The following is a 144,179-nucleotide window of genomic DNA, read 5'->3' on the forward strand; positions in this document are numbered from 1 at the left end:
GACATCTGTCACTCAAATAGTCACACTGCTTGAGCTTCCACAGTTCAAAGGAGACTTTCATATATTCCTGTAAAAATATAGGGATATATGAAAATTTATCAGAATTCAGCAGTGAGAGTCAGTTGTTGCATTTACAAAAATACACCTAATGACTTGAACGTACATGTTTGTTGTGTTTGTACATCTACCTGTGTGTACAGCTATATTTATACGGGAATAGTTCAGGTGAAGAACAATGGCTCAAAGGTAACAGGACAAACATCCTCAACTCATGATCAAGACACGAACTCTAATTAACTAATTAACAGCCAATTAACACCTATGTCCTGACATTTATCTCATACCCAACAATTGGCATTAGAAGGACAACACATTAAATATGCATTGTTTGAAGAGTGCTTCAAGTGAGCTGACCTATTATGACTCCTTCTAACTAAGGTAATGATCCCTCAATCTCTTAACTGGTAGCACAGACAATTTACTATAATGAGGCTTTGGGCAAGGAAATTGTCTTAACGGTTGTATCTTTCACCAGAAATGACATTACTAAAGGAAATGGACAACAAACTCAGTATGCATGAAATTAACATTTTTATTGAGAGAAATCTTCAGATAAATTACGAATATCTCACACCCACAGAAATCAAAGTTCTTCACCTCTGGAATATACAACTGTGAAATCACAAAATTTTCAAAACGTACATAATTCCCTCACTTGTACTGACGAGTGATGCAAATCTGTGAACTGAAAACATCAACGACCAGTGATAAGATATAATGAATGCTCCTCAATTAGAATAAAAAACATTTTGACCACCAGATGGCAATCTTCTGCAAAGAAACCTACAGATTGTATTATGAGTAGCAACAATACAATCTCATGATAGTGCCACTGCTTTAATTAGTATCAAATGAAGACAAATTGTGATGAAGTGAGTATCAACCTTCTTATAAAAATTTTATTAACAAATAAAGGCCAAATAGGAATAGGTAATTGGAAATCCCTTTCAGAATTGTAGTACAAGTGCAGACATTTAAAATCGCAGGAAGAACTGAAACTAGACACTCATTATAACTAGACTTGCATAGTCATCACTCCTGAATCCAGACTTTTAAATACACCAAAATGTTGTGATGAAGTTAAATCTAGGTCTAATTACAGAGAAATACTATTAACAACAAGAAGCAACAAAATAGATCTTGAAGAATGAGACAAAAAGGAAACTGAATAAACAAAGCTATATGGATGCTACGTGTGTAAATCAAGCAAGTGCCATGCATTTCATGGTTGTTGTAGGGACTATTACTGGCTCTGGTGTCTGAAAAAAGAGTTCCTCATAGGTCTTAAATCAAGGCCACTAATGTTAAAATCCAGGATGGATGGTGAGAGAGGAATTTATGATGGTGGGTACAGCCACATATTATGGATTAAATCTGTATGACAGCTTAAAGTAGTTACAACGAACACCTTTAGGTAGTGAAGCCATGCCTCTCAGATCAATGATCCTGTAAACTTCAGCTGGGTTGTCTCACGGTGGCGGGTAAGGTTGTTTCCACTTTATTGCGGGTTTGCATTCCTGCCCGACAACATCAGTAATGTTCCACAGAAAAGAAAAAAAAGCCCTTATGAAAATGTTTCAAAGCAAGTTTTTTGTAATGCTATTCTTTCTCTCTGATGATCCTTCTGCAGTTCCATGAGGTCTTGCGTTTTTTTCCCTTGAAATGGCATGTGTTCATTGGGAAGGATGCAGGCCTAAGCCAAACAGAACCCTGACAGGATATCTGTGTTCTCTTCCCTGTGTACGCAAGAGTGCTGCTCGATAAGGGCTGTGGAGCTAAATTAACCCTCTTGTTGCCCTGAGGGTCGAAAATTTAACTGCAGTGAAAACCCCCTAAATTATATTTTTTCTGCATCAAATTTGATTACTTTTACTGGACGTGATCCTACCATTAGAAAAAGTTCAACACTGGCCTCTTTTTTTATTTATAAAAGCAGTACAGCATCAGGGTACAAAGCTTGTCTCATGAGTCTTTTTTAACCTTGCAGTTATGAAATCAGAAATCATTATCAAAGACAAGCTAGCTCCACATGTCTGTTAAAAATCAATTACGACAAGTTCTGTACTTAAAAAACAAGTGGTACAGATGGAAGGAATGCAGCCTTGGGACGGTAGAAAAGACAGTTATTCAGTGATTTATGGATGAGCGACAGGTTATTTCTACATGAAGCATACTGATTTGGGGTTTAAAATTCAATTCAAGAGATTTTATCACAGGGGGTCTGGCAAGGGTGGGTCATTTCTGACCCCGTGGACAAGGGGTGCACAAATAATGAAGACAACATAAGAGCTAAATGCGTAGAAGGGATTTCCAGGGCCTGGCCCACACGGTGCAGGCTTCAAGCAATGTGATCAGTGGGGTTGCCATGCAGAGCCACATTTGCTGAATTCCTTACAGTATCTGCCTTGCTTCTTTAAGGGCTAGTGTAGCGCACAGAGTAGCCTCTCTCTGCTACCTCTGTCCAGGGTCCATGTGTCAGTGAGCTCCAGATGCTTGGGCTGGTCTCGCTGGTTAGTAACCTTTGGGACTGGTATTAGAAATGAAGCAAATGCATGCATAAACAAACACAAAGGGGAGGAGTCCTAATGTTGTGGCAGGATAGGGATGCTGGCTTCTCTAAGCTATCTACAACCTGCTGGATAGCCATCATTAAATAACCTATGTAAATTTTGATTCTAAAGAGTTTGAACAATGCCATGTTAGGGATAAGTTTAATGGCCACAATGACAAAAGCACCCCGAACAATAGTGACAGCACTAGGTTTTATTAATTTCTTCAGAAACAATGCACTGGTAATTATGCTATTAATTCTATTTAAAATTACTGACGGAGAATTTTTAAACAGTTGGTCATTTCATGTGTGTTTTTTGGTTTATTAGGAACATGTCTTTTTAATCATCTTCCTTCTAATTTTGTGAACTGTCTTTTTAACTTTCGTCTTCCTTTAACAGTGAATTGGAACAAAGCACACTTTCTCTGTCTCTTTCTCTCACACGCACGCACGCACACACACACAAACTGTTGGCAAGCAAAACAGTCACTATGATCTCCTTTCACATCACCAAAGCAAAACCAACAAAGATGATGCATTACGAAATGCATACATGCTGTCATTCTAGGACCTAAGGGCGAATAAAAAATAACGAGACATAAGATTCGTACGGATTTACAGATGAAACGTAGCCTAATGCAGCAACGTTGCTGCCATGTCCTTATTTGTAGCAAAACATTCATTGAATACATTTAGCAACCTTAGGCCGCCCATAGGCAACATGTGTGCCACGAATTGCGAAGAGGAATTAGGCAGGCGGATTAAGAAAAGACATACTAAATTTCACTCTCAACACCAGCATCATTTTGCATCACTTGGCACCACAGTTTCTCGAGGCGGTCTTCATGATAAACTCTTGGCATCTCATAGGATAAGCTCGAAAAATAACGGACACGGCTGACGACCAACAGAGAGGCGGATCTGAACCAGAATCATGTTACATTCATCAATCGCAGGCAAGGAAGGGAGGGACTTTCACCTCAGCCCCTGATTGAATCAGTCCTGTTTCAATTGGTTACAACAATATGACACATTAGAACAAGTAATAGCGGATATTTGGTCTAAAACTGTGGGTAACCATACCGAATGTGAGGCTGATCAACCTTCTATGTGAAACATTCAAACTAAATGAACCCGGGTGGAAATCGACGCACGTAATTATTGCCATTTTATTATTTAGTTATGACAGCAATCACCCGGATTGATTGCTCATATGGCTGTAGCTACTATTTGAACTGCTTGGGAATGTTTATCCTGGGTTCTGGTGAGGAAGACGTAGCCTGAAGTGTTCTGGTAAATATGCGTTATCTCTGGAGTAGCCGAAAACAGCTTGCACTGTGATGGGAGTATTTTCGCTGTAGTTCTGTGCTGAAGTATAGCCTAGCCTTGCGCACTGCAGTAAAATAGCCGGTCTGCGTTACCGTGGTTTGCATTGCGAACGCAATATTAAAACAGACTGTAATAGGTATTATTTAGTCGATTGCCATCAGATTTGGTCTCTTGCAAATGCCACTCCTTGAAATACCACAGTTATATGCCTTTTTATTGGCCATTTTGACCTGAAATGTACAAAGATCCGTCGGCGCGCTACGAGCTATAGGCTACTTTCCCTGTGTTATAAATGAGAAGCAAACAATATCAACAACTTAAGTTAATAGCACCCTGGGAAAAGGATGCTGGCTTTGGAAGAAGGCTCAGAACATACAGAAATCACTCTAAAATAATTGCTCAACCAGGTATCGTGATGAAAGTGTTACGCAGAAAGAGGATTGTCTTGTTCATTGCGTATTTTTTACTGCTGGTCTTAACAATGTTGAACCTGGCGAACTACAAATGGACTAAAGAGCCACAACAATGCAACCAGATGAGGAGCACTCCTTATCAAAGCAGATCCGATATCCGCTTTCTATACAGACCCTCGCTGGCTAAAAAAAGACAGCTAATATACGTTTTGACAACTTGGCGATCGGGATCCTCCTTTTTTGGAGAGCTCTTTAACCAAAATCCAGAAGTGTTTTTTTTGTACGAGCCAATGTGGCACATCTGGCAGAAACTGTACCCCGGGGACGCGGTATCTCTGCAAGGGGCTGCTAGAGACATGCTAAGTTCTTTGTATCGCTGTGACCTCTCCGTTTTCCAACTGTATAACAGCCCAGGTGGCAAGAATTTTACCTCCCTCGGGCTCTTTGGGGCTACGCTTAATAAGGTAATTTGCTCGTATCCCCTCTGCTCCGCTTACAGAAAAGACGTTGTGGGGATGGTGGACGACAAAGTGTGCAAAAAGTGCCCGCCTCAGAGTTTAAGGCTCCTGGAAGAGGAGTGTCTCAAGTACAGTACTGTGGTTATAAAAGGGGTACGAATTTTGGACGTTAACGTTTTAGCCCCACTGATGGAGGATCCATCTTTAGACCTGAAAGTGATTCACCTGGTGAGAGACCCCAGGGCCGTAGCTAATTCAAGGATCAAGTCGAGACACGGGTTGATCCGTGAAAACTTACAAGTGGTCAGAAGCAGGGACCCCAAACTTCGCCGGATACCTTTCGTGGACCCCAACCATAAAGCAAACAAAAAAGATGGCTCGGACTATCATTCAATTGGAGCTATGGAAGTAATATGTGATCGGACCTCCAGAACTTTGAGAACTGCCTTAAATCCACCGAGCTGGCTCAAGGGGAAATACATGGCTGTTCGTTACGAAGATCTGGTCGATAATCCAATTAAAACTTTACGGCTCGTTTATCGCTTTGTTAATCTGACCGCCAACCATGACATAGAGTCTTTCGCTATGAACATGACGAGTGGTACAAGCTCATCATCTAAGCCTTTCATTGTGTCAGCCAGGAATGCGACACAAGCCGCCAGTGCGTGGAGAACTCTGCTCAGCATTCAACAAATAAAACAAGTAGAAGACTATTGTCACCACTCAATGGCTTTGCTTGGATACGAGCGCGTAAGAACAGCTGGTGAAGCAAAGGATCTGAGTAAATCCTTACTGACAGTCCCAAAACTGTGACTGTGTTGCAACCAAAGACAATGACTATGACTGAGTACTGCAGGCGAAAGGGCAAGGTCCGGTTGGACTGAATTTCCCGTTCTCGTCATCAATCATTCTTGTGTTCTTAAGTTAATAGTAATATTTGCTGAATGAAAAAGCTTTATTTAAAAGTCAATGTTTTAATGATTTCTTCAATCACATGGGAATGTATATTTGTTTCTTTTTTAACGTAACACTGTGGCATTTTATGGGACCACTGCGTTAACTTGACCACTGGATGTGTTTGACAATGCCACAGCTATTAATTAAAATGTAAACGGTACACTTCAACTAAGGAAACCGCAGTTGTGTAAATGATCTTATTGTGACACTTAAATCTGGATGTTTCTGGGTAAACCTTAACACTTTGAACATTACTCCAGAAGTGGTTAGGATATACAGCGTGCTTTCTGTCTAAATGGAAATTGTGGAAGAAAAACAAACAATAAATTGAGAAAAGGCTCCTTGTTTGAGCCGGCAATGTTGCATTGTTGCATTGTGAGTACTGGGTCATCTCTATCAGAATGTTTCATTCAGCCATTCTGTAATAATTGGTTTGCCATTGGTTTGTGCCTCTTTAATGTGTGGCTTCCCTCACAACATGCAGTAGGCTTTTGGTTTAATGCACCTAAGCTATTGATTTTTCCCAGGCAGACAATTTATTAGCAATGCTCACTATATTTACAGTCACATTAAACGTATTGCAAATACTTCTACTGCATAATATAAGTATCAGATAGAATGTTTTTGGCAAAAAAAAAAAAAGTTTGCAACCCAAAATGCACGAAGAACAAGCCAATTAATTTACCAAGAGTTTTTACCTATGAGACTTCAGTTTATCACCTGGAAATGTACCATAAAGCAGTGCTAATTAAGAAAGATGGTTTCATTAGACTGGAATGTGAATCAGTGCTAACCTAATATCCATACAAGTAAAAAACAGGAATATACATATGCATGACAACTCTCATTTCTTTTTTTAAAACTTGAGGTAAGAAGGCAATAGATCATAGAAGAGCAAAGAAGTAAGGAAGATACAGGACAAGAATACTTGGCGGTTCCAGGGAAGGTACTTTCACCTGGAGTTCTGTACCTAATGTAAATGTCATTTTCTCATGCCTCCTTGAATGATTGGAATCAAAGTATTGAGGGGAAAAAAACTATATCCTGAATTTTAGGACCACTGCCGTGGACTTAATATAACCAGAAACTGATAGGTACATCTTGGAGTGCACATTTCAACATTTAGAAAGCCACAAGCTCTGAAAAAAACTCTGGCTTGGAAATGACATGGGACATGAACGTTCTGAAAATCTTCCGCACTGTAGGGAATTTAGAAGATTTGTGAAAAAAAGGAAGTATATTTGAAAATGAATATAAGAATACTTCTGGAATGCACCAAGAATCATATTGCTTGTATCATAGGATTAGCAGATTTTAATTTATTTTAGACTGGTGAATGCTACAATTGTTGATTACACATTCGGTTTTTACAGGGACTGATATGTAAAATATTAAAGTGTGACTCCTTGCTTGTGCCAGCAGTGGAAGAAGTGTGAAATAAATGATTTGGCTTGTGTACTTTGTGTACTCTCTGCACACTAAGTACCAGCTACAATAATCAATCTGAGCCAATTTGCCGAGGGAGTTTGGCCAGTTTACAGGCATAGAGATGCCTATCATCAGTGAGAACTATTTGCCACTGTGACGTTATTCAAAAAAAGCACAGTCACATGAAACTAATTGATAAATTGAACTTAGAGTTGATTTTATCCTTTCCTTTACTTAGAAAACATGTATACAGAGTGAAAATGCTGTAGAAATTCAGCTCTGTACACATACCTGTGTAATAAAAGTAAATCATTTTCATTTTATCTGCATTTTAACAAAAAAAAACAAAAAAAAACCCATAACATACTGAACTTATTTAAAATAAAAATACAGAATAAGTGACTTGATGGCAACCACTTTTATTAAGAAGGTGAACAAAACAAATTTGTTGTGAAATTTGATGTGATAAACATAAACCCCACAGATACTGCTAATATTTTGCACAATTTCTAAGTAAAATAAGGACTAAACTAACAATAGCTGCTAAATTCAATGGAATAAATTTAAATTATTTATGAAAGCAGGAGAAATGTTCAATAAATATTTTACAAGAACTATAAGAACATGGCAATTTCTGATGAATCCTATAGGAATATACCATTTGTTTGGCTTAGAGTAGGGAAAGAAATCTATAACAACCACGGAACCGTCCAGACCCACGGCGCGACTCACTTCCGCAGACACATTTTAGCTGGCACCACCTGCGCATGCGTCCCACAAAACGTCCCTCAAAGGTTGTCCGTGAGTGAGTGACCACAATTTGCCATGCATAGCCCACGGCGCCAGTTCCTGCACGCCGTGGGAAAAAATATATAAAAATATTACTCACTCACACACATGCACACACACATGCATACAGTCCCATAAATATACAAGGCACAAATCAGAAAATCCCTGCTAATATTATTAACTTTAAAATAGCATTGAGAGGCTGCTGCCCACAAGCCCACATCCGGTCCCTGGAATGCTGGATTTTGGTTCTCTCTGCTACCTCTTCAGGGAGGAGCGCTGTTCCTGATTGCTCTCGTTAATGGACGTGGCTGTCACTCTTTCCAAACGGGGTCAGCACTGTGTCCCAGCCCGAGGTCCCCCTCTAGTAGGTCATCTTGGTGTGCAGGCTCAGTGACCATCTCTGCATCGCCCTCTGTTGCCCTTCCATCTTCCCCTGCATTGTCCAGCTTCACCGAGCTGCAGCCGGCCCCCACGTCATTTAGCCGCTCCATGTTCTGAAGTCCAATCAGAATTGGGTTCACGTCACTATGGCAGCGGCGCTATCAGTATTAAATGTGGCTGCACATGTGCGCAGCCCACAACACATTTTTGGAAAGCAACTTTCAGAGGTTGCCATGAAAACAAACAAGCGCAATACATAAGACGTGAGGTTGAAAATCTAACCTCGTATGCTTGTGGACTGGTCAGTAGTTTTCCCAGAGGTGCACACCACGATGGCAGCGTAGAGGTCAGGGGAGGGCCAGAGTGGGTCAGTGCAGGCCTAACGTAACTGTGCTCATGTTAAGGAGAGAGGAAGGGAAGGAGAGAAACAGAGGAGCCTTGCACATTTCTGGCCTCTCGTTATCCAAAACTTACTGATTATTCTGTGCACGCCTGCAGGGGCAAACACGCATGACATTGACACAAGAACATGTGTTCTTATTTCATTCTTGCAATAAATGCTGTACACATTCAGTGTTCATAGTTTGAGGCACAATAATGTAATGAATTGCCACCCTAAGGGGAAAATTGCATAAGGAGGTAACTATGATGGAACCTTGACCGAAACAGGTGCCATTTGTTAAAAATATTGCAGTGCGCATTTAAATCAGTACACACCATTATGATATACTGTACAGATGGGTGACAAATTAAAGGAAAAAACCTGAGTGGAGAAACATAATAAATGCAGATGCTTCCATAAAGGTGTACTGCATGATACAATTAAGCAAGTAACATCCTATCATGCTCTGTGGCATGTATAAAAATGCTGAGCAGGCCCAGTTAACCTCGATTTTGGATCAAGGTGGCAAGAGGAAAGGATCAAAGTGACTCTGATAGAGGTTTCAGTTTTGGGGCACTGATGGCAGGGGGTTCAGTCACTAAGACTGTTCATCTGGCTAGTGTTTCAATAGGAACAGTGACTAAAGTGACATTTTCATTTAGAACGATCAGTACATAGGGTCAGAAATTGTGGTCGAAAGCGCACAACATGATGTTTGTGCAATTGTGCGATATATAAGGAAGAGAAAGTCTTCCTTAGGTGAGAATGACAATACAGGACATGATCAGACTGTGTCAGCAAAAACAGTCCATCAACAATTACATTGGGAGGGATATTATAGTAGGGTTTCAGTGCATAAAACCCTAATTACAAAGACGGACACATTTGAAAATTCAGTGGTGCAAAAGCCAAAGGCACTGGTCTACAGAAATGTAGAAAAAAGTGATATGGTCAGATGAGTCATCTTTCACCACATTCGTCAGCTGTAATTTATCATCTGTCTGTATGTGTATGTGTATTACGTATAATATATATATATTACATGGACAAATGTATGTGGACACCTTTTCTAATTAGTGGGTTTGGTTACATCAGGCACACCCATTGATAACAGGAGCATGAAAGCAAGCATACAGCCATGCAGTCTCCGTAGACAAACATTAACATTAGAATGGGTCATACTCAAGAGCTCAGTGACTTTCAACGTGGCACTGTCACAGGATGCCACCTTTCCAACAAGTCAGTGCATCATCATATGTCTGCCCTGCTTGATCCATCCCAGGCAAAAGTGCTGTTATTGTGAAGTGGGTATAGGCAGAACAACATCTCAGCCACAGCTCAGCCACAAAGTGGTAGCCCACACCAGCTCACAGAAGGTGGCCGGTGAGTGCTGAAGCACGTACTGCGTACAAATCGTCTGTCTTTGATTGCAACACTCACTGCTTAGTTCCAGACTACCTCTGAAAACAACGTTAGCACAAGAACTGTTTGTCGGGAGCTTCATGAAATGGTTTCCATGGCCGACCAGCCACATACAAGCCTAAGTATACACACACACACACACACACAAACACACAGTCCGTAAGTATTTGGTATTTTGACAGTGGCACATTTATTTTGTTTTGTTTCTGTACTCCAGCATATTGGGTTTGAAATGAAACAATGAATAATTGTCACTGTCATTGCCTATGTCATTGATTGTTTTTTCTTATTGTTATCATGACTTTCATTGACACAATTCTGGTCTTCATGTGGCAGACACCAATAACCGACTCTAAAGCCAATCAAAAGCATAGAATCAAGACTGCAAGACTCTGCTATACCTACACTAAACAAGCAATTGAACACACCTGACTAATCAGAAACATCTGTGTAGACATTTGTCCCAAACATTACGGTGCCCTTAAATGTATAAATAGTGCTGTAATTTATACATGGGGAAACCAAAATGTATAAAAAGACCCTTTAATAAAAACAGAATGTGCACTTTAACCACAATTGTTTGATTATTATCTAAAATTGTGGACTACAGTGGCAAATCAAGAAAAAAAAGCATTTATTCCAAACATTACGGAGCTCTGTTTATATGTAGTACATACAGTAAAATAAACCTTTCTGCTTCTCTGAATGTGAAAACTGAAAACAGAAAGCAGCAGTCAAGACTTCAAGCTATAAAACTGTAGTCAGCGTTTCTTCACTGTATGTGGGAAGCCATGCTGGGGAATGGTAGGGGGAGGGAACTGGGGGCTGCTGCTTAGTTTCTCTGCTGCTGTGAATTTTATTTACAATGGTCAGCAGTTCTCACTTGACTGAATGTGGTTTGCTTTACATAATGAAATAACCAACCCATATACACGTCCTACATTTTACAGTGCATATGTTGTGTTATGACTCTTATGCATAATGTACTGCAAGAATTAAAAATGGATTATTCACTGTAAGTAAAGTTTTGAGACATCAAGCTTTCACATTTTGACATCCAAATTAATAGTATTGCTTTTAACAATTTTGAGCTTAGAGAATCTAAAAAGAATTTAAAGTGTTTACGCTGCTGTGTGAAAAAGGCAAGAAAGTGTTTTTGCTGAACATTATTTGTTTTACAGAAATGTCAACTCTCTTCATCTGGAACATGAAATATAGGAGAGAAATGGTGAGTATCCACACACAGTTTGAGGCTGCCCAAAAGTGTTTAATGAACAAATTGGGGACTTTTAAAATATATTTCCCCCTTCTGCAATCAAAATATTTTTGTTCTTATAGTGTATTTCATACAGTGTGATGATACTCATCTTTCTAGACAAAGTGAAGTAATTTGGCTCAAAGGGAAAATGTAACACTAAAGATCTGGTTTCAGATGTTTTATTTAGCACCATTAATAATTACCAGCTCATCTGCTATAAGCCAATGGGAGTTCTTTATTTTATGAAGTTCCATCACTAGCCCAGCTTCTGTAGGAGCTTGAAATTCTGTAGACTGTGGTTCAGCTGAAGTGGATACACACACGCACACACACTCAAATAATGAAATAATACCTTTTGAAAAAAAGTACAATCTTTTCCTTTGACATTGTAAACAAACATTGTTTAGCTGACTGATAGCTTCGATCAGCCTAATTACGTACAGTTATTTTTTCTACAAGAGAATGTTTTCCCGAAAGTCCTGTCTACCAAGGCTGAGTGACTCACACACAGTGGTATGAGATGGCTGAAGCGTGGAGTGCATCAGCTGAAAGTGTGGGTACAGTACCGTTTACAGCATGTGCCGAAACACTAGCACCTCCACTCTGATTGGATACAGTGGGAACCCAGTGAATATAGATTCCCCTCAGCCTCAGCCGTGAACTAGTTGCAGAAAAGATGGGGACATTATGCTTTTTCCTGAAACTCGTGGGCCCTATCAATGCTGAACATGCTTTTGTTCTGTGAAATATCCTCTGAAAGTTTAACTTATGAGTCAGCACAGTGGAATGCTGGTGACTGCATGGCTTCCAAATCATTTAAAAAAACTGATCCATGCTTTAGCCACATGCATCACTGTCTGCAAGTTTCCACACGGTACATACCCATTAGTATTCCTATTCCCATGGGATGGCACAACTGCTTATACAAGTGGATGTGTGTACACTATATGCGCACTGGGGAAATAAAGCTAGGCTGTAGTGAATATGGAGGACAGGGTATGATGTCAGATAGTGGAAAGTACTCTTATTAGAACAAGATGTCGACACCTGACATTTGATCCTGAGGAATCATATGAGATGAGCAGTTGTGTCACCCTCCATTTCTCTCAGGGGAAGAGGGATATTCTGAATGGATTCCACTAGACTTAACCTATCATCATCTCTTTCCCATTTTCTCCTCAGAGATGGCCATTTCCACCCAGTAATTAGAATAAATATGATGTAAGACACAACCTTTCCTCTATGAAGGTGAAGGATAAAAAAGACAGAGATGAGCTTGTCATTACCCCTCTCCCCCAAACTCCTGAGAAGGTTTTTTTGTGTGTGTGTGTGCATCTGAGTGGCATAATCAATCCGTGGAACTATCTGGGAACACACCTGCTCTCTCTCCCCTCTAGTGCAGGCTGCCCTTTTGACAGTTCCATTTATAAGCTGAGATAGGTCTCCGGATGACCAGGTGCTATTTTGTACAGCAGGTAAACATCCTGTCCCTCTTATCGCCATCAAGCAACAAGGAACCGCTGGAACCCAGCCTCACGCTAACAGGATTTACTTGAAAGGACCGGTGAGCGGCTGAGAGGGAAGGGGCCACCGGAACACCTTTTGATTTTTTGATTAAGGTTGGAAATTGGCCGGTCTCCACAATGGCTCCACTGCTGCCGTGACAACCGGAAAGACCGGAGAGGGCTAACACTGTCCAGCCTCCTCCAAGCTCCCCGGCACCAGAAATAACCATGGCAGCAGGACACGGTGATTATAAATCCCAACTCTCTCGGCACAGCGCTTGCGGCAGGTTGGCAGTGGGGGCGCGGGCAGGAAAAGGTGCTGAGCAGGTGCCTCGAGTGCCAGCTATGCTGCTTCAGCCACTTTGTGCCCAGTCCTAAACCTCCCTGCTCATAAGACATTTCACACATCCTGAGTCAGAAATCCAACAGCCCACGGTGATTAAAAGCAACCAGCAGCTACACAGAGCAATTCACACACCTGACAATAAACATCTTGTTTTTCAAATACTGTTAGAGCCCAGGTTGAATTTAGCAGTAAGAAATTCAGAACAGCATTCATGATAGTGTTCATGTTAAAAAGAAACATTGGCCTGGATTGACTCAACATTCATCCTTAACTTGGATTTACTGATAAATCCAAGTGATAAGGCAGACAGTAATCGCTAATGGCTATTGGTAGATGAAATATGTAAACCACCAAATTTGACTTGCCTCAAAATGACAAAAAGCTAGCATGTTAGCAAGAAAAAGCGGTGTATTTCATACACTAAAGGAAAAAAAATGCTTACTTGCCTTGGGAATGTATTCATTACTTTTCAAGGGCAGTGGAATATTTAAATACTGTCCATGACAGACCTGTGACTTTCTATGATGTGACAACTTTAAAATGTCAAGGACCACAGAACCGCTGCCTTTCACTGTAATGCACATGGGGGATGATAATGGAAGACAGCGTGTCCCGTGAACCCAGGTCTGACCATTTGTGGGCAGGACGTTCCTCAGACTGCTTGTTTGCCTACCTGATACAAAAGATTAAAAGGGTAGTTTCTACAAAAGAAGAGAATGTTCACAAACAGCCAGTGAGGAGTGAGAGGAGGTTACCAGCTTATTAGTTAGTGCGGGCTTTAGCTAAGAGCAGGTGTGGGGGGAGAGTGGGAGAGGGTACAGCAGGAAATATCCAAAACAGGAAATACTAGCAACAGTTACTGTAGATCAAAATGGCAAGAGGTCGCAAATAACGTAAAATAAAGTTCAACGCCACAAATATACCAAATCACACCGTACTAAGTGGAAATCACTGTTGCTGACCAAAAATTTTCCTTACTTATGGCCTTGATTTAAATTCAGTGTATTGGTGCCTGCTGCTGTTACTATGGTTACCTCAAAATGCCCTGCTGCATGAATGGGGCCAAATAAAAGGGAACAGATGGTGGAAACACAAACCTTCTGGGAGTGTAAGGAGGAGGCAGAAGCACAAGCATGTTTCAGTAATGGAAAAGCCACAGCCAACACTGGTCTGCCCATGCCTACACCTACACAGACTGAGGGGGTTGTTAGCTGACTGCCAATCACCACCTTAGAGGCGGTAGCCCTCTCCCACTCATTGGCTCTCAGCTGCTGTCCTCTTTCTCTCACTGGTTCTTGATATAAATCTGATTGCACTCATTGGTTCTTTGCTTGTGCCTTTTCCCACACACTGGCTCTTAGCTAAAGCCCTCGCTCACTCATCAGCACTCTGCTGGTAACCTCTCACTCCTCACTGACTGTTGGTGGACATTCTGTCACTCACTGGCTATTGGCTTGTACAATTTCCCACTCATCACAATATCTTACTGTCTCTGTGTACCATATATATATATATATATATATATATATATAGCACTGCTGTGTTTGCTGTTTGCGTTGACAACCAAATTTCCCCCAGGGTATAAATAAAGTATTTATCTATCTATCCATCTATCATTGGCTCTCAAGTGAGTCTAATCCACAGGCTCTCCCTGCAACAGGGAGCTAATGCTCTTTCAGTGGCCAAGAGCATCTCATATTTCAACCAAGCTTTATAGTCTAGTGAGGACAGAAAAATAAGCCACGGATACCATCTTTAAGTCTTAAAACAAAACCAAAAGCAGAAGCAATAAGAATGTGGAAATGTCACTCAATATCAGTGGACCTGGGACATGGTAGCGATGGATTTGCATTATCAACAAAGGCAAAAATGCTAACAAAAACAAACATCACCATTATCACTACATCCTTGAGACCCAAAACCTAGCGAGCAGGATGGTCACTCCACTGTTTATGTAGTGAGTGCCAGGCCTGGGTGCCTCCTGAACCAAATGGAAAATCACTGCTTTCTCTCAGACACAGTGGGCCGTGGGGTTCTGGCTACCGCAGGTCGGTCAGTAACAGGAGACACTTCGATGATGCTGAATTATGTTGTACTGAACATCCCGGCCTGTCGTGTTCTCTAAGAGGAATGGCCAGCTGCTGTTTCTTACCTCTGCCAGGTGTCTATTTGTGTCACTGCATGTAGAAATAGCAGCACGCCTCTATTAAGGTCAAAGGTGAGGGCAGATGACATACTGTACAGTCTGTCCACCAGCAAATAAAACATTTGAATGCAGAGATGAGTTTAATGTTACATTGGTTACCCAGAGGTGGATAACTGCATGTACACGTTCAGAAAGTAAAGTCATCCCCAGTATTTTGTTCCAATCACCTGGATTTGCTAATTATCACAATTCTTCTGACAGGAGGTAAAACTAATTAGTGAAATCAGCTGGCTGGTGGGCAGATGGAAGACCCACATAGCAGGACTTTTACTTTCTACCTCTGCAGTTACCCAGTACATTCTTTGTCTTGGCTCATTGAAGGTAAAACCGAGAGTTAAAAATGGTACTGTGAAGGTTTTTTCTCCCATTCTCAGAAGAAAATTGCTGTCCTTTCCACTACTTGACCCCAATTACAGCGCATATTAGCAGACTTTCTGTTCTGAGAAATGTCTGTGAAGCTGCTGCACTTCAAACTGAATACATGTGTAGGCACAGTCAACGAAATTCACCACACTCCCACATAGGACCTAATAGTCTAATTCCTGGGTACAAACTGTTTGCTCTGTGACTGACCGGTGTCTGAGCCGCTCGATGTTCAGTGGGGAAGTGCACCTGCGAGTAGAAGCGTCTCCGCCCGACCTGATGGCAGCACTTAACACCTCTTCCCTTAACGCTTTCTACATTGGCAAACGGCCTCCGCCATCTGGCGCGCTAGTCCCAACTGTGCGTTTGTCATCACTGCTGTTAAGAGACTATTTTCCTTCTCAGACACCGGTAAGATGGGTTTAGCGTTTGTGATTTATTAATTTGCCGAGTGTTCTTCTTATTGAATTTCTCGAGTGACCACATCGGCCGCTCCCCCTCTCGATCGGACGGAAGGAGCGCTGTCGAGGAGAGCAGACGCGCCCCTGGGGACCGGCGAACCCCGCCGTTCCGCCTCCGCTCACTCAATCGGCTGTGCGATCACCTCTGCTGTCTGTCTGCCCAGCAGACGGCACGCATCTATGAATAGAGTTCCTTCTGGAGATTACAAAAAAAACGTACTTGCAGATCAGCGACAATTTAAAGATTCACGTATTCTTAATTTATTGAACGTAATTTGACGCGTTCGTGAGTATATTAATCTCTCTGTCCCACCAGATGGCCCGGGATAATTCAGTAACGTGTTCGGGCGACCTCCGCTTTAAAAGCTGGCGGCCTTCCTGCTCCAGCCATTATACGAGCCACAATCGAGTTTGCCTCAATCCATTGTGCATCAAACTCGGCCTCGGAGGACGATGCCTTTGTTTTCTCAGCTCCCTGATCGAGTTACAATCTCTGTACACAATCACACGCCCCCTGCCCTGTTAAAGAAAAGAAAAAAAAAAGAAGGAAAAAAGAAAAAAAAAACAACAACTAAAGAAGCCTTTACATAGAAAGGCCATGTGAGTGACATCATGCCTGACTCACGCTGTTCTAAGACACCACAGGGACTTCCGCCACGGTCTTTGCAGAGCAAGTACTTTGAGTGTCATAACAACTGAGAATGAAGAGACTCCACCACTGATTCATGCTTTTCACCACCCCTTGTCTAAATGACAATGATACTTCTTTTTAAAATACAGGGTGGATGTGCTGGTTTTATCTGGCCCACTGTAGATTTCTGTTCTTAATGAAGCTTTGCTACTTCACTGGGTGGTATAGCTGAAGGATACATTTTGTCCAGGTTGTACCAGACTCCAGGTGTGTGGGAGGCTGGGGTCTGGGTGTCAGCTGTGTTGGCCGCATACGCTGGCGTCCCCTCCCCGGCAGTCTGGGAAGCACATAAGGAAGGCTGTAAGGGACAATCTCACACACGCACACGCACGCACGCACACACGCACCCACGCACTCATGCACGCACACACTCGCGCAAACACGCACAGGCCGGCTGAAGTGCCCAGATAATGGCAATGAGAAGAAAGCCGACCCCCTCGAGGGTCGCTAAGTGAAATCTAACGACCTCGGCTAAAAGATACGCGGGTCGCTCGACGGGGTGAGAACGGCTGGGTTCTCAGGCTAGACTGCAGCTGAGCGGGAAAAGGCCTCTGTGGGGTCGGGGACTCCTCCAAACCCCAGCGGACGCTCTTAGGGGGCATGGTTACGGCGTCCATTTCCATGAGAAAAGGCTTCCCTCTCCCTTGACGAAGCTATCAAACTTTCCGACTCTGTTCATAAAGCCACAGTGGAGACCGGGGAAGTTAATCTTATTGCAAACGTACAGATAGCATCAATGTCAGACTGGATGGTCAAAGAAATAAGAGTTTAGAATAAAGAAAGCACTTCAAGTATTGTCACTGAGACTCTTACTGCAGTTCAAAACAACAAAAGTCTCATGTTTGCTGTACAAGGTAATTAACCTCTACATAACACAACAGACAGTTTAAACATGGTGAAGATGAAAGCAGTGTTACACTAAATTATGGTGCACATTACACTCAACAGTGTGTTTCCGTGTATTTATCACACGGTGACTTACAAAGTAGTAGACGCAAAAACAATTTGCAAAATACAATGCAATGTAAGTATATGTGGTAAATATATCAGTACAGCACAGCACTCTGCTCACAACATGTCATTACAGCAAAGCGTTGCCAATAGCCACACCACTATGTCCGCATTACATTGGTCATTGCTAACTTTACCTGGTGTGAGGCCTGTCCCACTTTGTCTTCATCAGGATCTACTCCCACTCTAGAGAAACAGAAATATAAAAAATCAATGTATTACACAAAGAGAGAGGAAGAGAGAGAGGGGTTTGTACATTAGACACAGTCTTGCAGTGAATCTGAAAGGAGCTTCCCAGGTGGCACAAAGCTAAAGCTCAAGTCCTTGCTGCAACTGAACCCTTCCGCAGGGATTCATGTAATTTCAGGAAGGGTTATTGTAAGCAGGGTTTACTCATTCTTATTGTGCTAAGAGTTCCTACAATCTGCCTGCAACAACTGTACATGAAATGTGAAACTCTAACACAACGAAGCAGCAGCAGCACTGGCAGGGCAGGTAGTGTACCTTCCCACGCTGATGAAGGATGTGGCAGCAATGGGTGCGGCCAACAAACATTTTGGGGAAATTCCTAGTCTGGATTAACAGACAAATAAGGCATACATATAGTTTTAATAACAATGTCAGGAAATGGTCTTTCAGCATTAGTAGACTGAGAGTTACGCCAGAATCATAGCCCAGTCAATGCGAAATAAGTACGGACATGTTGTACTGAATCTTCTGCGGCTCACAGTAATTATTCAGAATGAAAGTTCTCATGCATCCTGTTGGTTGAAAGTGGCATGAACAAAACCTATGCAAATGAAAAAAAAAAAAAAACCACAAAGCCAATTACTCTTGAGATTTCAATGAATGTGATTATTCTCCTGTACCGAGCCAAGCGGTTGGTTTGCCCTGAATGCATGAGCGGGGGGGATGCGGCGCCTTGTGTCTTGCCCCCTGAAAATTGAAACAAATGGACTTGCAACCTGCCTGAGACAGCCCATCTCATTTGTAAATTAGAAAATTATCACTGCCTTCCAGTCTATCCCTTTATTATTTCTATCCAGCTTCAGAGCTAAGTCCACACTTCAATTCTGTATTGCCCTCACTCATCGAAACCTGACCTTCACCTTATGCTCCCAGACTTCCACAGGACAGCATCCAAAACCTACCTTTTCCCCACTGCGAGGGGAATATACACTCTACTGGTTTTCTTTTTTTTGTTTTTCTATCCACTGAATTGAAACCATTTTGGACTTGGGCTATAAGATAAATGTAATTAGTGTAATTTTAATGTTATTAAATGTCATCTCTAAAATGGCAGGCCTGCTGTCTGTCTGTCCCACATCACTGTGACCACTGGCAGCCAGGAGGGCCAGAGGGACAGTTGCCTCAGAGAGGCCTAGTCATTAAGTTTCTATTAAAAAAGACAGTGAGTTTGCCATCTTGAAATATGTGTTTCTGGTAGATAAAGAGCATGCATATGTGTGTTTGTGTGTGTTTGTGTGTGTGTGTGTGTGTGTAACAGAGATCAAATTACATTTGTTCAAATATACTATCATTCTACTACTCTTACTGCTCTTGAATCATGCTTAATTTGTCATTTCTCAAGTAATTCTTCAAATAATAAACATCAAAGGCTTAAAAGGTGGGGGTGGGGGGGGGGGCTCCCAACTGGTTTTGCTAATGAGGTAGGGGCGAGATATGCAGGGGGGTTGTGTGTTAAAGTACAAAACTGTACTTTGATTAAGGTGATACAGGCTGAGACAGAAAAGCTAAATGGAGTTAGCATGAATGCACCCACCTAATTTCTGCAGTGCACTCGTGTATGTACAAGCATGACCTGTATGTACAGCATGAACACTGCAGCCAGAGTGTATGTTTTCAAAAGTTTGGGCATGTTTTGTTGATTTTTTTAAAGGTCCAGGAAACTGTGAATTCTTTGCTAATGTGTAGTTGTAATACTTCTTTTCATTCACAAATGGCCAAGAAATATTTAAAAATGATTCTTGCAAAATAAAAATAAAAAACGTATAAAAGCCTGTGCCGAAATTCGCTTGCTTTTCCCTTGCCAGGTTTTCAGTGGGCAGGGTTACCTGGGTGTTAGTTACAAAACGAAAACTTTAAGTCCAGTGAAATCCTTTGTGCATGTAATATGTAAATGTTGTGCTACAGTTTTTTCAAGTTGAAAATATGTCATTTTTGACACTTGCCGAAAAGGTCATGTGACAGTATAAATCAGGCTTAAAGCTTTGAACCCACCAGGACTGCAGTTTTTTCAGAAAGATCTAAGGGCGCCCAGCTTTTGCTTTGTTTTTACAATAACAAAGAAGGTTGACATTTCACAAGAATAATTGGCAAGTGCACTGTAATCCCACTTCAGTTTATCAGAGTTTTCTCAGAAAGGGGCCCATTTACTGTTTTGTTTTCTTTTATCAATCTCATAAATACAGCAAAACAAATATCATTGTGTATTAAAATTTACAGAAGTATGTCATGTTTAATTACAGTTAAATGATGAACACTACTGTCATCTTTCAAAAAACCTTTGAATATTATAGGTCAACTTTGGGAACAATGCATATCTGTACACAGCGCATTACCCGTCCATTTCCAAATAGAGTATGCTGGTCTGGACACACCCCTAGTATTTTCTATACAAACAAGTGACTGAATACAAAACAGGAACATTTCTTAAAAAATACAATCTATTCTGTCCTTATACAAAGGGTACTCCAGAGCATGATTTGCTTTATTTAAAGGGTACAGCAAACCAGTCATAACCTCTGGAAATAACTGCTTATGAATGCTGAATTTTGTTGTGAAAATAATGTGAATCTCCTGCCCCTTAAATAGCAGCTATGGTATTCTTTTAATTGTAATTGCCCTGTCTAGTTCTGGCTGACCTTGCATCTCAGGGCCAATATAATATCTTTAAAGGTCCAGGAAACTGGATTCAGATTGTGGTTATATTCCCCAGAAGTGACAATAATTGTCTTCTTAATATTTCTAACCCAGGTTTTTAACCCAGTTATAACCATTACATTGTAATAAACCCTATTATATTATTGTGACCTTTTCAGCAGATAAGGATAGGGTGTATGTATGTAGGGCATGTATCCTGTACTCATTAATATTTGAATCCATAAGACACCTCATATGTAAACCATTCCTCGTCGCTAGGTTAGAGAAGGCTGTCCCGTGCAGTAACATTAGACTACCAGACAGCACAAAAGAAAGCAACATAAGCTTGGCTACACCATCGCATAGTTAAACCTGCAGATTATTCATTGTATAATACTAATGTAACACTGAGACACTGTACACTAACATTAGACTCGAAAGCTTTCTTTAACTCCAGCCAGTCAAGTTCTTCTACACCAATCTCGATCAAACCATTTCTATATGGACCTTGCTGTATGCCTGGAGGTAGTGTCATGCTGAAACAGAAAATGGCCTTCCACAAACTGTTGCGACAAAGTTAGAAGCACAGACTTGCCTAGAATGTCATGGCATTAAGATTTGCCTTTACTGGAACTAAGGGGCCTAACCCAAACCATGAAAAACAGCGCCTGACGAAGGGGTGTCCAGATACTTTTGGTCATGTAGTATATCACAAGCTAAAGATAGGCCTACTTAGGGAATGTTACTATCAGCAACAGCTGGGACAAAGGTGAAAAGCGGGAAGGTGCTACACCATGTACAAGTGATAACCTTTTAGCAAAAAAAACGTATTGTTTTTGCAGATAGTTGGTGAAGTCCTCCTTGCAAAAATGGGCACTACAAATATTGACTGTTGAGGTTATTGCAATATTGCAGTGCCCATGTGCCTCCAGAATCACATTTCTCATGGGCCTCTTCCTTTTTTTAGAAAATAAAAAAATATTGGTTTTTCTACTTTCAGAGAAGGCCCACTTCTTTGGCATTTCCAACTTAGCGTGACTGCAGAAAAGTGGCAAGAGCACTATTTACATATTAAAAGTAGAAAGGATTTCACTGGCCATAGCATTTTATTTACTTACATTGTACCCAACACGTCAGCAACTAATTAAATAATTCACAGATTTCAGTTTCCTGGATACTTTAAACAGTATATTTCAATGTAAAGAAAATGTACAGATTTAAAAAAAACTTTAGTAGTGGAGCACTGCCACATAAAACTCCACTTCTCATATTTTCCAATTGTCCATATTTTTGGCAAAACTCTGGCTCTTTGATCTTTAATGTGAGTAAACATGAGCTGTCAGGTAGAGGGGAGAGTGAAGGCAGAGAGCAGAGGACTAATGAGCTCAGTCTGACAAATCAACCACAGGGGATAAAACAACAAGGTTTGGATTTAACACAGGGGTTTAAGTTCTAGATGTGGACAATGGGTGTTCAGGTAAACTTTTGTATCTACACGGTGTGACCAAAAGTATAAGGACACCCCTTGGTTTGGGGCTGTTTTTCATAGATTGGGCTAGGCCCCTTAGTTCCAGAGAAGGAAAAACATAATGCTACAGCATGCAATCACATTCCACACAATTCTGTGCTTCCCCAACAGTTTGGGAAAGGCCCTTTCCTGTTTCAGCATGACAATGCCCCTGGGCACACAGAGAGGTCCATATAGAAATAGTTTTGTCGAGAACGATGTGGAAGTACTTGACTGGCCTGCACAGAGCCCTGACCTCAACCCCATCCCACACCTTTGGGATCAACTGGAAAGCCAACTGTGAGCCAGGCCTAATTGCCCAGTCAGTGCCCGACCTCACTAATGCTCTATGGCGGAATGGAAGCAAATCCCAGCAGTGATGCTCCATCTAGTATAAAGCCTTCTCAGAATAGTGGAGGTTGTTATAGCAGCAAATCGTGAACCAACTTCATTATAATACACATAATTTTGGATGAGATGTTTGATGTCAGGTGTCCACATACTTTTGGCCAAGAAGTGCATGCACTTCATTAATGTTTAAATTACAAAATTTTACTGTCAAAGCGTCTAAACCATATCAGTTACAGTAAGTATGTGTACGGAGGTAAAGCACCAGGCTATATCCAGCAAATGAGTAAATATGTGCAGATAGAAAGTAAAACATAAAAAAGTCAAACAGAAGAAAAAGGAAAGCAAACCATAAAGAAAGCTCTAACCTTAATGGTACTCATCAGCTCAATCTGACAAAGACCAATGTGGGTCGAGGCTCAGGATTTTAAACAGCGCATGAGACCTTTGTCTTCCAAAAATACAACCAAATACTGTATATATTTTTCTTCTTCCAAAGAATGGCCTTCTTTTGGCAGTCTCTCAGTTACATCAGTATTATTTTATCATTTGATATCAGTACAATTACAGGGCAATGGTATATAATTAGCCTTTGCTGGCCTGAGTGGGGAAAACTACGCTGTTAATACATGTTGAGATTATCTGCAGTTATCCTATCATGTGGGTGAGAATACTGTATGGTCTCATTTAACAGACCAAACTTTGACCCCTGCCATTTCCGCTGCCTGATACTTCTAATAGTGTCTCCTCTCATAAGCCTCTGTATGTGGGGGTGGGGGTATAATATTACTGCATAGACATGCATATTCAACTAGACAGGCAAGTACGCCTTCAGCTAACCTAAGCTTGTGAAGCTCTGGGCGCAAGCCTGTACTGCGCATATAGTAGAGTACAAAACAGAGTCTCCATTAAAGTGAATGGGGGATATCAGACTTTTGAAGGCAAAATAAAACATCCTCGTTGCCCTTTCAATGAAAAGCAGACTGAAAATATGTAATATGTAACAAAATATGTTCATTTTAATAAATATTTTCCCAGAATGTCTGGGCCAAAACAAAAATTGTTTCACAAACCGCTACACATAATGAAATTTATGATCACAAAAAATTGGCTAATGAGTTTTTCTTTGGTTGATCACCTTGGTATTCTACACTGATATCAATGGGCAGCAAGGTCTTTTGCACGCAACATGCGCAGTAGAGGCTGTTTCCCATAACTTCCTAGGCTTCACTGCCTGGCCCTTCCTACCATCTCCCTTTCCACTGTACGTGTTATGCATTTCTGTGCCTGTCCTGTACTACTGTGCAGAAATTAATTTCTTGCAAACCAGTTCCTGTCAGTGGGGATCATTAATGTTAACATCAGATGGTGGATATCTAGTAATAAATCACTCTACTCCATTTTAAAGCGGTATGCACTGGAAAATCTTTTTTTAAATCACTAGTGTTGTTATCACTACTATTGTGTTGTGTCTTTGTATTGTGGGAAAGATAAGACAAACCTTATGAAATGGTTCTCTGTTTCCTAAGAAATAAAACTTCAGACAAAGAGCACTAAGCAAATTGTATAGAGTATTACAGTCCTTTAAATTGATCTAACAGTAGCAGTTCACTGTGCAGTGGATAATATGACTACACTACCGGACAATGACATCTGATGACTTTCATTAAAGCAGACACAAACCCAACAATGCACCACAACATTATAGCAAATTCCCACTCTATATTCTATAATGAATGAATGCACTACAATGCTGCAGTGCATACATTTATTTTTCCACATCAATGCATTGCAGGACTAGGGACTGTAGATACATGTGATGATAATGTTCCATCATGCTGCTTTAAAGGTAACTTTAAACATGATAAAATGGTTAAAAAAAATACACAACCAAGCAGAATTTGAAATAAAAACGATGAAGATAAATGTAAAAACTGTCTTCAGCAAATAAAATGTCCTTATGGAATTTCCTCCAGCAAGACTGGATTTGAATTCAGACATTCCCACTACACAGCAGGCTTAAGGTAATGCCTTATTGTGTTATGCAATAAATAAAGTAGGCATTTCCATAAATGTAAGAATGAGCACATGCATATAATATTGCACTTTTTCATCACATGGCAAGTTACTGTAGTACTTTGTAGTGAAGCCAAAAGCAAAACATGTAAAACGTCATCCCTACAACCACACATGGAGATGTCTGGAGCTGGCCGATGTCCATAGAGAACACAGGTGTTCACAAAGAATCTATTATCACTCTCCCATCCCCCTGCTGAGAGCCATTAATTTTAGTGGAAACTGACTGTAGGCACCATCAACACCGCCTTAAACCACTTCATCACCTCCTGTGGACTACCCACCCGGGACACTTAGCTTGAGTCATATGAAGGAGACAGGGACGAGGCCACCTGATCTCCTAGGGAAGCCAAGCTGAGGCGCACACACTACAGTTTCAGGCAAATTCAAATTCGAGCTTTGTCCATTCTCAGTACCCGATGAGACCCAAATGTGATTCGGCCCAGGCCAAAGATGAGATGGCTGCAGTCAAACTGGATGAATCTCCTGATCATACAGTTCTCATAATCACCACTTGCAAATAGGATATTAACTTGAGACAGGCTGCGCATCCACAGCCGTAAACACTAGACTATCAGACAGTGAGGTCAGCTGAAAAAGAACACACTGGAAAATTAAACCAGAGAGTGGTAAGTGTGTGAGGAGCCAGTCGCTGTGAGTAGCATGATGACCGGCGGTATGCTGGTGCCGTGCTCCAGGAACCCCTGTCCTTCCCGAGGGCTGCTGGGGCTCTAATTAAGCTCATTGGCTGGATGATTGTGGGTAATTAAGGCAGCAGGAGGAAGAGGCTCTCTGCTGTAGTCCCGTCAGGTCAGTCTCTGTGGCAGGGAATCACAGAGTCCACACTCTGTGATTCAGCCACCCAGGGAGTCGCAGAGCACCACATAAATCCAACCTCTCTGTCAAACGACAATTTACCACGTCCATAATAAGTTCAGTTATGACACCGTGTCACAGCTTGGTGATGGCACATACAAAAACACTGTGTCATGAGTGTGATTTCACTGAAAATGACAGTGTCTTGGTGTCTATTCATCTATTCCTTACAGGTGTAGCGTTCAACGGTGTAATAATAAGTGTCTCTTTTCAGAACATGGTACCTGTCATATTTTTTTTCTACTGCATTAGACTTGGAGGAAGAAAAAAAAATCAATCAACAAAGAAAAATAATTAGATGCTGAAGCAGCCGCTGTGCACTACGCACATAGCATGGACATGAACCAAACCTTGCTGTCAGTACAGATGAATCCAATTAGCTATTCAAGCTCTCAGGGGCAGCCAGCTGGGGCATTGCTTGAATCCAAAAGCGCTACGCTATCAAATACTGCGAGCAAAGGGACTCAGCCAGGCACAAACAGCTTGCGTCTGACCTTTATGACAGAGCGCGGACATGACAACATAACGCTGACCTCAAGCGGTATCAAATACACTAATGCCTGGCAGCTCCTCGCAGTTCAAGGTATAAATAGTACAATACAACACCGCGCCTGGTAACAGACTATGGTCTTAAGTTTCATCCCCGGCACAAGAAAAAAACAAAACGAAAAAAAAACAGAAAAGTTATTGGTCTGAAAAGGTTCTAAATTAAGGCGAGCTATTCGTTCGGCTCAGCAGGAACCTTACAGAGCGCAGCGACAGGGCCCTCAACGCCGATGCTGCGCTAAGAAGCATTAGCGATGATAACCAGCGTGCAGGCGTAATATTCCGCCTCTGCCGAGATGGCCAGTTGATTAAAAAACAGGGCTAGCGCAGCGTGACAATGCCACTGTCTGGGTCGTTTCCACAGGTGATGCCGAGAATACGTCCTCTTTTATATAATTTCAGAAGCCATTCCGCCGCCAATTCTGCTCGGGCAATTTGTCTTTCATACCTGTCATTATTCGTAATTCGTATCCTGTTTTCTTCTTCTGATTCATAGCAACGGGTGTAACAGCAACAAAGGGTCTGAACAATGCAGGGCAGTGAAACAGAGGCGATATCCATGGTAGCTTCTAAACTCCATGAAAAGATGTCCATGATAAGCCATGTTTATCCTGCAGAAGAGTGGATTTTGTAAAATTGTGTGGGTTGGAAAATGAGAAGGACGGGCGGTGAAGCTACAAGGGTCTGAGACAGAGGGAGTGAGTGTTAGAATCTCACAAAGGGAGTCATGTCAGATGAACCTGCAAATGTAACTCTTTTTGTAATCGGTGACATATATAACAGCTATTTATTTCCCACGGCACACGACTCACTCTGAGGGCAAAGACACTGGAACTCTCGCAAAAGGCGAAACACCTCAGCCTTTTCACTCTTATCACTTTCTCCCCGGTTCACAGCAGAAGGGACTGAACCGAAAATACAGTCAGTGGTAATGAATCTTTCATGAACACCATCAATTACTGGATTGTACAGTCATGAGTGTGAACAATTTCCCTCCTATAGCATATTATGACACAGTGTGTTGCTACGAACACACACATGAGTTATTCTATTTTACCTCTATGTACAAATCAGAAGCGAAAAACCCTGTCCATAAACTGAACCTGTGCACTTCTTAGCACATAGCGCTTCCTCCATAATTAACTCTGAATAACTACATCACTCAAGCATTCATGGTCCTTTTTTTTCCTTCCCAAGTGCAGGCCCATTGAAATCAAGTCCATCTGCCCAGCTTTCTTTTAACCTCAAACACATTAGGATGTGTGCTGAGACACATGGCAGCGCTGTGCGCCAGACTGGTCGAGGAGACAAGGCAGAGACTGTGTGAGGGCAAACCCCGCCTGACTGTACACACAGGAACAGATGTCCAAGTCGAGGCTTGCCAAGTCTTCTTAATGCCTCTCTTTGGAGGATCTCGTAATCCAAGTTTATAGTGCACACGCACACACACACACACACACACACACACACACAACTGTGCAAAGAGCTATTAGAGTGATTAGTATTATACAGTTCTCTATTGTTCCTTTTTCAACAATACACATATATTAGCAAAGTGCTTTAACAGAAGGTAGGTGCACAAAGTACTGGTTCACAAGCAGGAAAAAACACTTTAATTATATAATACCTAGAAAACTGAAAATTGCTGGTCTGAGCATTCTACAGAACATGCAGTCCTGCTTGTTCATTCAGTTCTTAAAAAGGAATATTTTTAATAAATGGCAAAAGCCTCTAGGTTCATCCAGATATACAACTGCAGATTTTATGCAGTGAATGAGATGGTTAACGGTTAACACCCAACTTAAAATGCGCATCCATGACAAACAGTAAAATATGAAAATGCCATACCAGTGATGCAAGGAAAATTAACAGTGGACAGAGGACAAAATGTGACAGCTGGGAGGAGGGGGGGGCAGACAGGAAGTTTGCATTCCCAGAGTGCGAGACTAAAACTGATGAGTGATAGAGGAGTGGGGGGAAAAGAATGCAGCAACAATGTGCACGTATCTGATGCCAGGTTGTGCAGCTGAAGGATCACCACATACACCCTCTCCCATCAGAATTAACTTAACACTGCCCACACAAATTACCTAGTCAGTTCCAGTTTTCACAAAAGTAACATGCTAAACAGGCATGCGCATACCCAATGATTGCGTGCTGTGCCAACCAACCTGACAGTGGCTGGAGACTCTCTAGTGCATACAGGTTGGGCCTGCCTGTTCGGACAGAATTCACACCCCACTCAAATGCCGAGGTGTATAGGGTTTGGTTTATCAGTTCAAGAGCTTTCAATCACATCTTAAATAGCGATTACGCAGACAACATGAATAAGCAGTTATTCATTAGACTTACGTTAATTACTGGCTGGTTATGCAGATCCCTGGAGAGGACTTTAAGAATAACACTGAATTGATCATCAATTTTAGGCATGAAAAGTGCAAGAAATGTTAAAATGCAACCTAATTTCGTGGAAAATGGCAGTTATTGGGCACATTCACAGCCGAGGTCATTGTAAAACACGGTTAAGTTTGAAATAAGTTCAAATTAAAGCAAGCAACTTTTTTCAGTTTCAGTTATTTTTACAAATCAAGCATGGTAAATGATCTTAAGGTGACATTCAAGTTTAAATACAAGACCATTTTTATAAATTAGGTCCTAGGTGTTCAGACGGTGTTTGGGTTGGAGAACATGATGTCAGGTGACCAGCCGCAGGGAAGCTTCTCGCTGCGTATTCTTACTACACACTGAATGTCTGCATGTCAGAGGGTGCATTCTCTGGTCTCCTCAGGCCAGTCTACCCCCTACCTGACTTTTCACTGCTTCTCACACACACAAGCATGGTTCTCACTGACTAGCACACCCTTGGGACACTGCAGGGAACGAATGAGAAAAACCTGGGGAGATTTAAATGTCCGAGCGCAGTGTTGGGAGGGCACACAGGGCTTTTGGGAAATCAGACGTGACTGAGACACTTGGGACCGCTGTAGTAAATCACAGACTCAACAAATCAAATGCACTTCAGCTAGTTCAAAAAACGTGCAGGTGAAAGGACAGTAATAAAAAAAAAAATGTGCCGTTTTGATAAAAATGGTGTTCTAGAAGACACTCCCTGAATGCAAATTTCCTTTAAGGGGTATAGCAGGAATGCTAAGGGAACATGAACCCAGTGGTACGGAAAAAAGAAAATCATGGTTTGGTAAACAGTACTCGAATGGTTTGTTCCTTCAGAGTGTCAAAATAGAGAAAACTGATTAAATCTAGTGAGGTGAAAAATATCTATGAACACTTTGTGCATTGTACCGTCAAATCCACTACATAAAACAAGAGGTGGGTGTGCCGTCGGTAGCTCAAAGCCAGTGTAGCACGACCGCTTCCACATGCAAATGAAAAAGCACAGAAACCAACCTCAGCACGGCTGCATGAATCTGATGCATTTGTTTCCTTCAGCTGGACAGCTGGGTTTGATGACCTGGGTGACACTAAAAGCAGGAAGGTGTCCCTCCTCTCTCAGCTCCTCATTCCTCCTCCTCACCCGCGCCATTGCCTCCCACAGACCAGGCTCCTCAGTGCTGTTCTCCTACTCCCACTCCTTACCAACACCAGCTCCTCACACACCCCCTACCTCCCCTTCCTCCTCAGAGCCTTAGGCTGTGTTTGAATGCTTTAAAATGCATCCTTCCTTCCTTCCATTTCCCCCCGTGACCCAGAAGTCGGTAACTGGTTGCCATGACAGGTAAAGTTCAAATGGTTCAGTAAACCATGGAAGGCAATGTGATCTGACCTGGTTTGCCTCCTGTGGTGAAAATGCAGGGATAGATCCTTTGCACAAGTGATTTGGGATAAAAATGACTACAAGCCCCAAAAGACTCTGCGGAAAACAAGTATAATAACAGAAAAGTTAGTGTGGAACTTTGAGTGTGGAGGGAATAAATTAAGAAAGGAAATATATTTTGTAAATCAAAAGCACAAAGGATCCAGAATCACATCTCGATCACAGACTTGCACATTTATTACAACGTGGACAAAAACTGCACCTTGTAGTGAGAGAAAGATAATCTTTCAAATAGACAAATAAAAGAATCCTAATGGCATTCAATCCTTAAATAAAATGTGATTTGTTGTAGTGCCATTTATATCATTGCATAATGGAATTGTTACAAAGGGCTATTTGTGAGTAGTCAGGTCAAAAGGTAAGAGCGTTGGAGGTTCCAACAACACTCAGTAATGACACTGAATGAAGGAGGATGTCCGAAATCTTATGAAAACGTCTCTCTGCTCTCATTTCCTCCTCGCCTCCCCCACTTCCGTTTCTTTTTTCTGTGTGAGTGCTCAGAAGGAATCAAGGACAGGAAGTAAACAAATGTCTTAAAGAATTTAAATACAGCCCAGCCACTCCCTCGTCCTCCTCTCACTCCTCCTCAAAGAGGCTAGTACTCCTCAGGGCCCTACCTCTCCTCCGCTCTTTACCCCCTCCCCCTTCTACTATGAGCTCACCCTTTAGTGCTCCCCTGAGTATTCCTACCCGCCCCCCCCCCTTCCCACTGTGCCATTCAGTGTACCTCTCCTCTCCCCTGCTCTAAAAACACAGAGTACTGAAATTATCACAAGCTAAAAATAAAGAAGTTATAAATAACTGTGCCAATCAAGTCTGATTGTGGAAATAGCAGTGTGGCATTGGGACTGAGAAACCCTAGTAATGCTGAACAGAGAACACAGCACAGCATGTCTCTATCACACACACACACACACACACACACACAGGCACACATACACACACACAGGCACACACACAAGCAGACACACACACACACGCATGCACACACACACGCACACACACACACAGCACACACACACACACACACACACACACACAGGCACACATACACACACACAGGCACACACACAAACGCATGCACACACACACACACACGCACACACACATGCACGTACACACACACACACGCACATACACACACATACCATGATATAATTTACAGACATGCATGTACAAACAAATTCTTGTGAGCACAAACACACAAATGCACAGAAACACACAAATAAAAAACTGATGGACTACCACAGTACATGCATGCAAGCACACACAACAAACACTGACTTACATGAGCATGCATGCACACACATGCAAAAACATACATGTGCATATTCACAAACCCCCATGACACAGCGACACAAGTCTATGTATGCATGCACACACATTCACAGATGTACAGAATTACACAAATTAACAGATATGAGATGCATTAGCATACACAAACATGCACACAAACACAAGCACACACAGAATGTCAAGAATGCATTAAGTATATCTATATGCAACACATTAATATATTAAATTGCATTTGCCTAGTCCCTTTCATCTCTTTTGAGAATTCAAACATTCCTTCAGTGAGTAGTACAACCACAATAAGTCCAATACCACAGAGCTATTCAGCTATTTGTTATGCCACACACATTTGATTAAAAAACCATGAATTGTATCCCTCAGCAGGTGACATTCTGAGATTATACTGAAGAGATACTGCACTGTCTCTTTGCTGTTGTTAAGGGTTTCATCTGTGCAATGCAGAAGCTGTGCACGTAATCTTTGAAGAGTTATAAACTTAAGCCTAGCTGTTTGCAGCCTTTTCATAATGGGACATTTGTTTTTTTGGCCTTAGCATGCCTGAGCATAACAGCAGCGCTAGCGCTATCTGTTCTATTATTCATACTAATATAGAGTCTTTTAAGTTCAAATATACCTGCCAGCCACTGAGGAACGTAGCGCATGCTGATGTTATAATTACACAGGCGTGCTCGCGCATACACACACACACACACAAACATTCACACAAAAAAGGAGTCCTCTCTTTCGCACGCACACACACACACACACATACACGTGCGCGCGAGCGTGCACAAACATGCACAAAATATTTGTCACACCTACAAATGTACACAGACAAACACACACGCACAAAAACATGAGCACACACACATACACGTGTTCACCCACAAGTGCACACAAACATGGACAAGGTTACAGCATATTAGGACAAAACGGTATCAGGCATAGTATAATTAGCACAGGCACTGCACATTGCATGCAGAAGATCCATAGGGCAGGCATGGAAGGATATGTCAGCATATTCATAAAAAAAAACCCTGAGAAGAATACCCCGAACTGGAGTAAAGATACACAGTGCAAATAAGGGTTTGACTGATGGAGACTGTTTTGGGAATGGACAACGTAATAGGGCCCACATCTATAGGGTAATACAGCAATGGCTTCCCAACATTATGTCACCTTTTAGGGGAAGCATATAGTCAATACTTTAATACAGTAGGTGCTGAAAAGAAGGGGTTTCTTTCAAATCAGAAAGACAAAAGCAAGGCAGAGTGAATCTGTCTCTGCTAATGTGATACTTATTCTTTTTCATGTGGGAGGAAGTGTGTGGGGGGGGGGTGTCATGGTATGAGTGTTGAGTACAGTTTGCTGTTAAGCACCCTTTTACTTTGAGAAGGGCCCACCTCTCCAACGACACTAATGTATTGCGCTGTGGCACTCCCCTTAAACATATCGAGGGGACGGTTAATAACAGGAAGCCATGTTTTCATTTTTCAAACGAATGAACAGTACCAGCTGAGATAAATAGCCCTGACAGCAATGCATTAGACCAACCCAAGGCAAAAAAAAAAGCTAAAATGTTCCATCACTTAGAGCATAATCAATAAAGACTTGCCGTGGACTGATATTAACCTCATCTGTGACTTACTACGGCAGCTCCACCCTTCAGGCCTCCGAGAGTCACAGTTTACTCAAATTGATCTGAAGATAAATGGGAATTAACTGTTCTCAGGCCCACAGAAAGCACTAGAAGTTCAGAAAAAACAGACAGATTGTTTGGATGAAATGGAGAAAGCCAGGCCTCAAAACAATCTCAGGCCTGCGAGCACCTCATCGGAGCGTAAGATTACAGCTGTAATAAACAACCTCGAACCTCACCTCACAGTTTCTCCGCCAAATTTACCTTCAAAATATGTTTTGTCTGACACATTGCTGGAGCAAAATCTGCCAGCAGAAACAACATTTCACGTGACATAACGCTCCTCATAAATATAAATACAAAGCTGATTAATTTCCGAGCTTCGTGATGGGTCCCTCAAAAGATATTACAGAAGCAAATAGCTTTGGAAATCTCATTAACTTACGTGGTACATCCCTCTAGCAGGAGCACATTTCAACGTTTCAAAGCCAACAGCGCTGCAAATTGGTTTTCTAATGCACATTTTTCAAAGTTTTCTGGGAAGAAATGATTCCGAACCGACAGAATAAAATATCTGTGCGAGCGCTTCCATAATTTAACCTCTTCAGGGTAAATCACTCTGCCCTTCTCTCTGCATTAAAACTAGCGGGGGAGAGGAAAAGAGGAGAGGGCAGCAATTTTTCCCTCCGGTCCTCAGACGGGATCATTCCTCCCATTACGGGCAGCGCTAGCGCTTTTATCTTTTTTTTGCCTGCACCTTCCTCCTAATGCAAGACTGCAATCCTGTGTCCTTCTGACAGCGTGGAAATACATGTTCCAGATACTGTGTTATGAGTTTATGATTGGCAGCTCTGCATTATCATTCATACACAGGACCTTTAGCCTGTGCTGTTTTCACAGCCTAGCTCACTAAAAGCTACTAAGCTATGCTGAGCTGGGCTCTCAGTGTGGAAGCGAAGGCCTGCAGGGATTGTCTGCAGAGGGGACGGCAACCCCCCCCCCCCCCCCCAAACACTAACAGCTCTGACACTGAGACCAAGCTCAGCCAGCTGAAAAATTCAACACACGCAAACAGACAGACAGACACACACACACGCAGACACACACACACACACATGCACAAATGCATGCACACACATACACATGCACAAATGCACGCAAACACACACACATACACACGCACAAATGCATGCACATACATACACACATGCACGCACACACGTCCACACACACGCATATGCACACTGAGACACATACACACACATCACATGCACGCACACACGCACGCGCGCGCACACACACACACACACACACACGCACGCGCACACACACACATACACACAGCCCAATGCACTCCCGTTCTTGCGCGAGGCTGTGGCGATGGGAAAGGGGCCACTGCTGTGGACAGAGCCCGCAGCAGAGGGGACGGCGAGGTCGTCGGGGGCTCTCAGAGGAGCACAGGAAGTGGCGGAGGGGGAGAGGAAGTGATGGCGGCAGTGAGGCATGAAGGAATGACATGACTGGGAGCCGGCCCATCTGTCCGCTCAAAATGTGCAAACAAACAGAGCTCGTCAGCCACAATGCAGCTGGTCGAGGACGGACGGTGCCTTGATTGGCAAACTCATTATTATAGTCATTATTTTTAAAAATTCCCAACGGTAGTGCAGTCTGTAAGTATTTGCACAGTGACACAACTTCTGATGTAATTCTACCGCCAGCAGGAGAATTTGGTATTGGTCATTTGCAAACTATATTTATCGTGCAATTAACAAAGCATTTACATTTTAACTAGCCAGCGGCACAGGCATTTAGTGAGCTGCCAATCAAAATAAACTTCAAGTGAGTATCTGCAGAGAACAGACATGCCATGTCAGACCTCTAGAACTTGGATTTAGAGAAGACATACTTTGCATCCAAATTACATTTTTATTTATTTGATAATTTTTTTTGTGAGAGAACAAGGTGTAAGGTATTGGCCTGCTTTTTAAAAAATTGCAGAGCATTTTTTTCCTTTTTTTGTTTCCTCTAATATACGGCATCGCCGTTTGTGCCACTGGCTACCGTTATGCCACCCACAACCGCAGCACAGCAGCAATGCGATGGAAGTGTGTGAACTCATCTGACATGCCTGTCTGTGAGCCAGAGACAGTAGAGCGGGTAACAGCCAGTACCCCTCCCTCACTGGTGACAACTGGCACTGTATGTGTCTGAGCGTCATTGGGAGGAGCGAATGCAATTTTAGCCTGCAGAACCCCAGCTGAATCAACCCTCTCTCTACCCCAGGTGAGACGAGGCTAATGAGGGTCTAGTCTGCCAACAGAGGGTTATCTGCTTTCAGCGGTGAGCGCCTTAACTGACTGAGCCACTTGGGAGTCCGCTTTGAGATTTTCTGTCCACTGCAATGCCAGTTACCTCACACCACCGGGCCATCGGTGTCAAGACTGAGGTGGAAATGCAGCAAGACTGGTACTATAAACAACATGGAGCTCTGAACCTCAAAATGTCCTCAGGGAAATGTGCCTTAGATTCAGTGAAAACCTCTAACTAGAACCCAATCACAGAACCAGTGCGCATAATGGGCAATCATGAGTATACATTTAGACATGGAGAGAGGCCATGAGAGAAAGGGGGAGATGAAAAGTGATGGGGGAAAGAAATGAAACATATAAAACATAATATTTTTCTATGAAACAGAAAAATATTACTTAGGGTGCTATTTAACAAACATTAATGAAAATGACGATAATGGCAGTAACACTTGGGCAAAGTAGACTAAGACTAAGGAAAGCCACCTCTGTTTATAAAATTATTTTGTTTTAATTAATCACTGTTTCAGTGGCTGTATTTCATCACTGTCAGATATTCCTTGTGTCATCAAATAATTTACTGACTATGATTAACAACCTTTACAATGTTTTCACATCTTCCAAAAATAAAAGCATACTGACAGTGAAATGATGATGAGAGGGAGGCAACAGCAAGAAGGTCAGGGGTCACCATGGTTTCCAAGAAAAATAATATTACTCATCTGGCCTGAACTCTCCCTGTAAATACTCAGCATATTGTTGAGTCATCCATCACATAAGCTCCTCTCCTCTAAGAACCATAAAATGCTACAAGGTGAGAAAAATGAAAACCTCCACCCTAGAGGGATGCATCCATGGTATGGCCTGTGCCAGTGTGGTTTTGCAACTTCCTAATTCCTCCTCTTTTAGCTCTCGGTGTAGCCTGTCAGACACTACATGAAGCCACTGCCTCATGTTCTCTCTGTTATAAAATCTCATTTTAGAGTTACTGTCAGCCGACCGTAACTCTGTGTCGGTTCTTGTACTCCTCGACCTGAGTGCAGCTTTTGACACAATTGATCATGGAATTCTACTGGACAGACTCCAGGCCTGTGTTGGACTTCATGGACAGGCACTCGCATGGTTTGGATCATACCTATGTGACAGGAAACAGTTTGTCAAATTAAAAGAAGAAGAGTCCAGCTCCTCAATAATGAAATACGGTATTCCACAAGGATCAGTACTAGGACCAGTACTCTTCTCGCTATATATGCTACCACTTGGCAATATTATCCGGGCACATGGCGTAGAGTTCCACTGTTATGCGGACGATACTCAGATTTATATTTCAATGAAACCTGGCGAAGCACTGCCGCTTTCACGGTTAGAGGCCTGTATTGTAGATATCAAGGTTTGGATGCTTTCAAATTTTCTGCTCCCAAAATATTAAGGGAGAAATTGTCTACTCTCACCTTAAACTGTGACGGTTGTTTGGCTGAACCTAATATGGTCGTTAAAGACCTTGGTGTCACCATTGATCCTGATCTATCTTTTGACACCCATATAAAAAACATATGCAGAATTGCCTTCTTTCAGCTACGCAACATAGCTAAAATTAGACATTTCCTGTCAGTTGGGGATGCTGAAAAATTGATCCATGCCTTTGTTACGTCTAGGTTAGATTACTGTAATGCTCTGCTTTCTGGCTGCCCTAATAACTCGTTAAAGAGTCTCCAGCTTGTGCAGAATGCAGCTGCTCTTATCTTGACCAGAACTAAGTATGAGCACATTACACCAGTACTAGCATCACATCACTGGCTACCCATTAAGCATAGGATAGATTTCAAGGTTTTGCTCCTGATTTTTAAAGCTCTGCATGGACATGCACCTGTGTACATATCTAACCTGCTCCTACCTTATAAGCCCACAAGGTCACTCCTATCCCAAGATGCAGGCTACTTGGTAGTCCCAAGAATTTCCAAAAACCTAAAAGGTGGTAGGGCTTTCTCCTACAGGGCCCCACTACTGTGGAACCAGCTTCCAAAATTTATAAAGGAGTCAGACTCAGTCTCAATATTTAAATCTAGATTAAAAACGCACCTCTATGCTCAGGCTTATAATCAGTTATAGTCTGGAGACAGAGTGCGAGAAGCCTGTAGTCATAGAGCTTTGTAGGTGGCAATCGTTTCCTTACTGTCACTTGTCAATCAGCTGTGATCCGACTTTACATGGGCTGGCTCTTGATAGGTGGGTATGGTTGTCCACCCCTCATGACTGCATGGGCTCTCCATCCCTGTCCTAGTAGCTATGCAGCCATATATTACTCCTGGCGGGCTCCCCCCAATACATACTACTGCCACTTTACCCACTGTCTGCTATATTGCAAATTCCCTAATTGCCGTTTCTACCCTCTTCCCCAGGCTGCCGGTGGGGCTCTTGCCCCAGCCCTCGAGAGTGCTTTGAGAGTCGTCTGGTCTCCCCCACCTCTGCGGTCCAGCCCCTCTTTCGTAATTGCCTCCACCCTGCGCCACCTGTTGTTCTCCATCACCGCCACCCGGCCCCACCCATCATCAGAGCCACATCATAAACCTTACAAAACTGACTGACATGTTGGTCACCGGTCGGCACCCTGAGCCGACCAGAGGAGAATGGGTTTCCCCCTTGAGTCTGGTTCATTCCAAGGTTTATTCCCATCTGCCACAGGGAGTTTTTCCTTGCCACTGTTGCCTTAGGCTTGCTCCTGTGGGGGTTTAGGCCAGGGTTGTCTGTAAAGCGTATTGTTGACAACTGCTGTAAAATACGCTATACAAATAAAATTTGATTAATTTGATTGATCATTGGGGTCCTTGAGGGCGGCTAACTTTCAAAACAACAAGAATCTATTGATGTGAAATAAAACACACAGTTATAGTACATGCAGTCATGTTTTACATTTAAAATGAAATTCCATTGTCATGTGTCTGTTTCCCCTAAAACAAAAAGAGGTTAATTTGTGTCGTTCCTGAATCCTACTGACAAACCCCTCATAAGTTGCTGTGTGGTGAGTAGCTTAAAGGGTTAACTGCATTTGAGCAGAAATATTTCCCCATGCCTGCCGGCCTGCTGCTAGCTGCCATGGGACCAGCCGGCAGTAGCTTGGGGAGTGCAGGTTCACTGAGCAGACAAGCACTGCCACACGTGTGAGTGTGTGTGGCCACATGACTGCCAGACTGCGAGGGAGTTAAATCTATAGCCTCCAAAACGGCTGATGAGTGAATTGCACAAGAGTACTGCATGCCGAAGACTTTCTGTCCCCTTTCTGTCAGCCAACCCCTCTCCCCACAGTCTCTCTCTCTCTCTCTCTCTTACACACTCTCTCTCTCAAAACACAGAAGTATGCACAAGTGTATGCACATGCATGCATACATTTGAATATGTGCACACAAGTGCAAGTAATGAGTCCACTCAGATGCCTGCTTTCTCTTGCTATGGTCATCTTTTAAAGCTTATTTTCAGTTTCTCAAGCCTGATGCAGATAATACACAATGTCTTGTGAACTGCATGATTGCCCTTTCCAGCTGTCTCTTATGTTTCCAAAAAATGAAGTGACATCTGAATGTTAAGCAAAGACAAACTTTAAAAAACATGACAGTTCAACTTGGTGGTCTATAGAGAGAAGTGATACAGGATTTAACTGTCATCAGCTCAAAATGAACATCTTTTGGTACATTGTTTCTTGTCACAATCCAAAGTAAGACAATTTTTCCAATTTGTTTTTGGCAGGAGAGGAAATAACTAAGAGATCCCGCTGCCATGTGTATGAGAATAAAAAAACCTGTTACTCAAATGAAGACTAGCTGTAAATTAATGAGAAACACATACATGTATATGCATACACACAGACCAGAAGCGTTGTATCGAATGGCTGCTTGGCTATATAGAGACAGCGATGTGTAAGTAGTCACGACAATACAGACTGCATTTATGATTCATAAATATAATAAATAGGTATCCAATTACTGTCTTGGATCTTCACAGTCCCGACTGCACACCCCAATCATAATTATCTAACCACGCTGAAATTATGCATTACACATTCCAAATGTGCTTTTAATGTAATGACTCAACTCTGCCCTGTGATCTAATCATAAAAATGCAGCTTTTAATTTTTTTGCTCAAATGTAATCTTTAACAACTACTTCAAACCTGGCAAAACCTTGCACTCTGTCCCTGCTGAACGCATAATTAGCGATCCAATTCGACAGCAGAAAAAACATGCTTCCAAACAGAAAATGTAACAGGAAGAACTGAGCTGTGAAAATTCTTCTAACACAAACGTGCAGTCCTTAGAATGTACTAACACACAAACATGTGTATTAGTACATTCTAAGTGTATTACAACATATCATCAAAAAAATTCATGAATATTTTTAAATGTATGTCAAATTATATTGCGTACCATGACTGTTTGACAATCTATCTGCTCCAGGTCAACCTAATTGAATACACGGGGAAATCGGACTGGCTGTCTGTTGACTTTTAATCCATCCACCGAAAAAGCAAAGCCCTGCTTTTGTCTTGTGACCCAAGGATGGCGACGTTAGTTGGAATGACCCTCTTTGCGGTTAATGAGCACCTCCACCCACAACCACTCTCTAGATTAAGTGAAGGCATTATTCATAGCTGGTGCTTGTGCTCTTAAATGCTGACTAATCATATTATTTAAAATGCACCATCTCTCTAGGGAAAACCTTATCATACATCACCTATCAGCCATATCAATCACTAGTGGCAATTCTCCAATAGACCTTTTTTCTGACAAACAACTTCAGTGAACTTCACTCAGCTCCAACGAGTACCTTCAAGCAGTAGTACATTTTTGATTAGACACATCAGCGACCCCTTATTTATGAGTAGTCAGAGATGTAACCACTTTGTTGAATTAACCAAATTAATTTCTGAACCAATGATTCTTAACAGTAATAAGATATCTACTGAAAAATAAAAAATATGGAAAATGTTTCCTGCCTCCACAAAGCCTTCTATGTCAGAAATCCTTAACCCGTCAGACATGTACATAGGACTCCACCCTGACATGAGAGCTTTTTATGAATTCTCAGCTGCACGGGACTCCAGCGCATAAGACCTGGGCTTGTTTGCATGCCTGATTTTATAAAAGAATGAAGTGATGGAATGGGAACTCTGGGCTTATTATAATTTTCCATCTGTGAGGGTATGTCTGGACTGGTTTTATTTGATTGTATTGGTTGCGACTCAGCATGGTCCAAGCACTTCAGAGTAAGGCGGGTCCGTATCTCGAGAGAGAGAGGGAGCGCGCATATTTCTGATGCTCTTACGGTAAAAGCCGTGCAGCTGAGAGTGCGTGAAAAGCACTTAAGGCCCTGGACTGAGGAGATCAGGCCCTGGGAGATCACTGACCTGATGTCCAGCCAGGCCAGCATTGGGCAGGTGCCACCGCCCAGCACCCAGACGGTGAAGAGGACCAGCAGGAGGGTGGTGCTCAGAATGGTCCGGCGGGCGATGGTGCAGGTGTCCCTCACCGCCAGGGCAAAGGCCACCGCGCCACGCAAACCTGGGGAAGGTCATTATTCACCCGTGAAGAGCACTCCATGCACAGTCTCATTACTCTCAACAAGCAGCATGTGGCCTTTGTGGCTTCTTCGTTGGCTTGTTTTCTTTTCCATTTATCAGGTCTACTTTTTGTTGTTGGTGCATGTTCCATGATATAATTACCTTCGTGTACCATAAATAATATTGACTGTATATTGGGATTGTAGAATATCAATTTTTGGTTTTAAAACAAAAACAAATATATGAGGCAGATATATTAATTTGGGATTTCAAATTAGCGTTAACATATGTCATCTGTTAGCTTTGGTTAACTTCTCACTTTTTGCTATCCAATCAGTCTGAACAATTGCAATGGTTTATAGTGTATTAAACATCAATGCTATAAGATTATTTGACAAGCACAATTCATAGCAGTGTGCTGTGTCCATAGAAATATTTTATGGTGCTTTTTTCAACTACAGACTAAGTTGATCAGAAAAGTGTAACTGTAACTGCAAGCTTTTATACATATATTTACTGTGCCGAATGTTAGTTTAATCTAGTATTTTATTCAATAACACATCTGACCTTCTGTAAGATGGCGACCGACAAGCAACATTCGGCTTGAAATGGGAGTTAAATGGTATAACAGATATTTCTGAACAGGTGCAATGATACACAACCATGATCTGCCCATACTGGCACTGAACCAAAGCAAGTGAGCTGAGATGAGCTGCACTAATATGTGCAGTACAGGGAGCCCAAATGTCAGCCAGATGTGGCTATTGCAAGACATAAGCTGCTTTTCCCTCTTTCCACTGGGAAAAATTCCTTCCATGGCTTTGCAAATTACCAACAGCTAGCAAGAACCTGGAATAATAGTGCAATTGAAGAATTTTTAAACGATAAGACAATGGAATGGTTCAGCTAAAGGGAATGACAACCATAGTCAGATTGATCATTGATCGTTCCCTTCTTCACCCTTACGGACATCGTAACAAATCTTTTAAATTTTATTTTATTGCCTTGTGGGTGACAGGATTCAGGGTGACAGTTACTGCAGTGCAGGTAGAGACCACACCATACCTGAAAACATCATCATGTGCTGAATGTTGAGAGGGATCTTCTCCCTGCGGCCGAGGTTGAGCAGGAAAGACAGCGGGTAGATGTTGCACGCCCTTGCCAGGAAGATGGAGAGCTATGGGGATTTGGCACTTAAGGAGAAAGGCATTGTTCTTCAAAGCACCCCCGCTCTACACCACTTACTGCACAACATTATTGAGGCCGTATCTCTTCTATTCCAGCCACCCACACACTCATGTTTCACACAAGAAGAAGAAGCAGAATGATAAGTGTCTATGTCATTTACATACTTGGTGTGTGTGCCAGTGTACATGTAATAAAACGAGATGCAAGGCAGGTTTTGTGCAATGCCAGTGCAAAGCTAAACCAGCTGCAGACTTTCCCTCCTTCTGACTAATTACTGCCGAATAGCTCTCCCCAGATCTGTAGAGGAGAATGCACGACATGAACTTCCTCAGACTGTCAATTGCACACACTGAATGGGTGTGCACTGTTTTGGCAAAGTGCTCGGTTGGCTGCTACACCATTTCCAGAGACTAAGACTGTCCAAAACAGCTTACTGGCCTAGTATTGAGACTGCAACTTGTATACTGAATAGTAGGCAAGTATGCTGTTTTGGACATGGCCTAAGGAAATCACAAAGAGGGTGTTTCAGAGCCCTTGGCAGGCGTTGTGGATTTTGAGAGTTTTTGGGTGTGTCAATGAGTGTATGTTTAAATACAGACGCAGAAGACGGCTTCCACTGTGAAACACACCCTGCAGATTTAATGAGCGAAACGTTTCTCCATAAAGCCCAACAGTCATTTTTCATTTACGACACTGAAGTATTGACTTGGGCATAACTAATGAAAAATTTCAAGAAAATAAATTGCTTACTTGTTTTTAATATAATCCGAAGAGTGATTCAACTTACAGTAACAGAATCAGTTACAACATCCGGAATGCTTCTGCGCAAATATACAAGTAGACACAAAATGAAAAATAAGCTAAATCAAATCCAGGTACTTTTCTTGTCAGGAGTACTTTATCTACAATGGCCACTAAATGGCCAATACATAAGTTCAAACATCTATCACACATAATTTCCCCCCTCTGACATCAGAAGAGAAATAATTGACCAAGATCATAATTGCTGACTGTGTGGGAATTGTACTTGAAAAAGCCTTTTTGGAGGATGGCCACATTAGACCAACAGTAGACCAAGTAATGCCATGCACAGTATAAAGCAGGAACAAAGGCCAAGGCATATATCTTGCTGCTAAAGTGGATTTCACATTCCAGTACAGCCTCAGTCAGCTGTCAAGTGAAATGTCATGGGGGAACCTTTAAATTCTGGAGAGTATAATGGTGTCATAGCAGTGGAGCTACACTCTAAAAGTTAAATAGGATTTAAAAAACTGTAATATTATTCAGACAGTTCAGTCAACTGAGCTACACACAAAACGGTACAGACTAAATCACTAATCGTAATGCATTCTATACCTCTCAGCTGTCCTCAGCTTTTGACCTGTGCTAAAATGATGATGGATAACCACCTCACTGTGGATCAGCACAACCAAATCACAACAGCAACAATGTTGTGAAAATACTGTTTGCTAGTTCAGTGAATGGTCATTCATAGAGAGGCCAAAATATGAGAAAGGTGTACTGTAAGGTGATTTATAGAAGTGTGCCCAAAGGAAAACAGACTCTGATTACTGTGCTCACAGGGAGTCAGCAGAGTCGCATAACGAGACAGTACGCAGTTGCAAAACATCCTACTGGATCAGCGTTATGTAAAACTTAGGTTCTCCATAGTAGTGTCACCATGTTTTGTATTGTTGGAAAGCCGATGTCATGGGGAACAAGTTGATGTCTTTGGTGGTGTGGTGCTCGCTAAAGATCTTAATACCCAAGGGTCAGCGCCCAGCCAGATACAAAGGTTACCCTGGTGTGATATACTTACAGTGATATCAAAAATCAGAATCATTAATGTAGTTTTGCTAACATTGCGTCTTCATTTGATGACTTGGTGTTTTGCTTTGATCTTTGAATATATAAGGGTAAAGGTGCAATGGTTCAGGGGGACTCGTCAATATGACCTCCTACACGCCATTCGCGTTTAGCCACCCCACTACACACACTCTTTTGCATCTGTATATTACCATCATTGCACATACTGTAAAATAAACTGCGTTCACTTCACTAACCTGGCATTCGTTTTTTACCACTGTTACCACTGCACACCTAGCAGTTTCAGGGTGATAACATAACTCCTAAGCATAGAACTAAGGATGTGTGCACCCTCTAGTCACTTGCCTATACACTAGTGCCATAGCAAGATACAAAATTGTATCTATGCAGGTTACACACGCCAGAGGCACGTCCACATCTACTAGCTACAATAGATAGTGATAAGTATAGAGACACACTACAGGCGGATCACTTGCAGCCTCCTTCTATGCACAACTGTTAGCACAGATGAAAGGTTAAAACACTATTTTGGAGTCAGATAACCGAGACAGCATTAAATTAATCCTGTTCCAGTAGCACTGGGTAAGACTACACATGTTCCTTCACCACTCAGATACTTCCCCTGTTTGGTCTATCTGAGGGGTTTCTTACAGTGCCGAGAAACAAAGCTTTGCTTTAGGGAAATTCCCATCACAATTCTAATTCTCAGCACACAAAAAAAAGATAGAAATGATTTACAGTATCTTGAGAAGTTTGGAAACCGAATGCTAAACAGCTGCGCAGCTAGTAAGAATCGAGTTTCACAGAGCTGGTAACAAAAGACCACGGGGGTATCGGTAGGATTCAGGCAAATGGTGAGAAGAAAGCAAACAGAAATCACACAGGAATCAAAAATCAAATAAACACCACTTAAAACGTACTGAATTACTTCAGTTGCACAGTTTTATATACTATGGATCCCAGGCAAATCAGAAACCGGAAGACTAGTGTGTCTAGATCCGTTGAGTCAGTTCACAGAAGGCTATCAAAAGGGAAATAAAAAGGATACAAAAGCCCCCAATATGAAGATGCCTTTGAAGTCATTAATCTGGAATGTGAACAGCGCCAGGCCCATGTAGCAGAAAATGAAATTTTCTCCAAGGAAGTTCAAGAATTCAAAGAGCTGCGGAGAAAAAAAAAAAAAAAAAAATGAAACGTACAGATTTGCATCATGAAAAGGTTATTATAAATATTAATATGTTACTTCTTCATAGCTGTTCTTCACAGAACAAGGGATGCATTACTGATGGGCCAGCTTTCACGCCATTGAACAGAGGCCCCCTGATGTGTGTGCACGTGCGTACACGTGCAGCGGAGAGGACACGTGAGAGTAGTCCTTTAATTTTAGAGATGTATATGTCGAGTGGATCATAAATTTGTGTTTAAAAGTTGCTGACAGTTTTACAGTGCTAATTACAAAAAACTTCAGTGCATGACAAGGAACATTCTCTCAGCAATAAAACCCTGATGCAATGTCTCACTCCTCCTCCATCAGTAAGAGCCCCCCTCTTTCTCTTCATCTGTCCTGCTTGTTCTCATCTCCAACCTACTCCTCATAAGCTCAAAAAACCCGTATATTTTTCCAGAGGAGCGGTGAGCCACTAGACAATCAGATATTGCTCAGTTTCCTTAATCAACTGTTGTGATACTGAAACCTGGAATACTCCAGTTTCAAAACTTAGTACACTTGAATATTTCAACTGTACTTCTTCCTGTTTTTGAATAAGGAAAGTGTGACATTTCGCTCATTTCCATCTGTGAATCATTTCTTGCCAGATATCTGGGGACAGCTTGAGCCAACACCAGCCCAGCACAACAGCAAACTGGCATTCTGGCAGTAATTACGCCCACCTCCACCCAGAAGCAAAGTAATTAAATTCATTTTGAACCACTGGAAAAAAAAAAAAAAAAACATTATTAGAAGAAAGTTAAAAAGCCCAGTCAACATTCATCTATTTCATATTCATAAGCTGCTGGTAAAACACATAAGTGCAGGCCGATGAGAGAGGGATGCAGAGCACTTACCTTCATTTCATAATCATCATGACCTGTTCTAGAATACTATGCACAGTTACAAGCATGGCAATTAAGGCTGTATTATGCATTAGCAGCCCATTGTTTCCTATTGTAGAAGCAAAAATGAATTCATATATCAGTTATATCAAATATATTACATAATAGAGCACAACTTCGTTTCTTGCAACATTCATATTTTCACATCTGGCTAATGGCAGTGACATTAACAAAACTGCAAACTAAACAGTGGTGGATAATTGAGAGAGGCCCACGTGTGCGTTACCGAGAGAAATGACTATAATTAAAACAACTTTGTGAGTTTAAAATAGGCACACGAAGTTTGCAAAGTACACAAAGCCATGGCACCCACCTTAGACAGAATTACAAAGAGGAAAGTTTGTTAATAAAGCTTGTCAATCGGCTGCCACTGAGATGAGTCTGTATTGTGTGTCAGTACTAGCGGATAATCAAAATGGAATGTGTTTTGCAATAGATTAATGCAAAAGCCCCACTGCACAGGAAAAATGGATGCAACTCACTGCTCACTGGATGTTTGATAGGGGAAAACTGACAATAAAACCTTTGTGTAAAATTGCTCGTCCCCATTTTGGGAGACGGCAGCACTGTAATTGACATTTCTGGCTAACATACCACTCTCTTGGGTAAAAAAGAGTCTCAGTAATTTCAGACCTTCATTGTCAAATTCCCTTTCACATTTTATCCATCATGAAGTGAACCATTTATCTCTGAAGCAAGTAGTCTCAAGGCAGAACCTCCATTTTGGCTTGAAAGATGTTCCTTTCAAATTCAATCATTGATGATTCATTCCTTCTCAAAACATAAAAGACATGAGGAATAAAATTTGCTTTTCTAAGTTATCTTTTCACAAACTACTTTCCAGAGATGACAAGTACCGCATCACCAGTGCCTAAAGTCAGAATAATCTGAAACACAGTTCCACTGAGGGTTCCATGAAAGAGAACTTTGAGGACACAAATGACAAAGAAAGAAGAAAAGGAAAACCATTCCCAACAAATGAGTTGCTATGTCTTGCAAGGCCTGCAAACAGAAGGCTACAGGTTTTAATCTCAGGGCAAGTGGTGCCATCATTTTTGATGGTCTGTTACCTAAACAGCTCATTCCTAGCTATTTATATGGATAAAATGACTACAGAAGCTACATGTTCCAGTCACTCTGGATTAGGCTAATCAATGTAAGTCAAATACAATATGGTGATGTAACGAGCCTGTAGTAGGAATCCTCACCTGTTTGGTCCTGGTTCTGGCCTCAGCGCTCAGGTTGTGGAAGGTGTAGCGAGCCTGCGTGATCCCACAGAACAGCACGGCCACAATGCCTGTGGAAACAAGCCCACGCCAGCAAGCATTTCAACTGGAGATCAGTGTTCTCTCATGGCAGCATGATGGATTCTGGGAAGTATGGCATGATTAAAAATTGGTGGCTGACATCACTTGCTTCAGAGGAGCACGTGCTCTGTGCTCTCCCAAATCCATAATGGAAGCTGTGACAATGAGCTCTGATAAATTTGACCAGGCATTCGAAAATCAGGGAGAAAAACGGAAAGAAAACATTTAAAATATTTAAAAAACAACATGCACAAAAAAACATCATGGGTCAGGTTTAAGGAGTTTCAGCTGGAGGTCAGTGCAGTGAAAATTAACCATAGTTGGCTGCCCATGCTTTGAAGGGTATGTGGGCTAGTCTGTGTGCTTCCAAACAAACGTGAATGGGTTTTCACTCAACACAGAAAATGCAGGTAAAATGTTATTCAAAAAGGCAAGTGATCTTATGAGAGATGCTGTCACAAGAGAATCTGTCACATTAGGAAAACACTGAAGGAACAAAACAGTTGACGTTATAACTCAAATGAGCTGGGAATTGTCCCCACACTAGATTCTGATTATTGCTTCTAGTAAGATAACGATCTGCTCTTTCTAATGCAAAGGCATTAGAAAAAAGTGGCACCACTTAAAAAAAGTGTGAAATTTGTCACAAAGGGTGAAATTTGTGAGAATGAAATCATTGCCACTTCAAGGCATAAACTCGATCTACCCTCCATTGCAAATAAAAAAGATCTAGAGCTCAAATTTGACAACCTGGGTGATGTTTCAAGCCACCTTATAGAGGGACAACAGAGGGAAAAGAAGGCTGAGTCATCACAGGAACATCCAATAAGGCAGAAAGAAACACTAATTAATATAAAGGGCTAATAAGGCAAGCACGACTGTCAACTAAAATGTCACCGATATTCTTGGCAAAGCGAGGCTCATTAGAGGCTGAGGCTGCTTTCATATCACTGTCTCTCAGCCAGTTTTAGTGCAATTTATTGACCAAGAAGTGCTAGACAAAGGTCAGCCCACTCGTTTTACTGAGTTCTGAAACCTTTTAAAGTGGAATAGAAAGAAGGTGAAGGTAAAGTTGCAAACTTTCACATTTCAGCAATAGTGAGGTGGAATTTTTCTTCTGTGATTCTATATATTGAAATTATTTTTTCACATTTTACAGAAAGTAAATCCTAAAGTGGTTATATGGCATTCTGGCAAGAGCCACTTAGGCACGTCAAAATTAACATTCTTGAGTTTACATATTTCACTTTTCCCAAAAAACCTAATTTCCGAAAATTCATTTACAGCTCCATTTAGTTACTAATAGTAGTAGAAATTGCAAGTTGCTAATATTTCCCTCAAATAACAGTCCTTGGTGCCAGGCCAGTGAAACTACATCATGTAATTTTGCACATTTTAAAAGATTTTTAAAGTGTGTGTTTTTTTTTAAGCATTTCTGTAAGTAAAAACATCAACATGTGACCTTATTTACCACAAATTAACCACAGATCACTGGAAATAAAGTAAAAAAAAAGAGGAATGTGCTGCCTGCACGTAGAGTACTCATTCTTTACAAATAGTAATTAATATACGCTTTCATAAGCCCCTCAGGCCTGTCAAGGGAAATTAAGCAGATTAAAGCGTACCTTGGATATAAATGGATTTTTAAGCATCAGACTGGAAATACTGATGAAAAGAGCAGAAAAACAGCTCAAAATGCCTGAATGTCACATGAGACTGGATGTCTCTGTGGTGCCATAGTTTCCTGGAGACTAGAAGAAGCTGCAGCGAAAGTTCTATGGGATAACACAACTGAACACACAAACAACATGTGGGTGTGAATGTTAGTGACAATGGAACATGTACCCTCATCTGATGGAATCCACCAACTTAACTTGCGTGCTCACACACACACAGATGCACGTACACACACACATGCGCAGGCACACACTCACACACACACACACACACACACACACTCAGTAGAATTTGGAGGAATCTCAAGGTTCTTGTCTTTCCAGAGTGATAGATTTTTATCAATTTTCAGTGCTCGCAATTCTGCAAGTTGGCACAGGCCACTCTATAACAGGCAATGGTTTCCTCAGGCAGGGTTTTTTGGGGAAAAGGGAGTGGATAGGAGGTCAGCACTCACCCGTCATCCCACAGGCCTCTGCTGACAGGAAGGCACTCCAGGAGAGGAGGAAGAATAGGCCTGTCTCCAATAGTGGGAAGTCAGACAGCCTTGTGAACTTGGTCAAGTGGGCCCACTGGGTGTGTTAAAGAAAACCAGACAACGAACACATGCACAAGACATATCGCTGCTTCCTGACTGCACCTACACCTGCTGTGGAACTGGCATGCTTTTAATATGAGACACAGACAGACAGTAAAACAGACATAGGGCCAGAATTTCAAACAGTAGGTATAACTGACAAAAAATTTTGAGGAGAAACATAAAAACATGCATGTGCGTACACACACACACACCCTCCTGCCTTCACACAAAATCCTGGGTCAAGCAGAAAGACTGTATATCATTATTATTATTGTCAAATTAGAAATATGGTACCCTTCAGTTTCAAGAATGATGAAGCATATAATTGCAGTATATAGAGTATAGCTGCTTTACTATATATAAGGTGTATACACACACAAAGTGCAGTTCATAAGTATTTTGGAAGTGACATAATTTTTGTGGTTTGGCACTGTACTCCAGCACATTGGATTTAAAATGAATATGACGTTAAAATTCAGACTGTCAGATTTAATATAAAGCTATTTCCCAGTGAGCACAGACCCGAATATAAATGGAATCTAGATTTTTAGAGCAGTGAAAATCTGGGTTGAGAGATGTTTTGACATAAACGGACTAGGTTAAAGTAATTTAGCCCTAATTTAGCTCAGGTTTTACCTGGATATAGCCTGGACCTAACTTTCACATTTCAACCAAATCTAGGTGGGTTTTTAACCAAATATCTAGATGGCTATATCCAGGTAAAATGAGGCCTAGAAAAGCCATGACTAGATACTGATCTTAGACCTGCACTAAGGAAACAATTGAACACCCCTGATTAATCAGTATCACTGGAGAACCCATTTGTCCCAAGCATTATGGCACCCTGAAATGGGGGGTATTTCTATATGGTGAAAACAAAATGTATAAAAATACCCTTAAATAAAAACTGACAATGTACACTTTGACCACATGCAAATTGTTTGATTACAAATTTAAAGATTGTGGAGAAGAGAGCCAAATCAATAAAACATACGTCTTTGTCCCAAACGTTACGGAACTCACTGTATATAAACCCAAAAAACACAAAGAGAATACATAGGGCTGACATAGGTGCTCTGTCGCTTTCCATCTGCATCTGCTAAATACATGTAATGTAATTTGTGGGAGGTGGTTGCTACGTAGCATGGAGGTAGTTTGCCTATTGGGAAGATATCACGGCTACGTTGCTTACCGCTGCTCTGCTATGGAATCAGATTTGTGTCAAAAGTATCAAACAAGGGGTGTCTCGTGGCGCAGCCTGTAGAGCACAGTCCACCTGCTCATTACGAGCCGTGACGTCGACGGTTTGAGTCCGACTGCACAACCTTTGTCGCACGTCACTCCCTCACTCTTTCCCCATTCTTCCTGTCTCTCTACACTGTCCTGTCCAATAAAGCTGAAAAAGCCCATAACAATAAAAAAGTATCAAACAGAAAAACTTTACTTGCAATATTTTTTACTCTTGAAATCAATATTGTTTTTAGCTATTTTTATTTCTTTGCTCAATCAGAAATGCTTTGCTTGATAATACTGACTCAAATCTGAGGTACTGATGCTTTATTTGATAATTTTGACAGAAATGTGATTCTGTGTCACATCTTCCTAATGGACAGACAGCCTCCATGCTACGTCCCTGCTACCTCCTACCGCCTATGTTGTCCTTGAATCGCTGTGCTGTCAGGGCATATATATATATATATATATATATATATATACCCTGACAGCACATTTCTGATATATATATATATATATATATATATATATATATATATTATATATATATATATATGTCATTTTATTATATTTTGTTCATACATGCATGGCTTTGCTTTTCCATCACTGTCACCCCCTGTGACCAGGGGTGCTCACACTAACAGCTTACTTTATCATTCCTCATTCTGAATGAATTCCAGATTTTATAGTACAGTCCTACCCCAGGGGTAGAGAGCATTGTTATAATCAAATGGACCAAAATGAAAAATGTATGGATATATGTATGTGTGGGCCTGTGTGTATGTGTGTGTGTGTGTGCATATGTCTGTGCCTTTCTTACTGGATGGTAAAAGAGAGAAGTCCATTGTGACTATACTAAAAGTAAAGAGGACTTCCCAAATATTTTTGACCATTCCAGTCACTGAACCGAACAGTTTCAGCATCACTTTTTCCGAACATAATGCTATTTTCATCGTGTGACACAATCTCTCTTCAAATTACCCAGCAACCCAGTCTGGCACCAGGGCCTGGATATAAACAGGCCCTGGGATCATATTTGGCAGAGAGACCATGTGTGAACATTTGTGTAGTCTAAGGTAACAGACAGTTCAGTAACATACTATTTAAGAAACCATGACCAAATGATTTACTCAATGAACTGTTTGAAACAGTTGTGGCACATATGGCACTTAAAAACTCTACAAACCTGTAAGCACTCTGTCAGGTGTCTAACAGTAGAATACAACTTAAATTGCCAGGACATTAAGAATTCATATTATAAAAAAATATTTAATAATGATTATACAGCTGGCTGAAATCACAGTGAATGCATGCTTTTGACTGATGACTTTTTGGAAAACACACACCATTAGCAATAAGGGAATTGTTTTTTTGACAAATAAACTAATTAGATGGTGATTGTTGTGCACTCTGAATAGAGAAGATACTAAAGTTGCTAAGATCACAAATAAATATGGTACAGGAAGGATATCAGGGCAGTGATGATGGTAAAAGAGAAGCCGATGAAGACGGAGCCAATGAACACTGCGATGAAATGACCGATGGAGAGAAAGAAAGCAGATGCACTGAAGGAGTGATGCCCCCCCGACTGACTGTAGGTCGATATGGCACTGAAAAGAATGTCAAAATAAACAAAAAAAATGTTATATTTTTATGAAAATGTACCCTGGAAGATTCACACAAAGTTCTGAAACAGATTAAAGCAAGCCTTGTCATCCCCTTGACATACAAGCGTCAGCCTATTGCAAAAAGACAAGATATTATCCTGTGTAAAGCTGTTTTAATATAACTGATTGATCACATTTTTTCAGAATAATAACATGTTAGGATTTCAGGAGAAGCAAAACATTTCCACAGTTGTTTATTAAGAGCACACATTGCTTTTTTAAAAAGCATTTGTCTTCTTTTTTCCGTGAGGAGAAACTGGGGGACGCTGTCTTAAGTAGGCCTAGACACAAGAATAATGTGACGCGTATTTGTGAACTCATAAATATTTACTGTTTTCCATACAGAAGTGTAGATTCCATGTAGAGATGCAGGAGAACAAAAGACAGATTGATGTAGAATATATTTTAACTTCATAGTTTGTCAGAGCCAGGCGGTGGCATTACCTACTTTGTAAAAATGACAGTTATTTCGAGATAACTTTTTCCATTTACCAGCTTTGGTTTAAGACTCTCGGTCTGATGTTAAACACCACCTGAGTCTGTATCCACCCTTTAAGGTGTCATCTCTTCCGACAGGGTGACTGGTATAGAGAAATCAGACAGAAGCTCCAGCAGCTAACTTATATAATGATAAAGGCAGCGAGATGATTCTTTCGCTTGAAACATATCGCATTTGACACAATTTTTGCACCATTGCTGTCACTTCCCATGAAATGTTATTTTTACATCTTTGATACAATAGATAAAATATTGCATCCAACCTGCAGTGCGCTTAAAAAATATATCAAATTTGGCGCACAGCTACTCTAGTATTTTGATGTGATTTGAGCGCCGGTTTCAATGTGCTTATGTGGACGGACTGGACAAACGAGGACAAATCGAATTGCCACGGGAATGCGCACAAATCGAGAGCCTTCCTTGGCTTTCACGCGTAACTACTAGGGGGAGCGAGCGGCTATAAGAAAGCGAGAGTAAGGCCTGTGCAATGAGCCGTGCATGTTCCTTCCGGCGAATGACATTTCTCCAAAGGTAACAGCGGCGGCCCTCCGCGGACCCCAGCCTGTGAAACGACCGCTTTTCCCCCCGCCCCCCGCGCGTCTCAGCGGCGGTCTAAATGACACGGCGACCGGCTGAATACCGCGCGGTCGCGGCCGACGTCGGGGGAGCTGTCCTGCCGGCGCGGGCCGCAGATAAAACAGAGCGGGGTTCTAATGAGCCGCGCTCCCCGCCTCTCTGTCAGAGCGGTCCGAGGGGAGGCCCTCTGCGTGGGCGCCCTTTGAAAGGGGTCACTGCTCGCTTTTATTACAGCAAACGGGACGGCGCTCGGGGAGCCCGCAGAGTCAGGACATGCCACCGCGAGAGACGGCGCCGACCTGGAGCTCATTAACACCGACTAAAGGTCTTTTTTTCCATCGGGCCTTTTCATGCCTGTTAGTAAGCCACTGCAATGACGTTTGGCCATAGTTAGGCGACAGATTACAGTGGGTCTGTTTCCTATGATATCAGCCTCCGCTTCTCTCTTCCATTGTATCTTTTTCAGTCTGCCGGTCGATATGCATTGCCTGTTGTGTCTGTCTGTTGTTGTGTTTCCTGGTTTTTTGTCTGCCCCGGTGTAAAAAGAGACAGAATGCAGGTGAATGTGTGTATGTGTGTGTGTGTGTGTGTGTGTGTGTCTGTGTGTGTGGGAGACTGTATGTACGTGTAAGAGAGTGAATATATATATGTGTGTGTGTGAGAGAGACAGTGTGAGAAAGAGAGAGAGAGAGAGGTCTTTTTAAAGCAGAGGAATGTTATTTGTTCAAACAGCCAAAGGTCGCTGAGAGACATTCAACAGAGGATAGAGTTTTGTTTGAGTCATGGGAGCTGCTTGGCTTGGCTTGGGCTGCATGGCAGATCATGTTTTTCAGCCACAGATGTAGGTTGTGTGTGTGCGTACGTCTGCGTGCCTTTCTTGCTACATGCCGCTTCATTAGCAGCGTCCACAAGCCCTGTACTCTTGTACTTAGCCCGAGCCTGCGCAGTCTTTGGAGCCCACTTACAGACTGTCACTGACAGCCTGACCCTCTATGGCCTCTCAATGACCCATTCAGGTTACCGTGGTCACAGCACATCCGTGGCACCACCTTTAATAAGCTATGACAAGCCTTTTGACTCACTAGGTCAGGACGATGGCCACGGCATCATTCAGCACGCTCTCCCCAAACAGCAGGATGTAGAGGTCGGAGTCCACGCGCAGCTCAGTGAAGATGGCCAGCACGGTCACTACGGGAAAAAAAACGTGGAAGCTTCACTGTCACAGTATTTATTTGATCGACACCAGAGAATCCAGAGACATCCGCTGCTTCCCCAGAGACAGCGATAAACGGCTGTGACTGCATATCGGAGATGAGCACATTCGGGAAGTCTATGCTCAATAGCATGCCATGCATCTTGGTATGTTGGAGAGGAAACTGGCCTGAAACTTCTGATAACTATGTGCACGCATTTTGTTCTTGACAGAAACCCATCAATCTGCGTTCTATGACTATGACTTTGTATCTAGCTTTGAAGGCATGGGATTTGTCCGCACATTCACACCTTAAATAACCGAAAGCACATAACTTTAACACATTGTCCATTGTATCTAATTAAAACACAAAAGAATTTAAGCCTCAACTGAGAGCCAATAACCATAACATAAAATGCGTTACAAAAGACCCAATTTAATTACAGTGGTGTGAATAAAACATTACATGGCTTGCTCATGCATTTTCTTTCTTACACAAATCCTCTTTGTATAGTACAGCACAGTACTCTGCCTCTGGCTTTGTCTAATGCACAACCATGTACAGTACCAAAGCTTCAAAACAACATGAAAGCCCAGTCTGGTAGTAGGGCTGGTAAGGTCAGGGTAGTTCATAAATGTAGTCTGTATATATAATCAAAAGATAACACACATAGTACACAGAGGTGACAGATGCTCCTTGTTCTAAAGGTTGGTATTACCAATCAATCAATCAATCAATCAATCAATCAATCAATCAATAATTCAATCAATCCTGTAACAGAGCATTGTATCGTTATAGAAAGGATTATTAATGCGTATTCCTTCTCTTGCACTGACCTCACACTGACTTTTTATTTGTGCCTTAGTGACACCCGTCAATATTCAATAAACATGTGTCCTTAATGGTGACTTATGTGTACATTAAAATTACAAATGACACTTGTCAGTTTCAGTGATTGTTCTGAACTCACCAAACTGAGTTTGTGAAGAAAAGCCAGAAATAATTGTTGCTTTGAACTGTTAGGTCAAGTTAAGGACAAATGTTGGCTGGATACAAGTCTGGGTGTTTCTCAACACAACAGACTGGTAAGGTGGAGAAGGAGGCTATACATGGATAAGGTAAGATGACACTGGGTGTCAGAATGGCTCGAGGCACTGAGAGTAAATTCACATAGGTAGAGGCAAAAAAAGTTTCACAGTTGTTTAAGGGCATGCAATTATAAGAAGTTTTAATAGTTTTGTTATTAAAAATGAAAATAATCCCATCATAGATGAGGGCTGGGGGAACATGAAAGGAATGATTCATATCTATATCCCAATGCTCTCTTTTTGGTGTTGTTTGGTCGTGCTTTTGGTCGTGCTTCTCAGCCTTTAACTATATAAAAATACTGTGAACAGTAAAACTGAAAATGTCTACTGGCTAGTGCCTATCTTGGGAGCAGCAGATTTTGGTTTCTGTCCTCAGGTGATTTGCCTTCAAAATGAAAAAAAAAAAAACTGAATTTTTTTTTTTGCATTGCTTGTCTGCTTGACATTTAGCCACAAGGATGGCAAAGGCAGTAATAGCTCTCTCAGAAACCAGTGTCCTTCCTGTCTTAGGTACACTCCGCAATGGTGCTTCACATGTCAGGATAGCCTTCGATTTCCTTAGTCACCCAATGTTTCTATTCAGCTACGCCATGAGAGAACAGTGTGCACTGTGCCTCAGCAGGCTAGTTGATCTCAGACTCTCCGTTTCCTCCTATGCACCGGCACTACCCCAAGTGTTCTCACAATGATCTGATCACCTGTCAGGAGCCGGTCTAAACTTGCAGAGATCAGACATGCTGTGAGCATTTCCAGCTGTAGCGTTTGAAAAAGAGCAGGCGGCTGCATGCTGTTCTCCTCTTGCAGTGCAAATCCCCCTTACTCTGACAGCGGGGCTTGATGATTCAGTTCCCATGGCAACATTGGCCAATGGCTGTCATAAATTCATCAGTTTCTACAGTACACGCTATAAGGATGAGAGAGTGAATCTTCTATCCTGCAACACTGCATCTTAGGGGGTTTTAATTAAACACAATGATAGTGGTTTGCAGGCTGCTTGCAAATAAATACAGTACACACACCAAGTTAGTGCTAAAACCACTAAATTGCAATCTCTTAATCACTAGTTGATAAAAATATAAAACCTCAATAATTATTGAAGAAAAAAACAGGGGTCTAGACCAGGGGTGAGCAAGGAGATTTATATCAACTGCTATTCTTATGTCCCTTTAGCAGACATCTTGCGGTGGTCTAACATACAAGGGAACCAGTTAGTTAGTAGAGTTAATTAGTTAATTGAGCCAGGATAATTGGTGTAAGAAAATTCTGTACACACACTGCCTCCTCAGGAATGGAATTCCCTCAATTTTTTATCTCCAGAAGTGCTTTTCTTGTCCTCCCCAAATTCCAGCATAGCACATGAATCCTCACAGCAGCCGGCCACCACTTCTTTTCACTCTGCAGTTCTCCTGCTGATCTGCGCAGTCACTATGCCAGGACCAGAGCAGCTCACGCAGCCCATGCAGGCAGACTGCAGGCACCGGATCACCCACAGCAGTTGCTTGTGCAATACAAGATAGGGAAAACCCTGCCAACTGAAACTCCCATTCCCTGGGAAGTGCTATTGCCGATTATACACCACTGCGCAGTGCTGCCTGCCTCAGCATTAAATTTTGCTCTGTGGGGTACCACTGCGCCAATGACTGCAATCCGCTGGATTCACCACCCCAATGTTTTTAAAGCTCGCTTTCATCGGTGTTTGCATTAGGCCACCTCCTGGCGATGTCCATACGGGAAGGGAAGTCTAATTAATTCGATTTTTAGTACAGGGGGTAAAAGCTTCCAATCCTGCAAAATGAGAGTTGTAAAAACAGAGAAAATGTTTCTGTAGAAAAGGTTTTTGAAGGAGGAAGAGAGAAAGGAGGACAGATGACAATGGTCAATGATAAAGTAAAATAAATTGCAATTGTAAGTTGAAACTGGTAAAGGTGAATCTTGGTGAAGGCTGCCTTTCAAAGAGGGGACTAAGGAGCAAAGAGAGATCTTCTACTGAACAACAACAGGAAGTGGAGCTGAGGACACAAGGGGTCACATGACCTTCTCCTCCCAGCTCCTTTCAGACTATTCTAGGCTAAAGCACTGAGAATACATTTACAACAGGCAGACAGGCAGCACATCTCCATGCATGGCACAACTGCGTCTCTTTTAAGAGACTCTTGAAAGAGCATGTAATATGGCTCACCTGTACTAATGTGTGTGTGTGTGTGTGTACGTGAGTGTGTGGAGGATGTATGGAGGAATAATTACACCCTGATTATGATGCATACTTATTAAATGCATTTTCTGTCTTACATTGTTGGAATCATTAAACTGAGGTGTGAAGGATATGGAAGTACAGAATTCGGCTCTATGTACTGTAGGAAGTAGAAAGAACTGTGTGTGTGTGTGTGCAGTCCAACTGCACAGTATAGGAGGGAAATTGTCCTTTTATGCCTTATTTGGCACTGTAAATAAAACACCCTTAAAGTACAACCTTGGTTCTTGTTCACTCATCTAGATTAAATTCAGCAGGACCCAAGAACTATAGCCAGTGAGGATTTCATAATGTGGAATGCATTATTATCAGCAAAAGGCACTGTTCCCATCTTTGTACAGCTTTCTGACTTAATATGTCTACTATTATCAAACCCATTATAAAACAATAAAAACAAACCTCTAAATCCCTCTAAATTAAGCAAAAAGATGAAAATCTGCTGTTGCTCAGTGCTCTTGTGTGGCCTTAAAAGGAACTTCTAATAATCGCTCAAATGAAACATCTGTTCCATTTGTGGTGATTACTATGAGGACTCAAATCAGTGTAATCAAAAGCTGGGTTCAGAACAGACTGCATCACACCAAGCCTGTCATAATTGGGGAAGGCATTTTTGCAAAGGTCACAGATGTCCTAGGTAAGGTACTGCTACTGCAGTCTTTAGCAAGGTAACCTTGAATGCTCTATATGGTTTAAAGGATTGTTAGTCATTTCCACAGTGCCAGTGAGGCATATATGTTAGGGAAATACACTTGTAAAGCCTTCTTTACACAGAGCACTAACCCCAGGGAATAGGTGGAGCAGAGCCAGGTCTGATTTCTGTGTAAATATGTCAAGCCGGAGAAAAGGTGGATTAACTAAGCCAGGTCTGACCCACCTTACCACCTAGGAGTAAAGCCAGAGCTGACCCAGTGTTTGTTCTGTTTAAAGTAGAGCCGGAGAATAGCCGGAGCAAGTGCCATGGTAACCATCTCACGCGCCACTACAAGCTTTCCATAACAACGCGTGGAAGTTGGGCTGGCAAAACAAAAAAACTGGCAAAACAGTCACTTGCCATTAATTCAGGTGATGGAGAACTGTAATAAATTAGAAAACGAAATAAAAAAACAAATTGACGGGACAGTGAGAGATTCAAACGTCTACCAAGCTATTGCTGATCGTCTCCACGCCAATGGCTTTCAAAGGAATAAAAACCAGGTAATGACGAAACTGAAAGGTTTAAAGAAAACCTATTTAAAAGTCCAGGACCACAACAATACCAACGGAATGGATAGAAAAACATTCCCACTATACGACCTGTGCTACGCCATCTGGGGGCACAGAGCTTGTTCAAGTCCTGTAAATGTCATTGGAGGTCTATCAGGATTTGGGAGCCTGATGCGTGCCATTACTGACAATTCATCTCTCTATGACCCGAGAGATGTGGTCACAGCAGCAAGAAACAGTTAACCAGATCGGGAACATTTTGCTCGGTTTTTCCACCCCCCCCCCGGTTCACAGGCTCCTCAGCACCAAGCTAACTGGCACCCTCTGGTCAGGCAGGAAAGAGACATGCCCAGCATATCCTACAACCACTTTCATATGCCACCTTCAGACAATGAGGAAAGACTGTATACCCCTCTTTAAAATATAGGGCTCAAAGTTAAATGTTTTACTGGAATGGCAGCCATAAATGTTCCTTTTTATTAATTATTTATTGCTGTTGACATTTTGATGTAACAGAACACACTTAAAATGCTTAAAAAATATACATTTTTCTGATTGTTTTGGTGCTTTAACGTTAAACGTGTTTGTTTGTTAATGTCAGCATGCAGTTTTAAAATAAATTCACAGACCATGGGGAAGCAATTTGAATCTCTATTCAGGATGAATAATACATGAATAATACATGCACTCAAGCCTCTGCAAGGGCCGAACAACAATATATAATTTCGGGACATTCTAAAAGGCTTAATGTGAAAATGGCTTAATGAGGCTAAAAAATATTTAACTTTGATGAAAAAAATTTGATTTTTTTCCAGATGTATGGGACCATAAGAACTAGCAATGGTGAAAAGAAGAAAAAAATTGACCGCTGTTTGATTTTTTTAATGAATTATTAAAGTGAAAAACAACCCAAAACTGGGGGCTCAAATACAGCAGTATGGATTTGCGTTGTTATTATTTTATTACACTTCCTCATATGCTCCTTCAGCCTTGATGGCCTTTTTTGATGGAATTTTATTCTTCTTTTTCTGATTGCTAATTTAACACCCAGCTCAGCTTTATTCTCGAACAGTTTAGCTAGCAAAACCAGAAACACCAGGGGTAACATTTTGCAAGGCAGTCGTTTCAATAATATCACTCAACAATCATTCACGAGAAAGACTGTTTATTGTGCATGAGATACATAATTGCGCCGCAGCGAATCCCGCAAATTCTTCTCTGCACTGTAAAGATATTAATACCGGGCAAAAGGTGGATAAAGAACATCTGTGGAAATTGATCATCACTAATTCTACCCCGGTTCTGCTACAGCATTTTAACCTGGCTCAGCAGTGTACAGACAGCTTAAGAAGTGCTTTGCCGGCTTGAGTCCTAGTTTTATGGACTGCATACCCTAGAGCAAGATACTTAACCATGAATTGATACTGCTGCTATCCAGCTGTATAACTGGGTAAATTGTCTTTAAAAAGAAACGTGCCATTTGGCTCAGAGGAAAGCATGTGTTGGGCACACTATGTTTCAAAGGGATTAGCAGGCCAGGAGGTAATCTATGATCTGGCCTGCTCATCCCCTTAAAACATAGTGGTTTCAATCAATGACTCCGGCCCGTTGAATGTAACTGGGCAGCGCAGGTGTGAATTTTGAGCTTTCCAGGGTGATGGCGTGCATGGCGTATGCACACGCGTGCGAGCTGTGCTCTGCCTTCACGACCGCGAGTTGGCGTACCTGGATCAGTGGCCGATATCAGCGCCCCGAAGAAGAGGCAGTCTGTCAGGAGGAAATCGCCGGCTCCCGCCTGACCCAGGAGCACCATCAGCTTCACGAAGCCGTACATGCTGGCCCTGCGAGGGAGAGCACGGTTAGTTCGGCCGGATCCTGCCAGCTCTTTTCGCGGTGCTGAAGGGAAGGCGGGTACGGGGCAAGCCTCAGGGAAGTAGGCCCACCGGGAACGCGACCTTTAAATGCATCCGTCACCCCAACCACGGCTGCCAAGCAGTCATGGTGGGGATGGATCTCACTGCGTGAGGAATCTTTACCCACAATCATCCTGGCCCAAGCAATATCAGTTTATGAAGTAAATAGCAGGCTGGCTAATGTTACTTCCACGCAATAATATTTAACTGTGCTACGTTATGGCTGCGTGCACCTGCTGCAAATATTCTCTCTTGAGTATAACCATCATTTTAAGTAAATTAATTTTCGAGTAATATGCAAAGTAATCAAATAAAAACGTGTCCTGATTAAATTCAGCATTTCATTGCTTTCATTGCTGCTGTGATCCTATCCTTTAGTTCCTTTGTAAATATTTATAAACCATATAACTCAGGGCTTTTAATTTGATCGCAGGTATTGTAATGGTACGATGTTAACTTTCAATATGCTCATCACCACATTAAAAAAATCCTGTAAATATTGGATATTTAATAATCAAAATATTTGAAAATGTTATTATGTTACTAATCAGCTTCACTCAACTCAACTAGCTTCTTGTTTCAGGTCCATGCTAATTTGAATAGCTGTCATAACAAACTATATCTCTTTGGATATCTGCTATACATGCAATATTTAATGTGCTGGAAAGACATCCCAATATCATATTAAATGCATGTGCACATGTTTTGAAAAGGCATGTCTGACTATTTTTGTATAATCGCTCCTCATTCATTCCTTTCTACTTGTCTCAAAGGAGGAAAAGTGTTTTACCCTACCTTGATAGTAACGGTAAGTACAATCATATAATCCCATTTTAAAATATTTCCTTCCATTTCAGTTTTCCTTGGTGGTATCCTTAAGTCTCAAACATCATAAAAAAGCAATTAAAATATTCTTCTGCAGGAAGAGCCTGATATGTTTGGCCTCCAGAGACATTGTGAAGGGCACCCTGACTATAAATTAGCATCTTTCGTAATAACCTAAAGTCATTAACACACCCTACATTTAATCAGAACGAAGCTTATAAAGATCTCAGATTCACTGGAGGCAACCTCTTGAGTGTGGCTTTCCATAGACTAACATGGATTTACTATAGTGGGTATTGTTCCATCAGTATGGAAGCTGTTTGCTCTCATTTCCCTGAGACAGAAAAAGTTTAAAATGGCAGCCAGTCTACCAGTCAGGCAATAATCTATGGGGTGTTTGTTCCAACCCTGGGGAGGCCCTCACACTCCCCTGACCTCATTGACATGGCAATGCTGTCCCACCCATGCCTCTGGGCTGAAAAGGCGATACAACCTCCAATCTGGAAAGAATTAGAAAACCTGGGCTATGACTGCATAACAAAAATATAAAATCATTTCTCAACAGCGCAAAGGAATTTCAGATCTGCAGATGCGCTGTGAATGTGCGGGTGGGTGTGTGCGTGAGTGTACATGTGTGGAGAAGGTTCTGCTTTGTTGGGTCACAGATAAAATTTTAACAGCTGGAACAGGCTAACTGTTTAGCATTACCTGCGTACAAAAATAATGAAGGTGACCACAGTATTCCTGGCTGCGGCTGAATAAAGTGTGCAGCTAAAGGGGATAAAGAGCAAGGCGACAGAGAGGTGACAAGAAGGAAATACAAAGCTTAGCTCACCATATTTACCTGGTACCCCTAGACTAGGCAGGACAGGTGACTCTCAGGGAATGATTATGAAGTAAGGTGTGGACAGATGAGACCAAGATTCACTCGACCTGAATCCAATTGAACATGCGTTTCACTTGCTGAATACAAGACTGAAGGCAAAAATCTGCTGAAACAAACAGGAATTGACAATGGCTGCAGTACAGGCCTGGCAGAGCATCACCAGGAATGATACCTAGTGTCTGGTGATGTGTGTAGGTCATCCTACAGCAAAACAGTGATCCCAAGCATACAGCTAAAGCAATAATGGGGTTTTTCAAAGTCAAAAACAAGAGAATTCATGACTGGCCAAGTCATTGACCTGAACTGAACATCTGATTCAACTGAACATGCATTTAATATGCTGAAAAGCGAGCTCAAGGCAACTAGCCCCCGAAATAAGCAGGAAACATCACCAGAGGGTATACTCCAGACTTCAAGCAGTCATTGCATGCAAAGGATATGTGACAAAAGTACTAAACATGACTACTTTTATTTACACAACATTAATGTGTCCCAAACATTACAGTGCCCTGACATGGGGGCCCCTAAGTATAAAGTGCTGTAATTTCTAAACGGTGAATCTAAAGTGTATAAAAATACCCTTTAAGAAAAGCTGGGAAAAGCTTCATGAAAAGCTTCACATTAACCTAAAATCTAAAATTGTGGAGTGCAGAGCCAAAAAATGTCTTTGTCCCAAATTTTTGTCCCAAACTTACTGTATCTTTCATGTATTGTTCACATAAGCACAAATGGGAATAGTTATACACAATCTGTTACTGAATAACATTGTGCTGCTAACAAATAATTTAAATAAGTGATAGTTTTGGAGAATAACATGATGATACTTTAAAAAATCACGAAGTAAACCTTCTGCTCATTGAGAGAGCAACTCTCCCTCAATATTTTAGCAGTTCTTTCCAGCCCAGTGTACTGTACATGTGCACACCATGTGAGAAGAGTCCCATTTCCCCAAGGCTTTCTACTAGTCATGCTTACAACGTGAGTCTATTTATTTTCCATGCTAGGTGATGGATGAAATAAACCATTTTGCAAACATAGAGCTCCCATCCATGCGGAGATGAGAACCCGGGCACACATCTTAGAAAGATTATGAGCACCACCTAGTGTTCGCAGCGGAGGAAGCAAGAAACCAAATTCAGAGCCTTTTCTTAAGCCCTATCAGAAAACATCCTGTTGCAAGGCTGAAGCAACCCTGCATATGTCAATGAGACTGTGAAACACTGATATATTTCATAAATAGAAAAGATAGATTTCACTGTAAAGTAATAAGCATGGATGCAGAAAAACAAGCCTTGTCAAAACAATGGCCCTTTCTGCCAGAAACTAACCTTTTAGCAAACACTGAACTGCAATGCTGTAACAAAGAGAACATCTGTTCCTCAAAAAAAAGAACATTTCTGTATTACGGTCTGCAATAGGTAATAACAGTGTTATTTTCAAAGGTGAATACATGTTAATACATACCAGAAAATATGGCTAGTCTTACTTCAAGGTCTGGGATTGGCTACACCATCACAGACAGCCTTGATTAGTCTCAGACCATATTGCATTTAGCAGTTTCATTGCTGTTGCTAACAAAAATGAGATCTCTCCTACCATTTTATCTTCTCCAGCAGGCATTTTCCCAGCAAGTAATTATTCTAAGCTCATGCTGTTTCAAAGCCACCTGTCAGCATTTATACACAGGGAAGCAGCAAATTCAAGCAGCAGGAAATTTATTTAAACTATGCCAATGCACTCAATACCTCTGATGGAATTAGTTATTTTTTTCTGCTGTGACATAGTTATTGCATGGGGGGGATCTGGCGTGGAAGTGTTTTGGATCCTTTGCATTCTTAATGTCATTTCGCATGATTTTCGTGTTTACACTGGACGTACTATATGTATTGTCTGGCAGCAGCAAACCAGGTGAGCTTCTATCACTAAGCAATTACGTTCACGAGTTTGAAACTAGCGTTGTTCCAATACCAAAATTTAGAATTCGGTACCAATACCAGCTTTGGTACCTCAGCATGGATACCATGGTAAATCACTGATAACAAAGAATTTCACATAAATTGAATTGTAAACTTAACATATATTTTCAAAAAATATCTGACATACAAAATCAGAATTAAAGTTGAAGTGCAGGCACTGTGAAAGGCACTACACTTGGTAAACCATCTATGCACTTGTTAAACCATCCAAATACCTTAATCTACACTTTTCATGTATACATCTTATTATAAGACCAATTGGGATTTAGTACCTGAAGAGATTTGGGTGGTTGTCCAACAGATGCTTTTCAAGGTTGGACAGGTTGCCTCCCTTGGCAAAAAAACCTTTTAAGGTTTTTTTTTTGGTGATTTGTTTTGCTCTGTTTGGGACCACTGTCTTGTAGTAGGATAAAGCACTGCACAATGAGTTAGCAGGCATTCGGTCGAGCTGGAGCAAATAAGGTGCTTCTAGGCACTTCAGAATTAATTCTACTACTGCTAGCAGCAGTTACATCATCAATAAAGACAAGTGAGCCAGTACCTGTGTCAGCCATACATGCCCAAAGCATAACACCTCCACCACCATGTTTCACTGATAAGGGAGGGGGGGGGGGGTGCTTTGCATCTTGGGTAGTTCCTTTTGGCCTCCACACTTGGCTCTTACTATCACTCTACTATCAATAGTGACTGACACATCCACATCTGCTTCCCGAAGAGTGTTTCTGATCTACCAGACAGGTGTTTGGCTTTTTCCCTCTTCATTAAGGTGACAATAATTCACCTGTAGAGGTCTTGCTTGGCCTACCAAGCCCTTTACAATTATTCACCAGTGCTCTCTTCTTAATGATGTTAAACAGTTAATTTTAGTAAGGCTAAGTTTTGACCTATGTCTGTTTTTTTTCTCAGCCTCATAATGGCTTCCTTCTCCTTAATTGGCACAACTCTGGTCCTCATGTTGACAAACAGCAATAACAGACAGACAATCAAAAGGCTAGAATCAAAACTAGACACTGAAAGCTTTCTTATACCTGCACTAAGGAAGAAAGTGAACACACCTGACTAATCAGAATTACCAGTGATGCTATTTGTCCCCAAAATTATGATGTCCTGAAATGGGGGAACTATTTATAAACAGTTCTGTAATTTCTACATAGTGAAATCAAAATTAAAAGAAATACATTCACCTTAACCATGTGAATTGTTTGACTACAAATCTGCACGAGCATCACAATCATAAAATGTGTGCTTTCAACCACAATTTCTGTGATTTTTGCTGGTAGTAATGTTATATATTTGTCATATAACATTTCAACATTTTAATACAATGAAATATAAACTTATTAATGAAAACTAATATATATATAAATATATATAGGGGTTGGACAAAATAACAGAAACACTGTATTAAAAAAGCACATTAAAGTAACTAAATTACAATTATATACACAGCTACACTGAGCAGTCATATTAAGCTGTATGCCAGTGAGCAGTATATGTATATGTATATGTGTGTGTGTGTGTGTGTGTGTGTGTATGTGTGTGTGGACAATGATGCATGGGGTATAACCTTTTATCCACTCAGCAGAGTACTTTTTTTATGAAAAAAAGGAAAGCATTCACACAAAAATTGATTTTCCAAGCTTTGCAGATCTTAAATTGGAAACCATTGTGTGTTTTCCCAGACCCTCACATCACTTTTTTTGTCCGCATTGTTGAAAGGGTGAAATTTTATATGACAAATATAAAACATTACCACCAGCACAGCAGATATGAAGCATATGTCATCTACAACTCATACTCATCACATCACAGGACCAGAAACTACCATACAGTACATTCATGTATTGTACAGTTCCATACGTTAAGGCTTAGATTACAGTGAGGCCTTAAGTTCTCTCTGTCACAGGCCACACCAGCAGTTTAAGACATCTGTTTTAAAACCTGTTCCAGCAGTTCAGACATAAGAATTCAATTCTGAAGAATGACTGATGCTGACAGTCAGTCATTGTGCAACTAAGGTCACTGCACTGCTGCTCAGTAATGAAATAGTTTGGAAATATCAGAGAAGCCGGGCCAATGGGCTGGAACTGCAGACTGCGGACCCTCGCCTTGTATCTCACAGTGTGCGGAATTGGACAATCTGTCAGACCTCAGCAGAGGCCTAATTCCACAGGTGTTAGACATACAGTGCTCTCCAATGCAAGACTGGGCATGTAAGAGTAGGTTTCCAGGTTTTTTGAGGGATGCACAGCACCAGAACATTCTTTAATTGAAGCTGACTGGATCAGGGGATAATTCATCACATGGAATTTGGCCGTGACGCCCGCATAACACCGCATGCCCAATAGCGTGAGGGCCGTCATCAATTAGTCCTGGCATTTCAGGATTTCAAATTAAATCCAACCCTAGGAAAGAGTACAATTTTCCCATCACCACGTTGGATTCTGTGAAGCAGAATGAAGACTGGACCCTTCTGGTCCTCTAACACAACTTCAAAAGCAACCTGGTTTCCCAGCAGCAGCACTTCAGCATGTTGCTTATGTCCACAATGAACATGTCAAAAATATAAAAAAGAAAAAAAGAAATATATGCTTCTCCCCTGCCTACCCTCCCTAACAAACTCCTTTTCCCAAACCTGGCACTGTTGTGTTACTAAAGTAACCACACAGATAGAGAGCCTTGAATACAAGTCAATGTATTACTTTCACCAGCAAGGGTATTTTCAGCTAAATTGATAGCATTTTGAAGCTGAACACTCAAGCTCAAGCTTCCTGTGAAGAACGCTTCAAGCGGCTGTTTTGTGGTCTGTCAGTTTAAATCCTTATGTAAATGTCCAGTTATATGGCTGTTAGCATATGCACACAATATAAACCCCCTAGGACAAATCAGCACCACTGTGTAAACTCAACAAAAACACAGCTAAAACACATTTTCCTTTAAAAATAATTAAACCCAAGGAAGTGCATTGGAAAACACGAAGTGTGTATTTATATTATTGCCTTAGCCTGGCAGCATATTTGATGTAGCATTCTTTAATGCTTTGACAATGCCATAGTTATTGCGATGTAGGGCTGGAGAGGTGCCCTACATCTCTTTACATAATGAAAATAAAACAGGGCTATGCATCTGGATAGTGCTCTTAATGGATCTCATTTTGGACACTAAAAAATGGCATTTGCCATCGCTGTCTTTCCAAGTTATATAATAAATATTGAGGTTGTATCTATATTAGCAGATAATACTTTAAATGAATGTATTCTGTCTTGGGTTGATTTTTAAGATTATGGCTGATATGCTGGGGCAATATGATGACACAGCACACATGCACCAGAGAGCTGATGCGCCACTGATTCTGTAAATGAAATGAAAATGGTGTGCTCAAAAATAGCCTGATCATAGTCATCTGGACCTCATCTGGACCCGAATGCATTATTTATTTTAAATTTCTCATTTATACTAGCCTAACTCACAAGCGAACCCATACAGAGACTCATTAGCTCTCTAGACTCCTGCGCCCTGCTTAATAATGGAGTACTGCAAAGCTTTCATTAATAGCCTGGGTCATATATGTTTAACTGATTACCCACAATAAGGTCCTACCGTTTGTTGGAGAGCTATCTATTGAAGTTTCTCATGCTGACTACACCTCATTATAAAACTTGGTATTGAAGCTGCCAGTATAATCTGCCGGTATACAAGTTTTTGCAGTCTCACACTTGATTGGGGTCTATTCCACTCTAATTTTACACTAACAAACAAAAAACTCTCTATCATTGATTTCTGTACACTAAAAGTTGCCTGTTAAAACATTGAATTTATCCAATACCGCAAACTTGCTGGATCATATAGCGCAATTTAGTAAGCCTGCTCATTTATTGGTTTTTGATTGAGTAGCGCAAATAACTTGAAATAACTGGGTAGTCTTCAGGGGATAGTCAACCTTAATGAATTCATGACAAAATAATGTGTTCTGTTTACTTTTAGATCCAGGCCTACCCCGTCAAAATTTGTTTAAGTGGAAAGGTTGGTGGCATTGGAGCGATGTGTGACTGTACGGCATGTGTATAGCTCATACTCACCCTACAACTGCAGAGGAGATGACAGTTCCCAAAAAAGCAAAGGTCAACACAGAGCCAGAATTCTGGAAGAAATGCCTCTAGAGAAGAAGACATCATTCACAGTGAGACAGGGCAAAAGGGCAAGAATTCACTCTGAGCAAAATGAACCAAAAAATCCAGAAATGAATCACAACGGCACAATGAATTCTTTGAAAATGGACAACTGGCCACTGCTTTGAGGATTCCAAGTAGAAAGATATGTCAAAACATGAAATGGCTGTTCTATTGTGCCTCTAAGAAAATCCATTACACAGTCTCACCTGGTTTAAACTGTAGGCTCCTTGAAATATGATGGGCGGCAGAAACAAATTGAAGAAGACTTCTGGGGCAAAGGCCATCTGCCGTGAGAAAGACAGTTCTGTGGTTCACAATGAGTGACAAAGCTTCAAAGGCTCTCAGTGCGAAACAAATATGTGCTCTCAAAAAATGTGAAAGGCGGCAAAGTAGGGCAATCATTGTCAACAGCTCCGTTTTAAGCAGGCACCTAGTCTTTATTTCACACAGCACACAATGAATTGTGAATCCATCCATTTTGCTGAAACCAGAGATTGGAGACCCAACGTGATCTTCACCCTCTGATATCAAGGCCTCCTTTGTGTACTGGAAAAACTTATCACAAGGCTATAAATTAGAAATATCTCTTAAATCCTTGTATATTTATAGCTTTAACTTGGACCAAGGGTCTACAACACTGGTCCTGGAAAGCACCAGGGTCTGATGGTTTTTATTTAGCCAGCACTTAAATCAATTCAAACAGTTGATTAAATGGTTAACTCAGCTCATTTTGTGGGCCTGAAATTTAAGGTAAAAATAAAAACCAGTAGTCCCTGTGAGTCCAGGTCCAGGGTTGAGAACGCCTTATTTATCCCTTCATCATTGTAAGTGCCTGCATGTCTGACCACAGGCTATGGTTCAATGATTACCCTCAAGGCTTCACTGTAAGTTTTCTGATCTTTCGAATGGTTAGATGAACAGCACAGCTGTGTGACCAATTACACCATCAACACCAAAAGGAAGTGCAGCAATGCCCACCTGGTTCATAGTTAGACCACATGTAAAAGACAACAGAAAGCCATTTCAGATTACTGAAGCTATCTGTTCCTACTATTGAGTAGGTAGTTAAATGGTAAATGGTAAATGGACTGCATTTATATAGCGCTTTTATCCAAAGCGCTTTACAATTGATGCCTCTCATTCGCCAGAGCAGTTGGGGTAGGTTAGGTTCTTGCTCAGGACACTTGACATGCCAGGCGGGTTTGAACCGGCAACCCTCCGACTGCCAGACAATCGGTCTTACCTCCTGAGCTATGTCGCCCCTTTATAAACAGTAAGCACATATTTACTTTAACAATTCACATGCTCAAAAACTTAATTTGTGGTAATTAGATGATTACTTGAGATACTTAATGTACTATGATCGGATCAATCTTCTACCAGAGACTTGAGAAGAGATGACTGTGACCGCACCATGTTGGGAAGACAGAACTCCTGGAAATACAAGTATGGAATTTCTACAGCACTCATCCATTGTCATTGTAATTAATTTTACTACACATCTTGAGTCTCCTAACCTTCAACATTTATATTTTAAGCTGTTCGCAGTAACCATGAAATATACAGAAGTCAACAGCATAAAATAAACTTTAAATAAAGCAAAAGAGTAACAGTGGATACACATAATGCAAAAATATCATTGCCATTCTAGTACTACAGGAAATTAACACTTTAGAGTGTTCAGAGAAAACATGGGCCAATGATACAGCAACAACAGACTTCAGTATGCCGCAACAATATCCAACTACTGAAGATGTCTGCTATCACCGGGGGAGGTACAGTTCTCATTAAAATTAGGACAGGTGAGTACTGTAGATTCATCTATGAAATGAAGAGATGCATTTCCATAAGGCACACAAGCTTTCACTCTGTGAGTCATATTTCTTGACATAAAAGGATTATGATAGTTATAGTTTTATCTCAGTAAAACAGAGCACAACCTGAAATATTTGTTTGCATTTTATTATGCAAATTACAGAAAACACATTCAATGTGGTCACAATATTAGGATACTCAACAGATGTCCATGTTCCATTATCTTATTTGATTATATAACGGTAACTTTGTATGGAAACATTTCTTTGGTAAGCTATTAGCATTTCTTCTTTACACACATTATTATAGTAGCATATTCTACACAAACCTAAAAAAATTGACTCTGGTGCCACATAAAATTTCATATGCTTCATAAAATATTTACAAAATGACAATTATGTTGCATTTTCATGCAACAATTGCAAATAAACACGGTGCATTCAAATTATTTAGTGCTTATTTAGGACTCATAAATATTCATGCCATAACTTCAACAACTTTTTGGCACATTTTCTATTTCTTGGATTTGTTTCCATGGAAACTACTCAAAAACAGTTGGCTTGCTTCTGTTTTATGTGAACACCTCAAATAGAGGATTCAGAACTAAAACAAACAAAATTCTCCAGTCTCACATAACATTCACAAACAATTAATGATCCAGAAAGTGAAATTAATTACATTTCTAACCCTCTATGACAATTATCCACATAGCAAATGACATTCTATACTATGCTCATCACAAATATACGTACATATGACCCCTCGTAACTCTTCATGAAAAAGGGCAATAGCTCAGAAAATTAGCAAACAATGTTTATTTAGTAACCACATAACAGTGTATAAGGTTGGGGTGCACCATACAGTCTAATTGGCTCTTCAATGGAGCAGCACTAAATTTAATCAGGCTACAAATTTTAGAGCCATGCTCCCAATGGCTAGTGTCTAATGGACTCAGTAATGCAAAGAAATCCTCATCTTTCCCTGCTTGGACCCATCTGTAACAGGACTTAATGATTTGAAGGCCATCTCCAACACACCAGCTCTCCTAATGGCTTTTGTGGAGGTCTCCATTGGATTGTTAATAAGACCTCTCTGTTGTGTAAGATTTGGGTGAGCAGGCTATTAAGGGAAAGCTATGTTTTCCCAGAGGACCTGTAGGGTTCATTGTCTTCACAGAAATGTAGAAAAAAAAATGAAGAATGTTTACTGGTACAACGTAATAGTTTGAAGAAATATGAACTTTCTGGGATGTTATGCAAAACTGACAGACAGAATATTTTCCCACTGATAAGGAGACAGTGAAGGTAATGCAGAGATAAATCAACTGAGGAATGGCAGGCAATGATTCTGGAATAGGACACAATGCTGTTTAGCACATCACCACCGTATCTACAGAAAAATGCAGAAGAAGAATTTTCTAAAAAAAAAATCAGGGCAGATACATAAGAAAGGAGTACTATAGGAAAGCTAGCACCCTGACTCTACAACATAAAACATGTGTGGTACTGGTCAGGTGGTATTCAAGGTTTTTTGTAAGAAAGAATTTTAGGACAATATTCAATATAGCAGAACAAATCCTATACAATTCACAACACTACTTAAATCACCAATACTCAACACAATGGAAACGCCATCTATTTACAACTTAAATTACCATTAATCATAATGAAGCAGAATCGATACACAATGGCTGTTGTCTATAGATTGCTAAAACTATCTTGGAATTGGCTAAAAGAATAGCTATCTGTCAGTCACATAGCAAACAAGAACCTAACATAAATCAGATAGCTAACTTGCAACCAACTTTCAGATTATCTTCAGAAATCCACAGAATAATGTTAGTTTGTAAAATAATGAACATTCTAAGAGCATTGGAAAATGCTATGTTGAAAATGGGCTTGCCATTTTTGGTAGTTTTAACTAAAGTGGTAGAAGGAGGTTTCAGTGATTAATTGTGGAAGTTTACTTGTATTTAAACAAGGACCAAGGCCAATTTTATGAATTTTACAATCATATAATATAAAGGTTAAGAGGATTATGTTTATTCAGGATTGATATGCACAAGTGAAAAACTGACATCAAAAAAATGCACAAACACTAAATTTAAGGCGGAGGCATACTTTCACTTACGGGTAGTTCCATGTTACAATACTTACTTTGAAATGATTGGCTTCATTTAATGTAGTCGGGGTACACTGACAGTCCATATCTACAGTACAGCCACAGTCCAGGGAGCAGCACAGTCACAGTCACAGTTCTGAGTTGCAGCATAGCCACATACTGGTCAGCAGTACAGTTACAGACCAGAGCTTAAGTACAGTCACAGTCCACAGGGACAGCAATCACAACCCAGAATTGCTGCACAGTCCAGAGCTACAGTACATATACAGTCCAGAGTTACACCAGTCACAGCCCAAAGCTACAGGCTACAGCACAGTCACAGTACAGAACTATCGCACATCCTTGCAAATAAATACTTTAATTTATGTGCTCACACCATTTCACTGCCTTCCTATTACATATTTGGTGTGAGGTGGATGTTGTCTCTATTGAGTTTTGTTCCTTTGGCATTTGGTCATCAGCATAAATGCCTGAGTGTGTTTTCTTTTGTCAAGCATTTAATTAAGTACAATGAAATTCTAGTCAAATTGAGTTTTTCCAAATAAGCTATTTGTTATTTGTTTCTATGTTTCCTTACTTAATGAATAATAATTCCACACAAGTTTTTCATTCTCAAATCATAAAAGGCCAATAATGTAGAATAACATAGTCAACCATAATCTTAGAGAAGAAAATTTCATTACAGAATTAGTACCTGTCTTCAACTTCACAAACTTGCTCCGCTTTTTAATTTTCTAAACATTGATTAAAATTGTTACTCATAGAGTGTTGTTTAGTTAGATAAACTGTCTTGCAGGCTATCTGCCTGGATTGGCTGGCAAGCTAATTCTGAATTTGTAACTATCCAATCAAAGTGAACATAGCCTGCTGGTTAAAAAATGACTGCATAAGCCATACACATCTAATCTTGTTTGATAAGCTTGCATTTATCAAGATATTCCAAAACACTTTTAAAAGTGAAAATTTTAAAAACACATAAACTGGTTTCTTTTATTTTCATATTTATGTTCATAATGTCCACCATTGTGTAGGCTATCGTAGATAAGGGAGAGATGGCTATACTACGGCTCACTGACAGATGGAGTACTTGAGCAGGTACTGTGAAGAAGGGCACTGCACAAATTCAAGCTCAATGCTCACCTCTCACCTCAAAATACTGTAAGGAACTACACTACCATCTTACATGAAACTTAAGGCAGAATCAGTTTAGAAAACTCCCCAAACAGAAATACAAAAACTGAAACTAAAGCCAAACGGTTATACATATACTGGACTGCTAGATGCTTTGGTATATCCAGGAAAAAATAAAGATAGCCCTGGGCTAATATATAATCAATTTATCCACCCCGTGCATAACTGTGAACAGTGCAAACTGCTTCAGCGGCATGAACAGTTGAAGCAGAAAACCACACTGTTTGCTAAATAAATGCATATGTGCCAGAGTGAAAGCTTTATTTTCAGCAAGAAACATTTCCGAGAGCCAACCCTATACGCTAGGAAAGTGATATCTGCAAGCCATTTCGAACGTTTTCACTGTAGAAGATTAATTGTATAACTTGATCAGCTGCAAAGACCTAGCACATGGCTACACACACATTAGACTGCAAATTGATAATATATTCTTAACATGGTTCAGGCACTCTTTATACATAATCTCTATTCATAGGTCTCAATGCTCAGCCATACACATCAAGTAGTTTCATTCTTCCACCAGCTGTTACAAAAAAGTGTAATGGCTTTTTAAGGGGTTAAAGCTCATGGACTGGGATTCTTGCTGCACAAATGACTATATTATCCTCCCCAGAAAAAGAACAGCAGCCAGTTCAGACTGCAAGTGGGAAGCAGAGAATGGCTTGTAACAATGCCAAAGTCACCCGACTGTTAGGATGGTCTCTATACAAATAGGGAAAAATGCCTCTTTTTTTAGGTAAGAGGCAGATTTAGCATACATTACATCTGGCTCCTAAAATATGTTAAACAAAAACATATATATACATAAGACCTACATATACATTTTAGCAGCCCTGGATTGCTTGCCCCTGCATCTAAATAAGAACAAGTTCCCTACTGACATACATCCTGTAAGTTGTGATGTAGAGGTGCTGTGTGCTCAATAAGAAGCCAATATGTGCTGTCCTCATATATGGAACCATATATGCTTTACAGTTCTGATATGGCTGAGCCTTCATTAAAAGGTATATGTTTGTCTTTATTTTGGATTTGTTTCACACCGAGCAGTGAAAACTGTTAAAACTTGGCACCAATGTTGTAGAATGCATAACAGGCCAATGTTTTTAAAAGCTGACTCACATTATTGGTTGTGGTTCACTTCTTGGTAAAGTACACATATAATGAGGCAGTGCAATTTCCTGTTCTGAAACCTTGTCAGACAAACAGGATGTGCTAGGCTCTTTAAAAAACATTCCCTGTTACATGTCCTGCTCTGCTGTCTCTTCAGACTTCCATTATTTTCACCAGTGTGAGAATCCAGCAGAATGGAATCCCGCCAGCACAATGAAAATGTTCAGACTTAATCAGATCTCATTCACAGCCAAATAATAACACTGCAAAGGACTGAAGGACTGGGTTCTTATTCCAGCCTCAGTGAAGATGAAGAATTAACTGTTTAAGATTCAATAACCAAATTCAAACAAACTATGTTTGAGACACATTCTGTAAAACAGATGCTGTTGTATGTTGTCATTTAAATGAGCTAATTGTGTGTACGTTGTACTCCTTGACCCACAAACAGTGTAGCACAACACGGGCAAACTTTGGCCTACAAAACATGGGAAATTCTGCCAAAGACGCAACTGTAAGTTCACATAAGTAATTCAAGCAGCAATGGAAAGAGACCAACATTATATTGTCTTATAAGAGGCCATAGAATTATGTCTGAAACCTTCAGGCGGACATCAGTGTGTGTACCTTTCACAGCAATGTACACTTACAGCCAGTGACAGTGGGTATACACTTACCATGCCAACATGCTTGTGCCTGTCATGGTCCACTGTAGTGTTGGCAGCCAGGTGAGGTGAGGTGTGGTTTAGACTTTCACAGCCATGAACATCCCCAGCCTCATGGTTCCACTGACTGCCAGTATATTTCAGAGTTAAACCCAGAATCAAACCTACGGATTATATACAGAATTCAGTGGGCTTTACAAATTCAGGGACAACATAGTGTTTTTACACTTTGAGGGCAACACAAATACCGGCGTGTTTTGGAAACTGGTGATGGTTTTTATGCCACTGACTGGATCCCATAAGAATATTCTATTCTCCTTCATACTGTGGTTATACAACACAGTCATACTCATTCTGATTTCCTGCATGTTCACTTCCTAGAGGTTGTTTTTAAACAATATTTCAGTTTTTTTTTTTATGATTAACAGTTTTTGTGTTCAATCAAGGATATTTTAAATACTTATATACATTTCCAATGACCAGAAATCAAGTAGCCATTACATCTCAGAAGTAGTTCCATCAAAACAATTTATTTACAAAATAATTTATCTGAGTTGGCATATCAGGATATGTAAAGAATGCATTATAACAGACGCATTCCAAACCACACTGATCCAGCCCCAGTGATGCTACTACTGTAGTCTGGAGTATTTGCTGCACCCAGCTCTTCTTTTGCAAAACGAAACCCCTGCGCAGGTTGCACATTTTGGGGAGTGTCATTTGGGGTAAGACTGCTTGATAAAAAGGAAGTACCACGCCAGAGAGCGGATGTTCTACAAAAAGAACATACGACACAATAAATGCCACCTAAGTGTTGTGAAAACTTTTGTTATACGAGGCTATATTAAAAACAAAGTTCAGCATGAGAGTCGTCATTATGCTCACTCAGATTTTCCATTTTAATAAACTGTATACAGATTCATATGAAGTGTTCAATAACCAAAGATTGTAGAATATGACTTAAAAGAGAAGAGTACTAAAACACAATTTTAGCCTAGACCAAAACAAATCAATTAAACTGGTCACAGCAATAAAAACGGGGTCTGGTTTAGAGCATCGGGTGACATATTGTACATGCCATATCCGTTAATTCAAAATGCGCCTGCACTTGACGCCTTCTTCCTTTTCAAGACACGGAATAAATTCGTTCTTGTTAGTACTGTGCAACCATCACCCATAAAATAAATAAATGAACTCCAGGTACGGGGAAAAAATGTTCAGGTAAAAAAAGTATTTAATTACATTAAAAAAACACACAGGCCTTAATGATGACCATATGGTGGACACCACTCCAATAATCTTTACTACAATTGTAGTGTGTTTAGTTGCTTCATGTATGGACATGATTATCCCGATATTAAGCAACAGCATACATTATTAAAGTGCAATAATATAAACCGTCTGAAGCCAACATTTTACTTCTCGATTTTGTCCATTAAACATTGTGTTAGGCTACTTACCATAAAGCATAGCTCCGCCAGTTTCGTGCATACACCTAATCTGCCGTGTTCTGAACAACCATATTGTTAAAATAGTCAGTATCAATAATACATCGAACACGAGCAATTCTGTGCTAAATCGCATGTGCTGGTCTAGGGAAGTAAACATTTTAATGGTGAAAATAACTACCCTATTAAAATACAGACTTAGTGTGGTACATGTAAAACCCTTCGACCAAACCACTTTGTAATGCTCCCGGCTGTGTAATACAGAAGCCTACATCCGCATCTATAGTAGGTTACAGTAGTATACATAAATTCACTTTCAAATTTCAACCTTACAACCACATGATTGCGAGAGGATATCCTAGACTTTTGGGAGTTGTAGTCAATTTGAAATATCATTTTCTTTACAAAGCAATGTATAAACCTTAACTGGAATGTTATCACGGCTGTATCCGCGGTGGGGGGCATGATGACAACACTGGGGCCGTTGTTTCCAAATGTATATTAACGCAGTAAAACTTACGCAAAAACTAAAACTGGTCACGTAGCCCTCTTGAACATGTTCAAAATTCCGGCAGTAGGCCTAGTGATTGGCTGAATTAGACAGGCCTTAATAAAAATAGAATTCCCATAGAGTCCATTCCAATATTAGAATATAAATGACTCGTTGATATTTTATCTCTTTGTCTAATTTCACACCAAGTGAAAAATGGCAAGACCTTTTAATACAACCCTATAGGGCTGCACAATGGTATTTAGTAATAATAATGAAAATACATTTCTACTGGTTAAAAGCGCTTTTTCCCATACATTTTATTAATGTTTAAATGTAGCCTACTAATTTATTCAGGTTCGTATTGTACGTAGACCGGTTTATACGATTTTCTTTCTCTAGAAACATTTCCAAAATTTGCCATTAGAGGTCACTAAATACATGTATTATAAAAGCGGATTTTTGCAATTTGTTTTTCTGGCATGTAAAAATACAGCAGTACATTGAAAATACCAATAAACCTTTATTTCGACTGATGAAACATGACCATCCTAAATCACTGAAACTGCCCAAAAAAATTAACCAAACCAGAAAGCATTGCAAATTTATTCAAAAGTGAAGATGTATCTTTAGTCTGATGAGAAAACCCAGTGTAGCCCTGCAAGGACAATGTAAGCGTAAGGTCCAATTTTTCGAAAGTCTTCAGATTTCCCAGCTTTGAAAACAGCCAAGTTGATCTCCTTGTGGATATAATTGATCAATTAAGCTATAGCGTTAATACCCATTTGTGTGTGAATTTATGAATTGTCCTGACAATGTCAACATTGGCAACATCAAAAATATGTTTAACTAAAAAGCACAAATCTGAGCAAGAGGAGTTACTGGAGGGCAAAAGGGCTTTACAAAATGCCTTGGCGGGAATATTTCTAGGTAGGCAAGTAATGCAGCCCATAATGTACAAAGACATGTAATGCGTGACACCCAGGTGGTGGTATAGGTAATTCCATCTTTCAAAGCTCAGGAATCTTACTGGTCTGGGCCTGACAACCTTATTAAATATTCATAGGTGATTCTCTCTGCATTCTCCTCCACCCACAGATGTTACTATTTTTGCAGGACAGGCTCCCTTTCTTTGGGTTTGCCAGTTTTGTTCTGGCCACTCCTTGATCTGCTAAGGCTTCATTAATCTGGGAAGGGACCATGTTGCTTTCACAGCCAGAAGACTGAATAGGAATGCTGTTGGGGGAAACACATAATAATAAACAAAACCCCCCATTCCTTCTTTCCCAGGCCACCATCACCATGTCAGACAGACCTTTATGTTTTCCCCCATGTACTGTGTAGTATCAGTACCAACTGGTACCTTCTCCAGATACAGTTTCATACTGCCCTACTGCTGCACTATTCACAAAAGCGTGACCAGGCTACACCATAAATAATTACTGGTCAGCATCTGGGATCAGTAAACGGATGGGAGGAGTGCTTGCTTATCTAATGTACTTGGTTACTGGAGCTGGGCTAACTACCATTAATCCTTTTTTTAATCATGAAAGAGGCAAAAACAGTCTCAGAACTCACAGCTGAATGTTCTCGGGGGTGTATTTAAAATCAGGTAAGAATGAACAATTTATATAATTACATTTAAATAAACAATGTATATTTTATGCCATTTTTGATGTCCACCAAAAACAAACATCCTTATCTGAGGTAGTGTACATAGGCTATTGTGTCAAATTTGATACTGCTTGTAGCAGAAAATATAATGTACCAGAGAGACGCAAGATAATTATGACAGTTAGGCTACTGCTAAATTCACTGTAGAGGTGTGGTAACCACGACGTCTCCAATTGCACCGATGTCAGACTAGAATTTGGTTGCAAGCATATTCTTCGTCTGCTGATGCTGAGGCAGCCAAACAGTTGATGGGCCTTCTGGTATAGCTGGCAATATCAAATCACAGAATGCACACTTTCGACTCACATGCCGTACCGAGTTTCAAAGTTTGACGGAGAAAGCTTTATCATTCGCTGCAGCACCACAGAAAAGATAATATTTTAAAATCGCTTGTCTGGAACTGGCCAGTGATCTGACTATTTGGAATAGGGGGCGGGGTTGAAACCTTAACAACGGGAAACGATCGCCTAGAAACTACTAACGTAAAGCGAGAGAAAGGGTCGTAAAAATAATTCCCGCGGTGTTGGAAAAGTCGGAGTAGGATCCATTGTGGCGCTTCGTCGGAGAGAGATTGAGAGACTGGAAGAAAAGGGATTCTCACCGTTGAATCAGTTCGAAAAGAAAACAAGAAAAAACGACGTTAATGTGCAGAACAAGATATAGCACAATCGTACCAATCGACAAGAACTGAGTGGATGAAGAGTTAAGAGACAACGTCGCTAATGTTGATTTCGGTAGCTACAAACGGGATCATAACACGAACCTTTTTAGTTGAGTTTTTAACGATTTGCTCTGTGGACTGTCATCGGACCTAACACTGTAAGCTGTGGCGACGTTATTTTTCCTCTTAACCTTTCCTACTACAATGTAGCCTAACCAGCTGGCATGTCAACTGTATTTTGAAGAACAGTCGCAACATTTAAAAGCGCTGTATGGTTGAAACTAAAGGCGTTGCGTTAGGCTACTCTTTGAAACGGCGAGAGAAGAAAGTCGAACAGGTTTGTTACCTAGCTATGATAACTATTTTGTTTCTAATGATAACGCCTATGTGCATCAGCGACTCGGTTATGCATTTGAAAAAGTAGGGTATGATTTGTTTTTGTGTAACTAAATATGGTGCTTAATTATATTGAGGAGGTATTACAACATAGCCTACTAATTTCGCATGACATCCATACAGAGCTGTAATTGGGTGCTTGAGGAAGTATAGTGAAATCAAGATGAATTGTGTCCTTGTAAGGAAAGGTTATTACTATAGACTAATGTTACCTTAAGAGTGTTCTTACGGTTGCCTATTCGAGCAAGTCATTCAAAAAAAACTCCACTCTAATGTCCGTGTTTGCGAAAAGTTACAGCTGTAGCTACATGCACATAGCCTATCTAGTTCATTTTAATTGTCTATATCAAAGTCACTTGTGTCTCATATTGTGTTTTTCCTAAATATTTTTTTTTTTTTTTTTTTTTTACTGCTGCCCTACTTATACCACCAGCAAATATAGTATGGAAGCTAATATAACTGCCAGTTTAGCCGATGTTGCACACATTGAAAGGGCAACGATCAAGACAAACATTTTAACTGATTTTTAGCGATTGATATATATCAGATGTTTCGGTCATATATAACGTAGGCTATTTATAATCAATTTTACGAACTTGTATTATTTGTAAGCAGGAGTTTAACGACCACAGTATTCGTCCTGATGGCTCCAGAGAATAGTAGCCTATTATGGCAACGGAGCCGACAAGTTATCAATTTGCCGGGGTCGTCACCTAGTAATATTCCAGTTGACAATTTGTTGGCAATCTGTAGCCTATTATAAAATGGGGAAAAGCTAAACTGCATCCTTATCATTACATATTTTTAGTTGATACTGGGTTAAAATCTAGATTACGCAGAATCAGAATACATCTATCACCATTAACACGACTTTGATAGTTTGACTATCGTTCCTGGTTTAAGAAGAGACCATACTCTTATGCATTGTTGTAGTGGAAACGGTGTCCTGTTTCGTGGCACAGTATTCATATATTGAAAACGCAAGGTAAGCTTATCCTTGTCTGCCAATAATTTGATCTAGAATTGTGTGTGCGTGTAGCCTATGTGCGGCCATTAGGCTATATCATTGATATTGCCTTTGCTTGTTTATGTAAAGGCTCCAGACTAGAGGAAGTTCTGCCATGGAAACTTGTTTTTTATCTTTTTGATAAATGAAACATTGTCTATCAGTTGCCTCTATGATTGTCCCACATGTCAGATCAAGTGTTATTGTCATTTTTGGCTTTAACTTGTGTGTGCATGGAAGTTTTTGTGGTTGTATGTGACAGTCCAAGTATGAGGGAGATTAAAGCACACAGATACTTATACTTATGTACGTTTTCATTGTCTGTATGTGTCCCGGTGACAATTATTTTTCAGTAAGCAATGCTGCTGTCTTTCCACTTGATTTATAAGGACATTTTGCTATGTTCTGAGTCTGGCATTGCCTCAGATCCTTCTGTAGATGCATGTTAGTAATAATTCTAGAATGTCTGCTTTATCCTTGAACTTGTATGTAAATAATGTATAGGTTCCTTCGGAAAATATATGCACTTGATTTTGTTCTCCAGTGCATCATTTGCGCCTCCTGATTGCATAGATACACTATTATTACTGCGCTGAGACAGTATTGGTCAGCATGTGCCTCGTAATCCATAGTTTGTTTCTAGTCATTATTCACCTCACTGTACATGAGAAATTCTGGGACTGGCAGAGGAACAACATGAATCACAATGCCTGAGAACAAGTAATTGGACTGTTGATAATTAGATTTTTCAGGGTTGGGGAAGCGGGGATATATATTGAATTTGGATTTTGTTTAATTTGTAGCAGCAACAACCTACAAGAACTTGATCATTGATATTTCAATAAAAAATTCTGGGCTTTTGTTTGCAGTTTGTGATGATGCAAAACCTGATATTCACAGGGATGCCTGCAATTTAGGTTTGTAATCTGATAACTTTTTTATGAACGTTTTATGTTCGATCCTGCTCATTTCAGTTTGATTTTGTTCTGCTTTATTTCAGAATTTTGCTGGATGCAGCCTTCCAGCAATGGTTGAATGGTTTTGTGATCAAACATTATTGACTTCCTCAGTCGATAACCTTGAAGATTGCACTTCTTCATTTTTGCACTTGCAGCACAATGCTAGAGAAGGAAGTGTGGAAATGCTGTGGATCTGTTTGCCTTGAGTCCATGCTTTTCCTGGTTTAAGTATTGGTTCCTAAAGGGAAAATGTAGCCTAGCTGCTCTGACACATATATGCCCGTGCTTTATTGGGACAAATGTAGCATTTTTAATTTGCCTTTGTTTCTTATGCTTGATTGTTCTGTCCCTGCGTATTGAATTTAACTTATGTAGAGATTTGTAGGCATTTGTGTGTGATTCAGACTAAACTGGGGTGCTGCTGTGGCTTAATATTGTCTGACAGTAGCCCGCAGTGAAAGGGAAAACACAAACGCGGAGTGAAAATGTTTTGCTTGAATCCCCTGTACAGATTAGGCTTTTGGAAGGGTTGAGGACAAAACACTTTAAACTTGGATGGAAACCAGTAAATCTGCAACTTCTGTTTGTCGGGCCAAAGTGTGTCTGAGCTATAAATGCAGCGTGTGGATTTTCAGCTCAGGAAGCCTGCCTTTCACATCAGTTGTGTTCTGATGAAGACAGAGTCTAATGCACTACGCTTAGACGCGGAGTGAAACGGAGTATGTTGCAAAACCTTTTATTTTATATAAATTGAAAATGTTCAGCTGCTGGTCTTTTGCGATGCGGCCAAAATGTATAAACTTTAACTGAGGCAAAGATATCCATGCCCTAGACCTGGGCAGTTGACTCGCAGCCAGTAGGGAGGCAAATCGCCAGGGAACATGGATATATCGCACAAAGATATGACTGCCGAGATGACATTATTGGAAATGAAAAATCTTCAGCTCGGTTATTAGCTTATACAGCAGTCGCCTCTATATTTGAAGTTTGGCCTAGCCTGCTGCAGGCCTGCATCTTTAATGCACGGGTAAAGGGGGAGAGGTTATGTGAGTAGTGTACCGTTTTCACGGTGATGTTCAGCCTCGCAGCCTGGCTTTGAGCGATCCGCGCGACAGAGGAGCGGAAGATCACCGCTCCTCGGTCTTTGCCTGCTGCAAGCGTCCGCTGACGAGAGGGGAGCGCTTGTACTACGGAGCGGGACGCCCTCTCATCCGTGCCGAGAGCGTAGCCCAGGGCTAGCGTCCCGCCGTTTCGTTCCGCGTCGTTCGGCCTGCCCCCCTCGGCTCGCACGCGCTCACCTGAGCGGAGGTGAACCCGCGGCCGTCCGGGCCAGATGGCCGCGCTCCGCCGCTCGTTTCTCCAGAAGGTGAGTCTGTTGTCATCCTGTCATCCGGAGGGGGTCCGTGTAGCGGGCGCCCGCGCGGGATGCTAAATGACACGCGTGCGCGCATCGCGCCACGCTCGGGCTGCTCCGTCGTGTAGCGAGCGGTGAGTCAGCCCTCAGTCTTTGTTGAACCCGTTGACCTTTCTGCAGGTGAGGATCCTCGCATTTTAATGAATTGGCCAAAGCTAGTTACGTTTTCGTGGATGTAAAATGTAATTATTCATGTGGTAAACTACACTGTTTTTGCCAGCTTCGTTTGCTTGGAGGAATCACTATCTCAGCCTGAGGTATTTGTGAAAGGGTTAACTGTTTCCCACCTTTAAAAAAAAACAAAAAAACGGTAACTTAAGTAGAATTGATTTTCTAGGATTTTGTGAATTTTATTATTTGTTAATCTGTTGGCTGCATTCATTTAAATTGCAAAAAAAAGAATCAAAGAGGAAAGATATGCATAATTTCTCAAAGTAGTTATTCATTTTATGGCAAGAGGTGAGCTCTTCCTTTTGAAAAAGTGAAGATAAAAAGACCCAAGGGTCAAATTCTCAAATCTGTCAAAGTACATTCGGCTCATCTTCTGTAATCTGCCATGCATATTCAGCGGACGGATGTGCTCCAGACCAGAAACCCTCGTCTGAAAGTTAAGGCACTTTGCGTCCGGGCGCCGCTTTCCTTTTAGGACCAGACGTTGTCATCGTCACGTCTGGCGAAGCCGTAATTACATGCAAATCTGAAGCGCTTGCGCACGTCCCGGCCGCACAGGCGTTTGAGAGCGGGGCCTTTTTAGCTTGTTGTTTTTAATTTGCATGACCAAATGATTGCTTGTTGAGAACGGTGATTTGCATGGTCCGTGGCGTTGGGTTTTTTCCGAAGGAGGATTTTTTGAAGGTGGGGAGAGCAGGTGTTTGTTTTCCGGACGCCGCTTTTGGCTTTCGGAGGTGTCTCGGATACCTTCCTGGCAGTTTAATGCCGGCGTTGCGATGCTAAGCTGTATCCGCTCGCGGCGGGCCTCTCGAGCGCATGTCGTTCCCCTGTACCCGTTTCCAAGATTCTCTGCGAGGCGAAACCGCTGTGTGCACCAAACCTCACAAAGAGCGTGCGGTTTCCTCTTAATTCCTTCTGTGACACAAGCCACTGTTGTGAGGTGGCTGCATTGTCAGATTATTTATAAATGAAACTCAAAACATTCTTTTGTGGAAGGAGAGCAGGATTAAATTTTACAATAATCCATTGTCAGATTAAGATTAACTGGAGCACCTGATAAAAGGTTAAATGTCCCTTTTGAATTCCCACACCTCCCTCCCCCAAAAGGTGATCACGACCATAAGTTTAAAGGGTGAATCGGTGACTGGACGTCTTGTTGTGATATGCAGTGCGGTCCGTTTCATTTACTTCTGTATAGCAGCCAGTGCTGGTGTACAGTTGCTGTGACGTAAAATACGGTTTACAAGGGTTTATGACTTATTGCCAGCTACGTTTGTTCATTTTTAGTGCAGTGAAAAAGCATGCCTGCTTGTTGGGGTCTGGTACACCCTTTGTAAGTGTAGAGGTTGATTTTGCACAGAAAGCAAGCAAGCAAATGGGCTCTGGAGCATGGCTTTTTTTTTGGACAAGATCCATATTGTTCCAGCTCAGAAAGAATTGAATCCTCTCAAATGACCCAAGAAATTCCAATTTGTAAAAGGATTTGGAAGGCTGTAAATGTGTCTGTTTTTTTCTTTTCTTAAGAAGGTGCATTGGCCCGTGTCTTTTAAAGGACGAGTCAGGTGGTGGAAAGGGCTGGTGTGCAGTGCTCAGTTATCCATTAAAGGAAAAGAGCCAGCTCTGCAACATTGTGAGGGATATTGTGCTGATCTTCACATTCTGACTACGTTTCTCCATCCTTTTGTTCACTGCAGGTTTGATTGCAGGCGTGTCACATGGTCGGGGTGCTGACGGGTCGTGAACATGGGTCGGGACGCTCTTGGGAAAACTTGAAATCGGGACCGCCTTGACACGCTCCCGTGACGAGACGGTGATGGGGCTCACGACGATGGCGAAGCAGTGAGGCCCGGCCCGGTGGACCTTTACCCACAATCCCCTCCTCCCGCGTGTTATGTGACCATGCTGCGCTTCATCCCCATCAAATTGGGCCGCCTCTACCGGTGCCTGAAGCTGCTGCTGGTGGTGGGCCTGTTCGTCATCCTCCTGATGAACACGCACAACCTGTTCGCCTCCTTTCAGAAGAACGAGCTCACCGACCGCCGCTTCATCAACCTCAACAAGTGCCCCGCCTGCTTCGGCACCAGCTGGTGCCGCAAGTTCATGAACGGGCAGGTCTCCTTCGAGACCTGGGGGCGGCTGAGGTTCCTGGATGTCTTCAACGTGAAGAACGTCTACTTCGCGCAGTACGGGGAGCCCAGGGAGGGCACCAGGAGGGTGGTGCTCAAGCGCCTGGGCTCCAACCAGGAGCTGGCCGACATCGACCAGAAGATCTGCAAGCGGGCCACGGGCAGGCCTCGCTGCGACCTCATCCAGGCCATGTACAAGACCGAGTTTGCCCGCCTCAACGGGGACGTGAGGCTGCTCACGCCGGACGTGGTGGAGGGCTGGTCCGACCTGGTGCACTGCCCGTCCCAGAGGCTGCTGGACCGCGTGGTGAGGAGGTACGCCGAGACTAAAGACTCAGGGAGCTTCCTTCTCAAGAACTTGAAGGACACCGAACGCATGCAGCTGCTGATGACCCTGGCTTTTAACCCCGAACCCCTGGTGCTTCAGGTACGCTCCGCGTCTTTTCATACAGCGCCTCTCGCCCCCTCTTGTCTTACAGAAGACTAGCGCGTGATCTATTGCCTCAGGTTTTTAAACCTGACCGAAACGTTTGCGCTTGAAACGCCCTTGGCGCTATTGCAGTTAGAAAGGAACCTGCTAGGTTGATGTGCTGTAAATAGAATAGCACAACCTCTGTGAAATATGACGTGTGACTGCCTCCGCACCCCCCCCCCCCCTTCATTTACCATGACTTTCCTTTGGATTCAGAGGCGCCATTTCCCAGGCAAGCTGTTCTGAAACCAACTTCCTTCCCTAAAACGTTTTTCTTTTAAATTTTTCTGCCTTTACAGAAATCACTTTTATCTGGTGGTTCCGCTTATAAACCTTGTATATATTTCTCTCTAGATTCTTTATGTCCTGTATCTGTTAATGGGTGCAGATAATTCCCTCCTGCCAGATTTGTCTCCATGAAATTGGAAAGATGGTGTGGAAATTAGACAGCTAAGATGTGCTAGAGGAAAAAGCTGGGTCGGTCCTCTTTAATGAATTCCACATCGCCACAGTGCCATTTGCTGACATACCCATTCATGCTCTCTTTCAAATTCATTAAATGCAAATTGATCTTAAATACTGTACTCAATATGTTAACAGATATTATCCTCCGCGACGTTGTGTAGAAATGATCATTTCCATTAAGCGCTATTTTCCATGTGCATTTTCCTGCATTGATTTAGAAGCTGACCAATCAATTCCAATTTCATTTGGAATTGACCTCCACTCTTCAAGAGTCAGACAAACAAAAGGACAATTGTGTACGGGCACACAATATGTGTACCGGCCTCCAATTTTTCAATTGAGGCACTGACGCTTTAAGCATTTTTGGAGACAAAGGCAAGATCAGCCCTTTAGAAGTGCAATCTATAAAATTTGATTAGCCTTGTGCTCCCCCCCCACCCCAAAAGCCCGTCAAGTTAATTCCATCAACGTCGAAATGCCATTACGCCTCAGTCTAGAGCAGTGATAAATTACCTTGTCCGCACCGCACCCCCCCGCTCACCCATTATGACTTTTTGACTGGAAGTGTGCGGTTACGCGGGCTCATGAATTGTTTATTTGGTACTGAACTTGTGAACCGCGGGCGCTGGGAGGTCCTACGTCTGCAGCGTGCGGGTGACGGAAGGGGGGTGCGGGGTTGGAGCGTGTGGAAGGGGGGGGGTGTGGGTTGGGATAATGGTGCAGGGGCAGAGAAGCTGGGGATAGCACCAGTGGAGTGTCTGAGTGCCTTTAGCTGTTCCGTCTGCTTGGGGGGAAAATTAAATTTTTGACAGGAAACAAGTGGGATTTGCACAAGGCCATTAAGAATTAATCTGGTCCATTGAGAGGTGGCGCAGAGAGAGAAACGGAGAGGGAGAGAAACGGCAATGTTTTTTCAGTTCTTTGTCCTATTGTTTTTGCTGGGAAATGATCTATCTTTATAACTAAAATTGAAATGCATCTCTTTCAGAACAGGAGAGCGTAAGAGTGTGGCAGCATGCCGCATTGTCTGTCGTACGTCTTGTTTTGACTCCCGGAGCTTCGGAACAATTTCCTCACTTTTCACATCGGGAGCGATTCAACTTTACTGAACAAAAGCGCTCTGTGCACCGCCTCTGTCTCCAGCCTCTGCACTGAAGCCGGTCATTGTACTTAAAGTATACAAAAAAGGCTGGGCTCTTTGTTTGTGTTTTGGCAGTAGTGTTTGTGTCTTCTCTGTTCAGTCGGTGCACATATTCCCTGCTTCTGAAGTTGCACATTGACATCCATTTATCTTACAGAAATAAATGTTTTCTGACAAAATGAACTGAAGAACAAGGAAGACCTTGTAGACAGTTAAGCCCAAGATGTCTGTTTTTTTCCTGGCTGGTTCTAGATCCTTACAGATATGGATCATAATATAAACTGGGCGAATGTGGAAAAGTAACTTTTCTCTTGTCCCTTCCCTTAGGCTATATAGTTTAGCTTAAATAGTCTGTCCATGTATTTTGTAGATGTACATATGAACATAAAAGAATAGATGGCAAAGTGAGCACATAATTCAAATTGTATCCTTGTCCTTATCTGAAAGGCCTTACCATCATCTACCCTACATCTTTCCCAACACATTGGATGACTTGCCCCACTGCTAATTCAGTTGATATTAAATTGAGAGTAGTCTATTTTAAATAGTTTGTTTATGTAAAATTTCTATGTAAAAGTTCTATACAAAGTATAACATTCAGTAAGACCTTGCCTATTAATGTCTTATGCTTACATACATTGTCTAAACCTTAGATGAAGCTTGTCACATTCAGTCGTTCCTAGCCTGTTTCTTTTATGAACAACCAGATGTTCCGTTAACTTAGAGACTTCTCCCTCCAGAGTTAAATTTGTGTTCGTACTTCCTGTTCTGCCACCTCATTCTTGACTGTGGTCCCATCTGTTCGGTCGGGCTGAGAGCTCTGCATCGCGGGTCTTCAGGGGCCACGCCAGCGAAGAGAAGTGCTTCTCCTCCAGACGAAATCTGCATTTCGCCCCAGTGCCCATTGTGATTTTTGCCACTCGATAATAGAAAGCTCTGCCCACACAGGATCAAACGCTCGCGCGTTTTTTTCTTCCGCGGACATGGGCGCGCATGGATATCGCCGAATTGTTTATGTAAATAGCCTAAACGTTTCGGGGTTTAGTAGATTTTGTTCAATTTTTTTTTTAAACGAGCAAATGAAGCTTTAAACCACAGAAGCGCACACGCCCTGCGTTGAATTCATGAATCTTGATTAAGTCATAAATATTCTTTGGCCTGCGTGAGACATTCAGACCGATGCGCGGGAGCGTTATTAGTGGATCGTGAAAACGGGGGCTTACGGGGACGTGCGTTTTACGCAGCGGGGCCAGTGCGTGTCGGGCGGCTCTCTCGCGTTCTCCGAGACGCACCTTTTTTCTTTTTTTACGATTTTTCTTTTGGGCGCGAGGATAAAGGCGCATTGTGCGTGTGAAATTGCTCGCGCGGAGCGCTCCGGCACTTCAAACCCTTTCATTATCCTGGAGAGGCCTTTGTTTACAGACCGAATCCTGTTAGCACGAGATGGGGGTGTGGGGGATGGGGGGGGGGGGGGTTGGGGGGTGTCTGCGGCTGCTCCCCTCTGCCGGTCGCGGGGCTGTTCGCTCCCCTCCGCCGGTCGCGGGGCTGCTGGCAGCGGCCGCCGGAGAAGCCCTAATCCGCTCCTCGCGCGCGCACCAACTGTGTTTGGTTAGAGGAGCGGCGGCGCACCGCCTGCACTCCCCCCCCCACGCCTCCCGAGACGGTCGATAGCCGCCGCCGCCGCCAGCGGAAACGGCGACGGCCTCCGGAACACTCTCACCGCCTCGGAAGGCGTGGGATTCGCGACGTCCCGTCGCGTCAGTGAGTCCACTGCTTCTCTGAGAGAATAATCATCTCCAGCGGCTCTGTAACGACAGGGTGTGTGGACCCAAGTTTATCATGATGGAGGACTTAAGGCACATTACCAGAGAAAGACGGTGGAAATGAAAGAATATGATAAATGTACTCGTGCTCTCATCTTGTCAGAATTCACCGTGCACTGAGGACTGATTGGCTCATTAGTTTTATTTTTTTTCCCAGTAGAATGATAATTTATTAGCAGATTTATGTAATTTCATTTATACTGTGAAATGTTACGAGGTTTAGCGTGTTATCTGCCTCGGTGTGGCTGGGAACTGAATCCGTAGTTCAGTGCCGTTGTATGGACTCTCCTTCACTGGTTTTCTGAATCAAATACACTGAGACGCAACATGTAATCTCGCCACTGCGTTTGAGGCCGAGAGCACGGAACTTCCGGGGACGGGCTTTATGGGGGACGTCAGGTTCATCGTTCATCACGGCAGCTGGAGCCAGGCCTCGCTTTTCTAAGGCCCAGCCAGGGCCGGTTTCTCAAGCCGACGCGTTCAACCGCGTCCCGTCCTCCCGCGGCTCCCGCTCTCGCGCGGACGCGGCCTTCCTCCCCCGCCCACGCGCGACCTTCGCCCGGCGGACGCGTTAACGCGGGTCTTCGTCATCCTCCCACTCCTCCGCGCGCGGAGCGCCGCGGCCTGAGTCACACGCTTCCATTCATGGGGCCTGTTAGGGGCCATCTGCCAGGAAGGGGAGGAAGAGAGGGGTCCCCCGTGGGGCCCCGAGCGTTCATTCCTGGGCTGACCGAGGTCAAACTTTAATGGGGGCGGGAAAAGCGTCGGACCCCGGCCGCGATCCGGACGGATGTGGGAGGGCGGCGGAGGGGTCTGAAATAAAAACGAAAACCTCGCTAATGCGGCGCGGGGGACGGGCGCGTTCCCAGGTGAGCCGTGCTGGACCAAATCCAGAATTCACCAGATTAAAATCGTGTGTAAAAAATAAATAAATAACTGCGATTAAAAATGGCTCATTTGATTAGCTCATTGGGCCGGGTGATGCGTGTTTCACAGGAACTGCTTCATTACTGTGCAGTTCCGCTCGGGTGAAATCAGCTGCTAGCTCGGCGTCTCGCTGTCTTTACACACATCAGCGCTGGATTTAATATGTCTGATGCGCTGGCTCCCAGCTCGTGTACGGACCTGTTTGTTCTCAGGGAAAAGGACTTAAGGCTGAGAGCGTTTAGATTTTCGCTACTCCCCCGGTTAGCGCGGGGAAACGCTAGCCTGCTCAGCTAGCGTACCTAACGACCGATTGTCAAGCCTGGTTCACTTTGACGTCTTCAGTGGAACGATATTACGGTCAAAGAGCGTCCTTTTCCTCCGCCCCTGTCAAGCGGTGCGTTCCGTCTTCAGCCCACATGCCGCCTCCGTCGCCATAGCTCCCAAAGGAGTTTGCGGTGCAAACGCATTGTGCTTCCTGGCTCCCGTTTGGCTCCCATCAGCGCAGTCCTGTTGCGGTCAAGTGGAGTAAACGCTGGGGGCACTGCTGGTCAGCTGACACAGGGGCCACAGCTGCAAATTCTTTCTGCATTTTGCTTTTCGCTTGTTCTGACCTCTCTGGGGGCCCTCAGTCCAGTTCTGTGGTTTGTTTGGCAGCCCTCTGACAAGGTATTTGTGCGATATTATGTTTTACTGCATGTGCCCCATAGAAAACAACTGTTCCTCGGCACAGTCGCAATCTGTTTTTACCAAAATAGAATACACGTATTGCCTACAGATGCTATGGTATGTCCTCTAACTTTTTAGGGGAAAAATAAATGGCAGGTAGAAGAGATAGGAAATGGCAGACCAGCTCAAAATGGTTAAAGAACAGCGTGCTGTTGGCCTTTAAAACGGGATTTGAATGCAGCTCCTTTGTCTTTGCGTTGCGCTTGAACATTTCAGTGTGCGGTGGTGCTGTATCTGAGGACATTGTGAAATGGAAAAGTTCTGTTAGTTGCGGAGGGATTTCCAGATATTGGACCTCAGGTTTTGTTTTGGAAATGTGTTCAGTGTTTCTGAACGCCATGAGGAGTTGTTAAGCAGAGGTCAGATTGCACTCTGACACGGTTCCCTCTGTGCACATTTCTTTAAAGACCGGGGGGAACTGCCAGACGGGGGAGGAAAAAAATCCCAGAAAAGGGAAAACTGAAAAGAGTTCTCTGTACAGATGGTAGCAGTCTGCGTTTCTCTGGTTCTGTACTCTTAAGCATGTCGAATGTGAATGTTTTCGAATATTTGGATGAGCATGACCTTGATGAATGAATTCCCCGTCCCGGTTTGAATCTGAGGGAAATTCACGAGGTAAATCGGCTTCAGAAAGTGTTTTTCCGTTCAGAGTCTGGGCTCTGCACAATGGAGAGGAAGTCCCCCCCCGTGTTTGCATATGAAAACCAATCTGATCTAACTTTCCAGGTTGTGTGGTTGTTCCACACAAACCTATTTTGCTGACCTTTTTATTTTCAATACCATTGCTTGAGATGTGGGCTAAAGGTAACTTTTTTCGTGTGCATTTTATATCGATTGCAGTTGTATTTGAACAAATAAACTACAGGCTATTATAACATGCAAGTTGCTTGAAGATATCTTTCTTTGGCTGTTAAACTGATCAGCGGAAGGAAGTGCATGCTGCAGTAGAAACTCCCTGTATCTGCTGTAGCATTCGGAAACTGCACTGGATTCAGGATAGGGTTGTTCGATGCTTCTAGCGTCTGTCCTGACATTTTTCAGCAGTTTCTCCGGTGTAGCGGCTTTGTCTCTTGGGTCCCGCTCGCATTCATGGCACTGGAGCAGTAATGCGCACCGATTGGTCAGTCAGTTGGAAGTAGTATAATGGTTCCAATTTCATTCCAGCGTGGCTGCGGTCAAGGAAACAACTGACACACCATGCAGAAATGTTCTGTGTTTTATTGCTTGTTAAGCTCAATCTGTCAGCTGTGAATAGATTTGTGAGAACTTTGCGCGAGTGCAGTTAATTGAAACAGTACTGGTTTAAAATGTCCATGGATAAGATTGGTCGTCTATGGTATAAGGCCGCAATACTTTCAAGAGTATTTTCCTCTGTGCACTCTTAGGACTTCTTTGTGTACTTTGTGAATGTGTTCAACAGGGTTCAGAGTGCTTTTAGTCCCAAGTTTCCACAGCTATCCTTTGATCACTGCACAGGCTCCTCTTGAGCCTTGTCCAGGAGGTGCGCACGGAAAGAACCGGAATCTGCCAAGAGCTAACCCAAGCCTTCGACTTCAGAGCGCGGTTATGACTAACCCCTTTCACACGTGCAGTGTTCCGGAACGTTACTATTTAGGGATCGTGTGTGAATGAGAATTTCCCTGAGACATGTTCTCGTTCTGCAAAAAAAGGAGAAAGTAAGCTGAGCATGTGCAACAAATAATGCTGTTCCCCATCTGCACAGCACGCCTTCGCCATCGAAGATCCATGTCATACACTTGTACGAAAGTTTCTGAGGTTACAGCAGGTGTACGTGCCCATTCAAATGTGGCAGAACTAGCTGTTATTACACTGTTTTTCTGCTTAGCAAATGTTTAGCCCTGTTGTACAAGTCCTGTTCTTTCTCGGTCATTTCATTTTTTATCAGCAGAATTGTCCAATTTTGCGGAAACTTTGCACTAATTGCTCTTGTAGTGTGTGTAAGGCGTTTCTCAAGGTCCAAAGCCACATCCATTACGACTGTCAAACACATTCGTCACACATCAGTGAACATTCATTGCGGTAACAGTGCATTTATTAAGCGCTAGACTTGGACTGTGTATAATGACAAAATTATCGTTAGGTCTTTTGTTCCCTGACTGCTCTCCACCATACCAAAGCATTTTTTATTTTTTTTTACTTATTATGCTTCACAGCACAGTTCGATAAGCCTCATGTTTGGTACATTCATTTTTCGTAGAAGTGTCTCGGAGTAAGTGGAATCCAGAGTATTAATTCAAACTGGTTATAGGCTTTCAAATGTTTCAAAGGTTCACTTACTCACCTCAACATTTGACATGTGACAGACATCTGGTCTAAAGCGGCAGATTCTCGTCACGGTCCTCGGCCATCCCCTCCCTTTGGCTGAACACCTTGTTGCATTGGTTTAACAAGCCCCCCGGTCAGTGTCTCACATTTAGCTCATGCTGGTTGCCCATAGATGTGGTTTGGGTTGTAGATTAGCTATATGGTAACGGCTTGTAACAGACGTGCCCGTTTGACTGTGCCCAGTCATGTACAGTACTGTTGTAAAACATGTCTTTCACTTCTGACAGAACTCATGAATTTAAATTGTAACATTTCTCAGGATTCATTTCAAATGTGGAAGTTAGTTTAACTCGTATAAAATATGAGCGCTTTTATATAATAATTTGTGGATTAAAATATTCAATTACTATTTGCAACATTTCTCAACCTTCTTATTCTAACGGTGGACTCAGCATGAAAGTCTCGTTGTCGGCTCCACCTCTTGATATCAATAAATGTGTAACTAAAAATGAGATCCAATAAAAAATAGCTTTGTTTGGGACAAAGCTGTTTATCTCTTGATTTGGATTACAGATTTAGTGATTCCCATACAAGGAATTTATTTGGGCAGCCCGCACAAATAGATTTCCCCGCCCGCCCAAAAAGTTTTTTTCACTGTGTGAGCCAGCCCTCCCACCGTCCCACTCGTAGCCAGAATATGTGGAACCGTTTTTCAAAATTGGTCAAATTTAGCTGTTGTTATGAATCGTTTCTTCAAAAGAATGTCCTCTGTCTTAACCAAGACTGCAAAGTTATCAACATTATTTGGATTAATGTTTGCTAGCTAGCATTTTTCAGACATCAGCGTACACCCAGCTAATGTTAGGTTAGATAGCTAGAATTAGGCCTATCTAATGAAAACATTAACTTTTCACTCCTGACAGAGTTGAGTAGCCTATAGAAAAAATAAGACTAGAGGAGGAGGGAGAAACTGCACCACAAATACCATAACATTACTGTTATAGTAGCATTTATGGTTAACAGTTAGGCCAACTTACTTTAATTGAAATTGATGAAAATCATTGTGTTTGAAATGAGGGCATTTTGGATATTAGGCACCAATGATAAAGCCCTCAACTTATGTTTAGAATCTGCATGTGATTATATTATCCTCCAAATCATTCTGATAACATAGACATGTGTGTAACTGAGACCATTACTGCAAAAATTGTTTTCTTTTGGGTTTCTTTTGCATTCTGTTCATTTTCTGTGTCGCCGGTACAACTTGACATGAAAAGTGCGGTACCAATTTCATTTTCATATGGAGACATGGCCACAGTAAAAAAAAGTAATAAAGTGCCTGAACACGAAATGTGAACTCTGTCTGCGCAGCAAAATTGAATAACATCTTAATAGTTACAATACAATATAATTTAATAAACAGTACAAACAACACATACATGGAGTAGACAGCCACAAATAAATTTTGTAGGAAACGCTGCAGATTTGTAATCAGACCATTCATATGTGGTTAAAGTGCAGATTCTCAGCTTTTAATAAAGGGTATTTTAATACATTTTGGTTTCACAATGTAGAAAAAACAGCATATTTTATACATAACAGCATTTATACATTATTTCAGGGCGCAATAATGTTTGGGACAAGTGGCTTCACAGGTGTTTCTATTTAGTCAGGTGTGTTCAGTTTCTTCTTTAGTGCAAGTATAAGAGAGCTTTCAGTATCTAATCTTGATTCTTGGCTTTTTGATTGCCTTTTGATTGAGTCTATTATTGCCGTTTGTCAGCGTAAGGACCAGAGTTGTGCCAATGAAAGTCAATGAAGCCATTTTACGGCAGAGAAATAAAAATAATTAAAAAAACAGTCAGAGAGATAGGCCAAACCTTAGACCAATCAACTGTTTGGAACATCATTAAGAAGAAAGCGAGCTTTGGTGAGCTCAGTAATCACTAAGGGCCTGGTAGGCCAAGGAACAACTGAGAATTCTAACCCCCAAACAACTGTCCTTGTCATTCTGCTGCTATGAGCAGTTGCATCATTAATGAGGACAAGTGAGCCAGTACCTGCAGCAGCCATACATGCCCAAAAGGTACCACCCCAGCCACCATGATTCACACAGCTGGGGGGGGGGGGGGTGCTTTAGATCTTAGGCAGTTCCTTTTGGCCTCTACACGTTGCTCTTGCCATCACTGTGATACAAGTGAATCTTGGTCTCATCTGTCCACAAAACCTTTTTTCCAGAACCCTGCAGGCTCTTTTAAGTACTTGTCAGCAAACTGTGTTCTGTTTTTGAAACTAACTAGCGGTTTGCATCTTGCAGTGTAGACTCTGAAGTCTTCTGCCGGCAGTGGTTATTGACACATCCTGTCTCCAGAACAACGTTTCTGGTCTGTCAGGCGGGTGTTTTTTTTATGGTGGACAGTTTTTTTTGATTTTGCAACAGTTTTTTTATGTCGATTTACATTATTTTACATGCACTAATTCATTCATTCAGGTAATTCAGCATTTCATGCACTTATTCTGAATGGTAAGACTGGTATAACCTGTTCTTCTTCACCTTATTCATACTTGTTAAGGATTGCAGATCGGCACCATGGAGTGGTAACAAAAGCAGTTTCATAGTACTGTAAAGATATTTTTGTAGTATTTATTAACTATTAAATAAAACATTGGTTCTTGCGTAATAAACCAGATTTATTAAATTTGTAAATGATGTATAAGTTTATTTTTATTTTTTATTATGTATGATGTAGCCTAGTTAATAGCCTACACGAGGCTGAAATATTTGGGCTCATTCCAAAGTGCTACCAATCTTGCCCGTCAAAGTAATATAAAAAAAAAAAATGTATCGGTATCGATACAGTCTTTTTGCATGTAATGGTTTAATAGTCGTATTTTAATTGGGGCTTAAGGGGTGAGGTGCTAATGGGAATTCCGAGCGTCTGCAGTTTAAGGCAGTCAAATCTTGGCCGTCGCTGCAGGCTTCATGCTCCCGACCTTTATGGCCGGCCCCCGACGAACAACGGCGGCCATCTTGAACATTGCACTCGGGGTCCGTTTCGCGTTTCAGCTTCTCCAGACAGCATGGAGAATGACTCTTAATATCCGGCACTGAAGGAAGGCCCTGTCGACAGGAGAGCCGGCTGTGTAATCACTCTGGCGCGCGCTCCGTCGAGCCCACAGGACGTGCGTGTGGCCGGGCACCAGCTGGTACAGTTGATTGAGGAGGGAAGATTGCGCCGTACCATTTTTTTTTTTTTTCCAGGATCTATGTTTTTTATTTTTTATTATTTTTTTAATATAATTTGAGGCACATTAAAATTTTAATACCAATGTCCAATGAATATTTAATATTTAATTCCCCCCTCTCTGCAATTGAAATGGGTATTGGATTTCCACGGCTGTGAAGTGGAACTGAATTAAGATTTGTTGACATCTTTCACATGTAATGCAAGGTTTTTGTGCTTGCTGAAGTGCTGGGGTCACTGCTGAGCTCAGGCGAGCAAAACTGAAGAAAGTTTTCTTGATAACCCTCAACTTTATCTCCGGGCCAAAATGAAATTAAGGATTTATCATTCCATGATTATCAACAAGGGAAACCGTGACCTGCAAATGAAATAATTGGAGGCAGTTTGATATTCTCAGCCAGGTAGCTGTATATGCTTTTGATTGCGCTTGTTTTTTTGTTGTGTTATGGTTTATCTATACAGTAAGTGCCTTGGCTTTACAGAGCCCGTTACTAAAGCAAGGAGTCGCATTAATGAAGGGTGTGTTCAGGGTATTTCCTGGCTCATAAACAGGCTAACTTGGTAACTTGGCGTGGGTCATGCTCATCTGGTCCATTGTTCAGCCTTTGCTCCCTTCTGGCCTTCCTACATTGACACATAATATAGTTAATATCAGAATACTTGATATCAAGAATGGTAGTCTAACTAGTTTTTTAAAGTAGTATCTTGAAATTTTCTGTACAGGAAAAATCATAGGACATTCAGAGTTCTTTGAATTGCAGTAGTGCGTGTAGTCGACAGGTAGCTGTATTTTTGTGGAGAGTGGAATAGAAATGAACTGGAGCCACAGTGGGAAGTGTTTCGATGTGGTCTATAAAGGCGGTCCCCCCATCTCTTCGCAGAGCTTTCCGTCAGACGAGGGCTGGCCCTTTGCCAAGTACCTGGGAGCGTGCGGGCGGATGGTGGCGGTGAACTACGTGGGCGAGGAGCTCTGGAGCTTCTACAACGCCCCCTGGGGGAAGCGCGTGGACCTGGCCAAGCAGCTGATGGACATCGCCGAGCAGCTCACCAACAACGACTTCGACTTCGCCCTTTACCTCCTGGACGTCAGCTTCGACAACTTCGCTGTCGGGCCTAGGGACGGGAAGGTCATCGTTGTGGACGCAGAGAACATTGTTGTGGCTGATAAAAGATTAATAAAACAAAGTAAGTGTTTTTTTTTTCTTCCTCTTTCCACAACCTTGCGCCCGTAACTTTTACATTATTTTTTATGCCCACCATAGTTTGGAGGATGAGCAATTAAAATAAATTACCATTATCATTTTGCCATATTCTTGGCACATTAAGATTTTGTTGCTCCAGGATGAAGCTTTTATTGCCACTTGTGCTTTTCAGATTTGACTTTGATGCAGAAGCAGTCATTCGAGCAGATTTATTAATAATAAAAATTGATTTTTTCTAAAGTATATCACTAACTAATGTGCTGTCAGACTGAATCACCGGTTAATGAGTGACAGATAACTACGGTCACAAAAGTGAACATTTTGGCTTGGCGTGCTAACTCAAGTCCCTTTTTGCAGTTGGTCATCGGATATAACTGTTACATAAATATGTAGTTCATCATTAGTATTTTTAGGAGCAGCCCCAAATATGGAAACGCACAGAACCTCACCTGACAAGTAACGGGGGAGGGGAGTTAGCATTTCTAAAATGTGACTGAAATGGCAGCCAGAAGTAGTGTTGCCAGTGATGCCTGTCACAGTGTTGCAGAGCTGTGCAAGAGATAAAAGGACAGGCCTTCCGTCAGAATTGGACAAAGTACAAGGTCTGTTTCTGCAGACTGCTGATGTGAGTCTGTCTTTGTTGTCTGTGTATGCGTTTATGTGTGTGCTCGCGTGCGTGTGTGCGCCCGTGTGTGAGTGTGCGTGCGTACGTGCGTGTGTGTGTGTGTCTGTCTGTGTGTGTGGTTGCATACTGTATGCAGAAGTCACTTGAGCGAGTGACTCGTAGGTCACTTCCTGTCCCCTGGGATGCCTGTTCCTGTACCAGAAGGGAGCTGCATTGAGCAGTGTTGTTATTTGAGCTGGCTCACTACAGAAAGAAAAGTCTAAACCGAGTTAACTTTGAAGGGGAATGCATAACATCTGCATTACGCCTACATAAGCACTGCTTGACACCTGACACGGACCTTCACAAACATGCATTTGCAATTCTTCCATTCTTCATGGGGCATCATATGGGTTTCTGTAGTGCGGTGTCGCTTTCCATGTCAAAGTGACATTGTCATCTGTCACAAGTGACAGGACAGTGACATTCCCCATGTCGATCTTGTTTCTCAGTGTTTTGCATATCTTTTCAGTGTGTTCCCAGTAGATGATAACATTTGGAACTGTGATATTTTATGCTTGCTGTGAACAGTGTCTCCAGACCAGTAATATCTCTCTCTCTCTCTCTCTCTCTCTCTCTCACACACACACACACACACACACACACAGGCACTGATATGCATAAGCCAGATCACGCTTTATGCGATTCCCATAAGGGGAGCACTGTCACAAAGTGCCACCGGGCCCACCCTGGCTTTTCAGTCAAACACGAGGCTATTTGCACTTTTTCATGGGCATTGCACAAATTTATTAAGACCATTTGCAGCCATGTCTGACGGATTTTATTACTTCGGACGCAAAAGGAGGCGGTTTGTAAATGGAAAACGTGCTGTGCGTGTGATGTGGAAATGAGCCGGGCTGATAAACGAATGAGGAACGGAATGTGGAATGTAATGGATACGGATGGAGGAGGCCGAGCAGACCCTGTGTTTTTAAAGCATCCGGGCCGTTATGCCAGCGAAGTGTTCTTCTGATCCAGATATTTTATCAGTGTGACCCAAGTGCAGTTTGACACCGAAATCAGCGCGCGATGAGAAATGTGATCCCGATCGCTCATTTTTCACCTAAAGACCAGTTATGGATAAGCAGCTCAACGAAGGCGTGGGAAAAGGGGAAAATCAATCATCCCCTGTAACGGCCCAGATTACTGGTTAGTCTGATTTTCATGCAGCAGTAAGGTTGTAGCATGAGGTTTCATATTTTATGTGTCTTAATTAGATAACCTGCACCACAGAATGGAGATTCTCAGCCAGTCTGGAACAAAGGTAAAGTGAATTGAACGTATTTTTGACACAGTATCCGGCATTGCGCTGGAGAAGGTTCCGTTAATATTTTTTCTGAATTCTGTGTTGGATACCTCGTTTATAGAATGCAGTATATGGAAGTGAGGAACATTGTTTTGATACAGGTTATTTGTTTGTTGTGTATGCTAGGGCTGTCCAACCCTGTTCCTGCAGATCTACCAGCCTGTAGGTTTTCATCTCATCCCTGGTTTGGCACACCTGATTCTATTAATTAGCAGGTCAGTGAGGTCTGTAGCTGCTGCATGAGCTGTGCTTCGTTAGGGTTTGAGTGGAAACCTACAGGACAGATGTCTGGGATCAAGGTTGGGCAGCCCTGGCGTACACAACGTCCCATTGTTAAAAAATGGCCTGTACTGTTTGATCTGATTATCAGGCCATTGCCTGTTTCTCTCTTTCCTCCGTGAACATCCAGCAGAATTCTTTGGGCAAATAGAAGATACACCTTACAGGCCCTTTTTCGTTTACACAGATTTGGGTCATTGTGGTGTCTCCGCTCTGAATGTTGCATTACCTCTCTAAAGGAACACCAGAACACAAAGCTATTCGGCAGGTCATGGCCCATCAATGACGACACCATACCACAGAGCCATTATTGGCTCTTTTTTATTTAAAGATTAACGCAATGCCCAATCTGTAAAGTCCTGATTTCCATGTAGGTGATGGTTGTTGAGATTTTATTTTTTTCCGGAAGCCAGAGAGCGTAGATCCAGGTGGTATTATTATTTTCCTTTTTGGATAGTAGCGCTATTCCTTGGCTGAGAACGGGGATTTAAGTATTTGGTGGACTTAACTATCATTTCAAACATAAGTCTTTATTGAAAGCAAGAGTAAATGTGCCATTTTTCTGTGGAGAATTCAATAAATGATTTGTGTGTTCTTTATGTGAGGCTAAAGCAACAAATCTTTCCATAATACTTGGGTTATTTGATGTGCTGTTGAAAACTTAGGGTTGCCAAGGTTACTAATATTTAGTCAGTTCTTGGATGCACCCATTCCTTACCACAAATGAACCTGTCCCCACCTTTCAGTGATTCAGCTCAGCATCACCCAGTCGGCCTCCTCATCTTCCGTCCCTACTGGGTGAAGTAATTATGATTGCTGAGAGGACTTATAGTTTTAGAGTTGAAGTTTGAGTTTTGAATAGGGGCTTACTTTTCCTGTGGTGGTTCCATGATTATATGTTTGTTCCATAGCATTCATCCTCATTTTCTTTTGTTTTTTTCACGCTGTTGGAAGTTGGAAGCAGAATTCTGTAGAAGTCTGGCTTACTGGTCTCTCTATTTCTGATCATTTCCACTGGATGTTTTAAAAAAATATATACATATGTTTTAAGTTAAGTTGCATAGATTTAATTTGTAAATAGTGAGCCTGCATTTGCTTGGGAGTGTATGTTTTCTATTTTCTTTTTGTTTCAAATTGTCATCTTTCATGTGTCTTCAAGTTTGGTTTGACTTATTGGCTAATTCCTCCACTTTACGGTTCAGCTAACCTGTTAACAAATTTGTAGATGTAAATTCTAAAGGATAATTTTTTTAGGGTAATTCATTTTGTCTTGTATTTGAATAGCGTACATGTATGGCATTTTGGTCTTCTGTTGCTTGTTCCTGTGGTCTTTTCAGAGGGGCTGCCTGCTAAAAGAGGGATAATTGGTGGTAGACTGCACTGGGTTCAGAGCTCCCACAACCAAAATTTGTGACTAGGTATTACCTATGAAGCACCTGCAGTTTCAACCGTTAAAATTAGTTTTAATGATGATTTCATTATTTTAGTTGTTTGCCTGTTTCTATCAAGAAACTGATGCTTTTTAGGGAGAAACCAGAACATCCATGTTTTCCAGTCTTTGCATGGATACATGGTACAGTATTTCCTGTTATCACAAAATAAGAGTAAGCTGCGTTGTAAATATCGTAACGGCCATAGCATTATCAGTGGGGTCCTGCTCACCCTGGTATTACAAACAGTTTTGGTTTTATTGGTTCGCCATTTCTTTTACATGGAACATGCTGTGCTAGGTATTCAGATTACCACTCACATGTAGTCTAATTTTTTACATTTCTTCGTGTTGTAATTAGCTACTGCTTTTGGAGCCAGCTCACTTTGGCTCTGTGTCAGTACTGCGTACTTGAATAAAATGCTGGGTAATGGGTTACAGGGAAATGTGGGTTTTTCTGTAGCGTCTCTTAAACCGAGGCTGTTTGGTGACTGAATTACTCCGTGTTTTAACCACAGCATGTCTTTTTAGTGTGTCCCGCAGGTGTTTCCTGCAACATTTAGTCATGACTCACTACATGCCTGTGTTGTTAAAACAACACATTTCTTAAATGCTTAGCATTTTCAAGTAAAAAAAAAAATGAATACAAGTTTTTGCAATACTGCAGAACCCCAGAATAATTTATACACAAAACTATGATTTTATAAAATGGTCTCTGTTGACTTTATTGTCTCCATTGGTGGAACTCTCGGCGTACACGAGAATTACAAACTGGCATTTAAACGAGCGAGCGATTTACCGTGGTAGCTAACGCTTGCTTCTCATTCTCTGTAGCGTTAGTCGCATGCTGTTTTCTTACCCGGGAGAAGTTGCCCTTGAATTTTCTTTTGATGACTAAATCAGATTTGAGCATTTGTTATTATCAGATATGTTTTTCCTGACCTCTAGCCTCCGTGGCATGAGAATTCAGTCCTGATGCGCCACCAAGACTAAATAGATCAGCGGGGAACCCTGCATCTATGGCCCGGCTCTGAGGGAATTGCCACTTCTGACAGCTCTCTCACTATTTGCATGTTTCAGACTACCAAATGCAACGGAGATTTTCATTTAGGGGTGTTGCCTATTTCACTGATGCTGAAAAGGCATCACTCTTAGGAATTTGGCAACTCATGGAGAAGTTTCCTCTGACAGCATCAGAGCCATTGAAGCTTCTTATACTGCTGGGACTGCTCGAGCTTGTCGTCTTTTGCACACACACACCAGTTAAAGTGAAGGAACAAAGTGGTGTGGAGACATTTACCCCTTAGTGCTAGTAGTTAGCTCGTGAGTGTTAAGGTACCTTCATACTTAGCGCTATAAACAATATTGACGACTGTAACGATACAAAGTTTCAGAAGCATACACGCTGTAATAATGTCGTTCCACAATGTTGCACTGTCATTCTGTGAAGCATCATTTTTGAAAGATGGTCGATGACTATTCACTAATCTTGTATTGGGGGGTTGGGTTAGCTAGCTAGGGTTGAAGGGAAGGGTAGCTGGTATGATGGATGTACTTAGGCTACTACTTATACCCAGGTGTCTCCCAATGCCTGCCCAGATGACGGCCTTTTTTGTGGCAATTTGATAATGAGGATCACCGTTGTCAAACAAGGCCAAATTCTTGTGAACTTCCTCAGTAGGTCTCACATTCAAACTAGATGTCATGTTGAGTAATGTATGTGGGACAGGATGTTTGTCATGGAATAAAACTGTCACTGAAAGATGCGGCACAAGTATTTTTTTCTCTTTAGAACTCACTTTTCATTGGCTGAAGGTGCTTTATAGCCTAGTTATTGTTTTGACTGTGTTTATAGTTAGTGTAGTGTGAATGTTTGTATTCTGTTTGCTTGAGGTGAATGTATTGCTTATATCTTTATAGTTATCATTCTAGATGTTAAGGTACCGCTTGAGAAAAGTATGGGAGGGGGGAGGGGTATACCAGCAGGTTGACCTTGCCGATTTTGCAGTGCAAGTCACGTTTTTTAATCCAGTAGTCAAAATATCTTTAGATTTATCCTCATATTTAGAAATCTAAGCCTTATAGAAGCCTTATATAAATTGAAACAATTGTCCTTGAAAATGACTGGTAGGCTTGTGCTAGCCTCCTGCGGTTTCCTTGCCATTTTCTCTCTTTATAAATGGTAAAGGAAGGTGACTCACTGAATGTGCAGCTGGTGTTGCGAAATGTCATTCTCTTTGACGTATGTAGTTCGCTGCCGTTGAACATTAATTGCATGCATTTGCGCCACCCGGTTTTTTTCCCTCCCGCCCAAACGCATGGAGATCCGTCTTCATCAGAGGTATTGATTGAGTTAGAAGTGGCTGTTGAGGTGCACTGCCAGGAGAGGACTGGTAAAATTTTGATTGAACTGTTTGGATGCAGGGGGATGAGTGTGTTAAATTGCCAAAGCAGTGATTGTATTTTCTGCGTATTTTTTTAGTCTATTGATCCCCCTGTACAGGCTTTTCCAAAGGGTGGCTCGTAATTGAAAATATTTCCTCTTCCCTACGTGCGAGTCCCTAAAAGCCATATCACACACTCGTGCCTGGCGGGCGTCTGAGAAATCGATAAGCATGTGGGTGGAAAAATGGACAGACCGTCCATTTCATTTAACAGCGCATATAAAGAGCAGTTCCGGACATCACAGTTATGCTCACTGCCATTTAATTCCATACATTAATTAGATTAAATATTCACTTTTGTACTGCCACTTTTGACTTGATGTGTCATTTCACTATATTTAGTTGCATTTAGAATGTAAAGGTCATCAAGAGACCACCACAATGCATTTAGATGTAGGCTATAAAAAACGTGACAGAAAAGAAGCACTGGAACAATTGAAGTTATTAATTGAAAGGTTACATATATTGCAAGTGCCAGAATTGGGGGGGGCGGGGGGGATAGCCTATGCTGAAGGATTTACGCATTGTAAGAGAGTCATTCTACAGGAATAGTGGAATTGTAATATGTCTTGAAATTTGTTTCATTTTTGTCACTCAAATCTTAGGGCACAGTATTAACATTTTGTGGTTATGTCCAATCACATCGCATAGTGGTCTATAAATATATGTGAAGATTTGGCAGGTATGGCATGAACAAACGGACAGTTGTCCTATAAACAGTCAAAGACACAAAACCGTGATTTCTGTGGAAAGTCACAATGATAGTGAGCACCTGAATGGTACACTTTCCCTTTCATTCTTTTATGCCATTAAGTGGGTTCTGCTGTAAAGAATTTAACATGTCTGAGGTTGCACGTGAACTTTAAAGCAGTCAGAACCTTAAAAACCTGAAATGCAGTATCATTCACAACAAAATTGTACCTATAAATGCACGGTCCATTTCTAATCCTCTCATCTTATCTCCTTTTGCATGATTTCTCCAATAGGTGGCTTGAAGAAATAAAAACATTTAAGCGGCCTGTACATTTCAATGCAGAAAAAAACCCTGCCCTTATGTGTTTGTGCTAAGTAAAGTTTTACTGTTCTCTTATTCGTGATGTTCAGTCTGTCTCTGAGGGACAATACCTTTTATGTCTGCTTAGTCGAATGCAACAGGCCAGCCATGTCCTATGACCTTTAAAGAGGAAGATAAAAAATGTCATTGATTTGTCTCATAAATTAAGGCTCAAGTAAGATTGGTTGAAGTGTTACATTTTTTAAAGGATCAATAATTTAGATAACAGACATTTTAACTGTAGGACACAGGTGGAAATAAATGTATAGCTAAAATTGTGCACAGTCAGTTATTTCTGGACACACAGAAAACAAACATGAATAACAAGACATGATTTAGATTGTTACCTTCACTTTACTGTGTTTATGTTGTATTTGTATTGTTAATGGCTTCTGTTAAAAACACATTTTTTAAATCCAGATCTCAAAATGGCTTAGTCCATAAAGGCATTTGCCCTGAGTGTAGGCTGGACCCTATAACTTCGACGTCACTGTTCCAAGCCTGGGCTCTGTTTTTTTTCTCACCATGACCAGCAGTCTGGAGGGGGGACACAGCTGGCTTATTAATACCTGAGGTATTGTGGGTTTAAGTTGGCCACTGTGAATGGGGTTACTTCCAAAATGGCAGGTTACAAGTTGTCTTCCTTATCTGGGTGGGACTAGCTCTCTTGTAGTAATGTGTGGCCCGCGTGTGGAAAATGATCCCTGGTGGCCAGTGTCTGATCAGTATTGGAATGGAGACTGGCGAGTATCTGAGGGTAATGGCTACAGTGCGGATGTGACGCTGCTCCAAATTTGACAGAGAAAAAAGGGGAAATAAAAAAAATAAAACAGCCTGAAGGAAATGCCTCCCTCTCCCTCTCTCCGCAGACAAGCCGGAGAACTACGACGTTTGGTACGAGAGCAAGTTCGAGGAGTGCGACAAGGAGGCGTGCCTCTCCTTCTCCAAGGACGTCCTCTGCTCGCGCGTCACGGTCGACCACAACTACTACGCCGTCTGCCAGAACCTGCTGTCCAGGTACGCCTCGTGGCGCGGCTCCACGGGCGGGCTCCTGCACGACCCCCCCGCCGACGTAGCCAAAGACGGCCGCCTGGAGGCCCTGCTGGACGAGTGCGCCAACCCCAAGAAGCGCTACGGCCGGTTCCAGGCGGCCAAGGAACTGCGCGACTACCTTACGCAGCTGGGGAGCGGCGCCAGGTAGTGAACGGGGGGGCCGGCGCGTCTCAACCCCCCCCCCCCCAACGTCTCAGCGCGGTAGCAGACTTTATTTTTTTCACGTCGGAAATCGAACTCTGGAATCCTGGGAAAACGAGTCCCCGCCTCTTTCGTTTACATCACGTTTCTGTGTTTCTGACAGATCTTTTTATTTTTTTTATTTTTTTTGACTGTTGTATTTGTTTTAATTATTTATTTCTTTTGCAATGTGGTTGTCTTATTTTGTTGTGCAATGGGAGCAGGGCGGTGATGGACTGGTTGTGTTTGCACTCACCCCGGTGCTCCCCCCGTCCCCCCCGTCCCCACCCCTGTGTACCGGAGAGGGGAGGGCGGATTTCAGGTCAAGGCACGCGTGCGTGCGCCCGGAACTTGGGGCCGTGCTAATGATGACGAGCCAGTGAGCTGGAGGGCAAGCGAGCGCCATTAATACAGAGGACTGATTGTTAATAACATCCCTCTTACAGGAGCTCACTCGCCGGAGGTCCCCTCCGTCTGCTGGGGAATTTATTAGGAGTCTATTATGTTTGCCCTAATTAATTTTTAATGGTCTCTCACAAAATTGTATTGAGCATTTCTTTTTTTTGAGTCTTGGATTGGAGCTTATTGTAACGATAAGCTCACATGGCGGACTCTTGGTGCCTGCTGGGGCTTTGCTGGTTAGTCCTGTTTCAGTTTCCGCCGGGTGCCGGAGAGACTGGCCCCTCCCCCAGCGAGAAGGGATTACGAAATTGCCCCTGCCGTGGGCAAAAACGGGCCGGGACGGTCCCCCCCATCCCCATAATCAATATCCCCCCTCATCCACTGTCCCAAGCAGGACTGAGCAGACGTGGAGCCACATGACAGGAAGCCCACAGGGACCCTGTTAGCCTCGCTGTAAAGTTTCCCCCAATCCTTGCGCACGCCTCTCCAAAAGGGCTAGTGATGAGATTTCACTTTCATAGCACACTGCTTAAGGAATAACATTCACACCCTTCCCTTCTCTGGCCCTCATTTCCTCTTGTAGGTTTCCACAATGGCCGTGTGTTATTCTGAGTCAGGTTTGATGGCACAGCTTTGCGTGGGCGGAGAAGTCTTGCTGAACTTCAGATGGCGACAGGTGATTTTAAAGGAATGCGTCGCTCGTGGTTTTCCACTATCAAACACAGGTTTCCAAACTGTGCAGCTATGCTGAGTAGTAATAGAGCCAAGCAACATTAGGCTTATTTTGACATGTGCAGAAGAGTATGTGCAGAACAGATACCCTGCTTAATTCCCATAACTGCTTCCACATGTAGGTGTTACAGTCACATGCTGATTGGCTATCGTTAATGTGTCCGCAGGGCATCATGTTTTTGATTCCAGATGGTGGCACAAGGAACTGAAAGGTGATTATCTGCTTTTATCGTTGCTAAAAAAATAACTCATCTTTTATCAGTCATTTTCTGCTAAATTGTTCTCTGGCCATTCTATGCAGTAGATGTCCATGAAGACCACCCTTTATCTAGATGGCAGCACGAGAATTTCAAACCGTTTTTTTTTTTTTAAGCCTTTTTTAGGCACTGAGGTTTTCTGCTTTTTGTTGTCCTGGCTAAACTTAATGCCAGCCGTGAGTCATTTTTTTCTTTTAAGAAAAAACGAAAGTAGCGAGGTTGTTCTGTAGTGACACCGTTGGCCCACGCTCCACTTAGCGAGCACCTGCTCATATGCCTGAAGGACTGCAGTTCCACATCGGCCGCCTCCCATTCAGCCTGACACGAGCGGTGGAAAAACACCCGCCAGCACAACGCCGCGACCATCCCAAATCCTGGAAAATGGCCGCCGGCCCTTCCGCCGCCCTGCTTTTTTTTTTTTGCGTTCGGCAAATTTCGAGGAGGTAGGAGGTCAGGAGATTTACGAGGTTACGTAAATTGGAGAAAGTTACGGGAGTGCGCCCGTCCTTTTTTAGAAAACGGGCACGCGCCGAAGAATCTGGTTTGCGAAAGAGAGTCTTTTTTTAATTTTTTTTTTTTGTTCCTTGCTCCTCGTTCCCCGCTGAAACCTCCTGTGTCTGACCAGCGAGCCTCTGCTTAGCCCTGATAAATGCGACCCCGCAGTCGCTGGGTGTATCAGGTGAGCCCTGGGGGGATGCCGATATGTGGAATTGAAAGGGGGGGAGATTCTGTCGCTGCAGTCTTGGCAGACTCTTTAATTGGATTTGATAAATGACTCCCGTTGTGCCCGTCTCTCATTCAATCCTGCGGTTACAGAGAATGACCATTTGAAAAGGGAATGCAACCCACACCCTACAAAAAAAAATAATAACATCTCCACCGTTTGATTTACCCGATTTCTCCACTTAAAATAAGGAAGTATAAATGACTTGAAGGCACCTGCGGTGAAAGCTGTAATGGTGTGTTTTCTTTGACAATTTAGTGCATTGTGTTTGACACGTTTTACATGGTGGACCAACGCATTGACGAAGATCATAGTACGCATATGGAAATGAAGTGCGAAAGCAATCCCGTGTCTCTCTTTTTACACTACGACCAGTGCGCTAGGATATACTTGATGAAGTGCACTACGTGGTCTGCAATCATTCCGAAGGCCATTGGAAGTCAGTAGGAACCCCCCTCAATCACCCCCTCAATACACACGTGAATGGGATGACAAGTACAGGTTGCCTTCTATTTTTTTAACCCATTGCAGATCCAGCGAAATCAACCCAGCTGAATAGGAGGGAAAGCAATAAATCAGTTTGACTATTTAATTCTAAAACATCGTGCTTGTTTTACAATTTCAGATTAATGCATTCCTTTGCTCGTTAATCCTGTTTGCCAACCTCTACGGTCCTGTAATCTGAGTTTGGGGGGTTCGTATGTGCATACATAACTGTCTGCTTTTGTACTGTAATATTTAAGTTGAGTTATCATATCAGCAATGTCTGATTTTACTGTGCCTTTCATTCAAAAGTTGTATTTACAACTTTTAGTGGGTTTAAATATTAAAATATGAATATATATACTAAGACGTTGTGTGTGGCAGTTTATTGGTGCTTAGTGTCTCTGGTGCTTTGCCCTTCTCAGACACCACAGTGGCTTTTCTACCATCATATGCCTTTTCCCCTGAAAGCCTCAAATGAGTGAATGTTTCACCGTATAAAATAGGACTGACCCTTGAAAGGCATCTTCATTTTTGTCCTTGGCGTTCCAAGGCCTATTTTGCCAAGTTGTGCTTTTCTTGCGGTAGGCCTAATTATCGCAGCAAGACGTGTTGCAGAAGAACCCTTTGTGAACGGAGGGTCTGTGAGTCCAGCAGGGGGATGATGCACTCTCTCTTTCAGCTGGCAGGGAGAGAAACTCAAATGAATTTTTTGGGGCACAAGGAGGAAAAATATGGACGAACACTGCAGTAAGTGACAGCAGAAGCGGGGGAAGCCGGGGCCACCGCGAGGGACGACCGGCCCTGGCGAGAGCCAGCGCGCGCTTCGTCTCGGCAAATTAGCAAACGTTTCCCGTGCGAAGTCCCAAGTTGGGGGAGAAGTGCGCTCTGTCCACCGATAAATTCGGAGCTTCTGTGGACTGCTCCGTCTCAATGAAGAATTGAACTTTTTTTTTTTTTTTTTTTCCCCGCACGTGCGCTGCTCTGCTCACCGTTGGCTTTTCACGTGGCCGTTCACCACGCCGCTCCACGCGGCCGCGGTCGGCGGAATTGAATAATGGGCTCGGTTCGGGCCGCCTGGCGAACGCTGTGGAAAATGAACGCGGTTTCCGGAGGCCCCCCTGCTTAAATAAACACGAGGCCCTGCCAGCCGCAGGCTGCGCTGCGCTGCGTTTCGTAATGGCACACGACAAAAGGGAACTGACTGGTTTAAAAAGGAAACGCTTTTTGCCTTTGACCGAAGGGAGCCCAAATAAAGAGGAAGTGCAGTGTCCCCTCCTCCCATCCCCATCCCATCCCCAATGGTTATATAAACCATTCTCATACGTCTTCTCTGTGAGCAGATTTCCTGAGCTTATATAAATGTCCTTGAATGCCTTTCCCTAATTGTCATCTGATCCTGCCTTTTCCTTTTCCATATAGCGACTTTTGCACCCTCTGTGTAACACCTGTATGGACAGGCTTTTTATTAGAAAAAATTGTATATGCACAGTGTTGTAGGACCGTGGAACCGCTTTATCTAAATCTGAGCGCAACCTTAGCCTCGCCTGTCGGATTTCGAGGTCCGGGGCCTGCTTGCGGATGTCTTGTTCAGGCCGTAAACGGCCTGCCTCCCCTTCTTCGATTGCAGGAGAGCAGGGGGAAGAAAAATGAGCGATGACAAAGGAAAGTTTTTCCCAGTGCTGTTTCTGTGCTAACTTGATGTAAAGTCTATTTCATGCTCTGTCAGGCCCAGCGAAAGAAGGCCATTTTTAGAAACGGAATAACCTATATTTTTCACCGGGAAATAAATCCGGCCGCCGTTGTGTTCGGTTTATAAATAAAGATGTGCGGGTCCGTCCTCGCGTGTACGCCGTGTGCCGCGGCTTGGTTTTCCCTCCCTCCGTTTCCGTTGGTTACGTGCCGTAGTGAGAGGGAGCAAAAGAGAGGGTGCCAGTGGACTGATCAATGCGAAAGGAGTAAGTAGGGCCATTTAAGTATTTTAACCCTGCGAGACCCAGTATTGCAAAAATGCAACATTTGAGGAACTCGAGACACCATTCTCCCCATTCAGTTCACCATTCTGTTTAGAACAACATTTCCCAGTTCCTTAGGCCCTATACTATATTTTGGCCCTATAATAAATTTTTACGAACATATTTTGAAAGTGAAACATGTTCTACTGTTACTCAGAATGGCTAGAGTATTCACAACATAGGCTTGAAAATACATGTCTGGATGGGATAAGTCACAGGGTTAAGTAGTTTACCCCTTTGGACACAAAGTCCCTGTAAGGTTTTTAAGAAACACAATTTTTTATCAATGTTCATTATGAAACTTTCAACTTGTATGTTTTGGTTCATAACGTGTTTCGGTAAAAATCCTCAGCAACAGTGTTTCCAAAAATGGACCAGCATCTAAAGAGTTAGAATATTTCACGTATGCATTTTACCCAGGTCAGATAAATGTTATGTGCAGCCCTTGCAGAAACTGGTTAAAGGTTCTGCAAGCCAAGGACAGATTGAGTATGCGGTTGGCGATTTTTGAAAAGGAACGGACAAGAATAGTGTAGGTCTGCCAATTTGTGGACGGTTCCTGCAGAATCCGATTCAGATCATGTGACCTTGTATCAGGGTTTTAATTCGTTCTGGCTCTGTGTAGTCTCTCCCATCACTCTAAACCCCTGCCCCCTCCCAATCTGCCTCGTTTCCCCCCCCGACACCGAGGTCAAACTGGCTGTCTGAAAAGCTTACGCAGCGGGGGGTTCAGCGTTCTCAGCCCTATTACCAACTCTCGCCACCGTTTAAACTCACATGATGGTCGCCCGGGGGGGGGGTTCGACAGACAGATGATTTAACAGCCAGTGACAGCGAGAGAGACAGAGAGACGGAGAGAAAGCTCGTCCACGTCTCCGAGGGTTTACTGGACGCCCAAGGCTTTGATTGCGGCTGCGCGCAGAGATCCGCGCAGCCGAACTGCTCGCCGCCTGTGCAGACGTGTGTCCGACGCGTACGCCAGCTCGCAGCTCGCTACCCGTCGCCCGAGGATTAGAGCTGTGAACGTTCAGATGTTTGATTCGCCTGCCCACCCAGATCATAGCGGGTTTTTTTTAACTCAGCTCTGCCACGTGCCGTGGTTCAAGTCCAGGCCATTGCCATGGAAGACCAGCATGCTCATACGGTTCCAGATCACCTTAGAAATGCCGTGTCCCCAGCTCAGCTCATCTGATGTTCGGTGCTTAAGTGTTCTTTGCCGGAGAGGTTCCCTGCCCATTCACCTGTGAGCAAATATCCCCCTCCGAAGGTTCACCCATCTGTTACTGACAACTCAGTGGGAAAAACAAGAATAGCTTCTAAAACAAGAGGCAACATGTTAAAAGTACTCTCGCAGTGATTTACTTCCGCATATTTGAATGCAGCATGAGGGCGAGTGAGGCGATGCTTTGTGCCTGCATGAAAAGTGACTGAACCGCCTGCACTTCCAGCAGCTTGGCATGACCTCTGGATGTTTCCACCTCTTTCAATCTCCGTTTTTTCTTCGTTCCCCGTTGGGAACGGGTGAACATTGCTGAAGGCCCATACTGGAACTGCAGTGTGGGTCTCGAGCTCAGACCCAGCCGTCTCTCTTTCACTCAGCACATAAAAAGCTGAACTCCACCTGAAGACTTCATCATCTCCACAGCCACTGGAGTGAGCATTATGAACCAGCGTAGGCCATTTTGCAGTGCATATGAGGTGAATATCCCGCCCTCCAAAGCCTGCCCCCTCCCCCCCACCCCCGCAAGCCGTACAATGGCTGCTCGTGCGACCGGCAGGACTCAACGCCACAGTCGGCACCGACGCGGTCAGGGAACCGTTCACGTTAAGACTAATTAACCTCGCAAACTGAAATTCATTGTTGCGTGTATGTATATTTTTTCTAAGTCGTTATGAGAACATGGTGGGTATTTTCATGCCGTTAGAGCAAATCCTTTTGGTGAGGCACTGTCAGCAGGATCTCTCTGTCTCTCTCTCTCTCTCTCTGTCTCTCTCTGTCTCTCTCTCTCTCTCTCTCTCTCTCTCTCTCTGTCTCTCTCTGTCTCTCTCTCTCTCTCTCTCTCTCTCTCGGTGTGCGCACGCCCTATTGTCGCTTTCCTCCCTTTGTTCCTTCACACGTCGGTGGCGGAGCGGCCGCCGCGGTGTCACGCAGCGGCGCGGAGCGCGTTCTCGTTGTGTCGCGTCTCGCCGCGCTGCAGCGCGCTTGTAACGGCTCTGTCGGCGCTCTGCCGGGCGGATCGTTCCAGAAGCCGGCGGCGGCGACGCGCGCCTGAACCCCGAACGTTAGCGAAACGCCGTTATTTTCCTGTGCCAGTCAGCTGCCTCCGCGTATCGAGGCGCTTACAGACCCGGGCGTTTACGGAGACGCGGAGTCCAAGGGACTTCACGCCCGCTCTGGCGAAGGGAAGCGCGTGTCACCGGCTGGAGAAATTGTGCTCAGACATGCTTCCGTACGCAGGCCTGTCGGGCGCGTCAGGACCGCGAGACGACCTCCCCTGTATGACAGACAGGCGGAGAGCTTAATTTAACTTCCTGATGAGCTGCTCAGCCCGGCACAGTCTCTGCCTGCGGCGGTAATCATGTTACCTTTATCAGTTCAATTTGAGTGCATGTTTGATTTGAAGGGAAGCAGGAAACCCCCGGGAGGGCAGAATTGACCGAGTAAGGGAGCGTTGTTTGGGAGTGAACGAGAGTGCAGGGCTGTCTGGGAAAAGGGTGAAAACCCAAACTAAAATGGCTGAAGGGATGGGAGTCCGGAAAGTTCCGGAGAGTCTCAGGAGGGATTAAGAGTGGCTGAGATGTGGGTCAGGCTGGATGTGGAGCGCAGTGGGCCTCAGGCTCCTGTCTAATCCGCACTCTCAGGTTAGAGGGGACACGGGGCGAAGCGCGGAGCTCCTGTCCATTAAAACGAATGAATGAATAAATCCATATTGTGGTTGGTCTCCCTGTTCCTCCACCAATTAAAAAATGGCTTCATTCAAAGTCACTTTGAGGCAAAGCCCGATTTGCGGTTTGGGGATGGGGATGGCCTCAGCACTTTGGCCCTTAGTGCGAGCGGCAGCTTGTACCGCGGAGGTCGATACACACACGGTCTTCTGGGTGGGTGTCAAAATCAAGACCCGAACATTATTTTCATCTAGTTCGGAAAAAAAAAAAAAAAAAAAAGACGAATATATTTGAGGTAATAAACCATCTTTGAATACGGGGGAGCGAGAGAGAGAGGAGAGAGAAAATATGTGAGGAGCGCGGTTCTGCTGACAAGGTGTCATCGCTGGGAGCGGTCGGACCCGCGCTTTCATTACGCCACCGGGAAGTGAGAATGGCGAGACCTCTCGGATAAGAAGGCACTGAGCCGCGGCTCGGAACGCGACGTAAATCACCGCGGAACGTCCTCTCGGTGATGGGATCGGTGGAGCCGTTCACCGTGCGCGACCCGCATCCCCCGCCGCGCAGCCGACAGACCTGAGGCGTGCTATAAAAAGCTTGTGTATTCAATTGAATGTACATTTCTGCCTTAGGCAAATTACAATATCCTTGTCCCTTTATGTGTTCTCTTTTCATGAGGTGTATTTGTTCAGGTTTTACACCTTTGTGACACGGGAGGTGTAAACGCTATCTGTAGAATGATGGCCATTTAATCATCATTGTGCCAAATGCATTACGAACAGGGCTGTTCGTTTCTGTTTATGTCGCTATTATTGCTGACAATGATGGAGGTAACAGCAGTAGCAATTGGTGCCATTATGATATCATCAGGCTACGATCGGAGTGTTCAGTCTTGTAATGTACGCCTTGTGGGTCAAGGATCGAAGGAGAGGATTACCCGCTCGGCACAAGAAGATTAAACAGCAGTCGCACCGTTTACGTTTGTCTGTTTTTACAGTACTGCGTAAGCCGTTCTTGCGTGCGAAAGAAAGAGTGGCGTGTTTACGAGTGAACAGTTCAGGTGCTTAAGCTACAGCAGACCCTCGCAGTGCGCTTCCTAAATTCAACAAAGTGCTCATTATGAGATTAAAAAAATGCCAATTGATTTTCATCGTTCATTGCCCTATCGCCACCCCCCCCCCCCCAAAAAAAAAGAAAAAACGGTCATAACCCCCACTTAGCTGCATTGTCTAAAACAAATGTTATTGGAATGACAGTGGTGATGTTCAACTCAATTTGAATGGAGTGATCCAAGCAAATTTCCGTTTGGCAGCAATACTGCCCACAGATGAAGTACGTTATGAAATCCTCATTTCAGTTCAAGCCTCCTGCGGGAAAAAAAAAATGAAAAGAGAAAGATTCGTGCTGGTGGCCATGGTGTGAGAGGCTGTGCACATGAAAATAAAGGTTGTGTAATTATGGTCTGATTATTAATTTAGTGATTTAAAGGGGAGAGGGAAGAATTAATATTGCACAAGAGTGCTTCTATATATGGCAAATGTGCTTTGACAGCTGCTAATTGCATTTTGCAGGGGAAAAACAGACTAACTGTGCTATTTTTGCCCTCGTTTCAAAACCGATTTCCAAAATAATGTTAAACGCGCAGTTAAAATGAGGGAAAAAATGTAATGCAAATAAACGTGAAGTGCAGTAAAATGAGTCATTATTTCCAAATTTACATAAACATTTCCAATGAAGGGCGATTCGGGATAATTCAAAAAACAAACTCTGCTTGTGGCTTTCGCAGTCAGTGGAGAAATTCTTGCTCAGTTTCAGAGAAAACCACAACCACCACATGTTTGGCCCCTCGAGGATCTGTAGTAACCTCACAATATGCTTGAATTGTGTTTTTTTTCTCTCCCTTTAGGCGCAGTACAGAATGGCCTCTTTGTTTGAGAACAGAGATGATAATACCTGAGTAGTCCCATGCGCGCTCTTTTCAGGGGAGCCCTGCAGGCCTCTCTGGCGGGGGGGGGACCACTACGTTTCACAGGAGCAACAGACGACAGATGAATGCAACTTGATTGCCGACTCGAAAAACATTATTCAGATTCTATGCGCCGTCTTTACATTGCCTCCCTCTTCATAAAATGCACTTGATTGCGCTAATTGTGTATGCAGAGAAAGAGAAGGAGAGCAATCTTTCTACGTCGTCTTTGCTGAAATGCCACGTCCGTCCTCTTCACTGTAGAGGAGAATAATTCAGGCCATCGCAAATGCGTTCGATAAGAATATTTTTACTGCGTACTGCTGTTTTGGGAAAATGCAGTACAGTAACATTGTATATGTTGCACAAATATAGCATATAATGTCAATAAGATTGGTTGTGCAGGGGGTCCTGAATAAATCCTGAATAATAATGAATTTGGAGAAACATTGTGTTAAAGGGTTTTGATCATTAAAAATGTATAGCTTTAACATTTCATGAAATTGAAATAATGTTCTCATCTTTCCTTATTCCAGGGAAATTCTGTAGTTGCACTGTGACTGTGTGAAGATTAAAATAATTTTCAATGCACATACAGCAGGACCTATATTATAGTGACATAATCTCTACATATCTATATTCTGTGACCATGATTGCAACAAGTCACATGTAATTTCCTCACACGAGCAAGGTGTACCTATGAAATTGCAAACTCATTAGATTTCAGGGTCACACCACAGTTTTACTTTGTTGAGATTGATGCAGTGATTCGGAAATGCAGTCAATTTCAGCCTCTGGTCTGGGAATTTTATATCTGAGGTTTCAGTTCCAGTTCTAAATGCTGATTGGTGTGCTTAGTGTAATATTGCTCAATCAACCTTCCTATCAGTACTAATATTCATGATACAGCACAAATAAATATAATGCTCTTACAGAATTTGAATATCAGTGCGCATTCCGCAAACATAAACTTCCAAGACGCGTAAACATTGCAACAGTCAACTGATGAAAAACAGACTGAACATCTCATTAAGCTGCTTCGATTCAATGGCCAGATCTTCGGTGTAGGCTGTCCGGTCTTCCACTTTACATGCAGAGAAGAAAATAGCTTTTAACTTCAAAACAACAGTGAGGGGCGAAATGAATAAGATTCTGCACAAATCCCCTTCCCTCCATGCTGACATTCATGATGTTACACAGGTTCTCACTGCATACTTCTTTATTCTAGCCACTGCGTTTATTAAAACATTTTTATTGTTAGTTGTATGATGTCTGTGGGGTTTCCAGCCTGAGGCAGAGAGAGTACCTGTACCAAGGTTTGTTTTACACAGGATTGAAAGGTAGAACTGCCAATACGGTGAGAGCATGCCTCAGCATGGAAGAACCAAACCACAAAGATGATGCTGGCCAGGTTCGTATTTGTCCCCCTTTTGCTGGTTAGTTGGTGGCAGGTCTCCACAACGTGCACCCTGCTTTTCTGTGAGCGATCCCCCATGGAGGCCTCAACAGCAGTAGGATCAGACTCCGCCTGCAGACACATGCAAAGCCTATTATTGAAATCCAGAAACGCACATGATATAGAGACAAATGGAGGCTGTTGCACTGGGACAAGTAGAGACCTGCTTTCTTTAACAACATAAATAATCATTTAAAGTCACAAGTGTGCCACAAAGTGGTAGATGTGCCACCTGAAACCCCAAGACACAAATCTGTTTTAATCCCCTACTAATTTGTCTTCATCTAAGCATCTGTGGTCTAGCTGTTGTGGGAAATATTAAGGTTCTTCTTTTCTTGGCACTAAGTGCCTTCCCTTGAGGATAACCAGATTGATTTATTTAGGATGAAAATATATTTCAGGATGAAGGGGTGCAGTGTGTTTGGACTTTCAAGTAACTCTGGCTGCCCTTTGTGCTCTGAGAATTAGAGTTGCAACGTGGATAGTGTTAAACAAAATAGAGGAGTTAAATCAATCCATCCATTATCTAACCCACTTATTCCTGGTCATTGTCACTGGGGCCCTGAAGCTTATCCCATTCACTCATGCTGTCATACGTACAGGCAATTTAGACTCTCCAGGTAGCCCAACTAGCATATCTTTGAACTGGGGAGGAAGTTGGCCGACCTGGAGGAAACGGTCACAGATAGGCAGTGAAAATGCAAACTCCACACAGAAAGGCCCTAGCTGGGATTCGAACCCCTTGAACAAACGACACAGTATGCGTTATTTTACTGTTCCACCTGCACGTGCTAATGCAATTGAACCCAAATTCCCAAAATGCACCTGTTTATTTACTGACTTAGCTGTTCGTTATTTGTTAACAAATATTACATTTTCGCTTGAAGCGCAAGTGCAGTGACCTTCGCGCCACTCAAGTCCTGGGTTCTGCTTCGCTCACTGTTGCTTGTCAAATGGCGCAAAGGTTTTAACACATGGTTCCCAGAGATAAACACTGTGTCACATACGATTCCCCTCCCCACTTCCTTCTTCCTTGTCTGCTTTAATTAATTTGATAACCCTGGGTAGTCTGAGCGGCTGACTGTATTGCGCCTCAGAGACAACCACGGGAAGCCCAGACTGGCGGGAGACGTTCCCCCCCTTTCATCTCCGCGAATCGCGAAGAGATCACAAACGGGAATCAACAACAACAAGGTCCCCAAAGTGAAATGCCAGCGAATTAATGAGTGTTTACTCAGATTGGGATGCGTTTATCTGTCATTAAGGCCGCCAGAGAAGCCGGCGTTTACCATTACCAGTGCAATTAAGAACGGCTTCGCGTTACTATCAGGAACTGGATCGGCAATTACGAAAACGGGTCTGTCTTAAGTACCCCTTTTGTCCGTTTAAAAAAAAAAAATGCATTCTGTTGATATTTATGTTGACAAAGGTTGTGAAAACAGTAACTTGCGACCCTTATGCAGCAATGCGCAATTTGAGCTGTGCTGCGATTAAACAGGGGCAAAGTACTGCTGCTTCAGCTTTGTCATCTGCTGAGGCAGCTGGCTCTTTAGGAGGTGAGCAGCACATCTTAAGGGTATCTCTCAATTCTGTAAATATTGCCTGGAAAAAGGAAAACAAGAAACATTTTGTAATCAGTCTCAGTCTCAAATGACTTGCCCTCATGTTTTAAGCCCCTGGTAGTTGTGCAGCATTTGAAAAAATACAGAGCGAAAAAGATAATGTAACGCCAATTGGCTAGACTTTGCCTAACATTTACAGTAATTACTGGATCTTCTTAAAAGGTCTCTTGCAGAACTGCTGAGGCTCTACAGCACTTATTTAAAGAGGAGACTAATCAAAAACATCTTACTCATCATTTTGGGGTCAAATAGGTCACACCTGCTTGTTTTAGCTCATTATATTTAATGCTTTCCTCAGCAATTGGGAACAAAAGGAAAAGGATCATTTGGGCTTAATATTTCTTCTCACGTATTAAGCACAGCTTAAGCTCATTGTCCACAAAAAAAATTCATACGGCGGTGCCGACAGCCACCGACCGGTCTGGCTGCCCAAAGGCCCTGAAGCAGGCCGTCTGTCCATCCGCTTGGAGGCTGGTCAAGCTCTGGAAGGCGTGTGGTTTTGGGTGGTGACGGGACCGGGGCGAGGGGGTGACCGACGGACGCCACTGTGAGATGTTATAAAGTTCCTCTACTGATCGCAGGGGCTGTGAGGAGGATAGAAGATAAGAAGCTTACTGCCATTACGCTTTGGCTTACTCCTGGGTAAAGGAAAAAAGGGGAAAGAACCCCTTGAGGGCTCTGTAATCCACCAGTGATGAGCTGTGACTGAGAGAGACAGACTATCTGACAAAATGCATTAGAGGAGAGAGATCAAGCTGTTTATTTCTATAAAGGGCGGGGGGGATGGGGAGAGGGGTGATTATCTCAAGACACAACACAGAAAAGTTCCCTCAAAACCAGCCATCAGCGGGCGACAGAGGAACCACAGCGCTGGCTCCTGAGGAGGACGGCGTATAGTCTGAATCAGAATTGGCACGCTGGACCCTTCCACCAGCCCACCCATGAAACCCTCCCTCCATAAGCTTCTCAGCAGGCAAGGGGACAAAGTATGAACAGAAAAGACTGAAACCTTCTTTTTTACGCAGTGAAAGAGCTATAATGTTCTTGTGTCAGACCTTTAGATGCTCTCTGTAGCTTAGTGAATTGACTCATAATCACAGTGTTCCCTTATAGCTGTAGCATGCATAGCATGAACCAATCTTATCTCTCAGCTCATGAAATAAAGGGTTCATACAGGGAAGGTGTTATAACCTTCTGGACTGTTTGGGGATTGAAGTTAGATAGGAATTATATGAAAATACCTTTCCAGAATGTCAAACTGCTAAGGCATGCATACTGTCATGGCGTACCTGGTTTGTAATTCAGTCCAAGTTTTAAATTGTTTCAAAAGGATCACACTAGGCTGTTTTCCATTGAAGCTGGTGTTTTCCTACAGTCGCAAACTGTTTTTATTTTATTTTTTACATTTGTCACATATATATAATTATCACTACCAATTATCATGGCAATGGCAGCACATTATTATTACAGTTATGGTTGAAAAACAGAAGAAAGAAAAGGCTCAGCCTCATATTACTTTCTATTTTCAATATGCTCCTGAGTGGGTCATTTGAAAATGTTGATTATTTCATTTTAAAACTATTACAAACATTTATTTAATTTTAATACATTTTCAGAGGGCAGAAGGGGGCTCTGAATTATTTCTTCAAAGTCTCAGAAACAGCGAGTGGGCGTACAATTATGTTCCTGACTAAAATAATCAAAATGATCATAAATGTTTCATGAAACCTAAATCAAGTGGACAGTGATGATATCTCACCCTGGAGCCTGAAGGTTGTTAATGCTGTGGCCCATTTGTTCTCCACCTCAACTGAAAAAAAAATAGCATTAAAATATCCTCAAAAATCATAGACAGGAATCGGCCAGATGTTGGCTTATGAAAGATCGCAATATTGCACAGATTACATTTCAAAAACAATGCATTGTGTTGCTGACAAATGGTAACTTGAATAGAAGAGCAATGATAAGTTGCTCTCCATGTAGCAGGGAGACCATGCTAGGCTTGGTCCATGATGAGGTATGTCCTGGTTTTTTGTGTGATTGGTCAGCGTGACATGCCACGTGAACTGTCATGTATATGCTACTCAGTAGAAGATGTGAGCGGCACGGTGGCGCATTCTGCACTGTCGCCTTACAGCAAGAAGGATTTGGCCCGGGCCTTTCTGTGTGGAGTTTGCATATTCTCCCCCTGTCCGTGTTGGTCTCCTCCAGGTACTCCGGTTTCCTCCCACAGTCCAAAGACATGCAGGTAGGTTAATTGGAGACTGTAAATTGACCATGGGTATAAGTAGGTGAGTGAATGGCGAGGTTGTCCAGGGTGTATTCCTGCCTCTCACCCAATGCAAGCTGGGATAGGCTCCAGCACTGTACTTTGGAGTACAGCTTGTTTGACTTGCTAAGATAGCCAATATTGTTATTGTTGACATAGAAAACACCAAAGAATTATGCAAAAACAGCAGTATGGTGTAGAAGAATAAAGCCAATACAGAATTTGAATTGCATCAAATCAAAGTTATTCTGTACACATGTTACAACTGTACAGTTAGAAAAGAATCATGCAGGCATCATCCATTGAGCGAATGAAAAAGCACAAAACACTCAAAAGAAAAAAAAAAACATTAGCAAGGAAAAAAGGTTGAAACTGAGATTGAGGTTGAAATTTGGCATCAAAAGATAAACTCCACTGGCAAGTCCACTTTTTCTATTTTGGAAAATCACATAATTTTCCCAGCTGTTAAACAAAAAAGAAACAAAAATGGTCAAACACACTTTCACGGTGAACTCATTCATAAACAGATGAAGAAGAAGTTAAGCAGGAAAAGAAGAGGGCCTGGCTGATGAGGTTGTTTTGTTGCCTTGTGCATATCCAGTAGTAGCATGTAGAATACATATCATGTCTGGTATTGTGGTGCCTAAGTATTGTGGTGCATAATTCCTCTTTGGTTGGCATTAAAACACTATTAGGTGAAGGAAAGACAGATACTCAGGAAAATGGTGAGGGCAACAGTAAACCAAATGATAATGCAGCAAGGCGAGGTTTCCAGTGGAGAAATATGCAAGACAATGACATGGGGCACACGTGCAGTTGATTAGCTACTTTCATTGCATAAAAAGTACCGGGACATAGCCGAGAGAGCTACGTCTGTTTATTCCTGATAAATCTCATCCCTGGCTCCAAGCAATAATTCATATTAATATCTGTTGAAAAATGTTACTGAAAAAAAAAAAATCTCAAATTAAGTTCCTGAATATTTTATTTCATTCTTTGGGTTTATGCAGCACATTTTAATTTTCATGATTAAGTGCATGCCTCATAAACGTTACTTTTTAGAAAAAATTTCCCCATGAGGAAATATCCAATTATGGGACTTTTGCTGTCACTCAAATCCTCTCTCTGATGTCCTCAAGTGTGTGATTCAAGGTGGTCATAATTACAGAGAAACATCATTGACGCCATAGCTAGACTAAAAGGGAGCACAAAGAACGGCCTGTGCAATATAATGAGAGAGAGAGAGAGAGATGAACCATACACCCGGCACTATTCCAGGAAAGCCTTTGGATACTCAGAGGATACTTCTTTCATGCTCTTTGCTAGTGTCTTGATCTTGATTGCATTACAAATAAAGATTTTTTAAATTTAAAATTGAATTTGAAACAGAGATCTACAGTGCATGGTATGGAATATTTCAGTGCCAGAAGACTCAGAATACACTGTCAAATCATATCTTTGTCCAAATGAGTGATTTCTCATCGCTCACTCATAGAATGCAAGGCACTTGAAAAGATGGGGCCAAAGTGCTACTCCCGTGGAGACTTCAGTGGTCCTGGCGTAGGTGTGTGATATTCTCCAAAAACTGCCGTGCAGCCTGGAGCAGCAACTGCCTGAGTGATGTAGTACATCCACAGAGCACTTATGCAAAGTTGCAGAAATCCAGTGGTACTAAAGAAATAGCCCAGAGACAGTGGCTATGTCTCAATTGCCTGACTGCGTCCTCTAGTGGACGCATCCTCTCTAGGACTTGCCTACGTACACCAGAAGGCTAGACTGTCTTTGGAACAACAGCTGAGAAGGGAATTATGTCAAAGTTCTCACCCATATCAACAGAACAAAACAGCCAGCCAGCAACAACCACGCCAGAAGCCAGCAAGAGAATCAAAAGAAAGTAAAAATTCCAGTAATATAAAAATGGAAAGACTGCTGCAAATAATAGACAGTTCAGTCAGTAAGTATTTGGACAGTGACACAATTTTTGTTGCCTTGACTCTGTACTCCAATACATTGGATTTGAAATGAAACACTGAATGTGAGGTGCAGACTGTCAACTTTAATTTGGGGGTTTTTACATCCAAATCTGGTGAACTTCTTTGAAATTACAGCCCTTTTTTAAACATAGTTCCCGTATTTTAGAGTGCCAAAAGTAATTAGACAATTGGCTGCTCAGCTGTTTCTTGGCCAACTGTGTGTCGCTGCATCATTAGTTCATGCAGAATAAAGCTAACAAAAGGTCTCGAGTTGATTCTAGATGTGGCATTTAAAACTGGAGTCTCTCAACATAAGGACCAAAGAAGTATCAATGCCAGTAAAGCAGGCCATCATGAGGCTGAAAGATCAGAATAAATCAACCAAAATCAACTGTTTGATATATTGTTAGGAAACAAAAATGCACTTCTGAGATCAGCAATAGCAAATAACCTGGTAGACCACAGAAGACCACTGGATTACCAAAGGATACTTTCTGTTGAGAATAAAAATCCCTTTTCAACAGTCAAACAGAGCAACATTTTCCAGGTTGTAGGCATAGATGTGTCAGACTGCCATAAAAAGACTACACCAGCATAACCTCAGAGGGTTTGCCACAAGATGCAAAACACTTTTTTGTTATATGTTTCTACATCAATTTTTTCATCAATGTTTTGCATTAAAAAGGTTATTAAGCAAGAGATTATTAAGCAAACCATTTTTCTGGCAACACATGAGGGTCAGACTAATATCTAGAAAACAATCACTGCCATCCCAAAATAATCATGGGTTTAAAATGCAATTTAAACGTTACTCCATCATTCCAGCAAATGGCCCAGAACATAGACACAACCTATCAACCAGACACTCATTGTAGTCCAAAAAGAAATGGACTCAAAATAAATTGGTAGCTGCCCCCCCTCCTGTAAGCACATAACGTGCTTCACAACTTTTTAAAACCTGGCACAGCATGGTACTGTACAACCATTGCAATAACGGATCACCAGTGGCACTATTACAACATATTTCAGCTGCAGAATGCTTTTTTCTATAATCTTTCCTATGATTACTTTATTCATGACCAAAAGAACAGAGTGCTTCAATTCCTAAACACTCTAAGTGATTTATAATGTTACTTTTACACCCAAAGCCTTTTACTGTTGTGGAAAGATCTTGAATAACAATGAACATTATTTCATCTATGGAAGATTTTTATGACAGTATACAAAAATTGTAGGCAATGCAGGGTTTGGAAAAAAAAACATGAAATGTTCTAATCGTTAAAACACAAAGATTACTGCATAACAAGTGCCTATTTATCAAGAGGCGCCAACGCATAAATATATAGAATTCTCATTAATCATTCTGAGAATAGTTCTCATCTGAGGGTTTATAACTGATTAATTTCACCATCTGTCTGCCTCTGGAGCTTGACTGAGAAATAACATCGGTATATTTAATTATTCATACAGGTGATATAAATTATGCGTAACAGTTCTCAGAATCTGCACGTCTCCAAACGCACACATGCACGCACACACGTGCACACATTTTATTGCCTCTTTTGATTAATTTATATAGATATTGTGCTTGCATCTTACTCCTTCTATTCCAGAGAAGGACTGCACAGGTTGTAAAGGAGTGGGCTCAGGCCCAACTGACTCTCAGTCAGCTTATAGTCACTGACTGCCTGTCATCCTGTCTACATCAGAAGAGGTCAGCGAGTTAACCTGTCTGACCCTAGGTCATTTCAGGTTGTACCGCTACAACAATTATGGCCTCTAGGCAGAGATGCTGTTGTTTTATGCATCAGAGGAGCACTTCTTACATCTTATATCAGTCATCAGTTTTTAGGGCTGCAGAGATGGGACTTTCTGAGAGTTACTTAGGATGACAGGAATCCTCGTAGCGAGCCTTTGCTATTCCCTTTGTACCACACGTCTCCCTGCATACATACGCTTTTTCAGAAATGGAACTGGGAAGAGTTTCCCGTTAATGGCAGCCACAAGCATATTTGACCACATTTATGGAAATTCAACTTTTTAAAAAATCATCAGAGCGCACAAAATGTCTTGTGGGAAGAGAAATTAAATTTTATACCAAAAAGGAACCCTTGAAAATGGGATGAAATGATGGCATTATCAATGCATTCAAAATATCTAAATGTACTCTGAAGTCAATGTAGATGGTTCTTTTAAGTGAAGACAGACAATGCTACTGGGAGATAATTACTTCCAACAATTTGCTCTCTGTTTAACACAGGGATATTAGCATAATTCAGTTCTAAGTGTGCTATGGACAAATGTCATCCATGGCTCTGTAGAGCCACTTATATATTTAAGTATTTAGGATATCTTAAACTGACGATGGGCTATGATATCACGGATGTATATGTTTAATCTTCATCTCACTCTTAAAACATTTAGCAACCTTCAGGTTGGGGAATTAGACCGGTAATCACTTGACAATTAAATTTAACAAGGCTTTGGGATACAAGTGTTGCATAAAATTATATATGTAAACGAGGGCCTCCCTTGTAATCTGGGGGATCTTTGCCTGGGCGGTATGAAGACGACTCTGCTGCCTTCATTGAGCATGATGGTAATGATATACTGTAATTAAATCAGGTCCCGTGTGGGAGCTGCTCATTTCTCCCTGCACTTAATGAGAAATGGAAATGAAATTAAGCCATTTTGATCAAAGCTGCTGAAATTGAACGTACACCAGATTACCAGGTAGCTGCTGCCTGAATATCAACATTATGGAGTGGATTATTTTGTGAGAATTCATACCTCCAAATGTTACACCTAATGGCAAAACATCATACCATATATCTAGACAGTGCCCTCAAAAATGATTAGCAAACTTGATAAAAATGAGAAGAAGGCTGAATAAAATAAACACAGGGAATTATATGCTCAAAGAATTAGATTATACATAAAAAGATGTAATATTTGAGCTAATACAATGAACATACTGTGCCTAGAGTATTGGGGTTTTGACCATTCCTCCATACTGTATCTTTCAAGATCCTTCAGATCCCCCAGTATGCACTTGTGGTAAATCAACATTTTCAATGAAATTTGTTACATTTTCTGGCAATTACTCATGCATCTGTGCCTTTACACATAAATGCAGAATCACAGAGGAAGCTTGCAAAAATTATGCCTGGGGAAAAACCTTTTGGGTGAGGGTTAGATTGGCCCACTGTAGTGTTATGCTGTGAGACACTATTTAATGTTCCCCAATAATGGAATAAAAAGTGGTGATTAGAGGTATGATGGTGCAGGCTACAATTCAGCATGGACTGTAAGGAGAGTGTAAACATTCTGCTAGTTGACCATGTTCATCCACAGAGATGATGTTCTGACTACACATTTGCAAGTTACAATGACAGAAGCTTCCATATTTGCATATGCTAATTCTATGCTGGTTACATGGACTGTATTTGTCTGATTTATGGCACAGAATAACATTCTTGTGAAAGACTGGGTATCCTAGTGACCTAACATGGCCCCAAGACAGAATCTCTGGGATGCTTTTTATCCGATAGTATGTGCGCTGCATGTCTGAATGTAATATGAGTTCCTGGTGAAATATATCTTGGTAACCAAGAGTAACCATTCACAAATGATATTACAGCCATTCGTGTAAATATTTCTTGGACCCATTGAAATGCCAATGGGGTCATTCATTGAAAAAAGATTCTCTTGGCATTTGACCTCTTTTAGTATAAAAATGGGATACATAAGAAAGAAATACAACTAAATATCAAAGTATGTGCATTGCAGTTTCGCTAAAGTATGAAGGGAAAAAGGAGGTTGAAGCCAATACGTGCAAGCATTAAGGAACATGCCACTGCTGAGGGATGATGGGAAATTTGAGGCAGATCTGTCTCAAGCTGACCGATTCAGGGGCCTCCTACAATTCTGGATGGTTGTAAATTTAATTTCCAGCTTTACTAAGCACTACTGCCCCTGCCCTGCGTCACTCAGCATTACAGAGATGGATTGCGGTAATAGCCCTGTGATGGACTAGCACCTTGAGCAGGAGCTGTAATGAGCTTTGACCCCATGAGCCGTCCAGACCCGGGTGTTACTTTCATTAAATGAGGGGGGAAATACTGAGAAAATGTGGCACCTTTGGCTTTCAGGCCCAAGGCTCAGCTGGCTATTTAGGGGTGAGAGGAGATCTCCATGAGCTCTGCATGTCCTCAGAGAGCACTGGGATGGGAACGGAGACTGCCTGTCACGAAGGTCACTGTCATACACAGCAGTGGCACAGGTTTAGGGGCTCGCCCAGTCGTTATGGAGACAGGGGCTGGTCCAGTGAGAACCAGATAATCCGGTTGAGTGTACTTGTAATATTTATAATATGTATCTGTGCTTTGGAATATCCTAGTGTGATTTAAAGTGGATATAAAAAGCAAGGAATCCTTCAAGAAGAACACTCTCGACACTGTTATAGATTGACCCCATTTCATGTAAGGCAGGACGAGCTTGACAGAAGGATTCGTTCTCTTCATAATTTCTCATGTTTGGGTAGAAAATGCTTTTAAAGTGACTACTGGGACATTTTTTTTTTCAGATATTAAAGATGACAGTTTGCTGTGATTTTCCCCACTTCATTATGCACATTAGAAGAGATGGGACCCCTGAGAAAAGCTTTGATGAGTATCGACGGAGCTTTGTAATTCACTGCTTCACTGGGGTTTCGGGACAGAGGAGGGGGACCTACCAGGGGACACAGGACAGTAAAAATCTTCAGTAATGGGCAGAAGCAACATGTTCCCTCTTACTCACTGTTAAGACACTGTTCCAGCTTGCAAATGCAATAACAGACATTGCAGAGCTTTGATTTCATTGCCTCAGCATGAGCTGTTAATGGAGCTCTGCCTGTAACTGCATGGTAATATCCCAGAAACACAGTTAACCAAATATACTGCGCATGTATGTGTGTGCGTGTGTGTGGGCATGTGTACTCTATTTCAATAATCACAATCTTAATGAATAAATATAGATTATGAATGTCTACGCAACAAAATCATTTTCATTTTTATCCTATTTGGACAAAGTGACAGACATGTTTCGGCCTCAGTGTCTTGAAGTTCTTCTGACAAACAGGAAATATAAAACCAGAACATGACATCATAATAGCCAATTATATATGTAAATTTGCTTCTAAATGATTGAATAATTATATAATCATATAATCAATAATGACCAAAACCTGTCTTAGGCCAATGTGTATAACAAGAAGGCTAGGCAGGCTAATAAGAAAAATAAGAAAAACACAGGTTGCAGCAACAACCATATTGTTTTGAATAGGATACACGCATATACACATATATAAATACATACACACACACACATATATATATATATATATATATATATATATATATATATATATACTAAGTTAGAGGCATCCACCTCCTAATTCCAAAACAGATACAGGGAATGAAGTGTAAGATCCACGAAAACAGTGTTTAATTAATGATGGTTCAGAAGTTAGTCCATGCAAACCCCTGCAGGCCAAAGACAACGAGGGGATCTATAAAAAACACGCTAATTCAAAATCCTCATTCATCCCCGAACACCTTGTATCTAAAGTAAATTGCCAATACGCCTCTCTCCTTAGGATATGTTTATTTAAATCTCCGCCCCTTCTGCTCATTTGGATTTTCTCTATTCCAATGCATCGCAGCGTTTGTACTGTATGTTTATGTTCTAAAAAGTGTCTTGCAACTGTCAAATTCACATCTCCCCTTCTAATTGCGCTTTTGTGTTCGCTTATGCGGGTTTTAAGGGGCCTTGTGGTCTGACACACGTAGCCCCGTCCACAAGGACAAAGTAAAAGATAAATTAAATTCTTTGTGTTGCATGTAATGCGTTGTTTGATTTTGAACTTCTTCCCAGTTTGGGGATGAGTCCAATGTGAAAAAGAAAAAAGAATTGTTAAAGGCTTAAAGAAACCGGTCTTTAAGTCTTGTTAGTTATTATGAATGTAGTTAATCACTAATATAACAATTTAATCAATGTAATACAATTTCTGATCACAGGCCTTTACTTGTTAGTTCATTCTTTTATGGTTTTCGTGCAAGCTCTTTACAATTCCATGGGTCTGACCAAGGGAACAGACAAAATATATCAAAATGAACAACCCTGAAACAATATGAACTCAGAGTATCATTCAGTAATTAAACATAGTCTTGAACTGAAGGATTTAGTTTTTCTGTTATTTGATTTTTTGTAAATAATTTGGCATAAAACATTAACAAAAATACCCTAGCGGTTTTCATTTAAGTAGTTTCATACTATACCATATGCAAGCAGTCATTAAAAATCTCAGAGAATCCCCAATAACCCACTGACTATATCTTGTGGTATTGTATAACATGGAAAACAAAACAAAAAAATCACTGTAATATAAATAGTATGTATCTTATCATTCTCATCAGCTCTCAAAGTGCTCATCTCATGCTGGAGATGAATTCTTCAAAGAGCACAAAGAACAGTGCCTCACTTTGTTCAATGAGAAAAACCAGATGTATGATGGTCGGTACAAACAACCACTCAAGGAGTCTAACCTATTGTGAAAAATTAATGTGATGGAAAAAATAAGCAATTGGTCTCCTGAATATGTTTTCTGACAAAATTCTAGAACTGGAGAACTATTGAAAACTACTTTGTTTTCTGGTCTTTCAAACTTTACATAAAGTTTTTTTCCTATGTGTCGACTGAGCTGTGATACGTGACATAAAATCTTTTTTAGGAGAAAAGAGAAAAGAGGAAGAATGCCACTTTTCATAGGGAAGCACAATTTTGCTGGAAATAATGTGAAGCTCATAACACCAGATTATTATCTTAGGCCCTTATGTATGCCATTTGCAGAGATAATACAGCTTGGAGTTGGTGCATGGGTTAATAGTAGGGCATGGCAAAAATGTATTTTTTTTTTTGATGGCAAATGTACACAGAATGCACAAATATGTAAAACAAGGTGCAAGTAATAATGAATCAGATAGTTATTAGCAGTGAGGTAACTAAGCAAACAAGAATGCATTTTAAAAAGAAAAACATTTGAACCTGTAAAGCTTTTTTAAACAAGGTTGTGATTTGTATAACATGTTTTATGTCATTTTATTTATTGTCTATGAAGTATTGAAACATGTTATGTCCCTGAAAATTGAACAAAGTGCTTTTAAAAAGCAAAGTATATGATTTCCTGTTCCCAACAGCTGGTCTGAGTGAGAGCAGGAAGGCAGATGGTAAGGGTGTGATGAGAACAAAGCCAGCTCAGAGCCAAGGCAAGATGGGGGAAACTGGTCCAAGTCATTTACTTTTCCATTATCATCAGCAAAATGACCTATCAAGCACCAATTAATTCATTGCTTTATTGACCTACTATTATCTACTGCATCATTCTTCCATCCCCTCACATCTTTAGCGAGATTTCACTAACGGTTAACTTAATCAATCAATCAGTGTGTCTACCTGCCAGTTTGTCCAACCACATGTCGGGGAAAACAAAATATACTACAGCTTAGGAGAATTCTTGTAAGCATTGTTGTTATTATTCTCCAGCACTTACTAAAGCTCAATATTAAGTATAACGATTCGTTCAGCAACAACAACAAAAATTGATCCCAATGTTTTTTTAATGGAGCTATTTTCCGTAAGTTGCTTTTTAGGTGTGATTATGGGAACTGGAGGGCAGAGCGAGACAGAAGTGGTTTAATCACGGCCCCTCTCACCAGCTGTCTGCCTGCGTTGTGTCTGCCTTCGAGGGAAATGATCAGTCTCCTCCACATGTCGGTCGCGTACCCGCGGGCCAGTACGAGCCTGACCTAGGGGAGCGGGCTGACGAAGAGCCAAAATGGCTGTCCGTCACGCTGGATGCCGGGGGAAAGCCTGCAGTTGTGTGTCAGGGCGCCAGCGCTAACGGCGCAGCAGTCCGCAGCAGCGCTAACAAACGAGGGCACGAACGCATCTGTCACAGACTCGGAGGACAGTGTGACAAAAGGAGACGTGGAACATGTGTTGCACAAAAAAAAAAAAAGACAGTAGTGTCAGGCTCGGAAACAGCCAGAGCCTTGCATCCGAGTGACAGCACAGCAATGCGTTTAATTATTCGCAAAGGTTGCTGCACAAATGATGTATTATTATTCTTTTCAAACACACTGAGCAGAGGGTCTGTGCTGTGTAGTTTTGGAGGAAAACACCTGACATTTGACGTTTCTGAAGAACCGAGACCCCTGTGCTTTTGTAGTTGTTAACCTGTCTGTCACCAAAGCCCCGTGTTTGAGCGCAGGATTTTCAATTTTTATTAAACTCTTTTCTCTTTAACTCTGAGGCATTTTGATTTGATTTTTGAGCAATAGAAGCTTACATGATGACTCTTCTAGCCCCTCGAACATGAGAAATTTGTATCGCCATAGCCCTGAACAAGGCCTTCTTTATTCACAAGGCCCAACAATTCCTGTTCTTTCAGATCTTAGGAACATCAACAAGTGCTCTCAAATAAGATAAGTCTCAAAAATTGTAGATCAGCAAAAAGTGTGCATAATTAAAGTCATGTTGCATCACATACATTTACATTCCATTTTCGTCATTTTGCAGATGCTCTTATCCAGAGCAGCTTTGCATTCAGAAATCAAAGGGCTTTACTTCATAGCCTGCAAGTTTCAGGTTTTCTTTGTGTTAAAACAAACTGAACTCTCACTGACAGATTCTACTTAGATAGCTGTAAGGACCAATGTAAGGGCAACCTTTCACAAACTACATCTACAAGATGCTGGCAGCAACTCTATAAATATTCTTAAATAAAAGATGGATACTCCGAAAAAGATGGATATAATTAACATTAGTTTAGGTAGCATGAATATTTGAGGACACAACCCTACCTTAACACATACCTTTAGTCCTATAAAGTATGTTATTAAATATATTATTAAAATAGCTTTCATGTGGTAGTTTACTAGGAAATGGACTAGGGCAGACTTAGTCTACTGTATAACATAACATAAGCTATCACCACCATTTGGATGTATCCACTTATTAGTGCACAGTGCTTGCCTGCCTTTACTGGAATGCCATACAATGTCTATTATTTGGCTGTGGGGAAACATAGATCATTTGTCATATTTTCTAAAAGCCTGGTAGTTGTTAGCTGGATTCTAATAATTGACTTGGTCTAAAGCAGTTCTCTGCTGTTTGCCTCTGGCATGAGACACAGTAGCAACCCCTGAAATGCTGAATTATAGTCTGAAGAATATGTCTTTTGTAAAGTAATGTTATTGTGAATTGAAAGAAAAATTCTAGAGTCTCTCTCACACTTTCTCTCTCTCTCTCTCTCTCTCTCTCTCTCTCTCTCTCTCTCTCTCTCTCTCTCTCTCTCTCTCTCTCTCTCTCATAATCATGAAGGATCAGTTGGAGAAAAAGAAAACAACCTGCAAAAAAGTGGCAAAAGACTGAACTGTAGGTCAACAGATTTGTATTCTGGACTGGCAATGGCAAATTAAAGGAAAAATCTGAATAAATGAGTGGAGAAGCATAAAAAATGCCAATGCTTCCATACAAGTGTTCTGCATGAAATAATTAAGCTATTAACATCCCATTATGCTCTGTGACATGTATAAAAATGCTGAGCATGCCCAGTTGACCTTGATTTTGAATGGCAAGATGGCAAGATGGCAAGAGGAAAGGATCTAGGTGACTTTGAAAGAGGGTTCATTATTGGGGCATGGATGTCAGGAGCTTCAGTCACAAAGACTGCTCAACTGGCTGGTGTTTCAATAGGAGCAGTGACTAAAGTGACATCTGAATTTAGATCTATGGAAAAGACATCTGTATATAGGGTCAGAAATTGCAGTCGAAAGCGCACATTCGATAACCGTAGTGCTTGTCCGTTTGTGCAGTATTTAAGGGAAAATATGTGCATTACTGAATAACAATCCAATGTATAAACATTTTTTTCAGTTTCTACATACAATAACATAAAAAGATGAGTTTTACTTAAAAAAACAGATTTTCCTTGCAGTAGCCTCCTTTCGCTTTAATCACAATTAAATTAATTATTAGAAGTCTATCCAATCATTTTGCAAAGTGGGAGGTGGAAGGCTAATGACTTTGTGTGTAATCTTATCAACCTTAAGGTTTTTTTTATGCCACATGCAGCCTAACATGTTTAGCCTGTAGTGCAAGTCAAATAGTCGCTGAAGTTGCAAGAAATATGGAAAAAGAAAAGTTATAGATGTGTGGCCATAAGGTTCCCAGCAAGTAATTGCAAAGAAGCTTAAGATTATCTGGGGCAGTTTTCAGTACGCTCTAAGAAGGGTCCAGCACATGGGCAGAGAACATACCAGTGCAATGCTGATATTTAATTTAACTTTGTTTTCCCAAAAATAGTGCAATGGTAAGACTTTGATATTATGTACATTGATATTGTGCACCTCCAAATCAGCCTTGAGCATGGATCCACATACAGGTATACCATTAACAAAAGACCTTTCTGACAGGTGCACATAAAAAAATAGTAAATCCAATCCCTTGTGTCTATAAACTGTGGTAGATATGTGGTAGATTAAATATTAAACTTTGTTTGTAATGAGCGCAGTGTTGACCTTATCCAGGCAATGTTTTATTTATTTACCAAATGCTTAATTGACATGAAATACCATTATGCTTATATAAAGCTTTTATGTGCAGCAATATACCGTAAACAACACAACAAGAAGAGCTGATCCACAAATTGTCTTGCAATTCCTTAATTCGTTCATTAACTTGAACATTAAAATGACAGTAAAAAGTTATTTTGAGGTACTAACCGTATATTATCTATACTGCTGTGTAACAGAGATGTAATCATTGCTGGATCTACCACTTTAGAAATGTGCACCCCAAATAAACACACTTACACAATTATGCTTACTGCTACCTGGAGCAATGAGAAGCAACCCATGGTATCAATCCCTTGGGAAAAATTATTATCATTGGCAGAATCCTCTTAATTCTTACTTGAGAAAATGGTACAATGAGAAATTTTCATGCTGATTCCAAATGTTTTTAAAATTATACATTGGTTTTAATGCTGAAACCTGAAGTGAACTTTATAAAGCTGGCATTAATACTAATGAGGAAGAATGAAAGTTAAATCAGGCATTTAAGGTATAATTATAACATCCACAGTTTATATCACTGTAATTAAAGTGATGGAGAAAACATCATGATACATTTTCAAATGGTTATAATTCGTACAGGAAATAAATTCAACTCTTGAATTTTTTGAATTTCTCAAAAAATGTCAATTGACTACAGCCACTAAACAGAATTATTTACTTGTGTCATTGCTTTCAGCAGCTAGACATGAGACTTGTGTCATATTTATATTCATATGATATATATCTTAAAGACTAAAGGCACTGATGTTTAAGGTCTTGTTATATCTGCACACATTATGTATGACATATATCTAAAACACATTATGGATTTTGTGCTGTAATCTTTTGACATGTCTTGCGTAATACATTAAGAGCCATATTTACTACGTTGACTATGGAGATTTGAGTCTGGACCGTACTGGTGGAGCCCTCTTGTACAGCCCAGAGAAAGTGGCTCAGGTGTGGTCTGTGGTCTGCTGCACAATATTGCAGTGACAGCGGAGTGGCAGTGGAACTGTTTGAAGTGAAGGGAGAGGAGGAGAACGGGGCTCCTGAACCCATGAGTATGAGGGATGGGAGACAGAAGCATGCAGAAGTGATTCACTATTTTTTCTCATAAGCATTTTTTCATCTTCGTTTTTCCTTGCACCTAAGTCAGTCCACTTTAAACAGATAGCTCACCCAAATTGCGAAGTTATATGCTAGTTATCTATGGGCAGTAGTTTCTATGAGCTAGCCCTTCTGCTTCTGCTGCTACAAGGGTCCAATTCCACTATTAGCTGCAGCATAGCAGAAGGGCCGGTTTGTGGAAGCTACTACCCATAGACAACTATTACAGAATTATGCAATTAAGAGTGAACCATCCATTCAATTAATGATCGTATTATATGCCATCTTTTCTGGAGTTCATTGCCTGATGTCTTGCCAATGTACTTTTTCAAAATCGGTCATAAATCTTTTCGCTGACAGTATTTACTTTAGTTGCGATTTCCTCCCGTACAGCTTTTCTTCTCACTAAAACAACACTCGTCTTAAATACTGTCAGTGCATTTAAATGATCTCGTTGTGGCTGTGCTCATTTACATAAGCGGTCAGGAAATACCCTGCTAAATTTAAAACTCGCCGCGGTGCAGAATTTTGCTGCCCTAATGGTAATTGTGGCATGCTTAGTACATATGGCCCTAAGTTTGCAATTGCATTAATGTGTATGTGTTCTTATGACAAGCACTATCATGCACATAAAGGCTTTATAATATGCTACTTAACCTCCAGCAAGAATAAAGCATTACCAAAAGATGTACATGGCACAGCATCATGTATTACATACAATGTAGCACAGGGGCTGTCATTTTGTGCTATAATGTTAGTCATTGTGTTAGTCAAGCAAACTATGCTTGGTGAAGTTGACTATAAAACTAAAAAAACATAAGAGAATGGCAAAAGAAATAGACAAAGTGCAACCCAATGTGCACTCATGATGAAGGCTGGGTGAAATATTAATTTCCTTGAAGGTTGCTGTACACAAGGTAAAATTAATTAATATATACAGCCTTTTTAAAGTGTTACTCAAGTCAGCATGCTTAAAGGAGATTAATCTACTGTATATCCTTTCACTATTAGCCAGGTCCCTACACACGTGAATACAGGAGATATGGCATTAACTTATGAATAGATACATACATGCATGTATACATATGGATTCATATTTAATGCAGTACATTTGGTGAGAAAGGGGACTATTGTACTGCTAGTTAATCAGCCGTTCCTAGAATTAATAATGAATTCATGACAACATACATCTTGTAGAACACATTTCTTGTACTTATTACAGTCCCTATAATGAAGATGAATATGAAATACACCTCATAACATTTAATGAAGTTGGTAATAATTCTCAAACTATGGTGTTCATATATTCAATGTTCTATTTCATCATTAATTACCATGTGCGGTGGGGAAGAATGTGCTTCATTGATCACCAGAGACAGGAAGAAATGCAGCACTGCATTACCCAGTATGAAATGCAAGCAGCAATACCAACTATCCTCTGCTAAATTCAAGTCATTAGAACATATAGCCGCTCATTATTGTCGGCAGTGCATGCTGGTTGTGTTGAGCTCTAGACATTTAAAACTAAACACAATCATACAACAGAGAAGTGCAAAGAGACAACCTTTCAGCTTATATCAAGCAATTTGTTGAAAAACCTCCCATTCCAAAGCATTTAGTTGTTCACCTTTTGGAGCACTACATAAACCACAGAAGCTTTAAAGTGGTCCTGTGATACATTTGGTGGGTGGCTGAAACAAATGTCAAACCTTTCTTTTTTTGGGACTGACACACAAAAACATGAATGCAAACACACACACAAGCACACACACGGAAAGAGAGAAAGCTGAGACACCATCTATGTAATTTTTCATATTTCCAGGAAGACGCCAAGAGACTTGAAATGTTGTTACTCAGCTCCTAATAGGAAACAAAACTCAAAACTCAAAACCCACAGCGACTTGTGGTGAGGCAGTCCCAACCCAATATCACTGAACCCTATGGCTTCTTCCTCAGTGAGTCCAATTATCAGGCCCATTTCCAATGCAAAAGTGCCATCCTGTCTGCCATCAGGGTAAGCGGTAAAACTGTTGACATGACTTAGGATTTCCTCTGGAAGAAACAGAAGTCTGTGAAGAGAACGTGCAAACTGAGGTGTGTGTGTGTGTGTGTGTGTGTGTGTGTACGTGTGTGTGTTTTTTTTTTATGTGTGTGCATGCGTGTGTGTCTGTATTTAGGCACATTGGAAATGCTCTTGTCCTGCTATCATAACTTTCCTGCAGGAGCTCAGGGGAGGAGATCATTAAAACCCTACACTGAGATGACTCATTTGCTCCATTATGTGGTGTTTGATACAGCTAAGTGATTATGTGGCTGTTGATTCTCAGAAGGGTTTGAACCACGATGATGAATTTACACAGGCAGAGAATCTCAGCACAACACAGTCCCAACAGAGACTTATTACGAAAGCTTACAGTCACGCTTCAAACCTCAACGGTTTCTTCCACAAGTGACTTGGGGAGAGAAGGACATATAGAGAGAAGCAAGTTAGATAGATAGAGACACAGACAGAGAGAGAGAGAGTGAACTTTCACTATGTGATGTGTTATGGTTACAAATTCAATATGTGTGCAATAATTTAAAAAAAGTTTCCTTGGAAGGGAACCACAGGCAGCTTTAGAAAATGAGGATCCATGACCACACGAAGGAGCCAATTATTCTGGTTCTTTGCTCAGCCAAACTGATGAGCTGAAGGTGAGTCCACAGGGCTTCTAATTAAAAAGCAGCAAAGCTCGACCCTTTGAGACAGGCACAATGTTCCAAATGTTCCAGGCTCAACATGCAGCACTTCATCTGCATTAAGCCCAGCAATATAAGGGCATTGGTACAACGTTAAGATGTAATGATTCGGGCATACAGGAGTTTCAGAAAATATGAGCATGGAAGTTATTTTCTGGGCTTGTTGAACACAGTAATGGCCAAGATCTGTGTGAAATCCTTTGATGTAGAAAGGCAATTTATAAAAGTATTTCAAAGCTGACCTGCTATGTATTCAGTTGAAAAAAGCCTTCATCTAAAGGAAGACGTGTACTTTTCAACTGGATTGGCTAGGCTGCTTAAGTGACCATATTTCATTGCTTCCTTTTATCTATACTATTGCACGGTACACATTTAACATTTTACCACTGCCCTATTGCTGATATGGCTTTCTCACCGGAACAAATTGCCCTAGCCTTGGTAATTTCAAAATCATTGAATAACCAAAGGGTGTTAAGTACCTGACTACCTCCTAATTATATGTATTTTTATTTATCAGAGTCTGAATCATCCTCTTACTGTGTCCACATGACCTGAATAGGACACTGCTTTATTTTTTAAATACATTTTCGTATAGCTAAATAATGGAAGCATAGCCTGTGATGAACTGGATCTGCAGGGAGTCAGAATGCATTTGGAGTTGATTTACATGCCCTTCATTAAGGTTATTCTGCACTGTTGTTGGTTTATTTTTTTATTGTGATTCTTTTTAAAAAAAATTCTATCCAAGGTTATGAAGGCCTCTGCAGGATTTACCACCAGCACATATCATGAGCTGCAAGGCCTGACGTTTATGTACACTCCGCTTGATCAAATGGCAATGTAAGCTCTCTACGCAGCCATCAATCTCAAAGCAGTCTGCTCATCTGGGGAAGGGAGAGACCAGCAGTGGGGACGGGGAGGTAAGGGTAGGGACTAATTACTGGATCTGGAAGTAGGTCTTTAACAGCATTGCTCATTCACTATCATAGGTAGGGCAAGGCAATCCTGAATACGGCAGCATAGCGTAACGTTTCGATTCCCAGCCGGGGCACTGCCGTTGTGCCCTGGGGTGAGGTAACTAACCTGAATTTCTTCCGTGAGATAGCAAGCTGAATAAACAGACAGTATGCGAAACTAATCTGTGTAAATCTCTGTGGATAAGAACATCTGTGGATAAGAGCAATGCCACTATGCCAAAATTAATGTAAAATGTTCAGCACAAAGGCTTTAGCACATTAATGCTCTCATTATGCATCTTTCTGGGTTTGAGCAGCAGGTGGCTGGACTGTACAATGCCTGTGTGCGCACTCCTCTTTGCACTTTGGGAAACACATAGTTTTCACTTCCATCATCCTTGTGGATTAGGGAGGTGACGGGAGAGGAGCAAAACATAGCAGGGAGAGGGCCCCACAAAGACAGGGACTAAGCCTCACAAGCAGTATGTTTGGGAGGCTAACCCACATAGTATTTGGACTGTCCAGTGCCCTACCTCCATAATGCAAACTGGGTTTTGAGATGCCTATACTGAGTATCAGTGACTGGAGGAAATTAGCATTCAAAGTACAGCAGTTCATTTTAGATTCACAGTTTGGGCATGGTTTCTTTTCCATGGCAATATATGTGGCTGGAGACATTATCATTTTCAAAGGCAAAAGTCATTGGGAGAGAGGAGTAGAAATCAACTCAGCATAACTCAGAGTCAGCCCTGTAGCTGCTTATCCTTAGGGAAAGACTGCTGTCATGGGAACTCATTACAGTCCTGATAGTGGAAAAGGGTACACAATTCCTGAAACAAACTAAGTACAGGTTCAGACTGAGACCATGGCTCTAGTGTATGAATTCATCAGCAAACAAGACAGTAGTACATCTGAAAGTTTCTGCCTCATATAGGAGGTTTCGCAATTAGCATCTATGTTTACATCTCCCGCAAAGATCTTGCAGAGCCACAGAGCACACCTGCCAATATTTACAAATGTGACAAAATGTATGATTCAAAGCCTTCTGTTTTGAGCTCCTGCTAAACTAATGATAGTCATTACTTTATAATTAACTTCAATTAATATTCTTCTGCTGCAAAGCTTGTTGGTGGATTTGTCAGAATCTTATTTTATGACAAATTCACTGATTGAGGCATTAGTTGGGAGCTCTGCATTGTGCTGCAAAGCAAAATCTTCCATTTATAAGGGTCTATGAAGAATATTTATACAACGACTTGGCTGACTATTCTGATTGGTACAAGGGTGTGCATTAATTGTCATTATTTCATGGCTTTGCTGTATGCTCAATATGGGGCGACATAGCTCAGGAGGTATGAGCGGTTGTCTGGCAGTCGGAGGGTTGCTGGTTCGATCCCCAGCCCTGGGAGTGTCGAAGTGTTCCTGAGCAAGACACCTAACGCCTAATTGCTTCCAACGAGCTGATTGATACCTTGCATGCCAGCCTTTGGTGTGTGTGTGTGTGATTGGGTGAATGAGAGGCATCAATTCTAAAGCACTTTGGATAAAAGCGCTATATAAATGCAGTCCATTTACCATTTCAATTCCGATCGGTCACCTCAAATATTTCAGTTTATTACACCACTTTGATGAATGCTCACGGATCGCTTTAATCTATCATATCATATCACACTGCAGCTGTCAATTTGACTGTTGTCACTTTAAGAAAATAAAAAAAATCTGCCATCATACATGCTGGTATTGCCTGGTAAATCTAATATTTATTAATGTATGACTTATGCTTGCTGTACAGTATATTCGGTCAGATTTACAATGGTGAAGTGAAAACTAGCCTAGTGTTAGCGATGCTACAAGAGGCCTGAGGCTGAATCAGATGCTGGGAAGGAAATTAATGGCAATGACACTGGCAGTGTCAGGTGTGTGACAGTGAGACAGAAATACAGAGGCAGAATAACAAAAAAAGAGTTGTCTTTCGGCTATCAATACAGCAGTTCTGTGTACAGCTGTTCCAGTCAGTGTCATGCCATTGAGAGAGTCAGGAGAGAGTCCGTTATTAAATTTTATACAAATGTATATTAGGGTGATGAGGCCGACCTTGCTTAACCACCCGCAAAGTACATTATTTTCAACTTCGTCAATGGGACTGATCAAGACTGCTTACATATAAACATTAAAGGGGAGGTCTTAACAGAGTGGAATACACTCAATTAGAGTCGACTTAACACTGAACACTGTTTTGTGTGCAAAGAGTGATGGAAATGAATTGTGTCTTCAGTGTTTTTTATTTATGAAGCTTTTTGAGATTTTTTATTTATTTATCTTCATAATAGCCTGTTTCACTACGAGTATTATTATGATTATTATTATTATTATTAATAATAATAATAATAATAATAATAATAATAATAATAATAATAATAATAATGAGAAGTCAAAGAATCTATGCAATTAATAATTATGTCATTAATAATGTACCTTGCTCATGTGTTTCAAATGTTTTGAGAAGCTTGCATGTTTATTACTTCAGATACATGGCCTAAGATGTGAAGTCACATACATACACAGCATGTAGCCAAGACGTTGCCATGAAAGACAGGCAATATTATGAAGATATGTGATGTGTTAAGAACTCTCTCATGTGCACAACTGCAACAAGAGACAGCCATTTTACTTCAGAGATGAGTATCTGATGTCCATTTCAGGCTTAAATGTCGCAACTGCTTAAAGTAGCAATGGAGGCATATGATCCTTCATTACCCCATCACCCACCTTTGCATACCTAAAGAGTATGGTAGTTATAAGCTAGTGGCCAGTGATCAGTGCCTGCAGGTATTATTAACTGGCTTGAACTTCCTTTACCTCGAAGATACGAATATGCTCATCTCATCCCCTGGTCGTCTTCAGCACATCTGAATCCTTGTGGCTAGAAAACGAATACTCAGGGGATTAGTGGGAATATGAGAAACTTTATGACACGGCCGGTAAGTTGCTAATTTTAGTCAGGCTTCAAAGCGACAAGCTGACTGCATAATTATTTGGATGAATCTGGTGTCCATTCTGCACGTTTGGATACACAGCATTTAAAGACATCTTTCACACTTTATTGAAAAATCTCACTGAGGGATTAAGGGGCGAATAAAATGTTCCTGTTAGAACAGGATATGTGGTAAAAATGATCTTCAAAAGTGTGAGTGATAAATATCTATTTGTGGCTTCATTGAGTCCCTTGAAATTACCATATTTATAGCCTGTGGACTTATCAGAAAGACGAATCAGGTTATTTCTGTACATCTGGGGCTTATTCTGCTTATTCAAGATATTATAATGTAATATCTCTGAGGTCTATCCACTATTGATACCCCTCCCACAAACTTGTGATGTCCTCCGTGACAGGATTGGGAGAAAATTCTTACAAGAATGATGAGCAGGAAATTAGTTTCATTTAAAAATACAATTAATATGTTTTAGTGTGTTTTGGGAAGGCCGTTTCCTGTTTCAGCATCATAATGCCCCCATGCACATAGCAAGTTCTATAAAGAAATGCTTTGCTGACTTTGGTGTGGAAGAACTTGAATCCTGCACAGAATCCTGATCTCTACTGTACCTTTTCAAGCACCTTTGGGGTGAACCGGGATAGGGGTACTATGTATAAACACACTATAATTATGATTCCGATATGGATGTACATATCATCAAATTAACGCTGACAGATTGCCCGTTAAGCTCATATTCATTGTTTCAATTCTGATCCAATGTGCTGAAGTAAAGAGGCAAAACAACAAAACTGTGTCACTGTCCAAATACTCTTGTTTGAGCTCATGGCGTTTATGTTCCACTGTTCTCACAAGCGATAAACGTTAAGCCCCTGGTTTATCTTTATGAGTGCTGCAAATGTCAGTCAGACCAGGGCAAGGAAGGGCCACAGGAGTCTAGAGCAGGAGAGAACAGACACAGGTAACCTTGAGAGAGGCACAGACATGGCAAAGGGGGATTCCAAATCCCACTGTGCGCAAGATTAGTTATTTTTGCAGAGTGATCCATTGCCTGGGGGCTGCAACACTGGCTCTGTCTCGGGGTGTATTTTCCACATGTTCTGAAGCTTCTGTTCATAGAGCCCATCCCCTTTGACGGATCGCCCAGAGAGCGGGATGGATGAGGCTCTCTCCCACACCTATTCTGTGGCATTTTGTCCCCTCCCTGAGGCTGATCCATCATTTGAACAGCCTGTTCCTTATGTTGTAGGGGCCTGTATGTATTTTCCGTGTGTGTGTGTGTGTGTGTGTGTGTGTGTGTCAGATTGCATGACTTGCCACTGCAGCCCAGTCATATTATTGTCTGCCATGCACTTCTAACCATCTTTTATGCCAGAACACCGAGAGTACAACTAAAGGAATGGTATCTCTGTTTTTCTTACAGTAGAAAGAACATGTCACACTTTGCTCAGGATTCCCATCCTATTAGTGCCTATATTCATAGCCTCCAAACAGCTGTTTGCCAATACCTGGAAAAGCACTCAACCTGAGACAGGGATTCAGTGTATTTTTCTGTATTTCTTTGTATTTTCATGCTCTTCACTGACAGCACAGCATTGTGTAACACCAAGGTTTCATGGGACTCGAGGTCCATGGCACAACAACACACAATCACAGCGCAGGCCAAGTAGGAGAGAGCACAGCCTCTCCCCTCACCTGAGGGCTGGGAAAGGCCATCCTATGGAAAGCAGCCTGTAGCTGAACCAGTGACACAGAGACAAAACGACACTGGGGTCTCTGAGAAAACTCTCACAAGATTCTCTGGGGTCTCTGAGAAAACTCTCACAAGATTTCCTTCAAACCATTCCTTGCTTTCAGGAAAAATATATTGTCCCTGCACTGCGCTGCACTGGTCCTTTCTGAATACATTCCGTGAATGGCTGATCGCTTTGTCTATGCGCAAATCATTTTAATACT

The 144,179-nt window shown here is 41.8% G+C and overlaps 3 protein-coding genes and 1 long non-coding RNA gene across 7 annotated transcripts; 3 read left to right on the forward strand and 1 right to left on the reverse strand.

The window, feature by feature from the left end:
- The first annotated feature begins 2,987 nt into the window (after positions 1–2,987).
- Positions 2,988–15,041, forward strand: LOC135253243 (uncharacterized). The gene is made up of 3 exons (XR_010329564.1): positions 2,988–3,765; positions 11,355–11,401; positions 12,614–15,041. It is a non-coding gene; the product is annotated as an uncharacterized LOC135253243 (long non-coding RNA).
- chst2b (carbohydrate (N-acetylglucosamine-6-O) sulfotransferase 2b) lies at positions 3,761–6,130 on the forward strand. The gene has a single exon (XM_064332294.1). The coding sequence runs from the start codon at positions 4,233–4,235 to the stop codon at positions 5,622–5,624; it is 1,392 nt and encodes a 463-aa protein (XP_064188364.1). The 5' UTR covers positions 3,761–4,232; the 3' UTR covers positions 5,625–6,130.
- LOC135253241 (sodium/hydrogen exchanger 9-like) lies at positions 7,600–77,798 on the reverse strand. 3 transcript variants are annotated; one of them, XR_010329563.1, is made up of 17 exons: positions 77,402–77,798; positions 75,954–76,105; positions 69,246–69,323; positions 68,947–69,023; positions 60,993–61,108; positions 54,615–54,720; positions 52,263–52,401; positions 49,436–49,541; positions 47,206–47,294; positions 44,934–45,047; positions 41,936–42,047; positions 40,718–40,871; positions 18,152–18,200; positions 17,183–17,280; positions 8,652–8,757; positions 8,248–8,482; positions 7,600–8,045 (listed from the first exon to the last, which is right to left on the reverse strand). XR_010329563.1 is itself a non-coding variant. In XM_064332292.1 (16 exons), exons 1-16 carry the CDS (start codon positions 77,547–77,549, stop codon positions 8,300–8,302), a joined length of 1,827 nt encoding a protein of 608 aa, XP_064188362.1. In that variant the 5' UTR covers positions 77,550–77,797; the 3' UTR covers positions 7,600–8,299. The 3 variants fall into 3 exon arrangements, 2 of the variants coding, with proteins under 2 accessions (XP_064188362.1, XP_064188363.1); XM_064332292.1 differs by having other exon boundaries at positions 7,600–8,482; positions 77,402–77,797; XM_064332293.1 differs by lacking the exons at positions 75,954–76,105; positions 77,402–77,798 and adding an exon at positions 70,380–70,451 and having other exon boundaries at positions 7,600–8,482.
- Positions 77,799–80,030: 2,232 nt separating this feature from the next.
- Positions 80,031–109,947, forward strand: dipk2ab (divergent protein kinase domain 2Ab). Of its 2 annotated transcripts, none has more exons than XM_064332295.1 (4): positions 80,031–80,551; positions 85,855–86,713; positions 98,253–98,556; positions 106,619–109,947. In XM_064332295.1, the coding sequence occupies exons 2-4, from the start codon at positions 86,060–86,062 to the stop codon at positions 106,948–106,950; spliced, it is 1,290 nt and encodes a 429-aa protein (XP_064188365.1). In that variant the 5' UTR covers positions 80,031–80,551; positions 85,855–86,059; the 3' UTR covers positions 106,951–109,947. The 2 variants fall into 2 exon arrangements, with proteins under 2 accessions (XP_064188365.1, XP_064188366.1); XM_064332296.1 differs by having other exon boundaries at positions 80,031–80,372.
- The last annotated feature ends 34,232 nt before the right edge of the window (positions 109,948–144,179 follow it).

This window comes from Anguilla rostrata, chromosome 4 (genome assembly GCF_018555375.3).
Source record: "Anguilla rostrata isolate EN2019 chromosome 4, ASM1855537v3, whole genome shotgun sequence".
In the NCBI taxonomy this organism is placed as follows: Eukaryota; Metazoa; Chordata; class Actinopteri; order Anguilliformes; family Anguillidae; genus Anguilla; species Anguilla rostrata.

What these genes read in the sequence shown, in the direction of transcription:
- chst2b (XM_064332294.1), top strand. Translation starts at nt 4,233, where the DNA reads ATGAGAAGCAAACAATATCAACAACTTAAGTTAATAGCACCCTGGGAA.
- LOC135253241 (XM_064332292.1), bottom strand. Translation starts at nt 77,549, where the DNA reads ATGTTTACTTCCCTAGACCAGCACATGCGATTTAGCACAGAATTGCTC. An exon ending in TGGTACAACCTGGACAAAAT is followed by an intron (nt 8,758 to 17,182) that starts GTATCCTTCAGC and finishes ACATGAGCACAG; the next exon opens with TTACGTTAGGCCTGCACTGA. An exon ending in CCAGTCCACAAGCATACGAG is followed by an intron (nt 8,483 to 8,651) that starts GTTAGATTTTCA and finishes ATTGGACTTCAG; the next exon opens with AACATGGAGCGGCTAAATGA.
- dipk2ab (XM_064332295.1), top strand. Translation starts at nt 86,060, where the DNA reads ATGCTGCGCTTCATCCCCATCAAATTGGGCCGCCTCTACCGGTGCCTG. An exon ending in CCGAACCCCTGGTGCTTCAG is followed by an intron (nt 86,714 to 98,252) that starts GTACGCTCCGCG and finishes ATCTCTTCGCAG; the next exon opens with AGCTTTCCGTCAGACGAGGG. An exon ending in TAAAAGATTAATAAAACAAA is followed by an intron (nt 98,557 to 106,618) that starts GTAAGTGTTTTT and finishes CTCTCTCCGCAG; the next exon opens with ACAAGCCGGAGAACTACGAC.